Raw genomic sequence first — 101226 nt, forward strand, 5'->3', positions numbered from 1 at the left:
TTGTTCTTTGCGCCTGGAAGGGTTGGAAAGCAATAAAGAGCGGCTTGGATATATTCATCGGTTTCGATTCATGTAATATATGCAAGTATACTATTTATTGCGTTAGGTAGCGAGTATATCTTGCCTTCAACACCGTAATCATGTCATCATTGTTCGGGTTGAGAGTCAGTTTGTTATGATAACGATGGTTACAATAAAAATTCGGAGCACAAAATCCGCCTTCGAGTACTGTGGACAACGTTGTTTAGGGCGCGATCGCGGTGTCGTAGCACAAACCTTCTCATTGTATTTGCATGTGAATAAACAAAGCACGCTGCGGATATGCACCTTCTTGCACGCAGCCGTAATGAAAGCCAATTTGTGAAGAAGGGAATGTATGCCATACAACATGAAGGAAATATTCACACGATCTTTGTGAGCCTCCCAAACATCTCCAAACCTCCTAATAAGACGTTCGTGACGGTGCAGAAAAATTAATGCGCCGGGCAGAAAAAAAAGCAAGAAACATTCATCTGATACAAAACAACAACGAAATAAATAGAAGACAGCCGTTTTATTTCCTGCTGTGCGATGCGCGTGTGCTTGGTACGTAGCATTAGACTGTTGAGTGTTCATAAGAGCATCTCAAAAATACTGCAGGGAAGCCTACGCATTTTGAATACTTATCGAGAAGCTCTGATCGCTGATCCTCGCGAAAAAGCTAGAAAAGACGAGTTACACACGATCTTCTGACCGATGCCCTGAAGAAAGTTGTTCTCCATCTCCTCGTGTGTTGCAAACTTGTGGAAGATACAGCTTCAAATTATTGAGATGCGCCAGAAGCTGGCAAAATAACTGAATCACTAGAAATATGCTTTTTAACGCACTACAGCAACAAAGTGGGCGATTTCTGGCACAGACACTGCTGCTCTCACAAGCGGAGTGTAGCAGACGACAGCGGCGCGAGTCCCTAAGCCGACGTCAGAGCCAGGGGGCGCCACTCAAACATCTCACCGCCAATATTCTGGGGCCGTACGTCGGCCGGTATCCTTCATAACACTGCTTGCCGGATATTCTACCGCCGGACGCGCGGTTCACCGTTATAACAACGAATGCACGGCAGCCGCGCTCCGGCCGGTCTCCTTTGGAACACCAACTGCCGCAAGAATACGCATATTCTGTGGCCGGTCGCTTGCCGTGCTTCGGCCGATTACCGCTTCCCGAAGAAAAAACGGATGCCCTAAGGCCGTACTTCGGCCGTTCTCTTTCTCAACATCGGCAGCCGTAAGAGAACTGAATATCTGGCAGCCGGTTAGCTGCCGTTGTGCGTCTGGACACGGGCGGACGGAAAAATACCGAAGCGCTGGTTGCCGAATGTTGGCCGCATGATCAGTGGCTGCCAGAACCTGGATGCTGGGCGGACATGCCAGAAAGCGGCCAGAGACGGGCCGGTCTTCGGGCACACTTTCTGTGCCGCCCGGGCCAATATGGGATTCTGGCACTGAAAGTATTTATAATCAAATCGCTCGAACTCAACCAAAATAAGTCTGCGCGATTTATTACAGGCAATTACAATAGAGCATCCAGTGTAACATCCATAGAAAATAATTTGCATTTGATATTTTGTTGTTTATTTTATAGAATAGACTATCACAATCCCTACTTGCGTTCGGTCGTGGTTTCTGGTCATTCATATGTTTCAGCCCTCATTGATCACCGTCATAAAGTTTCAATCATGTCCTATCGCACAAAATTTTGTTCTCAGTCTTTTATTCCTCGCACAGCATACGATGGAACCACCTTCCCGGACCAATCGCCGCCATTGAAAACCATCAACAGTTTCGCATACCTTTAGGTAACATTGTTACTTTAGGAACCACATAGTTTTTTATATGCTACTTTTTTGCTGTATTGCATGATCCGTTCTTTTTGTGTGTTTGTAACCCAATCCCCTCTGTAACGTCTCTGGCCTTGAGGGTAAAATAAATTAAATGAAATAAAATAAAATTATGAATAAATTTTTATGCAAACGGGAGATCCCGAAGTGGACGTGGAGGAACCCGAATGGGGAGCATAAAAATGAAATAGACTTGATAATATGTGATAACCCTAGCGTCGTGCAGGATGTGGAAGTGCTCGGAAGGGTAAGATGTAGTGACCGCCATATTGTAAGATCTCGAATTATGCTAGGTTCTTAAACGCATTATCACGGAGTGTGCAGTAAGAGTCGGGGGCACGATGGCTATAAAGGATACTGGTAAACTTTCCCAGGAGACGAAGTATTTAATGAGGAAGCTGCAAACATGACAATCTCCACCCCAGCTGACAGATTGAACTAGCGGAGTTTTCCAAGTTAATCAATAAGCGTAAGACAGGTGACAAACGGAAAAATAAGATGGAGAGGATCGAATACGGTGTAAAGAACGGAGGCCGCCTGAAAGCAGTGAAGAGGCGTCCTGGCGTGGGGAAAAATCAGATGTATGCACTTAAAGACAAGCAAGGCAATGTCATCACAAATAGGGATAAAATAGTGATAGTAGCTGAGGAGTTCTACAGAGATCTGTACAGTCGCCGGGACATGCAGGAATGTAGCGAACGAGAAAGTAGTTTATTTATTTATTTATATATTTATTCAAAATACCTTACAGGTCCCGCCGGGCATTGGGTAAGGGGGCAGGTAGCAGGAATTATAACAAAATAACGGACGAATGTTCTACAATAACTAGTCATACGTTATGATACATACGTCAACAAGCCAATTAAGTAGTGCAAGAAAGAACATAATAATCCTATCATCACAACTTCCAGAGAATTTATAAAGAAATAATGACATAAAACAAACCACAATTTTAAAATTTGGAAAAAAGTTGGGGGGCTTCATGCCTGTTGTAAAACAAAGATAGCATGCGCTCACGGAAGCGAACACTACCATTCCTGTTTCAATTGGAAAATAGATCTGCAAGTGATGACGGAATATTTCTGTGTTAGTGAGCGGCGCGATAGCGTCGGAAAGATCGTTCCACAAGCGGATAACACGTTGCAGAGCGGATGAAATAAATGCGTTCGTTGTGCCGTAGATGCGTGCGAAGCTGCGTTGGTTGAATAATCTGCGTGATGTGGAAACAGGGGTTACAGTGCGCAATGGGGAATGTCTGGTGCCATGAATGTATTTGTGAAAAACGCATAGGAGAGCGGTTTGACAGGGCAGATGCAAAGGTTCTAGTGAAAGATTGTGTTTTATTGTTGTTATGCTCGAGCCGAAGTCATATGACCATGACATAAACTGTGCGGCACGATTTTTTATTTCTTTTATTTTGTCCATTAATTAATTTCGGTAGGGAGACCAAATGGAAGAAGTGAACTCTAGCTGCGGTAAGAGTCCAGAGGAGATAGACATCCTACCAGTAACAACAGAAGAAGTAAGGAAGGCTTTTAAAGAATTGCAACGTGGCAAATCACCTGGGGAAGATCAGATAATAGCAGACCCCTTGAAGGATGGCGGCCAAACTCTACTAGTAAAACTGGCAAACCTGTATACGCAATGCCTGCTGACCGCAAGTGTACCGGAAGCTCGGAAGAACGCGAACATCACCCCAATCCATAAGAAAGGTGACATTAAGGACTTGAAAAATTACAGGCCGACCAGATTACTGTCAGTCGTCTAGAAGGTGCTTACCAAGGTAATCGCTAACAGAATTTCTGGAACCTTAGATTTCAGTCAACCTAAAGAACAAGCAGGGTTCCGTGAAGGCTATTCAACAATGAAGTTCGATTCCCGGCCGCGGCGGCCGCTTTTCTGATGGAGGCGAACAGCAAAAACGCCCGTGTGTACGAGATTTCGGCGCACGATAAAGATCCCCAGGTGGTCAAAATTAATCCGGAGCCCTCCACTACGGAGCGCCTTATCGCCTGCGTTGCGTCGGCGCGTTAAACCCCACAATCAATCAAATCTATCCAACAATGAACCATATTGTCACGAAGACAAGGACGATGCGGTTGTCTTGAATCAGAAACACATTTATTGGAGCAAACTTGTGCTCCCCTAACAACTCAAAAGAATACAGAGGCTGCGAAGCAGCGGTCAACAAAGTGATTTGCGTCGGCGAGCGTCGCAGAATCGAATGCCCCTGCGTCCACATTGCAGGCTTTTTATCTTTCGGCGCGCGTGGTTCTCGAAACGTCGATTCACATCGAGAACATAGTAGATCCAAGAAGATTATTCTGGGTTGTTCACGTTAGATCGGAATGCTCTCCCTATCACAACAGATAACACATGCGGCACAGAAAGAAAGAATGGAACACGCGCTTCCCTTGGCGCAGAGATAACACAGACCGGCGCAGCCGGGCGGTAAAAGCAAAACACAAATAAACAAACCCAATGTATGGTTCGCGGCATTACCCCCCCTCTAAGAGTGCATCAACCCGCTGCTAACAGAAGCGACAGTCCGAACAAATGAACATAAAAGTTTGTCATCGTCCGTAGAAAGGTTTTAAGCGAACCACGTGGACGACTTCAGGTCGCGTGCGTTGTCGTGATGTGCCGGAGTCACCATCGGGGATCACTTCGTAGGTAAGTTGGCCAACACGTCGTAGAATCTGGTAGGGTCCGAAATACCGTCGCAGGAGCTTCTCACTGAGTCCGCGTCGTCGGATGGGAGTCCAAACCCACACACGATCCCCTGGTTGGTACTCGGCGTCTCGGCGTCGGAGGTTGTAGCGGCCCGCATCCACCAGGTGCTGGTCCGTTATACGAACTCGAGCGAGCTGGCGGGCCTCCTCCGCACGTTGAAGAATCCGTGGACGTCGGCGTTGAGGACGTCGTCTTCTACGTGCGGGAGCATGGCGTCGAGCATCGTAGTCGGCCTTCTACCGTAGACAAGCTCGAACGGCGTCAGCTCCGTCGTCTCCTGGATGGCCGTGTTGTACGCAAACGTGACATACGGGAGCACTTCGTCCCAAGTCTTATGTTCAACGTCAACGTACATTGACAGCATATCTGCGATTGTCTTGTTCAGACGTTCTGTTAGAGTGTTCGTTTGGGGGTGGTACGCCGTCGTTCTTCGGTGATCCGTGTTGCTGTAACGTAATACTCCTTGCATCAGCTCCGCAGTAAATGCCGTTCCGCGGTCTGTGATTAGGGCTTCTGGGGCTCCATGTCGCAGCATAACTTGGCTTATAAAGAACTTCGCCACTTCTTGTGCAGTTCCCCTCAGAAGAGCGGCGGTCTCTGCGTAGCGCGTCATGTAGTCTGTCGCTACGACAATCCACTTGTTCTGTAATCGTGACGTAGGGAACGGGCCTAAAAGGTCCATTCCAATCTGTTGAAATGGTCTCGATGGGACGGCGATCGGTTGCAGAAGTCCGGCGGGTCTTGTCGGCGGCGTTTTTTGTCGCTGGCAGTCACGGCAGCTCCGGACGTAGTGGGTGACGTCAGAAGTAAGGCCGGAGCAGTAGTACCATGCCTTAATTTTTCCAATAGTGCGGGCTGTGCCCAGATGTCCCGAAGACGGGTCGTCGTGGCACGCTTCCAAAATTTCGTCACGAAGATCCGCGGGGATGACGAGAAGGTAATTCGCTCTTGTTCCGGGGCTGAAATTCTTCTTCACGAGAACGGAGTTTCTCAGGCTGAATGCGGGTAAGCTGCGTTTGAAGGTCCTAGGAACGGCAACGTTGCATCCCTCGAGGTACTCGATTATGACGCGTAAGTCGGGGTCGGCACGCTGCTGGGCGGCTAGGTCGCTCTCCGTCACGATCCCGAAGAACGCGCTGTCTTCATCAGAGTCTTGTGGTGGTGGGTCAACGGGGGCGCGGGACAGGCAGTCGGCGTCGGAGTGTTTCCTGCCGCATTTATAAACGACTGTAACGTCGAACTCCAGCAGGCGCAAGCTCCACCGCCCAAGACGGCCAGAGAGGTCCTTCAAATTGGCGAGCCAACACAGCGCATGGTGGCCTGTTACAACCTTGAAGGGCCTTCCGTACACGTATGGGCGAAATTTTGAAATCACCCATATAATAGACAGGCACTCTTTCTCAGAGGCAGAATAGTTTTTCTCCTCCTTCGACAGAACACGGCTGGCATAGGCGATTACCCTTTCGCAGCCGCTTTGCTTTTGGACAAGGACGGCACCCAAGCCTATATTACTGGCGTCCGTGTGCATTTCCGTTTCGGCATTTTCGTCGAAATGAGCGAGCACGGGCGGGCTTTGCAGGCGTTTTAAAGCAAAGCTTTTTACCTCTACCCCCCAAGGGTTCTTTCGCGACCGTTGGTGTCACCAGAAAACTCCAGCGAACAAATAAAAGAATTTACTGGCCCCACTGGGGATCGAACCTGGAACTAATAGACTAACAAAGCGAGAACCCGTTGTCTTACCGATTAAGCTACGTGCCCACTTTTTTTTTCTTTGATACATGGAAATTTTAGCCAAGACAATTGACACACAATATAAACACTAACAGACAGCAAAGGGTAAGCACGTCAGTCTAACAAAGGTCGGCACCAATTCAAAACCCAGGCAAGCAAACGCACGCATCCAAAAGATGCAGCCACTGTGGTGGATCACTCTGCGCAACGTAAACGCTCCGTACCAACGCCGCCTCTTCCCGAAAAATGACCTTGGTCGGCCTAGGTGGTTCAGCATGCCGATCAGTCATGCGGCACTTCCACAAGCTAAACAAACCTAGGAGCACAAAAACGTCATACGGCACCCGATTAACGTCCTCAAATGGCAAGAAGCGAATGGTGTATGGGGTGATATCAATGTCCTTTTTTAGTGTCCGTTGCAAAACGTCCCAGAAAAACACCGCGTCACGGCACAGCACAAAACAGTGGTCAATAGTTTCTGGTTGGTTGCACAAGCGGCAATTGTCTGACCAAGGGATCGACATTCCTTTGTCTCGCAGCCATGTTTTAACTGGAAGCGTTTGCGAATGAAGCTTAAAGAAAAACGTTTTGGCATTTGGCGGCACGCACATACGTATGGTCCCGCAAGTATGGCTGGAGATAAAGAGGCACGGGGAATAGATTATGAATTAAAGTGTTCGTCATAGCCGTCCTTGAAAGACTAAACAGGTACTGCAAAGAAAACCGCGCAGTAAGGAAATGAAAAGTATCTACAACTTCTTTTAGAAAACCCCATGGCGGCTTTTGGTTCACCTCACCCGTAGAAACAAGGAGAAACGGCAAATGGTAACTTATGCGCTCTTGAATTACAGTACGTAAAAATGGATGCTCCGCCGACTTGTAGAAGAAAAACCGAGACACAAGTTGGTGCACAAACAAATGCATTAACCCAACACCACCAGACGGTAAAGGAAGAAACAAATTATCTCTGCGCATTGGCTCCAATTCAGATCCCCAAACGAAGGTAGCAAACACAATGTGTAGAGCCTGGACTTTCGCCCGCGCACAGTGCAGTACCTGAAGCACATAAACAAGCTTTGCTACCAAGAAGACATTGCAGACTTGCGCACGGGCAAATACAGAAAGTTGTCGCCCCATCCATGACTGCGAGGCACGCTTGACATGCGTGAGTGCTGAAGACCAGTGTGGCCCTGAGTTCCTTATTTGGTGCAAAGGCACGCCAAGGTACTCAAGCGGTGTGCCGTCCCACGTAATACCTGCAAATTTGGAAGGTTGGGTTCCCCACAGGCCAAGCCAAAACCCCTTAGTTTTCTCCATATTCATGACCGCTCCAGACACGTCACAAAACTCCTTAGTCAATGCAAGGGCTTCGTGCCACGCGAAAACGGGGAAGACAGGTGGTGTACTCACCAAGCACATCTACGGGTTTACCCCCTGCGTTCTCGCTGAATGCCACGTGAAAGCGTCACGCAACCACTCACGCCCGTCCAGTGGCCCTGTGCGCACATAGCTCATGTGCTAAGAGTTAAAAAATAAAGGAAGCTCACACCAATGAATGGCATCTCACTTCTAGTACGCCAATGTGCTAAAGCCTGTGGCCTCCAGTGTTCACGTAAAAAATCACAGCTCCTTGTCGTCCGAACTCACACCAAATCAAGAATCACATTCAAATACTCCTTGATGGCCAGGCCATCACTCCAAGCAACAGCATCAAGATCCTGGGCCTACATCTCGAGGCTAACACCAAGAGTGACGTCTCCTTGCAGCGCCTAAAAAACAGCATTAATCAAATCATACACATCATCAGGCGAGTTGCCACCAAGAAGCGAGGCCTAAAGGAATCCGGTACCTTTCGATTAATTGAAGCTTTTGTCCTCTCGAAAGTCACTTACGTCAACCCCCTGTCTTCTTCTCGACAAAGAAGACATAGAGATGCTTTATATAATGATTAGAAAGGCGGTCGAGCAGGCCATTGGTCTTCTTATGAGTACGTCCACACAGAGGCTGCTTAGCACGGGGCTCCATAACACGGTAGAAGAGCTGATAGAAGGCCATCTTTCTAACCAGAAGGTCCGACTCAGAACTGCGGTGGGTAACTGCATGCTTCACCAGATTGGCTGGGCAGCCCAGAATGTCACCCCGCTTGACGTACCCCCAGACTCTTGGCGACTAAAACTAAAGATGCTCCCTTTGAAATCGAGGCTTCGACGGACGCCCGTCTGGTCGGGAATGACATTGAAGTACATAATAAAGAATACGCCGACCACAAGAGAAAATAAAACAATATGAAATATTGTTATGAACCCCTCACCGAAAAGCACGGGCTCAAGCGCTAAACACCACCCTCGGTGGGGATCATGCAGTTATCTACACAGACACCTCCAAACATCGAGGGCAGCAATACGCCATCATCGTGGCTACCTCCAGAACCAACCTCCTTGCGTGTACCTCGCTTAGGACCCAAGAAATGACAGCAGCAGAAGAGGCAGCCATCACCTGGGCTCTCACTCAACCAGGGGTTCGGAGGGTAGTCACCGATTCCCAGCAGGCCTTCTGGAATTACCAGTCGGGTTGGGTGTCCTGACCTGCACTGCGCGTGCTAAAAAACCACTCCCCAAACGGTTCCATTAAGCTCATCTGGAAACCCCTCACGCTTCAATGGAGGGCAACAAATGCGCCCACCCAACAAACTTGCGATTTTACCTCCCGTGCTATGGAGCTGCACGAGGACAGTCACCCGCTTGTCACGTTCAGGGAGATAACTCAGCATTATCGCCTTCTGAGACAGACCGTACCTTCGCCTTACCCTGACCTTTTGAGAGAACAACAAACTACCCTACGGCTTATACAATCCGGGCTCCTTCCCACAGCCTACGCGTCTTCACTTAATGCATCCGAATCACTACGACGCTGAATGTAAATTTTGCTCAGAAGTAGGAACACTCCTCCCCGTAATCGGGGTGTGCAACTTTAGCCCTGAGCACCCTCCTCCCTTTCCGTCAACTACCCAACAAGAGCAATGGGAGATGCTGCTGTTATGGCCCTCTCTACCTACCCAGCTTCAGCGGGTGGACAGAACACAGGCCACGCGGATTGCATATGGGCCCCACAGAAGAAGGAATCACTCCCCAGGGCTTCACTCTGGGCCATTCAGAAATCTGAACAGAAGTATTTCTTCCTCCTCCTGCTTATTCTCTGCCGCAAATCTCGTCGCCTCCGTCCGCGGCGCAGAGACGGAGAAGTCAGATCCTCTAACACCGGGTTTGAGCTTGCTTTAATTTTATAAAAAAAAAGTTTCCACTCTTGTGCTACCCAAATACAACTCAATCAAACACCGTTCATGCATCATGCATTGATTTAACCTTACCAAGAATATCTCTTTGAAGTAATAAATGGTGTCGTTAAGTGCATTTCACTTCTATATGGTTCTTCTATTTGTAGAGCGATGTGAGTGAATTTAAGTGACGTCGCATGGGTAATCGTTATGGGTGCCGTTTACAGCTTTGCTTTCCAACCACATTCACGGGGTGGATTGGCGCGATTTTTTTTCAGCTCGCAGAATGCGTTTTCTTGGTCGTTTTCCCACCTGAAAAAGGTGCTATCTTTCGTCAAGCGCGTGAGTGGCCCTGCAATGCGGGCGAAGTTTGCGACGAAGCGCCGGTAGTATGCGCACAGCCCGAGAAATCTTCGCACGCCCTTCTTGTCTTTCGGCCTTGGGAAGTTCGCAATGGCTGAAGGTTTTGCCGGGTCAGGTAGGACTCCCGCGGCGTTGACGATGTGGCCCATAAACTTGAGTTCCCCGTATGCGAAACGGCACTTTTCAGGCTTCAGCGTCAACCCCGACGTACGAATGGCCTCGAGTACAGACTCCAACCTTGCAAGGTGTTCGTCGAAAGTCATGCGAGTACCACTACGTCGTCGAGGTATACGAGGCAGGTGTGCCACTTAAGGGCAGCTAGCACAGTGTCCATGACTCTTTGATACGTCGCTGGTGACGTGCACAGCCCAAACGGCATCACCTTGAACTCGTATAGGCCGTCTGGGGTTGTAAATGCCGTCTTTTCTCGGTCTCTCTCGTCCACTTCAATTTGCCAGTAGCCGGTCTTCAGGTCCATCGATGAGAAGTACTTCGCGTGGCAGAGGTGGTCGAGGGCGTCGTCGATTCGGGGGAGGGGGTACACGTCCTTTTTCGTGATTTTGTTCAGTCGCCGGAAGTGAACGCAAAACCTTAATGTGCCGTCTTTTTTCTTTCCGAGTACGACGGGCGCAGGCCAGGGGCTTTTCGATGGCTGTATAATGTCCTCGCTGAGCATGTCGGCGACTTGAGTCCGGAGGGCTTCCCGTTCGTGTGAAGAGACGCGGTACGGTGACTGTCGGGTAGGTCGGGCTCCATCTTCGGTTGTTATTCGGTGCTTCGCTAGAGGGGTCTGACGTAGTGTTGCGCTCGACGAAAAACATTCGCTATAGCGACGCAGCAAAGCCAATAATTTGTTCCGTTGTTCTGGCGGTAGCGCCGGATTCACGTCGAAGGGCTGCGGGAGCTTGAAATTTTCTACGGGTGTGCGTTCAAAGTCGGCGACCGCGATCACGTCAGTTGCTTCTTGCGTTTCTTCGAGGAAGGCAATTGCCGCGCCCTTGTTTAAATGCTGGTACTCCTCGGTGAAATTAGTAACCAAAATGTGCGATTGATGTTCCTTGAAGCGCGCAATGCCTCTTGCGACAGACACCCCACGGTCGAGAAGCACCCTTTGATCAGTGTCTACGAAAGCGTCTACGTCAGGAGCAGCATCTTCACAGTAGACTGCGTCCATCAAGCTTGCGCGGGGTGGCAGGGTGACATGATCATCGGCAATCCTTACAGCAGCACGACGTTCGGGATTCGGTTCCGGCGTCATGGAGTGATGGGGGGAAAAAGTTATTGACTTAGTCTGCAGGTCGATTATTGCACCGTTGTCGATCACAAAGTTTATTCCAAGAACTACGTCGCGGGAGCAGTTAGGCAGAACGACGAACGCCGCAGAGTACGTGGTGCCGTCTATGGTGACGCGCAATGTGCACGTTCCACTTGTCGTCACGAGGTGGCCTCCTGCTGTGCGTATGTGCGGACCGTCCCATCTGTTCATAACTTTCTTTAGTTTAGACGCAAATGGTCCGCTCATTACCGAATAGTCAGCTCCCGTGTCTACAAGGGTGACTACGTCAAAGCCGTCGATGGACACCTTTACGTCAGATGCAGTCTTCCTCGAGTTCCGGGTTCGTCGGGGCGTCGTATCTCTGCTTGTACGTGTTGACGCTCGGGAACTGTGCATCGTCGTTGTCGTCGTCTCCTCAACGGACGTCTCGGTCAGGTCGGGTACGCGTCGCGCCGTGTAGCTGTCGTCGTGTTCGGGAGTCTCGTCAGGGTAACGTAGGGTCGTCGGGATGAGGGCATGTCGTGAATCACTGTCTTCTGCGCGTCCTTGCATCGTTGGAGGGTTTCCAGTTTTTCGCCGTAGAGCAACTTCCCCTCCAGAAGTTGCTGCTTTTAGTTTCCCCCGCGTGGGCTGGGGGACCTTCCACGTGCGAAATCAGCATTGCTACGGTGGTTAGGCGACTGGTATGGGTAGGGCGACGGCGATCGGTGTGAGCGGGCTGGTCCTCGGTTGGTTTTGGACAGGTATTCGTCGATCTCGGTAGGGCGCTGGCCGGGTCGGGGGCGTGGGGCGTCGACGGAGAAACTACGCAGTCCGAGTCTCCTGTACGGGCAGCGACGATAGATGTGATCGGCCTCTCCGCAGTGGTAGCACAGCGGACGATCATCTGGCCTTCGGCAAACGTCAGTCTTCCTCGGCGTCTTGGTTTGGGCTGTGTACGGCGGTACGGTCTACGGCGGCGACAGTGGGGACGGCGGCGAGAGTGGACGGCGGTACGGTGGAGCTTCTTGTAGACGGGTTGGAGCAGGGCGGGGTCGACGAACAGCCGCGGAGTAGGTTATCACCTGTGGCTCGCGGGGTGCCTCGGATGGCATAGAAGTGCCCAAAGCGTGTTGGCTCTCTTCGCGGATGACGTCAGTCAGGGAAGCCACTTGAGGTTGCGGCGTCGTCAGAAAAAGCTTCCGAAGCTTTTCCCTGACCACTGCTCGGATGGTCTCACGCAGTGTGTCGGAGCTTGTAGCCCCGGCACCGATCGTCTCGAAAACCAGCACGTTGGCCGGGCGATCGTACTGCCTCGTTCGAACTTCCAGCGTCTTCTCCATCGCGGCCGCCTCAGACGAAAATTCGGCCACCGTCTTGGGAGGATTGCGGAAAAGGCAAGCAAAAAGCTCCTGCTTTATCCCTCGCATGAGAAACCTTAGTTTGTTTTCTTCTGTCATCTCTGGATCCGCACGTCGAAACAACTTCTTCACCTCCTCAACAAAGATCACTACCCCTTCGTTGGGGTGCTGCGTTCGACTTTCAAGTAAAAGCGCTGCGCGTTCTTTTCTGACCACAGTAGTGAAGGTGTTAGTAAACTCGCTTTTGAACTGAGCCCAGTTTGTCAAGGAGCTCTCGTGGTTCTCGAACCAAGTGCGAGCCGAATCTTCCAACTAAAAGAAAACGTGCCGGAACGTTGCGTCGTCCCACCTGTTGAATTTCCGGACGCGCTCCAGTTTCTCCAGCCATTCTTCTGGGTCTTCTGCGGGGGCTCCTCGGAATGATGGCGGTTGCCGTGGCTGCTGCAGAACGACAGGTGGATTGACAGGTGGATTGCCTTCTTCTTCGTCTTCTCCAGTAGTAGACCGGACTCGGGTGGTAAATCTTGCAGCCGGAGGCTGGCTCTTGTTGGACTGGCTTGGCGGCTTCGCGAGGTTGTAGTGGGCATGAAGGGTGCGTACCCCGCACCTCCACCAGATCTCACGAAGACAAGGACGATGCAGTTGTCTTGAATGAGAAACACGTTTATTGGAGCGAACTTGTGCTCCCCTAACAACTCAAAAGAATACAGAGGCGGCGACGCAGCGGTCAACAAAGTGACTTGCGTCGGCGAGCGTCGCAGAATCGAATGCCCCGGCGTCCACACTGCAGGCTTTTTATCTTTCGGCGTGCGTGGTTCTCGAAACGTCGATTCACATCGAGAACATAGTACATCCAAGAAGATTATTCTGGGCTGTTCACGTTAGATCGGAATGCTCTCCCTATCACACCAGATAACACATGCGGCACAGAAAGAAAGAATGGAACACGCGCTTCCCTTGGCGCAGAGATAACACAGACCGGCGCAGCCGTGCGGTAAAAGCAAAACCCAAATAAACAAACCCAATGGATGGTTCGCAGCAATATTCACACGTTCAATCAGGTGATAGAGAAGTGCGCAGAGTACACTCAACCCCTATACCTTCATAGATTATGACTGTTAAGAAAGGGGCGGGCGAAGAGAAGCAGAGAGGCAGGAGGCCACCGTTCCGAGCAGTTTCTTCTTCTTCTCTTTATTCCTCTACCTCTTTTTCTACATTCTCCCCCCACCAGAAGATGGAGGTCCCATTTCTAGGAAATGAAGTGTCTGCACCGGTCTCTTAATTATCTTCCCATCCTGCGTCTTCAAGCTACAGGCCCGAGTGAGCCCGTCTCGTCCAGGAAAAACTTCTGTAACACGGCCCAGCAACCAAAGGCTCCTGGGGGTGCCAGTTGTCTCCACCAAGACCACGTCCCCAACTTGTAAACTTGGGTTGGACGCACTTGGATGATGATGAAAGGACTTCAGCTCAAGGATATACTCTCTTCTCCAGCGATTCCACAAGTGGTCCAAAAGCTTCTGCCGGTACCGAAGCTTGCTAATTGTGGTTTGACGTGTCACCTGGTTGATGTAGGAGTCGTCCTCATTGCCTGGGCCAGGTATGCTCAGCAAGGAAGTTCCAATGAGAAAGTGCGCAGGGCATATAGGCGAGGGCTCCTCTGCACTGGTGTACGTATAAGTAAGAGGCCTTGAATTGATGACAGCTTCTACTTCTGTAAGAAGCGTGGTCAGCTCCTCTGCGCTCAGGCTCGTCTTTCCAAGCACCTTCCGCAAGGCTGACTTTACGGAGCGAATCAGCCTCTCCCACCAACCTCCCCACCACGGCGCTGCTGGGACTATGAATTTCCACTTAATCCGGTTGGTGGCGAGAAATGAGGATAATGGAGAGGTGCCCATTATCCTTCGTGCCTCTTTGATATCTCTTGAAGCTCTTCTGAATGCGAGCGCGTTGTCGGAGTACAAAGTGCACGGTACCCCTCGGCGCGCCAGGAACCGACGAAAAGCGAGAAGGAAAGCGTCCGAAGAGAGTCCGGTTGTTAACTCCAGGTGCACAGCTCTTGTGGTAGAGCACGTGAACAGCAATACATAAGTCTTTGAAGTAGTTGCGCCCGGGGTGTTTTTCACGTAAAGTGGACCGGCGAAGTCGAGTCCAGTTACCTCAAATGGTTTGGAAGCCAGTAGTCTGTCCTCAGGCAGCGGAGCATGTTGTACGTTAACAGGTCTGCTGCTGAATCGTTTACAGAGGAAGCAAGCACGAATCACCTTCTTCGCCTCCTGCCGAGCATGAATAACCCAAAAACGTTGACGTAACTGGGCCATAGTGCTCGCTACGCCACCATGAAATACACGACAGTGGGCTTCAACAACCATTAACCTTGTGAAGGCATGCCGCTTGGGTAGTACGACCGGATGCTTTTCCTCGTAGGCAGCTTTCATTCCCTGAAGACGACCACTTAGACGAAGAACTCGGTTGTTGTCGAAAAATGGGTGGAGGTTATGCAGGACAGATTGTTTGTCGACACAATGGCCACATCGAAGTTGCCCGATCTCTATGTCGAAAACTTCATTTTGGGTATGCCGTATCCAGAAAATCTCGGCCCTGTCCATCTCCTCGGCGGTGATCGACGCAGGAAACGACCTTTGCGTACGTCGACAACGTTCCATGAACCTGAAGACCTGTGCTGTGATACGCAGCAGCTTTTGCAGACTGCTAAATCTCTCGAGGCATAAAATGGGCTCTGAATTTCCCTGTGTCTGAAGAAGCACCCCTGCAAACTGAGAGACCTTATCACCCGGCTGTGGGGGCACCATCTGCTCCCCGCAAGCGTCTTTCAATCTGCTTGGGTCAGTAGGCCAGTCAGAACGCGGTTTCGGGAGCCATTCTGGGCCTCTCCACCATATTCGACTCTCACGTAGATTAGTCGCCGACACATCTCTCGTCAACAAATCTGCAGGGTTATCTTCACCTGGGCAATATATCCAGTCCTCTGGTTTGGTTACAGTTGTAATTTCAAGTATTCGGTTCCGGACAAACTGGTTTTGTTTGTTCAGATGCCCTCGGATCCAGTTGAGTACGGTTGTAGAATCCGTCCACATGACAACGCTCAGCGACAACGTATCCCACGATGTTCGCAGGTATTTCACCATTCTCATTCCTACCACTGCGCCCATCAGTTCCAGTTTCGGAAGAGTCAAGGCTTTCATCGGTGCTACTCGAGATTTGGCCATAATCAAGGAAGTGACAACATGATCATTGGTGTCTGAAGCCTTGAGGTATGCGCACGCTCCATATGCTTTCAAGCTGGCGTCTACGAAAACATGAATGTCAGCAGCTTTCACTACTGTGTCAAGCCCATGTCTCACGCACCGTGGGATCCTAATCGAAACCAGCTGGAGTAAATCGGCGTACCAGGCTTTCCACAACATAGCTACATTGGTGGGTAGCTCAGCATCCCATGACACCTGCCTCATCCACAATTGTTGAAACAGGATCTTAGCTGTGACAGTAAATGGCGCGAGAACTCCAAGTGGATCGAAGATCCTGGCCGCCGTCTTCAGCAAAGAACGCTTCGAGTTAGATATGACCGAAGCCAAGTACTGGGTTACTGCTTTGGGCGATAAGTCAAAACAATCATGCTCTGTATTCCAAAGCATTCCCAGCACGGTCCCAGAAGTTGATGCTCCGTCAACGTTTTCCTCTTTCTGGTCAAAAACCTTCTGAAGCTGCTTGTTATTAGTTTTCCATTTACGAAGATTCATAGCAGCTTTACTCATTATAGATTTCGATCTCTCGTAAACGTCCAATCCTTCGTTGTATGTGTCCGCTCCTATGAGTAAGTCATCCACGTAAAACGACTTCTTCAGTTTTCTGGCGAAGTCATGGTCGTCCTCGCTCACCGTATCCAGATGATGGTGGATAGTGGCCATGAGCAGAAAGGGACTTGAGGTTGAGCCGAATGGCACTCTCGTCATTCTCCATTCGACCATCTTTTCCGTGGAACTGGTGGGAATGTTCTCAAACCAGAGAAATCTGAAAGCGTCCCGATCCGTTTCTTGCACTTCGATTTGAAGGAATGCCTTTTCTATGTCCGAGTTTATAGCTATGGGATACCACCTGAACCGCAGCAGAACCTGAAGTAACTCTGGGTTGAGGTTCGTTCCTTTGTCGAGACATTCATTGAGGGATGGTACACCTTGTGAATGCGAGGACGCGTCAAAAACAACTCGCAGCTTGGTTGTGAGTGACTCCTCGCGCATGATCTCGCGATGCGGCATGTAGTAAACCACCCGATCGTCAGGAACTACTTTGGGTACGTCTTCAGCATGGTTGAGCAACAAGTACTGCCTGATCACTGTGTCGTACCTCTGTAGCAGCCCTTCTTGGTGAGAAAGTCGCTTTACTAATCTCTGCAGCCGGTTCAGTGCGATGTCACGATTGTCCGTCAAGGAATTCTTCCAGCCTTCTTTCCAGGGGAGTGCAACAGTGTACCTTCCGTTGTTCTTCTGAATTGTTTGTTTAAACTGTACCAGGCAATCAGTAGATTGTTCGCTCGAGTCCGCTATGCCCATTGATTCCAGTTGCCAGAAAGCCTGCAAGAGCTCTGACGCGGATTCGTCCTCCGTGACGCTGCTCACCCTCAGAACGCAGACCATGAGGTGAGTTCCCCCATCTAGGAATGCCTTCTGCCGAGACGGACCTTGAAGCGTCCACCCAAAAATAGTGTTTATCGCCGCCAGGCCTTCGATATCCGGGCTCCGAATAACTTCTCCCGTTAGCAAACGCCAAAGGTAGTCGGATCCAATGAGCAGACCGAGGCCGGGCTCTGAATCTACTCCTATGAACATCTGCTGGTCAGCAAAGACCTTGCCCTGCCTTCGCAGATCTTCTACGAAAGAGATATCAGCTGATGGTGCTGATACATCTTGGCAGATGACAGGTACCACTATCGCTTCGATGGAGTGGACATCTGTAGCGTGTTGGCTCCGAAGGGGAACTTGAACGACTTTTCGCTTCTGCGCACACGGAGTAGAAGCATTGCCGAACGTGTTGAATGCGACCGTCGTCTCGTTCACAACCTTCAAACGCAACTTGGTTGCGAGGTCTTCGGTGATGAACGACCTCTGGCTTCCGCCGTCGAGTATACCTCGAACGAGTCGGCTCCTCCCGTCGTGGCTCAACCATGCTCGGAACGTCTGAAGGTACATCCCATTGTCTTTAGAACGATCGTTCGACTGTTCGTTGCTGCTCTCTCCAGACGCTTGAACCGGGGCCGATACGCAGACCGTTGTTCCCGGTGCACCCTCGGTTGCATTATTGCCTTTGAACGAAGGGTCGCACATGGTGGTTGCATGCCTCCCGTGGCACGACGCGCAACTCAATCTCGCCCTGCAATTTCTCGCTTGGTGACCCTTGGTCGTGCACCTAAAACATCTTCTGTCCCTTGCGAGATGCTCTTTCTTAGTAGCCAGCGAGAGGTCGGCGGTGCATGAACGCGTGCTGTGCTTCTGGGAATGGCAAAAGAAGCACTCCTCCTTTCGGTCTTTGCGGGCAGTGACGTGTAATGCCGACGCCGTGAAGGGGCAACTTCGCTGCTTCTCTGGTCGGTTGCCAGCAACTTGTCGCTGGGGCAACTCGCAGCACTGCTCGCGGCTCTCTAGCTCCATCCTCACAAAGGTGAGCAGCTCTTTCAATTCATCGTCCGCTTTAGCTGTCACTGCCAATGAGCGGGCTGGGAGTGCCTCGTCTGCTGGGGAAGGGTTCAGCTCTCCCGATGAATTGGCTGGAGGAGGGCCGTACCCTGGGGAGGAGGTCAGCTCTCGATGCCGCTTCTCTTTCGTAAAATTCAGCACAATATCGTGTGGGAGCGCGTGCTGCAATATATCTACGAGCATGGCAGAGAAGCTGCAGGTGGGCACCTTCAGAGAGTTCAAGCAGCGGCTATGCAGCTGCACCGCATCGTAGAGCTGCCTGAGCCCCCGTAGGTGAGCCGACGATTTTACAGGCGACAGATTCCTCAGTGCGGAAAGATGATGCTGCTGAATCCTTCGCTTGTTCCCGTATCGCTGCTTGAGGATTTCTATAGCATCCGCATAACAGGCGTCTGTGGTCGGTAAGCCTGAGTTGCTGCAGCCGCCTCCCCCATCACGTAACGGCGCAGATAATAAAACTTCGACGTGGGCGTCAGAGCGTTGTTGTTGTGGATGGTTTGCTCGAACTGCTCCCAGAAACCCGTCCAAAGCTGAAGCTCACCTCGAAAGACCGGTACGTCCAGCGGCAGAAGCCGAGGTCCCGAGGTCGTGGCCGCACTTTCCTGTCTGAACGGGACCATTTGGTTAACAGCCGGCGAATGTGGGGCGTTCTGAGCGGCTCGTTCAAGAAAGTCGATCTTGCATCGAATTTCCGCCAACGTGTCGAGGGTCCTATCATTGTATTCCTCGGCCGCTTGATACTCGATGTCTTGTTCCTCCGCCGTAAGGAAGGCCTCGAGCTCCTCGCTGATCTTCAATAGCTCGGCGTGGTTGGCCATGAGTCGATCTTGCAAGCCCGTGAGCTTGGCGATGTCTTGACATCCAGCGTCGAGCAACGAGCGAGCTTCCTTTATAAGCCTCGTATTCTTGGCTCTTCGCGGAGAAATCTTGCTCTTCAGTCGCTCCATTACGCGGTAGGCTGCACCTAATTGTCCCCCCAGCCGTGACGTTCCAGGACCACTTCGTTAAACGATTCCTCCCCCACTCGCAGCGCGAATGGGCGGAGCAGATGAAAGACGGGCCCTTGAGGTCGTGCGTTGAAGTCAATCGTTGCCGCACGGGGTTTTCGGCACCAAATGTTAAGAAAGGGGCGGGCGAAGAGAAGCAGAGAGGCAGGAGGCCACCGTTCCGAGCAGTTTCTTCTTCTTCTCTTTATTCCTCTACCTCTTTTTCTACAATGACAAAACCGTTGACTCGGTCGAAACCTCAGTAGTCATTCGGGGATTGCGGAACCCGGGTACAGACGACCATTATGTAAGGATACAAGAGTATATCTACAATGGGTCCACAGCTATCATCGTCGTCCATGAGGAGAGCAGTAAAATACCTATAAGGACGGCCGTAAGACAACGAGGCAGAATCACTTAATGTTATCACAGCAGGTTTAAAAGACGTATTTCAGAACATTGGATTGGGAACGGGTGGGTGTAAGGGTTAATGCAGAATACCTCAGTGACCTCAGATTTGCTGATTACGCTGTTTGCTAAGTAACTACGAGGACGAATTGCAAAGTATGGTTACCGCACTGGAGAAACACAGTAGAACCATGGGTCTGAAAATTAATATTGAGGAAACTAAAGTAATGATCATTATCCTTGAGAGAGCACAGCAGTTTCACATAGGTGGCGAGGCAGTAAAAGTGGAAAGCGACATATCTACTTAGGCCAAGTTGTGACCCCGCATCCCTACCATGAGGCAGGGATAATTAGAAGGATAAGAATGGGGTGGAGTGAATTCGGCAGGCATTCTCAGATAATGAATGGACGTCTACCATTGTTCCGGAAGAAGAAAGCGTATGACAGCTGCATCTTACCGGTACTCAGCTACGGGGCAGAAACTTGGAGGCTCAGTCAGAGGGTTCAACTTAAATTGAGGACGACTCAGCGCGCAATCGAACGGAAAATGATAGGTGTAGCATTATGGGACAAGAAGAGAGCAGAGTGGGTCAGGGAACAAACGCGTGTTAATGGCATATTAACAAACATAAGAAATGGACGTGGGCAGGGCATGTAATGCGAAGGGAAGATAACATTTGGTCATTAAGGGTAATAGTGTCGATCCCTAGAGAAGGCAAGCGTAGCAGGTTGCGACGGAAAGTTAGATGAGCGGATGAGATCAAGAAGGTTGTGGGCATAAATTCCTCGCAATTAGCACAGGACCTGGATAATTGTAGAATAAAGGGAGATGGTTTTGCCTTGCAGTGGGCGTAAATAGGCTGGTGAAGAGGATGATGCTGCTGATGATGAATATGATGATGATGATGTCCTGCTCCACTGACGAGAAATGGGATTCCACGAAGCGAGAGTTCTTTCACCTATCACTGCCAACCGCTTGTACTGATATCTAGTGAACCCAATTCAAATATCGTCTGGGTATATTGAAAAGTAATCGGCATTCATATTTTATTTTCCGTCGGAGGCCAATCGTAGCCACATTAAATAGTACAGAAGAAAAAACACTCCCTTGAGATCCTCCTCGCAAAATGCGCAACGACCGAGCATCCTGTCACACATGGAGTTCCTCAAGGCGGCGTCTTGAGTCGGACTCTTTTTAGCACATGTCTTATACGCCTCCCAACGGTTCTTCCCCAAGGCGTCAATATTTCTCGGTACGCAGATGACATTTGCCTCTGGGCCTCAGGCAAAAACTGCCGAAGTATTCGCGCTGCACTTCAGCGAGCGATCCTGGCGATGGCAAGCAAGACTTGCTCCGGTATTTCAACTTCACTTGTAATACACGGAACACTTGCTTATTTGGAAGTTTGTCCTGGGTGCTGAAGACTAGCGGGTAGGTTTCATGCAGCCGTTACAGCATACGAGCCTGTTTCGCTGACATTGTGTATTTCTTGGCGCATCAGATGCTTCGGGTTGATCTTCTTCCTCAGAAGTGTGCAGTGATTGCGTTCACACGGCGTGACCTCTCACTGATACACGTTCAGTGTATAAGGTACGAAGATACCCTATGTCAAACACCATGAATTTATCGGTGTAATCTTTGACCGCTCGATGTCTTGTACTCCCCATATTCGGCAGGTGAAAGAAAGGCTTTTGTCTCTTGTGCAGATTTCGCGCATTCTGAGTGGACAATCTTGGGGATGCTTTGTTTCCTCGCTTCTTAGATTATCAAGCAGTCTTTCTCGCCCTCTTACGCTACTGCCCACCGGTCCTACATCAACAGTGTTCTAAAAATTTGAATGTCATATATTTATTGCTGGTGAGAGCTCTACGCGTGTTTCTGATCCATCCTAAATACATATCGACAATTAGAACATTACGGGAAGCTTGGTACCTCCTTGCGTCAGTGCTTCAACATCAAGAGTGCCTTCGAACATCTCTACGCCACGTCACTCGGTGCCATGCGCATCATCTGGCAGCCATCACTGCGTCGCATGTAATAGATTAGCTTCTAGAAAATGTTTAGCGACCTGTCAAGCCAGCATTGCCATCCTGGATACTGGCACTATAGAGTATAAAAAAATTCTCGGAATAAGCAAAAAGTCGCCCAGGCCCAGAGCTGCACTGAAGTTTTTCACACTTGAATATATATTTACCGCATACATAGACCACGCGGACTTTTATGAGGACGGCTCAGTTACCACAGAATAATCTGCCATTGGCGTGTGGATTCCGTCCGTCCAGTGCACAATCAGGAAAACACCAGCCACAAAACATCATCCACCACTATTGAGCTATCGGCTGTAAGGGCTGCCCTTGATTTATTTGGTGCACACCATGCCCAGAGATAGGTGATTTTCTTAAACTCACGATGTGCTTTGCAAGCTCTAAGAAGGCTGTCCGACCACTGCAGTCAGCTTGTGTGCGAAATCAACGATATCCACACAGCTGTAGTGCGCGCGGGCCATCACATCGTGCTTCAATGGCTGCCTGGTATTCAGGAACAGAGTTAAATACTACATCTTATGCAGCTGCCAGCGCTGGCCACTCTCAACGTAACACGACACAGCTTCCTTTCTCTCGCGAGGATGGTTGTGCCCTTTTCTATCGAGCTGGTTTGAGTGAGCAAATGTTGACGTGGCCGCACCTTCGTAGCAGATATCCACCTCTGCTTGGAATGTAACCTCTCTACATTCCGTATTCCACCAGACCTAACCAAAGTGTCTGAAGGTGTACTGCATCGTCTGCGCCTCAACGAGGCTTACACCCAAAGCTTTATGTACAAACTAGGGTGGGAGGATAGACCACTGTGCCCCACTTGCGCTGTGCGCGAGACAACCAAGCACTTGCCGCTGGGCTAGTAACAGCGTCTAGCTGCCTGTATTGTGCACGACGTGGAGCAAGGCTTCCGTTGTGTCACTTCCTCGGACACTGAGCCAACAACAATGACTCATCTTTAGGGACAAAAAATCGTCTGCGTTTTTTGCGGGATTGTGGAATAGGCAAAACTTTGTAATTCTTGCGTTGTGCAAATGGCTATCATCTGTACTCGTTTGCGTCGTCACGTACGCTTTGCCTCTTTTTTGTTAGGTGCTCTGGGTTTCCCGGTCTCCATTCGCTCTATTTTTTTACTTAACGTTCTTTAGAGTTTTTTTCTTGCTTTTCATTGCGTGTCATTTATTATGTAACTTTTGTTTTCTCTCTAATTGTTTTCTTCCCGATCTCCGTAATTCGCTTCACTACATTTAAATCACCCCCATCTGGCGTAGCAAGCACTACCGCTACAAGAGCTGGCCTCTCCATCCCACATTAAAGAGGTCTCTCTCTCTCTATCCCTCTCTCTCTCTCTATCCCTCTCTATCCCTCTCTATCCCTCTCTCTCTCTATACCCACCTTCACAGAACTGACCAAAATGAAAGCCTGGAAGCGGGGAAGCTTTTCCCTGATTCCTATTTCTTGTAAGTTCACCGGAATGGCAACTTGTAAAACGTGCTAACACACATTGACGGCGTCAAAAAACAAAGCAGTTTTTACAGCCAATGTAGCCAATGTAGCCAATAAAGTTTAGGACATCTTCTTGCGCGCATAAATGTTCCCGAAAGCCAATCACGCAAGATGGAAGCCTTTTCTTATTTCTAAGCCACCACATCAGCCTGTCATTCCAAAGATTTCACACGAGCCTAAAATACACAATTTCAGCGGAACATGCTGGTATGCTATAACGGGTGCATGAACCCCACCTGCTAGTCTACAGCGCCGGTATCCCCCGGACGAGCTTCCATAATGAGGACGTGTTCCGTGTACTCGAGGTGAAATTGAAATATCGGAGCAAGGCTTCTCTGCGCTCTTACGGCCGGTTGCAAAGCATTTGTTTACTGACCCCACCAAGAGCTGCTTACTGCACAACGCCGACTTACTGCTCAGGGCGGTAGGGAGTTCTTGGAAGGTGAAGAAAAATGCATTGATGGATGCTGATAAGAAATGCGTTTGTCTTTACTGTTGATGCTTCAGGTTTCAGATGCGTTTGTCGTTGTTGTTGATGCTTCAGCATAAAGTTTGATGCATACGTTAACGCGTATCCCCTAGAAACAACGGTGACCATCGCAGGAAGTACGAGTGAAATTCTGTTCTGAGCATGGCAGCCTGACAACTATTTCAAGAGAAAGAGAAGGTAATAGGAACTTCAGGGAACATTTGTGAACTTGTTCCTTCTAGAATTATTCGTACAAGCCCAATCCTCTAGGTGAAAGTGAAAGGCCAGAAAATTATCAGAATGATGTAGACTAATGTGTTATATTTGTTCTATGGATATATTATAGGTGTTTTCTTGAAAAAACTTGTTCTGTTAGGCCACGCAAAAATAGAGACACTCTTTTTGTTGCTGGTAACATTGGCTTAAAAGGTACCATGAAGATCTTTCCTGTAATCTGCTGAGCTTTTCTCAATAATAACAGTAGCATGGCATGATTTGTTCAATCTTTCTGAAAGATGGTTTGAAAAAAGAAGTCGAAGAGGTTAAGATAGCGCTTGGAGGGGTGACAGGAACACCTCCAATGTGTTTTCTCCCGTACGATTTTTATCGAAAAAATGAAGAAATTTCACACGAACGCGTGAGAATTGAACGAAGCGAAGCTGTACGCAACTTTCACGGCCATCACAACGATTAAGTGCAGAATTGCAGCCGATTTGCTTCTTCTTTGCGGCCGCGACGACCTTTACTCCATCATTATTGCCATAAGGTTGAGCTTCCTTCATTTTTTTGTAAGCCATAATCATTGGATATCACATTGGGGAGGGCGAGAGGCGTACGCTATGACATGTCTTTCTCTTTCCGTGCAAGTGTGGCCACGATTACGGCGAACGCTGGAGTTTATTGGCTTGACAAACCTGCACCGGGCACGCTGGACGGTCGACGAGAGGCACACGAGCGCTCGGCATTTTCTAGGTTTGTTTAACTGCCGGCCGGTCGCCGCAATCTTGGCCAGTCTCCCCAAGTGTGTATGCTCGGCTTGACAAACATGCGGCGGGGACGCTGGGCAGTCCCCCCGCGGCACGCACACACGAGCGCTCGGCATTTTCGTTTTTTAGGGCGAAGCCCCTTAAGGGCTGCGGCTGTTAGCGTCTCCTGTTGTCGTCGTCGTCATCATCATCATAATCATCGTTCGTCTCACGTAGTTACGGTTTTAGAACACCCGGAAACTCGTTTGCGCCTCGGGCTAGAACGTAACACGTATTAAAAAAACACCGGCATGCTCATTTACGCCTTGCACTGGAGCGCTTCGTGCTTCAAAGACAAGAGACTTTTACGGCAAAGCTGCATACCTGCAATGGTTTCATCTCCTTTGGCAAAAACGACAAGGTGCCAACAATACAGTTATAGACTGCATGCTTCGCCCCTACCCAGGTGTTGTTTTTTGTTCCAAGCGATACAGCAACTGTAAAGGCCGTCTGACCTCTTCTCCCCCGGGTTGCCTAAGCTTACAAGACCGACACGAAAAATAACGATTTGCTAAATATCTTTGCCGCTAAAATATTATGCGATCCGAGGCGTTGCCATCATGAAGCAATCACGTGCGAGAACGCTTGGTGCCGCTTTTCTTATGCGCAAAATGTATGTTTAAACATCGATAATGGTAAATAATTTGATATTTAGCTCAACAGCTGTCACGTGAGCGTCAATAGATTTTATTACTTTGAAAATATTCTTGAACCACGAGATTAGGAAGCCGAACATGCCCTCCCGCTCGTAACAAAATGTAAACAAACAATTCCCGAGGCACTGTTCGCGCCAGTATACAATGGCTATCGGAATAAAACTTCAGATATAGAACGCCCAACTTGACAGCCAAGTAAATTGTTACTTTGACTATACTTATCGCACTAATTCCCTCTGTTATGTTAACGGCATGATCGTTACATTCCGACGTTTGATAACACCAGCAGCCCGTCTTGACGCAGCTTATTGAGGTATAAAGTCCTTGGCGTAGTCCAACGCACGGAGAAGATAACGAACGTCTTTGATGTCCGGTATAGAAGCGGCGCAACGCTGAAATACAGAAAGGAAAGTGCAAATCTCAATAAATTCTTGCCACTGAAAAAAAAAACGATAAAAATATTACGGTTTTCTACTGTAAAGACTGGAATTTTTAGTTTGTTTGGACAATAACCCACCAGTGAAAGGAAGAACCATCGAATGAATGAATGAGTGAGCGAATGAATGAATGTAACAAGTACACACAAGTGTTAATGGGTACGTATTGATCGCAAAATTCGTTTAACGCTTACCCATCAGTACTACATTTGACCTATTTTTTGGACGTTCTATTTATCGGTGCTGCCTGAATATCAGAACTCTGCCATGGCACTCTCGCGCGCTCCGTAGAGTCAATGTATAACACCGACCAAACTAACGGACTGTTGAAACTTTTATCGTTATGTTTTCTGCACTTTGTCTTTCTATCGTCAGACAAATGCTAACAAAAACGCAAGCAACATGGCAGCCAGTTTGTTTTAAAGCAAAGCTTTTTACCTCTACCCCCCAAGGGTTCTTTCACGACCGTTGGTGTCACCAGAAAACTCCCGCGAACAAATAAAAGAGTTTCCGGCCCCGCCAGGAACCGAACTTGGAACTAACAGAGTAACAAAGGCAGAGCCCGTGGTCTTACCGATTTAGCTACGAGCCCAAGCGGAGATGGGGAAGACAAATGGTGCAGTCATCAAGCACATCAACGGATTTGACCACTGCATTCTGACTAATTGCAACGCGATAGAGGATAAAGGAAGCTCACATCAACCCTTGGCCTCTCACTTCTAGTACAGCAATGGACCTGTGGCTTCCAGTGTTCACGTTCAAAATCTTAGCTTCTTGTCGTCCGCCCTCACTCTATGCGATACCTCAAGGAACACATTCAAATACTCCTCAATGGCCAAGCCACCACTCCAAGCCCCAGCATCAAGATCCTGGGCCTACATCTCCAGGCGTGACGTATCATTCTAGCGCCTCAAACACCGCATCAATAAATCATACACACGATCAGGCGAGTTGCCTCCAAGAAGCATGGCCACAAGGAATCCGATGCCTTTCGATTATAGTTCAAGCTTTAGGCCTGTCGAGAATCATTTACATCAAACCCCTGTCTTCTCGGCGAGGAAGACATGAAGATGCTTTATATAATGATTACAAAGGCGGTTGAGCAAGCCATTGGTCTTCCCATGAGTGCGTCCACAGTTAGGCTGCTTAGCAAGGGGCTCTACAACATGGTTGAAGAGCTGTTAGTGGGACATTTTTCTATCCAGAAGCTCCGAACGAGCAGAACTGCGGCGGGTCACCGCATCTTTCACCAGATTGGCCTGGCAGCACAGAATGTCATTTCGCTTTATGGACTCCTGAAATTTTGGCGACAAGAACTAAAGATGCTTAGAAATACGAACCCCTCATACGACGAGTGTGTCTGTCAGTGTGTCTGTCATGGCCGGGAAAGCCTTCAAGCGCACCTTCCCTGGCGTGGCCATCGAGGCGTCGGGCGTCATGCTGCGCAGTTACTCCGGACAGCTCGCCCAAGTCGAGGGTCAAGCCCAGGTCAGCGTCCGCCTTGGCGACAGGGAGGCCACCTTTCCCCTGTACCTGACCAAGGGGCCGTCACCGACTCTGCTGGGCCGGAACTGGATCCTGGCATTGGGCTGCCGGAGTACCAGGAAGCTGTGCATGCAGTGGCAGACGGCCCGAGCCTCCTGACCAAGTTCGAGGCCCTGTTCCAGCCGGAGGTGGGCACATTCACCGGCATGGCGGCAAGTGTTGAGGTGCCAGAGGGAGCACTGCCCCGTCCAGCCCGACTGCATGGACGGCGTCATCGAGCAGCTGCTGCACCGGCGAGAGGCCGGCACCAACGGCGGCGGGGTGCTGGGCACCAACGGCCGCCTGCTGCACCTGGTGGTGCTGGGTGCCAGGGCCAGCGCCCAGCTGGTGGCGCAGGCCATGCGGCAGGTGCACCCGCAGGGCTTCCGGCTCGACGACAAGGCCCAGTACGCGCTGGACTTCAGGATCATCGACGGCGACGTGGGCCTGCCGCACAACTCGTTCCACACGGAGCCCCTGCCCCACGGCTGCCTGTGCGTGTACGCCAGCCAGCCGGGGCTGGAGTACATCCGCGAGAGCCTCGAGAAGACCCTGCTGGCCAACCTGGAGCAGGAGGACCGGCTTCCGTTCCACGGCCTGCCCCTGGTCATGGTGTTTGCGGGCCAGGGGGATTTCCTGCGCGAGGAGGGCAACCGGGCCAAGAGCCTGCAGTGCCCCTCCGTGGACGACGGCGGCGGCCTGGACCCCGTGCGGCTGGAGCAGGCGCTGTGCGCGCTGGTGGAGAGCATCGAGCGGCGGGCGGGCCGGCTTCACAGGCGCTGCCCGCTGTCGCGGGGCCCCGGCCGGACCTGCGGCTGATGCTGTGCATGGTGTGCGGGGACCCGTACGCGCCCGAGCAGGTGCTGGCGCCCCTGCTGGCGCAGCCGGGCTACCTGGCCACGGGCCCGCTGCACTGCCTCAGCCTGGACTCCTTCAAGGGGAGCCAGCTTCACCGACCGCTGCCAGCACAGCACCAGGGGCTGGTGCTACTCGCGCCACTGTGGCGTCACGCGCAAGTCCTTCCACACCGGGAAGGCTGACAGCTGGTGCGAGTGTGACACAGGCGGCACCTAATGCTGCCACAACGGCCTCGACACCTGTGCTCCGGCGGAGTGAGAGACTGCGGAGACCTCCGGACCGGTATATCGCTGGGAGGACAGGTGTTGTTTTGTGTTTGTTTAGGACAACCAAACTTGGGGGTGAGGGGTGTGACAAGTGTGTGGCGCCCCCCATCCCTGATATTCGTTGGCCGCTAAGTTCAGTGGCCCCACCAGGCTCGGTGGGCAACCTTGTGTGTGGTCGGGCAATAAACACCGCCGAGCACGGCTGCTCGGGGGTCAGTCACCGTTACCACCAGCACGCTGCATGTCGTCTCTCGGCTGGAGGGTATCCCTACCCTCCCAGGTTCACGAACGCGGGTCTAAATCGTGACACTGATCACTCTCCTCTCTTTCCGTTAACTACCGAACAAGGGCAATGGGAGATTTTCTGTGCAACCCCTCTCCGCCTACCTACCTTCAGATGGTTGACAGAGCACAGGCGGCGCGGACTGAATATGGGCTACACTGAAGAAGGAACCACTCCCATGGGGCGCACTCTGGGCCGTTCAGAAATCTCAATAGAAGTATTTCCTCCTCCTGCCCAGTCTCTGCCGCCGATCTCGTCGCCTTTGTCGGCAGCGGCAGAGCCGGAGAAGTGAGGCCGTCTAACACGGGTTGGGAGCTTTAACCTTATTACAAAAGTTTCCACTCATGTGCTACACCAATACAACTCAAACAACCACCGTTCATGCATCATGCATTAATTTAGCCTTGCCAACAATATCTCTTTGAAGTAATAGAGGGTGTGGTTAAGTGCATTTTCCTTCTCTCGTTTCAATATTTGTATAGCGACGTGAGTGAAATTAGGCTACGTCGCGTAGGTAATCGTTGTGGGTGCCGTTTACAGCTTTTGCTTTCCAGCCACATTCACAGAGTGGATTGTCGCTAATTTTTTTTTCTTCAGTGTCGAGCCCGCCTTGTATGCCTATCGGCAGGTGATCCCGCCTACACTCTCTATAGCAGGCCCCGTATGGCTTTATTCTACAGCCAGCCGCATGACGGAGGGAAGTCAGTCGTCAGTCGCCACAGTTCCCGTTTGAGTCTCGTATGGACGGAGATGGTCACCTTCGTCGACGTGCAAGCTGACCTATTGTTGCTGCAACGTAGCCCGCAGATACAGACTGAACATTTTTTTCGATCCGCTTGGCAAATAAACGAACCCTTTTTGCCTGAATTGGTTTTTTCAGATTAGCGGAAATTTAGGACTATATCTCGGCCCTAATCTCGGGAGCTATCTCGGGGGAAAAAGTCGGTCGGCGCCTGTGGTAACATAAATGGCGCGCGAAACGATAATAATAGTAGTAAAGTAACAACTGACAGCTAGAGTAGGATTGTGGTGCTGGTGGTGAGGGTGGTGGTAAAACATTTACTTCAAGTAAAAGAGGTTCGCTTTAGAAAGCGGTAGAAACCCTCAGTTGATGGCTCCTGCGGCGGCTGCACTCCTGCGTGTCCGGTCTATCAAATGTCAGTGGTGATCAGGGTACGAACTGCACAGTGCGGCCTGCCACTGCTCGAGGGTGGGGGTGCGAATAATGGAGGCTGCTGGTGTGTATTGGCAAGCCGACGTGGTGCGGTACAGTGTTGGATGTTCACTGTAGTGTGGGCATGTTGGTGGATATACTGTGGAAAGTATGATATGCAGGAAGCTACGGTGGGGTATGTGTTATTCTGCAGTTGCCGCCAGACCATAGCCTCTTCTTGGGTGAGCTTCTGGTGCGGTGGTGACTATGCACATCTCGCAAGGCGGGGGTGTTCAGAAGTGCACGGTACTGCGGCTGGAGAGGCTCTGGGTAACAGAGTGACTGGTTGCGGTGCCCGGTGGGTGCATTCTTGGGCAGTAGCGTGTGCTCGCTCGTTTCCATCGAGGCCTGCATGACCTGGCGTCAATATTAGTATAGTAGGCCATAGGGGATCCTTGAGCTTTTTTAGTAGTCGGAGGGCTGATGCGACATATTGCGATGCGACCGTTGACGTAGGATGCCTCTGCAGGACGTGCCTTAGATAAGCAAACATACAACATTTACGGGGTTCTTACACGCATACACAAGAACATGTGGAGGCGGGGATTATAATGCGAATGTTTGTTTCATTGTTGCGTGTTGCTTAAGATTAATACACCCACAGCCGCCCCACTTTCATTTTTATTTTGGCGAGGATATCTATTTCAATACCAAAGCCGGTCCGGGTTGAATTCTGCATTATTGACAAAATGTCTCAATAATTATTGCTTGGCCTTAATATGATGTGCATTCTGCAACCTACATTGCGAAGGTAAGCAATAAGTAGAAACACAAATTGGCGCAGCTTGCACTAGTAGTGTAAGGCTTGAGAAACAGCGGAGATGAGGGTTGACCTAGCTTCTTCCTGTCTTGCTAAGTTTCGGTAGGTTTTAGTAGACTTTGCTGAGGTTTGTTAGGTTTTGCGATGTTCTGGTATGCTAGGATAAGTGTTGAGGGGGTGAGGAGAAGTTTAGCCTGAGTTTACAAGGCCGTTCTGGTCGGCCCTCCATACTGGCAGCGGATCACAGGGTGAAAAAAGCTAGGTTGATCTGCTCCTCCAATTTTCTCAAGCCTTGCACCAATAGTGCAACCTGGATCATCTTTTTTTTTTTCGCGGGGCGTTATGGCTATTGGGAAAGTTGGGAAAGGTGCTGTGAGCCGGCCGGGCTGGCTGACAGGCACGGCAGCCACAACAGCAGCAGGGCCGGATTAACAGCGCCGAGGACCCTGTTAAAAAACAACAAAAAAGAAAAAAACAATAGTTTGGGGGGAAGGGGGGCTCTTTCCCCTTCTGCCTTACCCTCTTGTCATTCTTGAGAGCTGACGATTTTAAGTATACGCTACACAGAGCACATGCCGTATTTACTCAAACAATTTCCAGAGTGTTTATGTCCATCCCCTGGGTGTCTCCTTTTTCGCAGAGCACATGGAGAGATTGTCATCGGCATTGAGCTACACCAGAGGACGAAGATACATAGACAGCTGTAATATTTCTAGGGCTATAAGTCTTGGGCCGTCATCGAACGTAGCTCAGATGCTCGCCTTAACGAAGTTCATGCACGAGCGTATCTCGACTTCCAGCTTGATCTGTCTCGGCGATTTCAACGCTCCCGGTACTCCGTGGCCTTCCTTATGTCTCACCGGTTCTGACGTGGAAATAAGCAAAGTTATTTAGATTTTTCATTATCTTTTGGTTTGAAATGAATCGTCGAAGCCAACACAAGAGGTGCCGCCGTTTTGAATTTAGTATTTCTTAGTCCCCATTTATTAAATAACGGCTATGAATGCGCGGTTACTGATGGCATTTCAGACCACAGGGCTGTTCTCGTTTCCATACTCGTTCCGGTTCGCAACAATAGTTTTGTTTACTCTACGCTTCCTGATTTTTCACGCGCCGACGATTCCCCATTATCAATTATTTAAGCGATTCTTTTGGCAATTTTAACAACTTAGTTTATCGAATGATGTGAATTCCTTGATGGCTTCTTTCGAAAATATTGTTACAGCCTGACTACAGCGCTTTGTCTTCCTTAAAGGGGCCCTGAAAGGCGTTTTGAGCACACTAAATTGACTAGCGCAATCGTTAGATTGGGTCGTCAACATCATCTGTGCCAAGTATTACTCTTTTACGCGCAGCGGAAAGCTCACACTTTTGTTGCAAAGTTTGTCGCTTTTTTCTCACCCTTTCCTTCGTGTTTTTGGACGCCGCCATCTTCACATGTCTACATCATCGATTCCCAGATGTTCGTCATGAGCTAGACATCCTGCTATTGGGCGGCTTTTTCACGCACTTCCGGCAAAGAGATGAGTCGTCTGCTCAGCGTCGGCTCGCCGGCTGATCTGCCAGCGGAGGGCCGGAGTGCTTGGACATTTTACGACAAACGAAACAAGTGTAAACAAACGCTTAACCGTTTGTATTGAATGCAACAGGGCCATAACACGACATGAATATTCTCTTACTTGAGTACGTTCCATAAAGAAAGCGTTGAAGCCCCGTGGCACTTCTTTCTTGCAATCGCAGAGAACGCCCTGAGCCGAATGCCCGGGTTTGACGCATACATTTTATTCACCTTCCAAACAATCGAGAGATGCGTTTCGAACGAACACAACGTCACAACATGCGTTGCAAGTCCGAACCGCGATTGACAGACGATGGGTTGCCTCCTCCTGCCCCTCGTAAATTCGGCACTCACCTCGCGCGCGGTTTGCGGGGACGAACAGCAAGTCACTTAACTCTGGCGCACAAGCCGAGATGGCTTTTAGCCACGCACACTGCACATACCCCATGCGAGGTTGAGTCGTACGCCGCTTGAGAAAGATAATCTAGACCATGGGAAGCACTATCCACCCGCAGAAGCACAACGTCGCATTTCATCGCGAAACAAAGGCGTCCACAACACCAATGCCATTTGACAACACACACACCATCGCCTCCTGTAATGCCAAACGCATCTCGCACTTCCAAATGGGAGTGAGTAGTATGCCTGCAGTGCCCATATGCCGCGAGGTGGGGCCCCAAGCTGAACCGGGATCACGCAACCGTAACTGACTTCTAGAGCGGTTTGTGCCTTGTTGCCAGGACAACTGATGTTTGATATTGTCAAAGAAATGGTGCTCGCTCCAGCGCGAGGAAGCTCAGAGCCGTGGCGGAGTATGTTTTGCCAACGTTGCCGCTCTCCACCACGCGCCGCCCCAAGCTGAACTGGCGTTTTGTGCACGGGTTCTGTATCGCCGCCGGCAGGAATTACCACCGCCACAAAATAAGACCCGGCACCAGCGGGGCCACATCTGATACGGCGCTTTTTGGATAAACAGTGCGCTGTGCATCCCAGGGAGCGAGCGCAGGATCCTCCCCGTGCGGCTGCGAGTTCGCCGCCGATACAAAGTCACGCGCCGCCGATATGAACTTCACGTACACCGCGAAGGGGCAAGGCCAGGCCGCCGCACACATGGGGCCAGATTTTTCGTTCGCTTTTCCAGCCTTGAGCGGTGTGCGGGATTCATGGTGTCAACAAAGCTTGCCCGTAGCAGACGGCTGTGTGAGCAGCGCAATAGCGGAAGTACGTCACCGCCGAGGAGCGTAGCACCATGGGAGGGAAGGCTCGCTCGCCGTCAACAGCGGAGAGTAAGCTGAAAGGAGGAGGAAACGCGGCGCGACGATAATGCGCGGTTTTTGATTTGCGATTTCTCAGCTAATACTCACGCTTCAACAAAATTCTTGCGGGAGGAGATTGCTAATACATTGCTTTGTTTGGTTACATGTACATCCACGCATCGGCGGAAGGTATTTCAGGACCCCTTTAAAACAAAAAAGAAAAATCCTCGCCCCTCTTGGATTTCGCGTGATATACTTCACCTGTCGCGTCGTGTTGCAAGGTTAGGGCGTGCAAAACGAAAAGGTTATCCCCTGAAAAATGCCGAATTTAACAAAGGTAAAGAAGAGCTCCGCCTCAAAATGAATTTATCCAAAGATTTTTACTTTAAGGTTAGATTACAAGGTTTACTGAAAACTAACTCAAGGAAATTTTGTAGTTCAATTATACCCTCTTCAGCCTCTACTAATACAATCCTAGTTAACACTGTCCCGTCTAGTGCCCCAATAAATATCGTCACTGCCTTCTATGAGTACTTCCAGTCAGTATTTGTAAGAGACAACTTCGAAATACCTGATTTCCCACACGAGTCATGTTACTCAATTGGCGATATAACTGTGTCTGTCGAGGGGGTTCTAAATTTCATTTTGCACCTGGACAATAAGAAATCCTGCGGTCCTGATGGAATTAGCAATGCTTTTCTGGTTAGATATTGTGTTTGGACGAGCCGGTACTTAACTGTAATTTTTAATAAATCTACCAAATAATAATAATAAATAAATCTACTGCGACTGTCCCGTTAGTATGGAAATTGGCAAAAATATTTCCCATGTTTAAATCCGGCATCAAGCAGTCGCCATTGAACTATCGTCTGATTTCATTAACGTGTCAATCATGTAATCTTCTGTAACATAAAATCTTCAGTCATATTATGCAGTTTCTTGAATGTATTAACATTTTGTGTAACGTCCAGCAGGGTTTTCGTCGCTCCTTTAGTACAATAACTGAGCTTGTGGAATTTTCGCATGACATTGCCCATGCTCCTGACAAAGGAAACCAAATTGGCGCAATTTTTATAAACTTATCCAAGACTTTGGACGCCGTTGCCCACTCAGAACTTCTTCATAAACTTGGCGTTATACTTAACAACACGGCCTTAGTTGATTGGTTTGCTAACTTTCTACATTATCGCTCCCAGTATGTTTCGTTTAACTCCTCAAATTCGTCGGTAGTACATGCGTCATTCGGAGTTCCCCAGGGTTCGGTCCTGAGGCTACTTTTGTTCTTATTGTATGTAAATGATCTGCCTAATTATATATCCGCACACATCCGCGTCTATGCTGACGATTGCGTGTTATACAATGTAATTAACACTAATGATGACCATATTTTACTAAATGGTTCTTTTGCTCAGTTTTGCAGGTGGTTCCAGACATGGCAAATAAATATTAACTTTACAAAAACAGTCAGTTTATCTTTCAGTACACGCAGTTCCGTTTCTTTGTTTAATTTTTCTTTCAACGGCTGTTTCCTATAGCGGGTGAACGAATATAAGTACCTGGGCGTCATCTTCACACCTACCTTGTCTTGGTCGAGGCACTTTGATTATACAAGCAACAAAGCTCTGAAAAAGTTAGGCTACCTAAATCGTACATTGCGGGGAGCTCCACTCGGAACAAAATTTCTAACATATAAAACGCTCATCTGACACATTTTAGAATGCGCCTGTACCATCTGGAACCGTTATAAAGTATCTGAAATTAACACACTTGAATCTGTTCAGAAAAAATCAATTCGTTTTATTTTCCGCCGTTTCGATTGGAGCTTTTCGCCGTCATCCCAACTTGGTACACTAAAATTACCACCACTGTGCGAGCGCCGAACGCGAATGTCTTAAACTTCTACATATCCTTCCGAATACTCCGCGCTACTCATTACAGAACCGCTATTTGTCGCCCGATTAACTTAAATCTACTAGAAATAGCCAGAAACTGAACTTTGCAACTTTTCATCCACGAACTAATTTATTTAAGTGCAGCTTCTTCCCGCGAACAATTGAAAAATGGAATCTACTACCAGGTGAAATTAGGTCATTGCCTTTGGAAAAATTTTTGCAGAATGTAAACTGATTGTGTTGTGACAGTTTTGAATAATTTCAATGTCTTGTTGTACTTATTATCTATTATGTCTAAACTTTATGAATAAGTGAATTTAAATGTGTTGCGTTTTTATCTGTGTTATTCTGTGCAGGAAAGTGTTTTGAATTCTATGTAGCAACCCACTACTGCGATAGCCCAATTGGGCTGCAGTATGTATTTATGTATAAATAAATAAATAAATAAATAAATAAATAAATAAATAAATAAATAAATATGTGTCAGGCCTTGGCGCCATTTGGCATCAGATGGCAAGGAAAAGTCTAGCGTGCAGCCTTCGCAGACTTTCATGACCGCTAGTAAATACTCTAAATAGGCCGTTCATAATTATTCATGGATCATGTCCTGGCGCTGCGTAACAAGTTTGTTACAGGGTGAGGCGTCGTCATTCTGCTCTTTGACCTAGCTTCGCACCGTTCTGACGATGAAGCAATCATCGAGGGTCATGGGCCGCGTCGGCAATTCGTAGCCCCACTGAGACCAGCTCTAGGCCATGTTAGCCGTCATCGGGTCCCCAGCCTGCCACCGGCGATGATGTCCAGGCAAGGCCAGCGGATCACGCCCACTCGAGACCTGCCGAAAATATGGCGTGTCCCCAGCGCTTTCCTACGGCGCGGTTCCCAGTGCTCTCATCTGCTCGTTTTCGTCTTGCGGGCATTGCTCTTCGGGGACCAGTCTTCATCATGTGCAACATCGTCGTCCATGGCGGAAAAACTTCTGTCTGTATACTCTTCTTATCTCATCCTCAGCGCACGCTTCGACGTCCACTGTTCCGGCTGCGCGCGAACGTAATCAAGCTCGCTGCTGGCTACTTTCCAAGTATTCTGGGCGACGGGAGAGGTTTTGCCGCAATGCAATGGAGACAATGGCGTCACGGTGTGGGGAGAAGATACGCCTCAACAACCAGAAGCTGCCCGATCGAAAGGCCCCATTCAGAAGACCGAACGTCGGACAGGCATACGCAACCGCACAGCAACGCCTTCGGAGATCGCGCTCAGTCCATCAGCAGCCCCGTGGAACATCACCGCCAGCACTCGAGTGCTGCTACGATGAGGTCGAGCTGCCGATCAGATCCCCTCGCAGGCGAAAGGAATGGACGGCACCGCCGTCCAGCAGTGTCACTGTGGTCTTGACGGGTACGGTCGTCTTTGAACTCGGGTAGTGTCACGGGACAGGTATAAAGGGCCCCATGGCGCCATCTCGTAGCATAAAATATGACGAGGAAACGGCTGGCGCGCCGCCTGTGCGGACTGTCTCATTGCCGCTTGCAAATACATTTAATGATCGTTCGTCATCATTCATGGTTTGCGTCCAGCCGACGCGTAAAGATATTGTCAGTTTTGAACAGGTATTTCACTTTTAAACAAGTAAAACATTTACATTTACGCTGGCATTATCCACTTTAATAAAACAAAAAAGCCCATTCACATTCATGCGTCGCTCTTCGCGATGCACGGTGTTGGGCGAATGGAACGTTTTGTTCTGTAACCGAAGGAATGTGAGCTTACTTAGGATTACGCACTTTTTGCAATGCACAGCCTTTTGGAAGCATTCATTATTGAAATGAATATTATTTATTTAAATTACAGGATATAAGCAGGAGAATTACATTTTTCGAACCAAACCACCAAGTATAATATTTTTTCATCTCTAAGGGGAGGTAGGTGTAAGGCCGGTGGGGAAGGGGGGGGGAGAGAGAGCAGGCGGTTAATCTGAACCTTTTGAAGCATCGATAATCCGCCCTTGAACAGCACCAGTCAGCGAATACCGGTCTACGCGAAGACAGGCTCCCTGCCATGGTTCAAAACCCGCACCCTCCACCAGACATACAGCGTGCTGGTAAAACTAGAAAGCGCTTGTAATGATGAAAGTCCACGGAGTTCACGGAGCGTCGAAATGGCGACACAGCTGGGTAGGTTTTGCTGTGGTTTAATATATTGTTTTGTCCTTCACGTGGTGCCTAGAACAACCAGTAAAGAAAGTCCTCTTGCAAGGACCAAAACGCAGCCCTAGCTGTTTTCGTGAAGGTGCACAATTTTTAGTGTGTGCTTCGTTTTTGGGTCATTTTTTTACAGCGAAGCAGTGCACACATTTTATTTCTCATATGACGCCCGTGGGTGCATCAGCGTAAACCAGAAAGTTCTAAAACCGATCCTCTTGTGCTTTGCGTTACCTGATTGAGGGCTTTCGGCGTGACGTTTTTTATTTGTTTTTCCGACCAAGTTAAAGCGCTTCCGGATCGACATTTTGGCAAGGGTCTTTTTCACCTCTAAGCACAAGCACGTATGCGGTTGTCGGTTTGGTGGGGATAGGGGATCGAGGGCGGAGGGTGTCGCGTACTCGCGCACCAGTTCTCAGAGCAACGTGCTTGTCCCGATGACGTCCTTGTTGCTGTGGTGCGAGATTTCAACGCTGTCCTCTCACGACCCGGTGAGAGCTGACTGCTCTTCTTCGTGATCAAGAAGTTAGAGTTGTTGTGTGACAGGCACGGGAAGACGCCTACCATGCTGATGAAACGGACAGCCCAAGGTTGGTCCGCTAGAGTAAAGCTCGCATCATTCCAAGTTTTATTTAGCTAAATAGCCAGAAAGTACGCTCGATCGCAAATCATCAACTTAGTTTTGTTTTGTGCAACCCTTCAATTGCGCCCAGATTTTTTGTTCATACCACAGGAAAAGGGCATCGAACTCTTTCCAAAAGTTGATATAAACTCCGTGTATTGGTCACAACTGGTCTTGAGCGCTGATATGATGACTCGCGCGGACGTCAGGGGGACACGGGAAAATGGAGTGTTTCGAATAACACAAAATAAAAAGAATACCCTTTTTTTACAATTTCAAAGTAAACTCTCTCGCCTATGCGCAGTAATGGTTGGCACCGATTTTTGTTCCCGCCCGAGCTAATGGTTTGGGGCCGTTGTGGCCACCAGCACAAGATGTTTCGTGTTTTGGATAAACGGATAATGTGTAGGCGGATGTTTAAAATACAATATTGAAGCCTATTTTACATAAGCGTACCCTGTTGTAATGCCATTGTCCCTCAGAGTAAATAAAAAATAAATAAATAAATAAATGAATAAATAAATAAATAAATAAATAAATAAATAATCTAGCACGAAATAAAATATCCTGCTCCCTGCCCTGCATCCGTAAAACCACAGAGAGAAGAATTCTTCATGTGCGCGTATATTAAGCTGCTCCTGCGAGCGTTCCGTGGAGAGCGAGCGCCATATTGCGAAGAATATATGTATATACGTGATAATAGCGATGTGGCAAGAATACAAGAGGCCGGCATGCATACCCCTTTGTGCTCACACTGGCTGGGACAATGATCGTACCGTTTGCATGATTTACCCGGGAAACCTCTTTAAATGAAAACTCTGAGCTCAATATCTCTCACCTCACGTGTCGGTGAAATATACCAGAAAATTATTACAACAAGACGGCAAAAAGCATATAGGAAGACATCAACTTATCCGGATTGCATGATTCTTTTCAGGCAAGGGCTTTCAATCCAGGACGTCCTTCTACAGTTAAAACACGGCAATCATAGAAAATGTTGACGGCGAAGATTAAATCGTCCTCGCACCGGGCCTCAAAGGCAGCTTCGACAATGCATCACACGATGCTATCCTCAAGGCTAACGAAGGTAAACAATGCGGGTAAAGAACCCAATTACAGCTAAACCTGGATGTAACGAAGTTGGCAAAAGTTCGCAATTTCTTGTTAAATGACGGTTTTGGTTACATGCAGGTTTCAAGTATAGTCTCGCGGGAATGAAGCGAACCAAAGCCCAAATATTAGACACCAGTAAAGGTGAACTCACCTTTCAAGGATTTATTTTACAGAGAAAAAATACGCGAGTTCAGCTGCTGCTTTGGCCCGGCACAGGCGAAACAAAAAACTTGAAATGCAAACAATCTTAAAATCTGGCGTGGTGTCACGCTACAAAAGCAAAGCAAGAAGTGGATGCTACCTTAACTTCGGGATGGCGCATGCCACTCCATTCATCGTCATCATCATCATCATAACAAATTTGTTTTCAGACAATTCTGGACGTTTTCGTTTAGAGCCGTGAGCCTGCTCTCCTCACCCCACGTGGCCTCTTCCGCCTTCGTAAGGAGCCAACCAGCTTCAACTTGAACGGTTTATTTTCAAGATGTCCCAAGCTACGAATATCCCACCCTCTACTCCCACTTCCCCTACTTGACCTAGCGTCTTCCTGATGTAATAAAGGCTATCTCTTCTCCTCCTCCGTTTTCGTTGCTGATGGTTGATTACAGTAATGTTAGTATTCGTTAAATTAGTTCATACCTCTGGGCCATTTTTTGGTAAAAGTGAAAAAAAAAACAATGACTGATCAGCGTGCTGACTTCTTACAACAAGGTTACCCACGGCAACGTTTTGTTGCATATACGTCGCAAACACATAAGCTTCAATGGAGGTAGCAATGGGGAATTTAAAAACGTCATTGAATCCAAGGAGACGTTACATAGAGGCTTGTTACCTCACGGTTTATTTGCACATTACAAACTTGCTATCACACAGACTAGAAAGAGTCGGCGAGAGCAACACTTCATGAGACTCCTTCAGGGGACCAAACAGGGGCAGGCCACATTGACCAATTATCTGGCCTCTTCCATTCAACTTAACAATGAACAAAGTTGGTAAGAATGTGGAACAACGTGAAGAAATTGGAAAGGTTATAGTGTACCATGACGACATTACCATGTGGAATAAAAGCGGAACATTAAATCTCAACTGTATTGCTACAGATATAATTTAGTCCAGGCTCATCAGATTAGTATCGACCGGAAACAACATGACTACAGGCAGCATAATATTGGGTGGAAAAAACTTCCGCTTTCTACCCGCAATAGTAGTACTAGGAATATTTAAGGAAGAAGACAATCAAGCCACAAACCCTCTGGGCAAGCTCCGCAAGGCAGCTAAACAGCTAGCCAGCGTTGTCAGAAGAATTACAAGGGCTAGAAAGGACATAAGAGAGGACACATCCCGCAATTTTCAAGCCCTCCTAATGAGCCGGATTACATATACCAGCCTCCCCTTCGGCAGGCTGGATCACAAACAAGTAGAAAGGGCCGACGCAATAGTAAGAGCAGCTCACAATACCGCTCAATGCCTACGAATTTACATATCCAAGCAAACATTCCTGAAGCTTGGCGTACACCACACTTTCAGCGAAGTCAAAAACACGCTATTAGAGGCCCAAAAATAACTCCTACTCAAAACCATAAATTGCAGAGAAATTCTAACAAGTTCTGGATACGAGGGTCTACCGCCTTCATTATAGGATGATTTAATTAGCACCCGATAAAAGAAGCTGTATCAAGACATCTCCAATTGCAAACGAAACGAAGTCCACTCACAAGAAGGGCACAAGATTTGGAAAGAACTCGATACATTAGAAGGACATACCAGGACAACTCGAACGCTACAAACACCGATTCGGCCGTAAAGAAGCACGGCAACGCATCAACCGTAGCTACCAACAGACACGGGAAGGTACTTGATTCCATCATCAGCAAAAAAACAGTATATTCGAGTAGCAGAAACCACTGCTTTCATTCTAGCGCTTAGTTGCCCCGAGTTCAAGAACAAGGACTTCATAATTATCGCTGACTCGGCTAGGGCCACAACAAACTTCATGTGCGGCATCATCCCAAAGAATGCTGAAATTCTACGTCTGAAAATGGTTAACCACAGACCCACACGGGTCTGGACTCGCACCCGTGAGCGGCTAGAGGGGAACGAGTAGGGCGTTTCTTTTGGGAGAACTCTCACACACCGCAGATCACCGCAACATTCGTGCGCTCTCCCAGCTTTCTTTGAGGGGCACAGACAAATTAGGATAGTACTCAAAAGAAGGTCAGTGCCTACGCCACACCCCTGCCTCAGTGCGGAAGAGCGAAAAATTCTAGAAAAAAATTAGCAGTTGCTAGGTCGGCTACGCCCGTACATACGTAGCGTGAGCTAAGGTTCAGCTGGTTATTCTTAGATTTCCCGGTTTTATAGGATTAGATTGATTATCATGCTTACTGCTGCTTCAATGACACACACACGGCATACGCATTGTGTGACACATGTATATTTATCAAGCGGCTCCGGCGCAGCGTCACCAATAGCCCCAGAGCTAAGCTGGTTCTAAAGGGACACGCCGGTGTTACTGCGACGCACGAGCCATCGGTTCCACACCCGGCCTTCCTCACATGATCATCAAGTGGTCCTGGCCGCCACGTGCGGAACGCAGGTCGGCGAAGACGCTAGGCGCGTGGGGTGTGAGAGACGCCTGGCAGCGAGTAACGTTCTGTACGCCGAGTGACGTCCCTGCTCCTCGCGCACGCCCAGCACGGCTGTTTGGGAGCCACACAAAACGGCTCAACCTCGGCCAGTGCACCTCAACGTACAAAATAAAGACAAATACCCACTTATAAGTCCAGCGTTTAACTTATACTTCCAGAAAAGTACAACGCAAACTGGAAACAATCTCACTAGAAAGCCGATTTATTAGGGGCGAAGCCCCTTATCGGCTGAAGCTTTTGGCGTCTCCGGTCGTCGTTGTTGCTGTCGTAATCGTCATTCGTCTGGCGTAGTCGCGGTACTAAAACACCGGGAAACTCGTTTATGCCTCGCTCTAGAACATGACGGGTACTAAAAAACACATCGATATTCGTGTACACCTCGCGCTGGAGCGCTCCGTAACGAGTACTAAGAAAACACCCGGACACTCGTTTACGCCTCGGGCTGGAGAGCTTTTCGCTTCAAAGACAAGAATCGTTTCAGCAAAGCTGTATACCTGTGCCCCCCGATGCCACCGATGGTTTCATCTCCGTTGCAAAAACGCCAGGGCACCAATACCTCACTTATCCACTGCAGGTTTCGCCCCTCGCCCGGTTTCATGTTAGTGGATATGGCCCGGAGTTTTTTATACACAGTTTGGGAGGACCCAATTACAATTGAACGAAAATACCTAAAACCTCATTACAGTCCAGGGAGAAAATAATGGATACAGCTCGGACCCTGCATAGCAGCTTGCGCTGCTTGGCAGGATCAGGGCGGGGCAAATAGCTGGGGTCCTGGAGTTTCAATCCCACTCGTAATCTCTTTCTATTTCTCGTCCTCCTTTTGTCAAACAAAGCTTACTACTACTATACCACGATCGGAAAGCACACCGCATATACTCACAATATACATACTTTTAGAAGTTAAAAGAGGAGACCCCTACTTACATGGGCAACTTCTAAAAATTCCGTCATGTTAATGTTGTAAGTAGCTTCAAAATCCTGTAACAATAAAAAACACATTGCCAGCGCCAAAATAGCGAACTCCGACAATCAAAATCAGCACACCAAAAAAGAATCAGCGGAAAAGTAAAGCAGTAAAAGGAGGCATTAGGTGCCTCCACACCAACACTTACATTTTTTTCAATGGTTCCGCTATATCGAAAAAAGCCCAACAGCATCAAACCCACCGCGGTGGCGCAGTGGCTAAGGAGTTGTCGTGCTAAGCACGAGGTCGCGGGCTCGATTCCCGGCCGCGTCGGCTGCTTTTCAGATGGAAGCGAAATCCACGATCGCCCGTGTGTACGAGATTTCGGCGCACGTTAAAGATCCCCAAGTTGTCAAAATTCTTCCTGAGCCCTCCACTACGGCGCGCCTCATCGTCTGCGTGGCGTCGGCGTGTTAAACCCTACAATCAATCAAACAAACAGCATCAAAACCCGAAGGATTTTAGGCTACCATTACGCTGACGACCAAAATCCTTAAAATGTGTCACGTTTGCTAAACAATTCGCCTTTATTCTCTTCAAAAACAGGGTACTTTTGGAGGTACATACCTAGCGGTTATTTTTTTAGATTTAAACGAGGAGATTACGCTTGCGAGGAAACCAAGTCCCGATTTATTGTCAAAATATTTTTACCAATTGGGTAATGTCAAACGTTCAGTACCAAAGAAAATAAATTATCGCGGGAATTTCGAAAGGTCAATTCAGATTGTTGTCACCTAAATATTACATCGGAATATGTCGCAATTATGCCGAGGAGCACGAAAACCGGCGAGGTCGAGTCGCGCAATTAGACGCAGCTGACCATGGCCTACTATTTAAGGTCAGGAGGTATAAAAATACAAACTTTTGAGACCGCGCATTGATGTATTTCGCTTCTGACGTACGTAGCCGACCCGGTGCCGCTAGGGACTCAAGTCAACTCCATTGAAGGGCTTAAAGGCCAACTGCACTCAAATTTCGGCTCGGCCAAATTTGTTTCCAATGTACAGTAAGTACCTTTATATCAGCTGGGACACGAGTCGTGGCCCCGTGAAACGCCCCGTTAATCCGTCAGAAGCGTTTAGTACCCCTCTCACACGTACACTTTCAATCCGGTTTGAAGCGAAGCGCGAGTGACTTTTGGAGCACGCTTGACGCATCACCGCTGCTGCACGGCACGTTTCAATCACGATTGAAACGTTGCACCGGTTGCACTCCTATACGTTAGGTGGCGCCAAAAATGTACTTCGCGGCCGGCAACAGGTAACTTGGCGCGGTCGTAGCTATACGTAACTATATCAATGTTACCGCTCGCTTATTTGGGTCAATTTATTGGATACAATTTACGGCGTTAGTTGAAGTTTTCAACTTCTGTGCCATTAATCAGCGGGGACGAGAGTATCACTGCTTTCGTCCCATTGCGCATGGGAAACCATGATTGATTTCGAGCGGAATAAGGCTCAATCGCAATTGAAACGGCCGTGTAGCCGCGCCCTACCCGGAGTGAGCTCGATCCGGATAGACTAAACCGCGATTAAAGCTGCCCGTGTGACAGAGGTATAAAAAATTGCTCCAATCCACGCAGCGAAGGTGGTTGGAAAGCAAAGCTTTAAACGACACCCACAACAATTTCCCATGCGACGTCACTTGAACTCACACACGTAGCTCTACAAAAAATTCGCCGCGTGTCTGCTCCTTTCGTTACAAATGCCGTCAAAAGACGATAGTCTTTATCGGCTTTTGCGAAGTAAATTCCTCCCTTCGCTTTCCCGCTAACCTGTCATGTTGTTCCTCTTGTGTCGCGCTCCTCCCAAGGTAAATACGCCAAATGTTTGCTTAAATCATTTTAAATTTGCCGCGTTCCACTGCTCCAAACCGGGTGTCTCGATGCGAACGCTGCCGTACGGTGACGACGAGCGTTCATCGAGGCGCCCTACTCCAACGTTTATAGAACGGCGTTTCCCTACTCCACGTGCGTTGCAAGCAAAACGTGAAACCAATCTAGTGGAAGCTTGCGTAACTGTTTCCGGTTGATTTCTTAAAATGGCGCCAGAAGCTGTAGTGCCACGGGCGACAGCAGGCGACGGCGGAGTGAATTGTTTTTTTGCAGTTGATGAAGTATTTAATTTCGCAAAAGTCCAGCATGTTTGATTTTTTATAAAGGAACACTGCAAATATCACTTCTGTATTGATTTGTTGTCTTATAGTTGCGTACTGTCTTGTTCTTCTTCGACAATGTTGACAAGTATGAGCATTACACCGTACATAGACGGGTATTTTTAGCTCTGACTATATAAGACTATTGCGCAGGCATTGTTTAGCTTTGGCCGGGTGGCTGAATCGAGTCACAGACAGACAGACGGACAGACATACAGACATACAGACAGACCAAAATTTCTGGGTTTAAGTTTAAGCCCAAGAAAGACTATCGTCTTTAAAAGTGAAGCCAGATATTCTGCCAGCCGTTACCTGGAATTCGCGGGGGCGGCATCCCATACACAGCAGCAGCGTCGGCCCCGGCCGGGCTAGAGCGGCGGACGCCGCCGCGGTAGCCCGGCCGTGAGTCGGGAGAAAGAAAATGGAGGTGAGCGACTTCAGAAGGATGAAACAGCGGAGCGTAGCCATCCTGATGTGCTAGCTCGGGGTTACACCATAGGGTGATGCAAGCGCAAACACCGAAACAATTCGGCATGTGAGCTTAGTGATTCCCATTTATACCGATTTGCACTAGTTAGTTTGGTAAGTTGAGAATCGCGAGAAAGCTGAGGGAACTTTTATAATCGCTATTTATTAGATCCAATTGCTTCTTTCGCCTTTTGTAATACCTCTTAAAACACAACAGAATTGGTATTCACCAATTTAGGAAACCGAGTCCCATTCGTGGCAGTCAGTGCGCTAAAGGCAGCGTTTCCTTAGCGGCCAGGTGTCTGTATGTGGTTTGTACATTTTGTTTTCCCACCCAGCAAACTAATACTTAACGTATCTTTGCCGTACGGCCACTTAATTCCGTCGGGTGCGGGTTACCCTGGAGGTGCTCTCGAACAAGTTAATCAATTCGTGCGAAGGCTCCGCGCAATACACCCAAATAGGCCCAAAACAAACACCGCTAAAGCAGACGACGAAGCCGTACCGCCAGCGCCGCCGCCCGCAAGTAGGCACTTCCGCGTGAGGAACGCTGGGAAAAATCGCTGCGCCATCTCTAGTGTGCTCCGTAAGTGAAACCCTCCGCCCCTCGCTCCTCCGCCGCCGCTTCCGCTGCGTCGGGAGTTTGTTGTCCCGCTCGACATGAAGGAACCGTTCGCTGGTCGGGCTAGAAAGCTTTGCTTTAAAAAGATCCGCCGCAGGCCACGGTGCACATGCCGGCGGATCATGTAAACAGCCCTGCCGTGTCTGTGACACTCTGGCCGGCCGGGGCTTCTTCCTCTGGCCAGCCACGCAGCTAAAGAACCGGTCGAGCTCTGCTGCGCACGCTTCACCAATTTGTGGCCCGCGCGCCCTTGGAGCTGGCGCGCACGCTTGCTCCCGAGCTGCTGGCCGTCCGGCAGCTCGTTGAACGGCTCCAACGTCATTTTAAAGGGACACTGAAGTGAATTTGTCAAGCTCCCGTTTTTGCTTGCACTGCGTAGACTGGCTCAAATTAGCACACTTTTCATCGTTTATCCGGTTGACAAATCGGTAATTATTTTATAAAGCGCGAAAGAAGAAAAACTACCATGCGCGGTTTGCGGCGGCCGCACCAACTAAATCTGTGACGTTAAGAAGAGCGGGCACCGTTATTGGACGATGCCCAAGGTGAGCAACCAAACAAGTTTCGGTTTCGGTTTCGGTTCTGTAAAACACAACTGGTGGCGTTGTTGGATTGGCATTCTCAATAACTCAGTAATCATCGTACCGCGCTTCTGCCATGTTGTCACCTGTAAAAATGCATAAAGATAAGCCTCCCAGGACGGCTTGGAATCGTAGCATTCACTAGCCGAGGCCTACGCAGTGCATGGACGCCCTCCGCGTACCCGCAGACGCCTAAATGTCATGCGCTTTTCCCCCATATTTGGAGCTTGCCTCACTCACGCCTGTACCGTAAAAAGCGTGTTCGCACCAGGCCAAGGGTCTGTTCATTCTGGCCTGTGCCCACTGCCCGCAAGCAGTCGGTGCTTATGGCAACAGCACGCCAACGAGAACTCGCTAGCGCGCCAGTGCCAGCCTGCGCGCGCTCTGTGAACTAGTTCGTGGAGCCATGAACGTTGCGGCCCAAAAAAAGGTGAACTCAATGTAGAAAACATCGGCAGAGAACGAAAAAGTTAACTTACAAAAAAAAAGAAACACGTACCTTCGGGGATTCGAACTCGTGACTTGCGAAATACTTGCATACCTAGTGCCCCAGACAACTAGACCACGGGGACGGGCTCTGCTGACCTTCGTAATATAAGGTATATGTTGTACAACCAGTTTACACTTTTATTTAGTTTTGGCATTTCAAGCAGCTTAGGTGACTATTTGTTGTGTTGCGCTCGTGCAGTAAGCGTCGCTCGAGTTTCCACAATAGCTCACGTCTAGCAATTGCATTTCGTAGACGGAAAAGCGTTCGCAGATGCGTAGTCGTGCTGCTGACCGCTGTGCTTGTTCGCCCAGCGCAAAAAAGTGCTTCCCGCAGCCTAGTTTTACGCTGTACGGTAAAAATATCAGTTGATTTTATTTCCTTAGTACCTATATTGACTTCGCTGACTCTTCTCCCGCCTTAAAGAGGCCTTATATTTTCCTACTGGCGTACCAGTCACCGAAGCGTCGCATGTGCGCTTGTGCAGCGCTTGTGTGAAGCGACCTTGACTTGGAGCTAGATACAGTGTACAAACTAACCAAGTAAAGAAAGGCAGATTCTTCCATTCACAAACGTGTCCTGGCTTCGTTTCAACTGAGCGAACGAATTGCGACGACCCGTCGGCGGCCGGCGGACGAAACGCTGGGCCCACTGACTCTGTCTGAAGGCCGGGGAGCCGTGCAGTAACGCAGCCAATTGCCAGCTCATCCCCTCCTGACGTCACACAAAAAAGCCGCAGAAAATGGGCGAGCGTAAAAATAGGAGGACAGCATTTTCGAATTAATTTTTCTACTAAATAAAATCGCGTAAACGCGCCCAGGGTGGTCGAAACATGGCCTGGGGACTCCGGACTACAATTCGCGCAAGTAATCCCGCAATGTTTACATATCACTTCAGTGTCCCTTTAATGGCTGCGCTCTCCGCGATTTCGGTTTCAAAAGTGCCTATTTCTGCTGACCGCGTGCAGCGTCCCAGCACGAATGTTAGCACTCGCATTTTGCATGATGCTTTTTTTTTTTCAGCAGACTATACGGAAATAGGTTTTTCAAAAGGTTGAATTTTTGAGTGCAGCGGACCTTTAATGTTATGGTGCTGTGCATTGATATAAAATTTCTCAAGAAGAGCGGAATAGGAACGAGCATCCAGCCTTTTTCCAGTAACTCAATTTGGTGTTTCAACCAGGCGTTTCCTTTTAATTCGTATAGCATTCTTTGCCAAGTACCCCCCAGCGAGGATCGTGTAACGCAACAGGCCTGAATTTCCACAAAAATGCAGCTATCGCGAAAGTTCGACCTGTAATCACTATACCAGCGTTAATAGAGATAACTGTTCGCACAAAATTAGGAAAAAGTAAAAATAAGAAAAATGCGAAAAATACAGAAAATGGCGAAACGTGTAGCACCCTGAATTTCCACAATATTGCAGGTTTGCAATATTGTGGGAATTTGCAATTGTGGAATATTCTGTAAATGCAGATAATTCGTCCAACGAAATTTTTAAAAGCTAAAAAACGGGAAAAATAAAGCATAATTACGAAACTGGCGAATAATGTAAATCCCGTGAAGGTACCAAATGTAATCGTTATAATAACGTAAATGAAGATAAATAGTCTGACGGAATTTTGAAAAAAAAATGAGACATTATAAAAATATTTCAAAATTCCGGCAAATGGCAAACGCATAATGTATTACATTTCCGCAATATCGCATACGTCGCGAAAGTTAGTTCCCCTGTAATTGTTAAAATACCTGAAATGTAAATAATTGGTCGAACAGAATTTCGGAAAAATAAAACACGAAAAATATAAAACAAAACGGAAAATGGCGAACGTGTAATGGTCTGTAATTCCGCAATGGGGCAGGTTTCGATGAAGTTCCAAATGTAATCGTTGTGGCAACGTAAAGGGAGATGATTGGTCGGACGAAATTTTGAAAAACTAAAAAATTACGAAAAAATGTAAAACATACGGAAAATGGCAATACGTATAACGCATGGCATTTTCACAAAAATGGAGGTTTCACGTAAGTTCCACTTCTAATCGTTATATTAGAGCAAAGAGATAACTGGTCGAACGAAAGTTTCGGAAACTAAAAAAATCATAAAATTATAAAATAATTGCACGAACTGGCGATCGTTGCAACGCTCTGTATTTTCACAATAGTGTGAATTTCTAGACAGTTCCAAATGTAACCATTATAATAACGTAAATGGTGATAATTCCGTCCTTTTCATATTTTTCTGATATTTTAAAAAGTGTTGCAAAAATTCTTTCTCTCAATTATCTCATTTGCGCTAATATAACAAATGTAATTGGAACTTCGGGAAAATATGCATTATTTTGGAAATGCGTGGTTATACGATTTGCGATTTTCACCATTTTTCCACGTTTTTGTTATTAGCTTTTTAAAAATTTCGTTCCCCCAATTATCTCAATTTACGGTGCTATAACGAGTAGAGGGGGACCTTTCCCGAAATCTGCATTACTGTAGAAATGCAGGTCGTTGTATGGTTTGACATTATCCCTATTTTTAATATTCTTGCTATTTATTATTTTTCAACATTTATTCAACCAATTATCTCCACTTACGGTATTATAACAATAGGTGGAACTTCCCCTAAATCTCCATTATTGTGGAAAGACGGGGCGTTACACAGTTAGACTTTTTCCGTAATTATTTTTTATTTTTCTTGTTTTCTTGGTTTTCCAAAATTTCGTCCCATCAATTACATCCATTTACGCTATTCTAACGATTACACGTGGAACTTTCGCGAAATTTGTATTAATGTGTAAACGCCATGCGTTATACAATTTTGTAACTTTTCGTAATTTTTTAATGTTTCTTAGTTTTTAGTTTTTCAATATTCGTCCGACCAGTTATCTCTATTCACGAAATTATAACGATTTCCTTTTGAACCTTTCGCAGAATCTGCATCATTGTGGAAATTCAAGGCGTTGTATGGTTCGCCAGTTCCCGCAAGTGTTATCTATTTTTCTTATTTCTGATTTTTTCAAAATTTCATCCGGTCAATTATCTCCACGTACGCTAATATAATGGTTACATGTGGAACTTCCGCGACATCTACACTTTTGTGGAAATACCGGACTTCACTTAATCCTGGCTGGGGGGGTGCTCGGCAAAGAATGCTTCGCATTAAAAATTGGAAAGAGACACCAAAAAGTCAACCTGAACGTTCTGTTGGCCGGTGTCGTTACTGCTGTATACCTTGCGTCATAAGGTCTCAGCAAAAAAATTACACACACCATAGTAATTGCTAAGAAGGGGGAACTTTCATGCTACATCACGGAGCATGACCCGGTCATTTGAACTCTGCGGCAACTCTGCTGCAATGAAAGAATGGATGCGCTACTAAAAACAATCAGAAAAAGAAATAAAGCAAACTAAATATGTCGTTTCCTACACCAAAACAAAAAAAACGACGGTTCGATAAAAGATACACCCTAAAGTTCAAGTCATATTCGGGCACCCATAATAAGAATGCGAGAGGCGAAGTCTCACTGATATCGATGTGCGTAAGATGGCGCCTTTAATCGATTTTCACTTACACGCCAAACATTGCGTCTGTCGCGCAGGACTGGTTGAAGAGAACGCCGTCCCTCTACCACACAATACGTCAAAAGACTACTCTTATGAAAAATATTTAGCACCGTCACGCTCTGCGAATGGTGATGATTATTGGAGTGGGCAAAATCACTGCCTTTAACAAAGGCGTTCAAAATGACTCGGTTGACGCAATAATATACGCTAACTTCGAGTGCTGGCAACTTCAGACAGTTTGCGTAGTTCCGCTAAGCACGAGGTCGCGAGGTGGATTTCCGGCTGCGGCGGCCGCTTTTCTGATGGAGGCGAAAAGCAAAAACGCCGGTGTATTCGACACTTCGGCGGACGTTCTAAAACCAGGTGGTCAAAATTAATCCAGAGCACTCCGATATAGCGCACCTCATCGCCTGAGTAGGGTCGGCGCGTTAAACCTCACAATCAATGAACTTGAAATGCATGCCCGTATGCTGCTGGATGGTCGGTCGGGTCCGATGGGTGTGTCCCACCCAACTCGGGTGTGTCCCAACTACCCACACTCCGAGGACACCTTAGCACTTCGTAAAGGTTCTGAATGCGAGTTGTAGACACTTGAAAGTTGTAGAGTCTTTCCCCTCTGTGTTCTCGAAGGACTACAATCTCTCGTGACTTGACACGCTTTCATTCACGACGTGGAACCGCGTTATTCTTTCAATTGGGTTAAGTATGACTCCAACGCGTTTCGGCACTGCTCCTGCCGGCCGGCATGTAAATGGGAGTTTAGCAAGGTAGTAGATTTGGCTACGTGCCTGTTCGCTCGCTCAGTTGCACTGTTGCGCTTTCCTACCTAATCTGTGAGCCACTGCAGTGGACGGCCGCGCCTCACTACTCCATTGTAGGAGCGCGCGCTATGAAACACTTTGCGCTACGGACCACCCCACGTTTGAAATAGGCATACAGCCTCGTGAGTTTCCATCCGACGACAGCGGGGAATCTGTTCAAACTTACCCATATACAGCTACTATGTAAAAGATATTGCGAGTCCTTAATGATGAACCCTTTCGGCGTATTTGGAATAAGACATGCTTCTTGCAGTTCACCTGCCACCCTCTCATGAGTTTTTCTGAGAATGATTGCGTCCTTCAGGCGCCAGAGGCTACCACATTAGAAAGAGCGGAAGGGAAAGTGTCACCTGTTGCAGCTCTGCATGAAAAAATTGAGCTTTTTTTGGCGCTCATTTACAAATCAGAGTATCCAATAGTATCCAATATGGCTCACTAAGAGGGTTCAACTTAAATTGAAAACGACTCAGCGTGCAATGGAGCGGAAAATGATAGGTGTAACATTAAGGGACAAGAAGAGAGCGGAGTGGGTCAGGGAACAAACACGTGTTAAGGACATATTAGCAGAAATTAAGAAGAAGGAATGGGCGTGGGCAGGGCATGTAATGCGAAGGCAAGATAACCGCTGGTCATTAAGGGTAACAGAGTGGACCCCTAGAGAAGGTGACGTTGCCGGGGGCGGCAGAAAGTTCGATGGGCAGATGAGATCAAGAAGTTTGCGAGGATAAATTGGTCACAGTTGGCACAGGTCCGAGGTAATTGGAGAATAATGGGAGATGCCTTTGCCCTGCAGTGGGCGTAGATAGGCTGATGACGATTATGATTATGTATCCAATACGTTCATGGTTATTTTGAGGTAATTGATGTAAGTCTTTTGCATGTTTCTGTGTTGTCATTTTTCATGTGAATTTTTTTGTTATATGCATTAAATATGTTCATTTGTACAGAAATGCGAGAGTAAACAGATTTTGAGGCCCAATAATCTTCGTTGGATGTCGGGAAGTCCTCTAAAATCAAGCCCTCTCCACCGCAGGTGTTGCATGCGTGCGGTTCGAAGAGCTGCTTAGGTCCCGGAGAGACAATTAGTGGCAGCTTGTGAGTACGGGGACGCACGAAAGGTAGGTGTGTCCAAAATGGAGGGGTGAGGCCTGGAAGAAGAAACCTAGGTGAATATTTGTAATAAGGCCAGCTCCATTTGAAGCCTCCGCGCGGAAACGGTCCTTCAAGCGACTGAGGAGTGGGGCAGTCAGTTCTCCGTGATGGAAGTAGAGCGCCGATGAGGCTGCGACCTTTCTTTGTTTTATTCGCTGCTGCATTAGCGTGGACATTGACAGCGGTGACAGAGGCCTTGGGTTGCCCTTGCGGTAACAGGCTCTATCAGCCTGTAGGTGCACAGAAAGGATATCCTGGGGAACTCCCAAAACACAGATACTAACATGGGTTTCACTTTCAGCGGTATGCAACGGCATACCGCTGTCGCTGAGACTGCGCAAATGTTAAGGTTGACCCCAATATTCTATGGCGACGTCAGCGTATGAAGAATGTCCGAATGGCAGTTGTAGCGATGCCTTTTCCTCCAACAAGCTTCGTGGTGGGATAATGGCCTCGTAGGCACAGGTCTTGTTTATGGTAGCTTATGAGGGTATGATACGAGTGCTGCAGAAGAGAACAAGTAAATGCTACATGTACTTTACTTAGAAGAGATAGATCGGGAACGCAGACGCCATGACAACAAGCACTTAGTCTGAACGGAGCCCGAAGAACACTCAGGGGACAGCACTAACGCAAGAAACACGTTGCAAAAAGAATGCACGAAGTGATGCAAGGACACACTACCACGATGTGGTTTCGAACAGAGCCTTGCGGGACTACACTTGCCGCTGTGGTTGCGACGAAATGGTCGGTCTGAGGCGCGCTAGCAGCGGTGAAGAACTGAGTCGTCGGTTATGTCGAGAGTGTACTAACTTCTAGTACACTCCAGTTGTGTAGATCTTGGGCCAGCAGGCGCCGGCGTGAAGCCCTGTATTCGCAAGCGTCGGTCAACTAGGACCTTGCCCGTGGTGGCGGGTACAGCAGAGACATTCGTGGGCCGCGCTCTGTACACCGCTGAAGTGCGCACTCAAGAAAATGTCTGGACATTTGTGGCCCGGACACCAATGGTACTCGAGTGTTCCGCCAAGCCTCGTCCTCGGGGCTGTTTTCCGCAGGTGCTGCCGACTACGTAATCGTCAGGCGTTGGGCGATTTGTTACAATTGCCAGAACACACGCGTGACGCTCTTCGGAACATTTTTATTTTATGCGTACTACCCGCAGGGCGCCGAGGTTCAGGATTATGATAACTACCAACCGGTGTTAGGGATGGTGTTTGAGATAGTGATGGGTGTGTAAACGGCGCATGCTGATTTTTTAGGGATGAGACCACTCATCACAGCCTTATATGCCTAGCCCGCACTTACGAAGAAGATTTGTGGGATCGATTCCCTGCCGCTGTGGTCGCTTTTCTGAGGAAGGCAAAAAAATTCCCTCGCACTTCCCCGAGGGGGAGAGTGTGTAAGTGCGAATGCACGGTTGCATTCGCACTTAAAAGAAAGATGCATTTATTCACAGACACCTGTTTGTGTTGTCGTTGTACTTGATTGCTAGAAGGATCGCCTTGTGGTCCGTGAAATGGACCGTCAAAGGGTCCTGGAGGACGGTGCGGACCGGCAGTTTCTCGCAAAGGCCAGGTCGATGAAACCGCCGTTGATGGTGGTGGGTGAGTCGAGGGGTACGCACGACATGGAGTGCGTGGCGTGCATGTAGTCGACCAACCACTCTCCGTCCTTGCGGACGTCGACGTTGAAGTCGCCGACCGAGACGACGGGATCCGAGGGTTTGGAACGCGCGCAGACGCTCTCCATGGCCGCGTCCACGTACTGGAGGACCGCTTCGCGTGAGAGGTTGGGGGCGAGGTAGGCGGTACTCCTTTAAGCGGGTGCATTAGCCCTTCTCACGCCCGATTTCTGGTCAGTCCCTCACGTGGGTATGTGCCATGAGGAGGCGCCCAACACCCGCAGTCACTGAGCGGAGAGAGGAGGAGAGTAGCGCGCGCCCATCTCCCCCCGTTGCTAGGGAAGACGAGGAGGAAGACGAGGAGCGCGCGCAGCCGCAGCTGTTGCTATGCGGACTACGGCGGCGGACGATTCAGGCTCGCTTGAGAAGTGCATTCGCACTTAAAAGCGAAAACGCCTGTGAGCTCGAGATTTCGGGGCATGTTAAAGATCCCCAGGTGGCCGAAAGTAATCCGGAGCCCTCCACTGCGGCGCGCCTCATCGCCTGTGCAGCGTCGGCGCGTTAGACCTTGTGATCAATCAATCAATCAATCAATCAATCAATCAATCAATCAATCAATCAATCAATCAATCAATCAATCAATCAATCTATCGTTAATTAATTAATTAATTAATTAATTAATTAATTAATTAATTAATTAATTAATTAATTAATTAAATAATTCATCAGTCAAATGTCACAGAGTTCCGAAATGACTACTTCAATCGTGGTCGCGTACCACCCGGCCAGTAACGAATACGGAGGAAGTCAGCGCGCGGTAGTTAATGACAGTTTTGACATGTAATCTTGCCTTGCACTCATTCACCGTCCCCAGTTTAGTGATAAAGAACAAAAACCGGATCATGGCGCTTCTCAGAATGCTGTTTTTTGGAATCTCACACATCCTTCATCTAGTGATAGCGGGTGTGTCCATTTTGCGCCATGTTTGTCCCGTTTCGTTGCACCCTCTCACCCATGACGCCAATGTTGACGCTGGAACACACGGAGAGTTTGTGGAAAGAACACTTCAAAGAAATGACACAACGATTGTTTCGGGACTGCTGTTGATTTCCCTTTTGTTGATTTTCGAATCGTGTGCCCTGACGTTTGATCTGCAGCATTCATCTCAGAACCCTCTTCTTCCCGGAACATGCGAATTAAAAAAATTGATAACATGGCCGACCAAACAAGAACACTCCCGATCAGTGACGACGAGATGATATCAGTTACCTATAAACACCAGAGCAGGATTGGCCACCCTGGTGTAGTACCGGCCACAACCTCCAATGAATACGCCAACTAACCCTCGGCCCTCAGTTCCCAGCGGCTGCGAAGCAACTGACCACGGCGGCGGTCAGACCTGTGACGCAGCAGAGGGTGCTAAGAATCACTGGATCCGGACAGGCCGCCAATGGAATCTGAACCTGGCAACGTTTAACGTGCGAACCTTATCTAGCGAAGCAAGTCTCGAGGTGTTCGAGGAATTAGAGGGGAGTAAATGGGATGTAATAGGGCTTAGCGAGGTTAGGAGGGCCGGCGAAGCCTTCACGGTGCTGAAAAATGGACACGTCTTATGTTACCGTGGTCTAGAGGACAGAAGAGAACTGGGGGTGGGATTTCTAGTCAATAAAAGCATAGCTGGCAACATAGACGAATATTACAGCATTAACGAAAGGGTAGCTGCTCTTGTAATTAGGCTCAATAAGAGGTACAAGCTCAAGGTGGTGCAGGGCTACGCGCCCACATCCAGCCACGACGACCAAGTAGTGTAATGCTTCTATGAAGATGTGGAATCGGCAATGGCTAAAGTAAAAATGCAGTATACTGTAGTTATGGGGGACTTCAATGCTAAAGTAGGCAAGAATCAGGCTGGAGACAAGGCAGTTGGGAACTATGGTCTGGGCTGTAGAAATAGCAGGGGGGACCTACTAGTTGAGTTTGCAGAACGGAATAACCTACGCATAATGAATACCTTCTTCTGTAAACGGGACAGTCGGAAGTAGACCTGGAGGAGCCCGAATGGGGAGCACAAAAATGAAATAGACTTCATATCATGCGATAACCCTGGCGTCGTGCAGGATGTGGAAGTGCTCGGAAGGGTAAGGTGTAGTGACCACCGTATGGTAAGATCTCGAATTGGGCTAGAGTTGAGGAGGGACCGCAACAAGCTAGTACGAAAGAAGCCGATAAATGAGCAAACAGTAAGACGTAAAGTAGAAGAATTCAGGATCGCGCTGCAGAACCGATATTCCGCCCTTAACGAGGAAGCCGAGCTTACGACACAGGAAGCCAGCGACAACCTTACACGCATTCTCACGGAGTGTGCAGTAGAAGTCGGGGGCACTATGGCTAGACAGGATACTGGTAAACTTTCACAGGAGACGAAAGATCTAATCAGGAAACGGCAAACCATGAGAATCTCTACCGCAGCTGACAGAATAGAACTAGCAGAGCTCTCGAAGTTAATCAATAAGCGCAAGACAGCTGACATACGGAAGTATAATATGGAGAGGATCGAATACGCTGTAAAGAACGGAGGTAGCCTGAAAGCAGTAAAGAGACGTCTTGGCGTGGGGAAAAATCAGATGTATGCACTTAAGGATAAGCAAGGCAATGTCATCACAAATAGGGATAAAATAGTCACAGTGGCCGAGGAGTTCTATAGGGATCTGTACAGTAGCCGGGACATACAGGATAATGCCGAACGAGATAGTAGTTCAGAGGAGATAGACATCCCACCAGTAACGACCGAAGAAGTAAGGAAGGCTTTGAAAGAAATGAAAGGGCGCAAAGCACCTGGTGAGGATCAGATAACAGCAGACCTCTTGAAGGATGGCGGAGAAATTGTACTTGAAAAACTGGCAAACCTGTATACGCAATGCCTAATGACCGCAATGGTACCGGAATCTTGGAAGAACGCGAACATCATCCAAATCCATAAGAAAGGCGACATGAAGGACTTGAAAAACTACAGGCCGATCAGCTTACTGTCAGTCGTCTACAAGGTATTTACCAAGGTAATCGCTAACCGAATCTCTGCAACCTTAGATTTCAGTCAACCTAAAGAACAAGCAGGGTTCCGTAAAGGTTATTCAACAATGGACCATATTCACACGATCAATCAGGTGATAGAGAAGTGCGCTGAGTATACTCAACCCCTATATATAGCCTTCATAGATTATGAGAAAGCATTTGACTCGGTCGAAACCCTAGCAGTCATTCAGGCATTACGGAACCAGGGGGTAGATGAGCATTATGTAAGAATACTAGCGGATATCTATAATGGGTCTACAGCTACTATCATCCTCCATAAGGAGAGCAGTAAAATACCTATAAGGAAGGGTGTCAGACAAGGAGACACAATCTCTCCAATGTTATTCACAGCATGCTTACAAGAAGTATTCAGAACGTTGGATTGGGAACAGGTGGGAGTAAGGGTTAATGGAGAATACCTCAGTAACCTCAGATTTGCTGATGACGTTGCCTTGCTAAGTAACTCGGGGGACGAATTGCAAAGCATGCTTTCCGCACTGGGCGAACAGAGTAGAACCGTGGGCCTGAAAATTAATATGCAGAAAATAAAGTAATGATCAATAACCTCGGGACAGCACAGCAGTTTGAGATAGATGGCGAGGCAGTGGAAGTGGTAAGCGAATATATATTGGCGATGAGATGTTTGAGTGGCGCCCCCTGGCTCTGACGTCGGCTTAGGGACTCGCGCCGCTGTTGTCTGCTACGCTCCGCTTGTGAGGGGCAGCAGTGCCTGTGCTAGAGATCGCCCGCTTTGATACTTTAACGCATTAAGAAGCGTATTTCTAATAATTCAGTTATTCTTGCCAGCTCCAACACCTCTAAATAATTGCAAGCTGTATCCTCCACAAGTTTGCAACAAACGAGGAGGGAGAGAACAACTTTCGTAAGAGCAACGGTCAGAATATCGTGTGTAATCCTTTCTGGCTTATGCGCGAGGTTCAGCGCTCAGAGCTGCTCAATAAGTATTAAAAATGCATGGGCTTCCCTATAGTATTCTTGAGATGCTCATATGAAGACTGAACAGTCTAATGCTACGTACCAAGCAGCAGGCCCATACATGCGCATCGCACAGCAGCAAATAAAGCGGCTCTCTTCTATTTCTATCGTTTTCGTTGAATTGTAAAAGATAAATGTTTTTTTTTCTTCTGGACCTAACGCATTATTATTTCTGCACCACCACAAACGTCTTATTAGTAGGTTTGGGGATGTTTGGGAGGCTTACAAAGATCGTGTGGATATTTTCTTCAGGCTGCATGGCATACATTCACTTCTCCATAAATTGGCTTTCTTTATGGCAGCGTACAAGAAGGTGCATATCCGCAGCGTGCGTTGTTTATTCACACGCAAATACAATGAGACGGTTTGTGCTACGCCACCGCGATCGCACCTCAGGCAACGTTATCTAGAGGACCCAAAGACGGCTTTTCTGCTCCGGATTTCTTACCTAACCATCGTTATCATAACGAACTGACCCGAACAATTAGGCAATTATTACGGTGTTGAAGGCTTGATATACTCGCTAACGAACGCAATAAATAGTATACGTGCATATATTAAAATAATCGAAACCGATGACTATTTCCAAGCAGCTCGTCATTCTTTTCCAATCCTTGCAGGCGTAAAAGAACGAATTCTGGTTACTCAAGATGCGTTCTATGAATTGAAGAAAATTACTTTTACTCTGTGGTCCTGGACTGAGGACCCGGCCCACTAATCAGCTCGATTTTACGGTTAAATAAAGTTTTCTCCTCCTCCTGCACCCCTCCTCTTCAGTGCAGTTTTCCTATAAAGCATATCTGAATATTGGCAAGATATGGCTGTGGTAAATGTACCTAAATATCCCTCCAGGTCTGAACAAACATAATCTTACTGTATCTTTACCGTAGACGTGACTCGTTTTGCTCAATACACCTCCATACTGGTTAGAAGCCTGGTATAAAAATAATCAAACCGCGCATGTACACGCAGCTATTTATTTGGAATTCAACCTACAGTTTTTGCTTCCCATAGTGCATGTCGGCATTTTTTCATACCATGACAACGTAAAGAGATGTGATGTAATACTTTCGAGCGTTCGAAAGGTTGCGAAAACTGGTTTACCTTACATATGATTACTGGGAGTCGTAATGCCTTCTGCCAAAGCCGACAGCCCGGAATGCCGGGAATTTGTTTCGGTCTTGTATTTTCGCTGTTGTCGGTTATTAGACTCTGAATCTACGCTTTGCTCGAAAGATTTCTCGATACAGAAGCTCACGCCTAGCTTCGACTCTGCGCGCTCGGCACACGACCGTATTAGCAGTAATGGGGCGACGCCGGCAATGTTTCTTCCGGAACGGTGTCAAAAACTATACTTTAAATCACGCTTTCAGCTAGTGTATGTTATTTAAGTCTCTTATTATTATAAAAAGTTGCGCATACGCAAAATCTGCTGCGGACAAGCATCAAAAGTCAACCGCGCGCAAAGAAACAGCAGAGAAAGCGAACCCGAGGGAAGCAGACGACAAATGCGAGCATCCCTAAGCCGACGTCACGGAGGCGCGCTTCGCAGCGCCGCCCTTGGTCGCGCTCACCGCCAATACTTAGGCCAAGTTGTGACCCCAGATCCCAACCACGAGGCAGAGATAATTAGAAGGATCAGAATGGGGTGGGGTGCATATGGCAGACATTATCAGATAATGAATAGCAGTCTACCATTGTCGTTGAAGAAGAAAGTGTATGACAGCTGCATCTTACCGGTACTCACCTACGGGGCAGAAACTTGGAGGCTCACTAAGAGGGTTCAACTTAAATTGAGAACGACTCAGCGGGCAATGGAGCGGAAAATGATAGGTGTAACATTAATGGACAAGAAGAGAGCGGAGTGGGTCAGGGAGCAAACTGGTGTTAAAGACATATTAGTAGAAATTAAGAAGAAGAAATGGACTTGGGCAGGGCATGTAATGCGAAGGCAAGATAACCGCTGGTCATTAAGGGTAACAGAGTGGATCCCTAGAGAAGGCAAGCGCTGCAGGGGGCGGCAGAAAGTTAGATGGGCAGATGAGGTCAAGAAGTTTGCGGGGATAAATTGGTCACAGTTGGCACAGGACCGAGGTAATTGGAGAATAATGGGAGAGGCCTTTGCCCTGCAGTGGGCGTAGACAGGCTGGTGATGATGATGATGACCTATAAACAAGATTGTCGGGCGCGGCATGCGACAAAGAGACACACAGGCGCTCCACTCGAAATAAAGGACTGCATATTCGCGCGGGGCTACGCCCTGGTAACCAAACAATGTAAACAAAATTCGCGCGTATCTTATAATACCATATCGGTTTTTATTTTCCCAGAACCTCATGTCGCTTTCCGGGAAAAAGCTGCTTTAGGAGGTTGGCAAAGCCCCGGAGGCCAGCCACAATATTATGATATGATAATGCAACATTCTAATATACAGTATAATCTACGTAATTCTATTACACATTATACAAAGTACACTAAACATGATTCTATGCTTCCTTCCTCATTTCTGATCCTAAGTAGTGCATGTGAGAAAAAATAGAAGGAAGCCCCCAGAAACACAATAGTTATTTTACCGCGTTTAACTCCGCGTATCTCAAGCACATTATTGTGCGCCCAGCCGTGTGCAGTATCCTTGTGTACTTCGAAACAAAAGTAATTACTCTTCATTTGATTTTGCGATAAAAACATTTATATTTATAGTTGGATTGTAGCAGTTATCTGAGCGTAAGACCTTTTATATTGCTACATTTTACTGCTTTGGCATATTGTTTCTTGCTGGGTGTGGTAAATCCACTGGATAACACGTTGCGTCCATATCAATGAAAACTATTATGATCGCTCCGTAAACGCTGGCCAGCAGCGTGAGAAGCACATTGAGGGGGCTTGTGTGTTGGATGGAGTGTTTGCGCGCGTAGTACGCCATTCATCACGTGCAAAACATATTTAATAGTTTTCGGAAGGTGTTGATTAACTGTAGTACATTGCTTTTGAAAAGTAAAAGACAACCACAAGTCTAGTTTAATTTCCTTTCATTTATTGCCACCCTAAGAGCTCCAAGGCATACCTTAAGGGGGGCGGTCTATAATAACTTGTTGAATAGAGCACTCAGTAATTACCAATGAATACAAGGCAAAGCAAAAACAACCAAAGCAATAAAAAATTCTCTGCACAGGCAACAAAAACGTGTGCTGGAAACAAAGGCGAGCATACACAACAAAAAATAAAGAAAGGCAAAAAATGCATACACAGTCAATCGTTGAACACACGATGGGGCAACAAAATTATAGCTTACAGTACAGAAATATTAGTGGGCGGAGTGCAAAAATTTACGATTGATGCACAAAGAATCAAAGAAAGTTAGGAATTACTGTATGTGAAGAAGGTTTTTCCGAAAGGTAGGACGGTTTGAGCAAGGGGTTCCAAAGTATTATAACATCTGGAGAAAAGGAGTTTTAATTGGTGAAGTGCGACGATTCATATGTGCTATTGGGTACAATTGTTTAGGTGGGAGGGTGTTCTTGGAGGTGTTTTTAGGAAGGGTGGCTTTGCTGCGGGTGATAAAAAACGGCGAAATAAGCAGAAACAAGAGATGGTTCGACGCGATGGTAGCGAAGGGAGGGTAATGTTTGTTTTAGGGCGCTCACGCAGGTGCTGTTAAAATTGTGACGGGATAGGAAGAGCGCAATTGGTTCTTGGCTAAAAATTTGTGAAGGGTTCCAAATGGAAGAAACGTGTTCCAGCTTGGGTGGGATTAATGTTCGATAAGCTACTTTTTTATATCCAGAGATACTGATTCTTAATTTCCGCGTAAGCAGCCAAGTGCGCGTGAAGCATCTGCGGAGGCTATTTCCACGTGTGTAGTTCAGGCGAGTAAACATGTGTACGACAATTTTGTAAGTTGGAGTCGGGTCAACAAGCACTGAATCAATTTTGTCAGGACAAGAAGCTAGGCTCTTTTGTTTGTGTGTGAATGAAATAGCTTGCAATTAGTTACATTTATAGGCATGAGTTAGGATTCGCACTAAGGCGTTGGGATCACGCGCCAGGTATTCAGAATCTTTCAGACTATAGATGGATGGCCGAATAAAGAACGAATCCGTCAGCAAAAAGCCCAACTTTATTTATTGTGTTACGTGGGAGCTTATCTATAAAGATTACGAATAGGATAGGGGATAGACGAGCGCCCTGGGGGATGCAAGCCGCACCATTTGCAAGTGGAGAGTAGCATCTATTGGCTGAAGGGAATTGTTTCCACTTTCCTAGTAGTGTATTATATTGAACGCGCTCAATTACTTTGGCGAAGCCTGGAAAGATGGCATCTGTTTGAAGGTTGTTATTCATTGCGTGAGGATTTTCATAGGTAAACTCCGCTAGTTCTATTACACATCATAGGAGTTTGCGAAAGGCACGTTGATGTGCCTGAGCGAAATTCATGAAATATAGATGTGACAGAATGCTTGTGGCTATGATGGGCTCAAGCAACTTCTATAAAATGCTCGTTAGTGAAATTGGACGATAGTTGGATGCAATTGCATTATCACCTGATTTGAAGAAGGGAATAATTTAGGCCTTCTTGCCAGTCATCTGTAATGTCACCTGTTTTTAATGACTGATTAAATATAATGCATAGGATTTCACTACACAAGAAAACGGGAAAATAGTTTGGTATTGATAAAATCTAAAGCGGTGGAGGAGCAGAGCTTGAGAAGTAATTGGTTTATATATGACCTCAGAATGATTAGTATTTAAGACATTGGTTAGGTTGAAAGGGGCATTACAGGTAGGGTGGTAGCGATATGATGGTCTGAGAAACGTATGCGAAATAGTATTAAATTTTGAAGCACACTGGTAAGGATTTATTAATCTACCATGTGAATAGAGCGGTTTCATCGCGCTGTGTTGAGATTTCAAGAACCACGTACGCCATAACGTGTTAGCAATAGTTTGGAACATTGAGAGCAGGTCTGTGGATCAAATAAACGTGCGGCAGTTGCCACTTTATTGAGGTATGACGTGGAACAAGTGTAGTACTTGCCCCACATTTAAGGGTTGTTTGTAGAGTTGGCTTGTCTATAAACACGCTTGTTTCGGTTAAGAAGGAATTTTAGGTCTTTGTTAAACCATGAGTTGTGGGAATATGTGGTAAAGGGTATAGAAGGCTTGTATTGCGATGCGTCACCGCATGTAGCGTAGAGAATAAACACACCTGATGCCATCGTGCCACAAAAATTGTTCCAATTTCATAAAACTTGGGCAGGCATTGAAAAAAAAAGACCCTGTTCCACCCATTGTGAAATGTGTCGAAACAGTGGAGCTGCGATTCTCTCATAACTGGTCGAACGTCAAAGGGAATTTGCTCGAGTAGTGCAGCGCCGTTTCCCGGCAAATTCTACGGTTCGCACAAATAAATCGGCAGCCAAAGGTCAGCGGCGGGAGGTTCCCTCTCCTCTACATCCCGTAGCGGGAAGAATCAAAGCCGCGGGTAGCGAGACCACTGTGACTTCGGTGAGCGAGTCTGGAAACGGGTTTCTGCGAGGCCGACGGCGTGACGCAGGACGCACAGCAGACTTACAAAAAGGCCTAATTACACCATACAACATCTGCGCTGTTAAAAGAGCTGACTATTTTACAGCTCAGACCCCTTTGCTCAAACCACCTGTTTACACCAATCCGAAAGACAGAGAGGGGCGAGGTTTGGGCCTGTTGGTGACACATAATGAGATAAAACGCGCTAACAAGACGAGGACGAAGAGAGAATACACAAGCACAAGCGCGAACTTTCAACAGAATGTATTTCGGAAAGAACCCCTTTTATACACTTGCTCTCACCACAAGGAAGTATCGCGCATGCGCACGTTTATACATCTCGTAGAAAACAAATTTCTTTTTCGGACAATGATACAGAAGGCGTGCTTATGCAGTTTGCTTTTAAGCGATCTATCATATCTGCTTCTATGATTTCGCGAGTTATTTTTTCTCTGTTTTTCCTGATTACAACACATTTTTGAAAATCCGCTTCACACCCCCCTTCCCACTCGCACGTGCTGCAGTGGTGCGCCAGCCATCCGCTACTCCCATTCCTCACATTAGCGCAGTGTTCACGAAGCCTATCGTTCAAGCAGCGCCCCGTCTGCCCTATGTACCGTTTTCCACATGAAAGGGGTATTTCATAGACAACATTTCCCACGCATTTGACATATTTAGTATCGTGCTTTTTGGCACATTGGAGGGGAGGTTTTCTAAAAGGATTGCTGGCTTTACACAGTTTAGTCAATTTGTCCGGCGCAGAAAACACAACTTTGATATTGGCTCGCCCGCCAATTTTCTTTAGATTGTGGGAGACACCGTGCAAATACGGTATAACGACGAATTTTGGGCGGCTGTTTGTTGCTGCGATTGGTTCATCCCGCGTTGCGGCGCGTATCTTTTTTAGGAGGGACTCAGCAACCGAAATCTCACGTGGACTGGATAACCAGACTGTGACAGTCTTTGCGACTGTTGACTAAGGCTTTTAGTCATGGTATGGGCACATGATTTTTTGATTGCATTCGAGAAACACACGCTTGCAATACCTCTTTTCACCAATTTTGTATGCGCTGAATGGTAAGGTAGGAGGGGCTTATTGCTCCGCGGCTGATAAGTCCAACAAGTATGATCCGGGTTAAAAGTTAAATTGATGTCAAGGAACTGGATGGTCTGGTTAACAGGAAGTTCATAGGTAAATCTAAGCGGTTTAAAATGTTCTTTGACTATGGTTAACACTTCAAGGGCACAAGATTCACTGGACATCAAGGACCTATATTATTCTCTGCCACAGGATAAACTGCTTTATTTTATTGAAGAATACATTGATGAGTTCGGTTCTGTGGCCTTTAAAAATGCTGCTGGGGTCTCGGTTAGCGGTTTTTTAGAGCTTTTATCGTTTTACCTGCGTTCCACTTACATTGAGTACGATGGTAAGCCGTGTCTTCAAAGAAAAGGAATTTGCATTGGTTCATGCATTGCCCCCATTCTTAGCGACTGGTTTTTATCTAAACTAGACAATGGTGTTGCCGGCTTCTTTGACAAAATGAAGGTGATTCGTGTCTTTCGCTTTGTTGATGATTTTTTGTTCCTTGTCGATTGCAAATTTGATGTGCTGGAATCTTGTGCCCTTGAAGTGTTAACCATAGTCAAAGAACATTTTAAACCGCTTAGATTTACCTATGAAGTTCCTTTTAACCAGACCATCCAGTTCCTTGACATCAATTTAACTTTTAACCCGGATCATACTTGTTGGACTTATCATCCGCGGAGCAATAAGCCCCTCCTACCTTACCATTCAGCGCATACAAAATTGGTGAAAAGAGGTATTGCAAGCATGTGTTTCTCGAATGCAATAAAAAAATCATGTGCCCATACCATGAATAAAAGCCTTAGTCAACAGTCGCAAAGACTGTCACAGTCTGGTTATCCAGTCCACGTGCAGATTTCGGTTGCTGAGTCCCTTCTAAAAAAGATACGTGCCGCAACGCGGGATGAACCAATCGCAGCAACAAACAGCCGCCCAAAATTCGCCGTTATACCGTAATTGCACGGTGTCTCCCACAATATAAAGAAAATTGGCCGGCGAGCCAATATCAAAGTTGTGTTTTCTGCGCCGGACAAATTGACTAAACTGTGTAAAGCCAGCAATCCTTTTAGAAAACCTCCCCTCCAATGTGCCAAAAAGCACGATACTAAATATGTCAAATGCGTGGGAAATGTTGTCTATGAAATACCCCTTTCATGTGGAAAATGGTACATAGGGCAGACGGGGCGCTGCTTGAACGATAGACTTCGTGAACACTGCGCTAATGTGAGGAATGGCAGTAGCGGATGGCTGGCGCACCACTGCAGCACGTGCGAGTGGGAAGGGGGGTGTGAAGCGGATTTTCAAAAATGTGTTGTAATCAGGAAAAACAGAGAAAAAATAACTCGCGAAATCATAGAAGCAGATATGATAGATCGCTTAAAAGCAAACTGCATAAGCACGCCTTCTGTATCATTGTCCGAAAAAGAAATTTGTTTTCTACGAGATGTGTAAACGTGCGCATGCGCGATACTTCCTTGTGGTGAGAGCAAGTGTATAAAAGGGGTTCTTTCCGAAATACATTCTGTTGAAAGTTCGCGCTTGTGCTTGTGTATTCTCTCTTCGTCCTCGTCTTGTTAGCGCGTTTTATCTCATTACCGAAAGACAGCGCAACCATAAAATATCTGCGCCGTTAAAAGATGCGTACTTGTATCTTACCGGATTAAGCGTGAGGAAAGCAGTAGTGGCTTTTCTCAGGCAACTCATCACTTGCTTTTTGAAAGGTGTCGTTGCCTGGAAAGTTGTTGGGAGGGAAAACTTTTGTTAAAAGAGTATGATAATGGGGCTCTTCTGTTTTCATCTTTTTCGAAGTGATGGACGCCTTTTCGCTATTTCGAAGGAGTAACATTGAAGCGCGGAGAATGAGTGAACACAAACTAGGTATAAAATTTGCTGGTGAAATTTTTTGACCTAGCTGGACGCATCTACAGATTTTTACGTATGCGTGATGGCCCAAGTGCACAGAAAATTAACGGGTAGCAGCAAAAATATTACCTTCGCAGTATCTAATGCATTCAAACATCGCCGTAACACGCGTTCTTACCTACACACTATACCACGCGTATTACCACAATGCCACTTAGCGGTTGCAACGCATGAATTTTCCAACATCTCTGGTGAAAATATATTTCCAAGTAAAGCAGGAGATATCAGTGGATATGCTGTTATTCTTCGCATTTTGAAATACATGGGCTGTTCAGGATGCGTAAGGGTCATGAAATACAGCCATGGGGATTAGTAGCAACCTCACTTCAAACAATCACTCCGCTGTACTTTCACCACAAAAGAACATGAAAGGAACTAGGAGTTCCTGTGCATCTAGCACTGTATACATTTATTATGAACGCCATCGCGCCTCTCCTTCTGTAGCCCATTAGCCGGACCAGATGTTCTGCAATCAGCAGTGAAAAAAGGTGATTCTAAAAGGCATACGCCCACCTGAAACAGTAACGTATGGTAAAACAATATCGATTCAATCCTGTTGAAAAACGCAAGGCAAATACCTAAAAAACTTCTTGTTGCGACCGTGCAATGGCTGGTGTTGATGAAGCACTCACACCTATCTCTGTCCATTATTTTCAGCTGTGGCTCCTTCCCCCCCCCCTCCCCCGCTTTTCCCAATCCATCTCGACCGAAACCTCGCCAATCTGGACCTAACGCCTTAAAGGCACTCCTCATACTATCGCTGCCTGTTCGCTATACGCTCTACACCGAAAACCACAACACGTGTTACCTGTTATCCCAACCGATCAACCATTGAGAGTCTGTTTAAGTATGCCGTCTGAAGGGGCCACGTATTTCTTTTATTCCCAAATGTGCTCGAGAGATTGTAGGTATGAGGTAACTTGTGCTGTCCCAGCAATCATCAGTTCACATTCCCTTCATCCAGGCAGTATGCATTGCTTGGCATTGGGTTGTGAGGTGGTTGGCCGAGGTCAAACGAGTGAGCATTTGCCAACGCTACCGTCGTTTCCCACAACAGGGTTTACTCTAAGCCTAATGATAATTCCCCCAAAGGAAGAATTTTTCTGTTATGCCAATTTTCTGAGACCTGACCTCGACTGCATTGTCCACAAGTCGATCTTGGTCATGGGGTATTTGTGAAATTTTTCTATCGGTGTCAGGCGGCCACCATAGCATTCCATACCTGCTTTGTCAATTAGCATGTCCTTGTGCAATCAAATCGACTCGTATTTAAACAAATGCACTTCATGCATCCAATAACGTTTCACAGAACCACCAGCAGCATCGTTATTATTACTGTCCTCACGCGGTAAACAGCTAATTTTCGAACTCCCCTAAGTGCTGCGACGGCGTGGCGAATCATGAGTGTTCATATCATCACAATGTATTTCGTGTCTCAACTAGTGTTAAGTAAGGTCCCTCACATGTTCCTAATACGCGATGCTTGTTTAAGAATTATTTGAGGTACTGTACAAAAAGCTTTTGGACGCAAGAAAACAATAAATTACCGCCAAAATGGCACCTGCTTTTCGGTGAAAGCAGTGAATGCCGTGAAAGAAAAAATCGACTACATTGCTTTTAACACTTTGCTCAGAATGGGTTGTATTTATTGATGTGGTTAGGTGCTCGAATTTCCTATCATATATGGGTTCTAGATCTTGAAGAACACTTTACAAAACATTTGTGAAATAAAAAAAGCACATATTTTTTTTTGCTGGCACTAAATATTACGCGCACGTACATTAGGGTTCTTTTAAGATGATGTGAAAACCCTTGTTTGTCAGCAGACCTCCAGCCTGTTCGCGTCTGGGGCTATGCTTGATTCCACTGAATTAATATACTTCTGAATATACTGTTAGTATACTTCTGGGCATTTGGGCTGAAAAACGTGGTACATTTCACTACATACTTTTACTGCTGCTTGTGAAATAAAAAGCCCTGTTTTTACTGATCAAATGGGTAAGCAATCCTAAACTATTTATATATTTAAAAGTGTTGTACTTACGTTCTGGTTCGCCTGTACAAAAGCGTAGCGTAACCTCAAATATCCACAAAGTATGTTGAGGTGCTGCAGAAGGAAAGAGGAAAGAGAAAATAACACGTTCAGTTTTGTTAAGACTACTCGTTACCCTGAACACACTTAACATGCTGTTTTTAGTTAGTCCCTGCTGGCTTCGTCTGATAATTTGTTCCAACCTTGAGGTTCCTTCGCATAAGGCTTATCACTGGAAATCGAAGGCATAGTCTTACCGTTACACTGTCACGAACACATATGTTTCGCGTTGAGATACCATGTATGTATTTTCAGTGCATAATTAGTGTCGGTTACTAGCAAGCCACGTTATTACCACCTCTTGAAGGATGGCGGAGAAATTGTACTTGAAAAACTCGGTAACCTGTATACGCAATGCCTAATGACTGAAAGTGCACCGGAATCTTGGAAGAACGCGAACATCATCCTAAACCATAAGAAAGGTGACAAGAAGGACTTGAAAAATTACAGGCCGATGAGCTTACTATCAGTCGTCTACAAAGTACTTACCAAGGCAATCGCTAACAGAATTTCTGCAACCTTCGATTTCAGTGAACCTAAAGAACAGGCAGGGTTCCGAAAATACTATTCAACCATGAAGCATATTCACACGATCAATCAGGTGATAGAGAAGTGCGCTGTATATACTGAACCCCTATATATAGCCTTCATAGATTATGAGAAAGCATTTGACTCGGTCGAAACTTCAGCAGTCATTCAGGCATTAGGGAAGCAATGGTAGATGAGCATTATGCAAGAATACTAGAGGATATCTACAATAGGTCCACAGCTACCATCATCCTCCTTAAAGAGAGCAGTGAAATACCTATAAGGAAGGGCGTCAGACAAGGAAACACAATCTCTCCAATGTTATTCACAGCATGTTTACAAGAAGTATTCAGAATGTTGGATTGGGAACAAGTGGCAGTAAGGGTTAATGGAAAATACCTCAGTAACCTCACATTTGCTGATGACGTTGCCTTGCTAAGTAACTCGAGGGACGAATTGCAAAGCATGCTTTCCGCACTGGACAAACAGAGTAGAACCGTGGGCCTGGAAATTATATACAGAAAACTGAAGTAATGATCAATAACCTCGGGACAGCACAGCGGTTTGAGATCGGTGGCGAGGCAGTGGAAGTGGTACGCGAATATATCTACTTAGGCCAAATTGTGAGCCCGGATTCCAACCCTGAGGAAGAGATAATTAGAAGGATGAGAATGGGGTGGAGTGCATACGGCAGACATTCTCAGATAATGAATGGCATCCTATCATTGTCCCTGAAGAAGAAAGTGCATGACAGCTGCATCTTACCGGTACTCACCTACCGGGCAGAAACTTGGAGGCTGACTAAGAGGGTTCCACTTAAATTGAGAACGACTCTGCGGGCAATGGAGCGGAAGATGACAGGTGTAACATTAAGGCACAAGAAGAGAGCGGAGTGGGTCAGGGAAGAAACGCGTGTTAAGGACATACTAGTAGAAATTAGGAGGAAGAAATGGACGTGGGCAGGGGAGGTATTGCGAAGGCAAGATAACCGTTGGTCATTAAGGGTAAAAGAGTGGATCCGTAGAGAAGGAAAGCGTTGCAGGGGACGGGAGAAACGTAGATGGGCAGATGAGAGCAAGAAGTTTGCGGGGATAAATTGGTCGCAGTTAGCACAGGACTGGGGTAACTGGAGAATAATGGGAGAGGCCTTTGCCCAGCAGTGGGCGTAGATAGTGTGGTGATGATGATGATGATTACTAGCAAGGTGCGTTTTTGTCACCCGTTAACTTTTTTGAATATTATTACAGCCTGAGACACAACGTACACATATAAACACTACAGACTCTCCCGTAGGACACTTCCTCCGCTACACGCGCAACTCACCTGTGAGGAAGCCGCTGCATGGCGCCAGCTACAAACGCGCTTCGTAGCCTTTCGCATTGGCGGCACACATTGTACCCTACCATGTACCCAGACAGACACACATCCTGTGGAGAACACCCAAACCTGTATCAGTCCACATGGGAATGCCCCAAACCCCCGACCCAATTGTTTATACCCAGCCCCTCCCATCCGGATGGGAAGCCGTGCTTTCCAACTCAGCCTTGGAAGACAAGCGTGGACTGACCGACCGGGCAAGACGGATCGCGCAGCAAATGGGGCCCTGGACTAAGGGAACAACCGTCTGAGAGCTACATATTCTGACTTTATAATAAGGTTTTCTACTGCTAATACTACAACGATTATCATGTGCCTGACTAATAATATATTGTTTGAAACTCCCCCGAAAAATTTTATTTCTGGGTCTTCAGAATTTTCTACTTTTTCACGAATCAGTAAGTTATTTAAATATGTTATTTCAGTTTCTTTAGGTTCCCTTATGAAACGAATACGCAGTTTTGGAGATTTTCAGTTTCGTTGCCGTTTAGGCGGCCTTAGTTCGCAATAAGGCGGTGGTTCTTCTGACTGCGGGTAAAGGCTGAAAGTTTGGCTCCTCGCTTTTTTTCCCTTTGCTGCCCTTTACCAGTGACCGCACTAAATGCAAGTTTACTGTTTTGTTATTGACATAAAATTTTACGTGGGAGATTTTTTTTGTTTCAATTAGAGTTTTCGGAAATTCACGTTCCAACCTAATAAAATTACTTCGTTGCTTTGGAAATTCCAACTACCCACAGGGTATTTTCATAGTGCAGGTTGTTTTACAATGCGTAGATCAACGCATTTTGATTTTAAATTTTATGAACTCTGTATAGCTGCGGCATGTTTGATAACACTGTGAGGCTCATCCCCGTAATCACTTCAGACGTTTTCCTTTAGCTTGCTCCTATCTGCCGTTGTCCCTATGCTAGAGTGGAGGCCAGACGTTATTCCATCGATTGTTGATTGATTGCAGGGTTTAAAGCGCCGCCGCAACGCAGGCGATGAGGCGCGCCTTAGTAGAGGGCTCCGGATTTATTTTGACCACCTGGGTATCTTTAACGGGCGCCTAAATCTCGTACATACGGGCGTTTTTGCTTTTCGCCTCCATCAGAAAAGCGGCCGCCACGGCCGGTAATCGAACCCGCGACCTCTTGCTCAGCAGCGCAAGGCCTTAGCCACTGAGCCAGCGCGGCAGGTAGGCGTTAATCAAGCGTGTGCAATCACAATCATTGTCAGCTTGCGGACCGCCACTGCAGAGTGAAACGATGTACAGAGGCTGTTTTGCTGCTTGAATCCTGCGACATCGGTGCCTACTTCACAGAGCCAATTTTACGGGCGAAACCCCTTAGAGGCTCAGGCTATCGGCGTCTCCTGTCGTCGTCCTCGGCAGCGGCGTATCTGGTATCTTGTAGTAACAGTACTAAAACCGGTACGCCCGTTTTAAAACACCTCGCGCTAGAACGTAATGCGTATACGAAAAGTACACACTTGGGCACTCGTTAGCCAACACCTCGCGCTAGGACATTTAACTCCGTGGATGAACTGCGTACTAAAGTACATTGAGACAGTCGTTTTCCGGCGCCACGCGCTAAAACGCTTCGTTCTTCAAAGACAAGAGACTGTTACAGCAAAGCTGTATACCTCTACCCCCAACGGTTACATCTCCGTGGGCGAAAACGCCAAGGCACCAAGAATACACTTATACACTACCTGCTTCGCCGCTCCTCAGCTTTCAAGTTAGTGGAGATGGCACGGTATTTTTAGATGCAAAGCATCTCTTGCTGTCGGCTCCGTCGTCCGTCGTCTATCAATCCGCCGGCCCAGGAAGACACCGGCAACACTGCCGCTCCAGGAGCCGTTTAAGGGGAAGCGTGCTCGTCTCGTGCCGGCCCAGGAAGACACGACACCGGCAACACTGTCACTCCAGCATCTCATGATCGGGGCTATGTCCCTCCCTTGTTGTGGCGCCGTTCAGACCCCTACTGCGCATGCTCGGCTCATCCCGGGCGGGCCCAGGAAGACACCGGTAACACTGTCGCTCCAGGAGCCATTAAAGGGTAAGACACCACCGGGTGTTCAGCAAGCCGAGCATGCGCAGTGGGGTATGGACGGCGCAACAACGACAAGGGAGGGACATAGCCCCGTCGCATCTAATAAAATTACACCATCTTCCTGTAGGAGAACCCTGAATAGTATGCGAAACAGCCATGAGCTCAACGCAATTTCCCATTTCGTAGTTCCGGTAAGTAAAAAGTGTGGTAGTTACCATGGAAATTAAACTGTAAATATAACGTTAGCTACGTTCTCCAAACTAACAGAAACGACGAACTGAAAACTAATGGGCACTTGAATCAACCCCATGGCTGCTTTGCATACTACTCAGGGTTCCCCTAAGGGAAGATGGTGTAATTTTTTTAACCCCGGCTCGTATTGTTTGTTGGACCTTGTACTCGATTCGTTGTTTTCTGCTATGTTTGGTGCTGCCGTTATGGCTTGTTTGTCTGAGAGACTTGAGAGCACAATTTATAACCCATATTCTAATGTGTCGTCACTTTATAATTATCTGCGTTCCTTTAACTGTTTTTGTCAGGAATATTTCCTTACATTAATTCTTAGAATTGCTTCTAATTTACTGAGGTGACTTTGCTTGGCGCATCTATTATCCTTATCTTCTTTATAGAGGGTCTTAAACATGTGTAAACATTTTTTAACAAGCCAACCGCGCCTCTGTTCCTTCACAAACTTTACACTAAGGTTTTATTTCATGGTTTCTTTTTTGTGACATGATCTACCCACACGGTTTTTAACCTGTTCTACCTTCCTACAGCCCAGGGTAACCACGTAGTTACTGGGTTCTGGAATCAGGTTCCGGGAAGTTTGCGTCAGGTATCCGGTCCCACTTAGCCTATTTCGAGTTGAACAAAGGTGTCTTATGCGCGATTTTCTTCACGCATCGATGACCCTCGCCCCTATTCTTCATCTTGCTACACATAACGCTCCTTTTATGGGCCTTTCTTTTGATGTGAGTGTTCATAGGAACTGCTTAGTGCACGTACAAGTTTCCGCCCCATACGCTACTCTCTAATGCAGATGTTAAGTTTCTAAAACCAATAGGTTAGCAACTGTTGTCTATTTCAGATGCTTTGCTATATTAAAAATCGGATTTATCGATCGTAGCTAGGATTCGCTCTGGCCACTACCAAAGATAAATGTGCTCATCCATGAGATCGCCCAGCTCTGCACGACAGTTTACAAATTAACTTTAGTTGAAGTTATAGCCAAGCCTCTGACAGAGCATTCGTGGTTTTGTCACTGGATCCCTTTTTGCAGCAATTCGTATGCTTGCTGAATATAACACTGTTCAAAGGGCTGAAATGTTTCCCATTTATTTCATGTATGCTCATTCGGATCACTAATATTTTCAGAGGTTTGGGTTCTTGTTTGAAAGCAGGCACAACGCCTCAACTCGACTACTGCTGGACAGCGCAATGGACAACCGCATCATCTGCCAGGGACCATATAAGCCGCCACCCCGCCAGCATTCCCTTCACCCGCCGCGGTGGCTCAGTGGCTAAGGCGTTGCGCTGCTGAGCACGAGGTCGCGGGTTTGATTCCCGGCCGCGGCGGCCGCTTTTCTGATGGAGGCGAAAAGCAAAAACGCCCGTGTGTACGAGATTTCGGCGCACGATAAAGATCCCCAGGTGGTCAAAATTAATCCGGAGCCCTCCACTACGGCGCGCCTCATCGCCTGCGTTGCGTCGGCGCGTTAAATCCCACAATCAATCAATCAACCAAGCATTCCCTTCAGTGGGCATGGGAGCAGCGCCTTCGGCATCGCTCCTAATCGTCAAACTTTCACCATGCAGGTCTTTCACGTGCTCCTAGTGCCATGGTTATCGGTTGCGGTCAGTGGCTGCGCAAGCTTCTTCGCCACCGCGCCGGTAACAGCCACTTCGTTTGATCTACCAGAAGAAATATCAACTGCGCAGACCTGCTGCGTAGTCGACCCCGACTTGCTGACAACTCCTCAACTCGACTACTGCTGGACAGCGCAATGGACAACCGCATCGTCTGCCAGGGACCATATAAGCCGCCACCCCGCCAGCATTCCCTTCAGTGGGCATGGGAGCAGTGCCTTCGGCACCGCTCCTAATCGTCAAACTTTCACCATGCAGGTGTGTACTTACTTGCCACTGTATGCGAAAAAAAGTGACGATCGTTGCTTATTGCTGTTCCCATGCCCACAAGTCTTAACGGAAACCTTGTCTGAGTGTTTTTCTATGGCTTTGCTGTTACTATGTTGCGGCGACATGGAATCTAACCCTGGGCCTACCACTATAGAGCAGATGCCCTTCTTGATCTAGAATCTTTACCGGAAAACCCAAGCGAGCAAATGGGGGCTCTCTTTCGGTTGCTAAAAGACGTTCACACGCGTTCAATTCAGGGTTCAAAACTTCAAATCGATCTAGCAGCCGACATAAAAAGCATCAAATCAGGACAAAAAAAATTGCGCCAATCCACCCCGTGAATGTGTTTGGAAAGCAAAGCTGTAAACGGCACCCATAACGATTACCCATGCGACGTCACTTAAATTCACTCACATCGCTCTACAAATAGCAAAACCAGAGAGAAGTGAAATGCACTTAACCACACCATTTATTACTTCAAAGAGATATTCTTGGTAAGGTTAAACAATGCATGATGCATGAACGGGGTTTGGTTGAGTTGTATTGGTGTAGCACAAGAGTGGAAACTTTTTATAAAATTAAAGTAAGCTCCAACCCGGTGTTAGACGATCTGACTTCTCCGTCTCTGCGCCACGGACGGAGGCGACGAGACTTGCGGCAGAGAAGGAGGAGGAGGAGGAAGAAATACTTCAGTTCAGATTTCTGAACGGCCCAGAGTGCAGCCCTGGGGAGTTATTCCTTCTTCTGTGTGGCCCATATGGAGTCCGCGCGGCATGTGTTCTGTCTACCCGCTGAAGCTGGGTAGGTAGAGAGTGCCTGGAAAGCAGAATCTCCCACTGCTCTTGTTGGGTAGTTGACGGAAAGAGTGGAGGGGGCTCAGGGCTAAAGTCGCACACCCCGATTACGGGGCGTAGTGTTCCTACTTCTGAGCAAAATTTACATTCAGCTTCGTAGCGATTCGGATACATTAGGTGAAGCCGCGTAGGCTGTGGGAAGGAGCCCGGATTGTATGAGCCGTAGGGTAGTTTGTTGTTCTCTGGAAAGGTCAGGGTAAGGCGAAGGTACGGTCTGTCTCAGAAAGCGATAATGCTGGGTTATCTCCCTGAACGTGACAAGCGGGTGACTGTCCTCGAGCAGCTCCATAGCACGGGAGGTAAAAGCGTACGCTTGTTTGGTGGGCGTATTTGTCACCCTCCATTGAAGCGTGAGGGGGTGTCCAGATGAGCTGAGTGGAACCGTTTGGGGAGTGGTTTTTTAGCCCGCGAAGTGCAGGTCAGGACACCCAACCCTACTGGTAATTCCAGTAGGCTTGCTGGGAATCGATGTCTACCCTCCGAACTCCTGCTTGAGCGAGAGCCAAGATGATGGCTGCCTCTTCTGCTGCCGTCATTTCTTGGGTCCTAAACGAGGTACACACAAGGAGGTTGGTTCTGGAGGTAGGTACGATGATGGCGTATTGCTGCCCTCGATGTTTGGAGGCGTCTGTGTAGATAGCTGCATGATCCCCACCGACGTTGGTGTTTAGCGCTTGAGCTCGTGCTTTTGAGGTGACACTCCTCATGTGAGGGGTTCATATTTCTAAGCAAAAGGAGCATCTTTAGTTTTAGTCGCCAAGAGTCTGGGAGTACGTCAAGCGGAGTGACATTCTTGGCTGCCCAGCCCATCTGGTGAAGCATGCGGTCACGCATCGCCGTTCTGAGTCGGACCTTCTGGTTAGAAAGATGGCCTTCTATCAGCTCTTCCACCTTGTTGTGGAGCCCCGTGCTAAGCAGCCTGTGTGTGGACGCACTAATGAGAAGACCAATGGCCTGCTCGACCGCCTTTCTAATCATTATATAAAGCATCACTATGTCTTCCTTGTCGAGAAGAAGACAGGGGGTTGACGTATGTAACTCTCGAGAGGACAAAAGCTTTAATTAATCGAAAGCTACCGGATTTCTTTAGGCCTCGCTTCTTGGTGGCAACTCGCCTTATCATGTGTATGATTTGATTAATGCTGTTTTTGAGGCACTGCAAGGAAACGTCACTCTTGGTGTTAGCCTCGAGATGTAGGCCCAGGATCTTGATGCTGGGGCTTGGAGTGATGGCCTGGCCATCAAGGAGTATTTGAATGTATTGCTTGGTTTGGCGTGAGGGCGGACGACAAGGAGCTGTGACTGTTTACGTGAACACTGGAGGCCACAGGCTTTAGCACATTGGCGTACTAGAAGTGAGATGCCATGCATTGGTGTGAGCTTCCTTTAATTTTTGTGACTCTTAGCACATGAGCAAGGTGCGCACAGGGCCGCTAGACGGGCGTGAGTGGTCGCGGGACACTCTCACGTGGCATTCACAGAGAACGCAGGGGGTAAACCCGTAGATGTGCTTGGTGAGTACACCACCCGTCTTCCCAGTCTTCGCGTGGGCTCGTAGCTAAATAGGTAAGACAACGGGCTCTCGCTTCGTTAGTCTATTTGTTCCAGGTTCGATTCCCGGTGGTGCCAGTAAATTCTTTTATTTGTTCGCTGTAGTTTTCTGGTGACACCAACGGTCGCGAAAGAACCCTTGGGGGGTAGAGGTAAAAAGCTTTGCTTTAAAAAGCATTGAAGCCAAGGTATCCGACATTCAAAGCAGGCTTGATGCCCTAGAAAAGAAATCAAGTAGAATAGACGACCTTGGCGCGCAAATTACACAGGTACAGCCGACTGCTGAATCACTGGCTGTACAGCAGAATGTCTTGGCGTCACGTATTGACGAACTTGACGATCGTTCACGCAGAAATAACCTAATTTTTTATGGCTTGCCTGATGCTAAGAAAACTTGGCAAAAAACGGAAGCTAAATTAACTGAGGTGTTGAGCGAAACCATTACCTCATTTCCCGCAGACTCAGTTGAGCGCGCGCATCGTATAGGCAAGCTATCACCAAACAAATGCCGCCCTGTTGTTGCAAAATTTTTGAACTTTAAAACTAAGGAACAGGTATTTTCCGCTCGTAAGCTGCTAAAACCAAATAATTTAACAGTATCTGAAGACTTCTCTCCGGCTACTCATTTTGCCCGTAAAAAATTAACCGAATTCGGCAAAAGCCAACCTGGTTCCCCTCCCTTTCTAATCAGCTACAACAAGCTCATTGTAAACAAGAAACGCTACACTTACAACGCAACTACATATAGCATAGAGGAACTTAACGCCAGTGAACACCCTGAGGCAGATGATAACGTCGCCGCCACTACAAACGATGTCCCCTAGGACTGCGACAGGGGCAGTGGACGGCCGCTCGCACAACTGTCAGTCATATTCACTAATGCACGCAGTATTGTTAACAAACATGATTCATTGTCATCCGCAATAGATACTTGTTCTGCACATATTATTGCACTCACGGAAACTTGTCTGTCTGCGGATATACAAAACTCTGAAATCTTTGAAGAAGCGTCCCACTTTAACATATATCGATACGACCGCACTACGTCCCGTGGTGGAGGTGCACTTCTGGCAATTTCTAACAAAATTCCTTCTTCGAGCATATCAGTTAGCAGCAATCTCGAAATCATCTGGGCCTCAGGAACAGTTGGTCATCGCCAATTCATTCTTGGTGTGTGCTATAGATCCCCGACCTCTTCCACCAATTTTATAAATGAACTGCATGACGTCCTTAATGAGATTACTACCCGGTTCCCTACATCACCCGTCATACTTTTAGACGACTTCAACTACCCCAATATAACATGAAATACTAATCCTCCCACGTTAGCTCCGTTTTCAACCGAATCGCAAGGATTCTTGGACATGTGTTCCACCTCTTCACTCACCCAGGTTGTCTCCGAGCCAACCGGGCTATCACCTACCGCATCAAACACACTAGACTTAGTTCTAACAACTACCCCTGATCTCATCTCTGCTGTAACTTGCTTTCCTGGAATCAGTAACCACCTACTGCTTAACTTTCATATAGAATATTCCGTGCCCGAACGCTCCAAAAAACGCAAAACTGTGTTCGACTACAACAGAGCAAACTTTAACGCAATAAGTACTGAACTCGATGCATTTACAGCCGTCTTCTTGAGCAACTTCGACAATAACTCACTACAATCCAACTGGGACGCATTCGAAAACAAAGTGCATGAACTAATTGAAAAATATATTCCAAAGCGAGTCATTACCACGCATTCTCACGCACCATGGTATAACATTCATATCAAACGGTTATCGAGCAAGAAGAAGCGTCTCTATTCCGCAGCTAAACGATCACCTTCCAGCTTGCGTTGGAATGCGTACAAGACTGCAACTGAAGCATGTCTTGCAGCTATCAAAACGGCGAAAGAAAATTTTCTATCTAACGTACTTTCATCGATGCTTGCTTCAAATGTAAAAAAAATGTGGCGGACCATTAACCCTCCTTCTTATGATACTATTGCCTTGCATGATTCATCTGACAAACCCATCCACAACAATCTCTGTGCAGCACTTCTCAACGAAACGTTTATCAGCAATTTTTCCTCTGATTCTTCGAAGGAAATTCCTCCAACACAAGCATTGAATTATGAATCTACACCTCCAGTACGAATAGATGTATCTGGTGTCGCTAAGCTTATCGACGGGTTGAACAACTCGTCATCTCCCGGCTTTGATGGTATTAACACCAAATTTCTGAAAAACACTAGCGCATATTGTTCAGTTCTATTAACAAAAATATTCCAACAGTCTTTGGACACGGGTACGCTTCCTAAACAATGAAAAATAGGGAAGGTGATTCCACTCTTTAAATCAGGCAGCAAAACCTCTCCTTTAAATTATCGGCCTATTTCTCTCACCAGTAACTGTTGCAAAATATTAGAGCACATCATCCACAGTAACTTGGTTAACTTTCTTGAGTCTAACTCAATATTTCAGCAGCTCAACATGGATTCCGTAAGTCATACTCGTGTGAAACCCAACTAATACGTTTTACTCACAAATTGCACCAAATCTTAGATCGATCATCTCATGCCGATTGCATCTTCTTAGATTTTTCAAAAACGTTTGACAGGGTTTCACATAGATTGCTGCTTCATAAACTAAAAGGCTTAAATTTGGACGATACCTTGTTAAAATGGATAGAATTTTTTCTTACTAATCGTTCTCAGTTTGTTGTTGCTAATCAATATTGTTCTGGTTTTATTCACGTTTCATCGGTCGTTCCACAGGGATCGGTGCTTGGGCCGCTATTGTTCCTTGTTTATATCAACGAATTGGCTAGTCTTTTAAACTCGAATGTTCTTCTATTTGCAGATGATTGTGTTATTTTTCGTGAAACAATTAGTGACAATGACACCACCATATTACAGTCTGACCTTAATGGTGTTGCTAACTGGTCCAAAGCCTGGTCAATGGAACTTAACATTAGGAATGTAAAGTAATGCGTATTTCCCGCGCCAAGGTTGTCCCACCACCCTTTTATCTTAACAGTGTCCAAGTAGAATCCGTTACATCTTATAAATACCTTGCAATCCACATTACTGCTAACTTAACCTGGAACCTTCACACCGAATATGTAATTAGCAACGCAAACCGCATGCTCGGTTACTTACGCCGTAGTTTCTATAAGGCGCCATCGCAACTTAAACTAATGCTCTACAAAACACTTATACGTTCCAAACTGGAATACGCATGCTCCGTATGGGACCCAAGTCAGGATAAACTTAAAAATTCCCTAGAACTTGTTCAAAATAACTCAGTTAGGTTTATCCTGTCCAACTATATTAGAACAGCCAGTATTACTGCCATGAAATCTAACCTTGCCCTCCCGTCTCTGTCAGCACGCCGTCAAATTTCCCGACTAACTCTTTTTCACAAACTGTATCACCACCATGTTCTGCATGACCAGTTTATCGTTACACCCCATTATCGATCTGATCGTATCGACCACAGCCACAAAGTTGGTATTGACATTTGCAACACCCAGCATTTCTTTCACTCTTTCTTGCCCAAGACTAGTAGGGAATGGAATCACCTTCCTTCTAGTGCTGTATCTATTAATGATAACGAACAGTTCCGAAATTTTATTGCTCGAATTGTATAAATAGTTTAAAGTCTATAAATCTGTATAATATGTAAAAATTGTATGAATCTCTAAATGCTCTTTTGTTATGACTGTGAGTTGCTGTTTTGTTTTGTTTTGTTTTTTTCTCGTTGATCTAGCTAATATTGTATAATTAGCATATATTGTACTTCATTTTTTTCTTGTTTGTTTACCTGTATTCTACCCCCACTCCCCTCTGTAATGCCTTTGGTCTTGAGGGTATCATAAATAAATAAAATAAAAAATAAATAAATACTGCAACACTTTTTAGTTTTCTTACGGCGTCCTGTCATGAGTTCATGTTCTTGGTATACGGCGTTCACTGCCATACACATTTTCCCAACAAACCCGACATCGCAGTGCCTCCCTTGCTGCGTCCAATGAAGTGCTGACAAACATGACTTAACTACAAGAACATGCGCAGACATGTTAAAGACCTATGCTGCAGCAGAATTGCGAGGTGGGCTAATTGGTGAAATTGCATTTTGAAACCTTCAAAAAGCGCCACACTGAAAAAACACCACACGAACAAAAGGAACACAGGACGAGCGCTTACTCACAACTAAAGTGCAATCAGAAAAGACGAAGAACAAATACCCTCCCAGTTATCAGACCGCGCATGCGTCTCTTATAATCAAATGGCAACAACTCAAAAACCACGAACAATAAAAAACCATAAAAACAAAACCAAACACCTACATCATCAACTGCCACAGGGTGCACAACTCAATTACTACCGAGATACGCAATCTCTTTCTCGTGTAAAGCAACATATGCCTGACTGACGCAATCATGCCCTCTCTGGGTCATCTCGAACGCTTCAGCTACTTGCCTCGTCAACTGCCGCACATGGGTGAACACAACCTTTGTATCACAGAAAAGCGGCTTGCAACAACCACGGCGCCGGCATTTACTGCAATGTCCCGCAAGATGTGGGGATACAGCCCCTTTCAGGGACATTTCATGCTTTTTGAGGCGCGCGTTTACGCCTCTGCCCGTTTGACCGACGTATTCCTTACCGCAAGACAATGGGAGCACATAAAGCGGGCGAACATTTCACTTAACATACCGCGTTTCATGTTTCACACTGCATTCATTCCTGCCGGCGCGACAGTCACCGGACTATCTTTTTTCAACCAAAGAACAAACCCTGCCAACTTTGTTTCGTGCTATAAACCTTCACGTGACATCTGCACGTCTTCATTTCCGCGATGACAATCGCGTTTTTTTTTTGTTAAGATACACCAATTGTCTTTGTGTCCAGACTTTGTCTGTGTGATCAGAAAACTATGTTTTTTTCACCCATTACCTATTTGGTTGTTTTTAAAGTATAAGGAATAACCTAGTGTCAGCAGTATCAAAAAGTATCAGCAATAGCCTAGGAATAACAGTCATGGTGCTCACTACTAATCATCAATATTTCAAACTCCAACAATTTTGTGTAATTTCTCGTTTTACAAACAGTTGTAATATTTTGTGAATCAGTAAGGTATTTTGTAGACCGTTTTTTTTGTACTTTTAGGTTTTCTTCAAATAATTAATAGGGTACATTACTGTAAATTAATAGGGTAAAACTGGTAGTGGATGGTATGTGTGAGTGTATATTTTTTTTTCTCTCTTACGATGGCATTTTCTTTGTTTTTTGGGCTTTGAAAAATGTGCTAGCTATGTTGTTCCTTTTCTGCATGATATAAGAAAATATTGTATCTATTTTTTTTTTCTTTTCATTTGATGTTGTGATGTGTGCTGCTCCCGACTTCGGTGCAAGCTACTTTGGGAGGAAGGGCTTCGTCAGGCTGTAGCCTTTTGCCCTCCACCTTACGTGTAAATGTATTTTCACCTCTTGAAATCTTTCAAATAAAAAAAATTAAGTTGCCGTTTTGGAGACTATTTCAGTTTGGATGGCCTTCTTGTGGCCCATGACGTAATTTTCACAACTGTACAGAATAACAAGGCTGTTCCGATGTGGTAATCTAAAACAGTTCGGGCACTGTCTGCGGATTAGCGCCATATGTTTTCCTCGGGTTCCCGGCCTCTTATAATAAAACGGTACACGTAGGCGCTCGGTGCTTTCCAGTCCACTCTGCGTTTTTGTCTGGACCAGCGAAGACGTTGAACTGCACGTGGGTTTTGTCGTCGCTGGGCAATCGTGTGGGTGTTCCCTGTGCGGGTTTTGCGTGAAGACCATGAAGTTTAACCATGAAGTTTAACCGCGGCAGTCTTTCGTGATTCTGTCACAACTTAGCGCGGCACACTTTACATCCAGCACAGTCCCCCAAACTAACCCTGTGCTTCGTGTCACTTTCTCGCCTTCCCGTGTGATCATTACATGACGTTTATAGCTTCTCTTTTTTCTGCGCGGCTCTGGACGGATGTTTTATTTTGAAGAAGCTTGTTAACATTGCTTTACGAGGATATAAAAAATGAGCACTTCCGGTTGAAAATAAAAAGCCCACGTTTTGTTTGCAACACCGCCATAGTTTATAATTACGTGTTGGTTCACGGAGAAGGCAATATTGTAATACAGTTACATAAAGCTCATTGGGTAGGGCTAATTTCGTTATAATTAAACGAATATAGCCTAAACATTAACGAAAATCACGGCCTAACTGATATGAATGCTGTTTGTAAAATATGTTTTTTTTTGCGGGAAACTGCCTAAAATATCGTTACCAATAAACATTCGTCAAACTTTTACCCACATAATATAACCATTCTTGTATTAGATGCAAAGCATCTCTTGCTCGGGGCCATGTCGGGCGTCCATCCACTGTCCGCACCTCTCCCCCTACACAATAAAAAAGCCGCGCGGTTTTGAATACCATGACTCTCTGGCCGCAACGGGAGGTACGCGGCGGTCTTCCCACTGCGCTACAAAACGGAGACAGGAGCAAGTGCTACGAACGCGCCTGATGTCCTTGAATAATTAAAACTACGTCAAGAAGCTGCTGATACAACAAAGGCACGCGAAGCTGAACGTCAATAGAAAAGACGAACTGAAAATATTAGAGGAGGATGTTAGCGTCTCTTGCTCGGGGGGGTGTCCCGCGTCCGTGCCCCGTCCGCAGGGCCTCTGATGATGATTGTGGCAGGATGCCCCTAGGGACCGGCCAACCAAAGAATCCATCACGAGATAGCTTCGCGTTCAACCACCGTCGTCATGTTCCCGTAGGGAAACCGCCGAAGACGAAGAAGGAGAAGAAGAGAAAGCTGCGAATAGGATGGCATGTACGTTGCTCTCACCCCGTCCGCAGCGCTTCTGATGATGATTTTGGCAGCATGCCCATAGGGATGGCCCAACCAAAGAATCTATCACGAGATAGCTTAGCGTTCAACCACCGTCGTCATCTTCTCGTAGAGCAACCGCTGAAGAAGAAAAAGGAGAAGAAGACAAAGCTGTGAAGACGTGGGCGTGCACGTGGCTGTCAGCCGGTGCCCCAACGTCAACAACCTTTACCTCACCAACGCTGACGGAGTCTACACGATTCTACCACAGAGACGACAACATCGACAAGAACATGATGGACAAGTTTCGGCGCCTCGAGCACCACCGCTTACTCACCGTAACACAACAGTTCTTGCGTGCCTTTACCACCATTGTGGACCCGGACGTGGAATTCCCTCTGGCGCTACTAAACACCAGATCAGTCAACATAACTGCAACACGCCAGCTGCGCGATAAGCGCGCATGCGCGTCTCCTCTCTCATCTCCTCCTCTGCACTCCACCTGCTCTATATAATAAACCCGGTCCGCGCGCCGCTCCCTCAGTTGCTGCTTCGGTTGAGAAATGCTGCACCATCCGATGAGCTGAATTGACGCCAACAATTCTACTTTGCATCACCACATAGTTCCCTTCGGGGAGATGGTGTAATTTTTTTAATAATACTTCTGGCTGCTCAGATGGCGGTTACAGGGTATCCTGTGGTTTATGGTAGCGGGTTGAACTCATGTTGTCCCACTGACGGCATTTTCACACGGTTAAACCATGCTGTGACGGTGCTTTTCTTGCTATGACCACGATATAAAATGCCGTGGCGTGGGTCGTCCTTGTGGGAGCAACGTCTGCATGCGGCGCTCTATTTCATACGTCATCAAAGCACACTTTTGGGTGCGCTGTGTTCAGTCACAATCACACGAACATTATGCTGACGTGTTTTTCCAGAAAGACATTAATCTATTCGAACAACAAGTTCCGGGTGTTATTTGCCTGACCCGAAATTGCCGCGATCAGTTCGTCATAAAACTCACCTGTATTCGGGGTCGACTCATTCGGAGGGACAGAATTTCTTTCTTGCAAGTGAGGAAGAAATTGGTAGCTGTAGCCATGGCCTTGGCGTCCTCCCAAGGATCTTCAATTCGTAAAAACAATGTCTTAGTTTATTACAGAGAAGATCGTAAACGGCTTGGTCCACATTGAGTCTACAATACTTTGTGTGAAATGTGTAGTATAAGTACGGCGGAGTATTGCCTGCCGGTGAAGGTTTCTCCCGAGACTACAAAATTAAGGAAACTGCAAAACCTAGCAAGTTTCCGGAGGAGCGCACACGAGATGCGAACAGAGTTGCTGCTTAGAAAACATTTCCTCGCAACAACGGCTTCTTTTCTGCAACACACCTGCACGGTAAAGCAGTGAAAAGGACGCAGGCTTCTGGTGAGGAAGCTGGCAATGAGGCGCAATTGGCGATGATCATGAAGGCCGTCACCACTGTTGAGCAGCACGTGGACGCGAAAGAGCGATACGGAAGCTTAACGAGATACTGACGTCTGCGATTTGTAAGCAAAAAGCTCTTCTGGAAAGCTGGAGCAGTTGGGACATCGTCAATGAGGAACACATAGAAAGCAGATATTTGGCAGATGTTTTAAACCGCAGCAAAGAACCGACCGTTTTAACGAAGCCAAGCGCAACCTGAAGCTCAGACGTGCAAAAAATGGCTCATACCATCACTCAGAAGCCCTCACCGCTTACACAGCAGCAACATATATTTCTATGCAACATAAATGTAGGCAAATTTTCAGACATTCGTTAAATATATTTGAAAGCTTAATGAGTCAATTGAGATTTACTTGCATAGACAATGCACCTGTTAGGCCAAACACCAAAAGAAAACGACATTCACAATATGCACAGATAGGCAGGAAAGCTACCATGAATGTCGGTGGAAGCATATTTTCTGTATAACCGCAGCTAAATTTACCCCACTGCTTAGGATGAGCGAAATGGTTTTCATGAATATACTTTTAAAAGAATGTAACGGGACTAGGACATCACCCGACAGTGAAAGACACAGAAGGCCCCACGTGCAAAATCTTCAACCATAACTACCGGCCAGAAAAAGCGCATTATGAGCCGTTACAAACTCCCAGAGAACTCATAAGAAATTTACAATAAAAATAAACGCTTTCGAAACTAAAGTAATAGCGCAAACGTCCGGGAAAACTACTTGACAACTGCTCAGGAACCCTGTAGTAATTTTATGCCACTCTCAAGTAAAATGGGAAGCAAGTACAAGTTCTACTGGCATCCGCCGACACGTCGATGCATCTACTTATCTGCATCTGATATCCCTACATCATAAATATCTTACTTAACAACGGTGAAAAGTAGGAAAGAATGTCAAATGTGCAACAAATCAGCAACGGCGAAACACCGGACACTCTACCAAGTACATAGACTTCCACGAAGAAATTTTGGTGACAACGGTTAACGAGCACACGATAGTTCCGAAGGTTGAGACAGCATTCGAGGGAACCAATGAGCGACCCGGGAAGACCATGCGAAATGTTGCCATGACCCATCGTCAACTGTTAACCCACTCCCAAGTGCCATATTTAAAATTTCTTTCATCTGGTCCTACAGTGGAGGCCGAGATTTCAAGAAAATAATACAGGCTCTAAGGCGAAAGCGTGAAACAGCGCAGCGAGCGAAGAAAGCGACGTCCTATGGCCATAAAAACCGATGTTTTCGAGGTGAGGACACCTGTACTACAAATAGTTCCATGGAACGCACGGGCTTCAGAAAAGTCGGCCCCCGGCATCGGCGGGTCTAAGAAACAAACGGTCTTTGCGCGAAGAATTTTATAGCGCGTGCTTTCGGGGGCCTAACCACTTCGTGATCGCCGCACGTAAAGAAAAGCTTTAAAATATATATAAACGTTCGCAACGGCCTATTGCTTATTTTGAAGAAATGTCACTTGTGTACTGAAACAAAAAAGTAAAACTCTTGTCGAATATCCAGGCTTCACTACAGGACGCTAGACCCTTGCTAGCGCAATGTAGCGAGAACTGGTTAAATCAAAACGCTTTTTTTGTTTAATTTTTATCTCAGTGAAGAAGTGATATATCTTTAAACGAAGGAAACGTTTGCCGTTAGGAACGTTTCTATGAATTGGTAGCACCTTCCGCATCGATACACGATACTTTTGAATCCCGTGGGTCAAGAATTATAAAGCTCCATGGGAATGTGATCAGGTGAGTCCCCTTTAAACACGGAAGTTTGCGACAGGTGGACGCCTCGGTCAGTGCTCCACAACCGAATTACGGGAAAGTACAAGCAGCGAGATTCACCATCTTCGTCAACTCTCCCGTTGCCCGGCAGAGCACGTGAGCGATGGTGCAAAGCGCAGGATGCCGGTGGAAGTAACGGAGAGTTCATGCGGATAGTAGAGCAAAGCGTCTTCAACGGGGAGATTTCAGAGCCCTTCGACAAAGTGAGTTCAAGCAAGACGTCTTAAGAGAACTGCGGGACGTTCACATCTTCGCTTCGACAAGCGATATGAAATGCTTGGGTTACCCTGAATCTTTTCTTCCTTGATAGTACAGCGTTTGCGGGGCTTTTTCGCTGGATAGCAGTTGCCCTCAACGAGGGTAGCGACAGTAATAAAGACTGTCGCTACCCTCTAGAGGTTAAGAGGGTAGGTTACCTCTATAAGAGTTACACCTGTTAGTGGTGATTTGAATTAGCAGAGACAAATATGAAAAATCTCCCGAAATACCTGTCGTAGAAGAAATTTCAGGCCTTACATAATGAAATGACACTAATCAAGGTAAGTATGCATAATCGCAAGCAGGTTAGGAAACGATGAAATTTTTGATATTGTACGAAATTATGGACAAGTAAATGAACGAAAATTATTTTGCTGCTTTGAGAGTTGGTGGTTCACAGATATAAAAAATTGGAACTTGACATTTCAAAAAGCCCAACGAAGTAACAATGTTCGTGCACTAACCGAAATTCATATTCGGAAGAAAAGTCGTTATCATGCTCCCTTTGACAGGATGTAGCCGTGAGTTTGGCGCTTACTTCAACCATTGCAATGATTTCAGGCCGGATTATTTAAGGTTACAAGAAATCAAAGGTCTGCTGTGTTCCGTCGGGTAATTGTATTGCCAGAATACTAGAGAACATGTTTATTTTGCTGTTCACACACCAGCTGAAAATTCTCATTGCCTCAGGATAAAATTTTGTCCTCAAATCCCGTGTCGTCTTCTCGCCATATCAAATTCAATGACGACACCTCACTTTCCATTTTCTGGCCGTTTAAACACCGCCTAGGCATGCTGGGGAAATTTGTAGGAAGCTGAATGATCAAGGAGTGTCTACTTTGAGTAAACATGGAGGAACATGCTCGATAGGGAGTGCAGCGGCGAAGTTGCCACACATAATCACTTTTTGAGCATGCGTCAGTTTCCGGCCTATGACGTGTTCACCTATTTCAGCTGTGATGATAATTCTACCTGCTGCAGGCCATCAAAACAAGCCAACTAGGAAGTTTTCATAGGCGGTCAAAAGTATTACAGAAGTAAATGAGATACCTCTCTAGAAGAATTTTACTGGCTTTGAAAGAAAGCATTGAAATAATTCTGAGTAAAGGATCTCATTGGCAAAAATGATAAACTAGAAAAGCAATTGCTTCACATACTCACTTAGCCGCCCACCACACCAACGCATTGGTTGGTTGTTGCTTTCCTCGCCCAGTAATAGCGTCCAGAAAAACGCCACGAACACCAATTTTAGGGTGACGGACATCCCGACCTTCTTCGGAGTCAGCCTATACAGGAGAATTGAGTTATAGCAGGAAATAAGCATCGGCGGCTCGCGACACACCACGCTAGCTCTCTTGAAGACCAGCCTGCGACAGAGCTAACAGTCTCTCTCTCTAAAGAAAAAAGATCACTAGGGGCAGGTGTGCAAACGCACACGTGTTAACCATAATGGATTTTGAATGACAGCTGAGCCGGGTAAAGGCCAATAATAGGAACACTTCACATGCCTTCCATAGGGCCACCTGTCACGCGTCTCAGTGACTACCTGAAACGGGCTATGTGGGAGCTAATCGCACAAGGCGAGCTGGGTTTGTCACTGATCGAAGCCACATGTATTGTTTTCTGTTGCTGTAGCTAGAAAACGAAACAAAGACAGCTTTAAAACAATGTACGCGATCTGAATATACATTTGTCCCAAAAAAGGATCCATGAATTGTTGAACAGATGGTCTGTGTAGATCACGAAATCCCTCCACCGGGGTAATCTCTATGCGCTCGCAATAACGTGCTTGAACTATGGTCCAATACGATTGAAGGTCTTTGATGTGTTTCCTCCTAAAGATACTGTACCATATTAACGTTGGAGCAGTTGGGAACGATTTCTCCAAATTTCGCCATTCATGTAGCAGAGGCGAAAGCATTAAGTGCCCCATATGGCAAAAAAACCATCGTTGTAGTTGTGCAGTACACAAAATGGCCATCGGTAGGAAGAGTACATAAAAACTTCGTCGGGAATGTGAAACCGCCTGTCTCTAGAGGGCGCCATTACTGCTACCACTGTTATGTATGTGGACGTCGGAAGCTAATGAACCATGGTTAAAATAATGGAAGCCGAGTGACACGGGAAAGAAACGGCACCCGAGTAGAACCGGGGCCCCAAAGGCGCACGGAAATATGGTTATAGGGAAGACGTTGCACGTGATTTCCGTCTCCTTGCTGACGCAATTTGCCCAAAACACCGCAGAGATGAAAGTGAAGGAAGAAGCGAAAATACGATGCAGCAGTAACGAATTTATTGATACATCTATCCAGGCGTCATTCTGGACAACAGCCCGAAAAACGACGTGGACGAAGGGAATGGACAGGACGAGCGTTGACCTGGCCTGACGGAGTCAGCACTCGTCCTGTCCATTCCCTTTGCCCGCGTATTTTTTGTATTTTTTCGCCTTGTTGTCCACAATGACGCCATACCAACTTGCCCAGCTCACTACTCTGTTACAGCTTATCTATCCAGGCTTTGGCCTCCTAAAGCACTTTGGCAGGCTTGAGTGCACCGAAGGATAATTCTCTTCCTGCCATTAATCAAACATTTTGCTTAAGCCGCGCGCGGCTTACTGAAATGTTTGTACAGGTGCCGTCGAAATAATTTGAACATGGTGTCATAAATTCACAGGAATTATCTCTCCCAGAAACTGCCTGGCTGCATTGCTGTGGGTTTAAAAAGGTTCTCACGAATAGGAAAATCATTCTGTGAACCGGTAATGGCTGTCATAAGCCATTAAGAGAAATATTTAGTGATATTCACAAATCCTCCTTCCAATCACTTATGACGGCAACTGTACATTTTCAGGCGGAATCCCTGCACGGTACGTGTTCTGACGTGACTCAGGCTGTTACGCACCCAGGAAGTGTAGTGAAAGAGTGTATGAATTACTTGTAAGGTTTCTTGTCGGTGAATGAAGATCTTACTTGACAACTTTCCCTCCGAGTTAGTTTAAAAAAAATTACACCCATCCCCCCGAAGGGAACCATGAGTAGGATACGGAGCGTCATGGGCGTTTCATTTGCGTTTCCATTGTGTTTGTTAGCCAAATTTGGTGGAAATTTAGAGAACCCCTAATGCTCATATATCCTACTATTGGTTCCCTTCGGGGAGATGGGTGTAATTTTCCTTATGGTATGCGTATATACGCGAGTGAGACGAGATTGAAGTGGTATCTAAAGGTCTTTATTTAGGTTTGCACGTTTTCTTACTTTGAGTATGACGGCCTTATGGTAGCTGAAGTGCACAGTCAGTGGATCTCGTAGCGTTTCAGTTGGTGAAGACGAGATCGATACACGTTCCCTGGATTGTAGTTGGGTGTAATTGCTGTTACCGTTTGCGCTGATGCTCTCACTTAATTGCGTCAGCACACTCACTGACGGGGCTGTTGCTTCCATCCTACTTCATCTGAAGAATCACGGAGTCAAGCGCAAGCACAACCGGAGTTGTTGTTGTTGTTGTTCCTTTTCTATAGCACGTACCCACGTGGGGGATTGGCCAAGAAACGGCGGTGTGCGGCCGCCGGACCACCGCCGACGCCGCGGGACATACCCCCGAGCATAACACGCTCCGCATCTAAAAAAACTGGTGGATCTTTCACTAGTGGTGCAAGGCTGAAGAAATAGCAGAACGGGCGAGCCCTCTCCCTTTTTCGGAGACCTGACTGTTGCACCTCACATTGATTTCCGAACTTGTCGCTGAACGTTTTCCACGACTGGCGGGCCAGGATCGTTTCGTCCGCAAGCTTTCACATCTCTCCCAAAGTGGACGGCGTTAGCATAAACTAGAACCTGCGGCAATCAGCCTCGGAAACTCGGCGTCTGTAGTGCCAACTTAGTGTCTGTGCTCCCCACTTCGGGCGCGAACGCGCGTGAACAGGCAGAAGAACAGCACAGCGAGGTCACACCCCGAACGCGATCGCGTAGAAGCCGGTTTCATTACGCTAGCGACATAGGTTAGATTCAGGGAACGGGAAGCGTTCTGCCCCCTCGTTCATGTCTTTTTGTTCATGTGGCTGCGGTTTCTTATTTGTTTTTTGTTGCGCTTAATTTGAAGCGTAAAGTTCCCGATTTGTTTCGTTCTTCGGTTGTTTCTTTTCAACCACCCTAACCCATGTGGGATTTGCGTTCCCGTTACGTAACGATGTGGACTGGCATGGGAAAGCGAGATGAAATCGCTTTTGCACGCGATGGGCGCCTAAATTCGTTGTTAGGTTTATTTGCTTTTTCGTCATCCCAATTAACCCATTTTGCTCACATACTAGTGAAAATTCCGATCTGGCCTTTCTTTCCTTTTGGTTGTAGTGCACTGCGTGCCAACACAACCTTTCTTTTTTTTCGGATTGGCTGCAGATGGTATTGTTCCATTCCCGCAGCTAACCCCGTGTGCATGGGGTATTTGGAGTAGCCCAGTGGTGGCCGGTTTCAAAGCATCAAAGTCCCGGGTTCGATACGCGAAATGTCCCTAACAACATTTTTTTCCAACACCTGCTCGAGGGTTCTTTGCCTCTTTGCCACTTTCTCTCGCAGTTCTTGTCCTAGCATTTTCACCCTCTCCACTTCGCCGATGATAGTTTTCTGATAACAGTCCACCGTGGACCTGTTCGGCAGTGGAGCGTCTAAACTGTGTGCACGAGCTCATTTATTGACTTTGCTGTTCTACCACAACTTAGAGGCCATCCTTCTCGCGGGCGAACTAAAACAATGCTGGCCTACGCGCTGAGCTTGCGAAGCTTTTTTCTAACTTTTAAACCAACAAAAGCGCTTCGACCCCTTATGTCTTAAAGCTTCTTTGTCTAGAGTGCTGACCACCTTACTGCGAATGGCGGATTGCACACAATTTTTTCTAACCCCTGAAGCAGGTATACGACAGCGAAATTTTTGTTTCAGCGCATGCGCCGAGCGGTGCCGCGTGAAGGACACGGCGCAGCTTGCAATATTCTGCCACCCATTTTTTGTGCTGGGAGCGCACTTGAAAACCTGTTTAATGCTGCACGGTTACTCGTAGCTTGCCGTCTTGTGTACATTTTTGTAATCTGATTCTTCGCATTTCTGGACAGTTGAAAACACTGCCATGCATTGTGATTTCTGAAGTGACCTCAAGCCGCCAACTGCGTTATTGAAGGCCCACTACACTCATAATTTCAAGCTCTTCAAAACGTTGTTTTCTTGAAGCCTGCCAAAAAAATCATGCATCACTCTGTCTAAAAATACGATGGCTGAACGCGAAGCTTGCTCGGGATGGATTCCTTGGCTGGCGAATCAAACATTGCGAGTTTGTGCTACTCTGGATGTGCGCACCACTCTTCTAGAATGGCAACAGAAGTCTCGGGTGCGTAGTCCGTAGGCCTAACGTTTTGGGCTTGGGGTGTACGGCAGTTGTACCTGCTGCTTGGCGTTCACTTTGACCATGTCAAATTGTGCAAGCGGATAGATGCCGGCTTCATAACGCGAGCCCCCGAGATTCGATTCCGGTCACGGGAAGCGTTTTGTTTCTTTCACATCCTGCACGATCATTCATCATCATAGTCAGAGAAAGGTGGCTTTCCTGCAGGGCGTATTGGCGTAAAACGGCATCAGTGAGATCACTAAAGCTTCGCTTTAAAACACTTCGAGATACGAAACATCACCGCTGAAATACGCCTATTCGCGGCTCAAAGGACAATCAAAAATCGGAGACTTTCAAACCAAAATTTAGAAGAGCAGGGCCATTACAGTTTGGCTGAACAGACGCTCCATCTAGCCCACCCGGCGGCCGCAGCGAAGCTGCACGCACCGCTTCATACTCGCCACCACCCTAGGAAAAGCGCGCCAGCGGAACTCAACCGGTTCTCTGGCTGGTCGTAGGAAAAAGAGCAGGGCCAGGCGCAGTGTCACTTCCGCTTCATGACTCGCGATCCACCGGCAGGTGCAGCAACGTATCAGACGCAGATATCTTAAACGCTTCTAATTAACGAACCACGAATTTCATGGGGCTACCACTTATGTCCTAGTTGGTTTGGTGGTGTGTGCAGTGCGGTCAAGGAAAATTTGGCCGAGTTGAAATTTCAGCCTTTAAAGGGACAGTCAACCGGTTTTACAACCGGTTTTAGATGCAAAGCATCTCTTAGTCGACCCTCCGTCGTCCGGCGTCCACACCTCTCCTCCTCTCCACAACAGCTGTGATAACGCCGCTCTCTCTCCCCCACTCCTCCCCACACCACCCGTGCGGTAGCGCGCGCTGCTCCTCTTCTCCCCTCTGCACACCAGCTGTCCAATCACGCACATGCGGGCTACTCCTCCTCTCCACTCCCTCTGCTCTGCAAATAAACCCGTCCGCGCTCCGCTCAGTTGCTTCTTCGGTACTGCGCCGCCAGGTGACTGCAAATGGACGCCAACGATTCCGTCAGCGAACTGGCTGGCACACATTCAACTAGCGCCAGCCAGCACACTGTCAGAACCACGAGCACCTCCGAAGACAAGGCTGCACAGAGAAGAGCTCGCGACACCGAACGTAAACGGCAGCGTCGAGCAGCGGATTCCTCGCTTCGAGAACGAGAAGCCGCTTTGAAACGCCAGCGGCGAGTAGCTGATCCAGATGGCGTTCGGCAACGTGACAACACTTCGAAACACCAGCGTCGAACAGAGTATTCCTCGCTTCGAGAACGAGAAGGCGCAAAACGTTCCCCACTACTAGATAAATAATGGAGACATTTAATACGCTACTACACGTGTCTTTACTCTAACAACCAATTAACACGCTTCTACTCCATGGCTTTGCATCCCCTCAGGTTTCCACGTGGGAAGATGGAGTAATTTTTGCCGAGTATATATTCCCCGTCCCAAATGAAAGGGCATCACTTAAAGCCCCTTGACGAGAAATCGTTTTGCTGATAACTCCCTAGAACTTTGTAAATCCAAATTTTTAGATCTACGAGCCGTATGTGTCCTCCAAAAAATAATGCTGGCAATCATGACATACAGTAGCACGGCAACATACTTTTGTCTGCATGCGAAATGAAAAGCGATATTTAAAAACTTATCACAGTCTTTATTATTCCCTTATATGTCTTTTTTTAATTCAATCATCTATTTTTCAGGAAGGTGCCATCTGTTGGGATGGACGACAGGTGGAATCTGACTTCACGTTGTGGAGGTCGGAAGTTCTATTCTCCCCGGGCGCATCCTTTTTTTTAAGCTGCCGTTGGCGTATTTGGAAACTGAAATTGAATATTTTGGCAGAACAAACGCCCCTGACTCAGGCATAATCTTGAAAGCTCCTTCACTGGGTCTGTTTAGGGAACGCTGCCGTTGATTCCGGGTATGGAAACCAAGTTAGCAACACTGAGAACAACCCAGAGAGGGCAAACCAACGGCGGCGGGCAGCGTATCTTATAAATTTTCAAAATAGTGTTTAAAAACACATATACAGTTTAATTTTACACAAATACTCGTGTAAAAAGGTTTTTAATAAATGAATAATCGTTTCAGCAGTTGCAGTAGCACCTATGTTTGCGGGTCACGTGACTGGGACACATATTGCAGTTTCAAGTTTCGACACTACCAACCACTACCCTTCCGATTTCAGAATTTTGCTGCCAAATTAAAATTATTTCCGCAAATTTGTTTTTAAACTGCTTGTGGTTACCGGGCTATATAAAACGCTGGCTTTCATACGAGCGAGAGAGCTTATACGCGAGAAAAATCGGTTGTCCGTGCCTTTAAGTGCCTCCTCAGTAAGTGAAGGCAGTGCCTCCGATGTCTTGAGGGGACCACCAGACAATTTAGGTTGAAGGAGCAGAAAAGGGCTTTTAAAAACTTTTGGCCAATGGCTTGTTGCTAATAGACACATCACTATGTTAATAGAAGGCAACACAAAATCTTACGCACGTCACAAATTGAAAAAGTACATATTAAATGTTTCAGACATTGCTTCAGACAATGTTTGAGACATGGGCCGCCGAAAGTAAACTATATCTGGGAGCGGGGTACCTGCCGTTGTGTGTCTGAACACCGGCGGTCGGAGAAACACCGAAGTGCTGGTGGTCGAATGTCGGCTGTTCAACGTACGATCAGTGACTGCCAGAACCTCGGTGCTGGCCGGACATGCCAGAGTGCAGTATATTTCTAGATTATTTGCAATAAACGTTTTTGTCTAGTAAATCATCTCACCCAAGAACTGGATTTACCTTTTGGCCGGGCGGCTGAATTTAGAAACAGGCAGAGAGAGAGACCAAAATTTTTGCGTTTGTGTAGCCCAAGAAAGACTTCCGTTTTTTCAAAAGAACAGAAGATCCCGTTTAGTGCGGATCATTATTATCTACATCATCGCCATATGCCTTCTCACATATATGTCCGCGTACCAAAACAGGAAGCGAAACCCGTGCCGCGCGGGCATGGAGCAGCGGCAGTGTGCACTTCGTGATCATGATGCCCTCTTCGAATGTTTCTTTCCAACCTCAAGCGGGAAAGCAGTTTTGATCTCCCTAGCCTTGTGCCAAATAAGGTAAAACACCTACGCCACCCCTGCACGGAATAGTTTGTGCACGCAATTCTTCACACTCGCATTTTCCTCGAACGATGCAGAGAACGTCGCGTGAAGTGCTCGCATCAGATTCCGTGCTGCCTGTGACTCAAACCCATACCAGGTACACATTGAGCAGCTACTGTACGCGCGATTTGCGCGTTCTCGCTCAGTATATGAAACCATAAAATAAAAGCAATCTTGAGCGGGGAGGTGCAGACGAGACGGTTCCATTATTTCGTCAAAAGCTCTTCATCAAACCGTCTCTTCAATTGCTGGCCGCGTCAGCTGAAATCGGGCCTTTCTTGCGCACAACAACACACACAATGTAGGACCAACCGGGGACAAATGGTACCGTGTAGTTGCCGGCGACGCCTACGAAAAATTACGACGGGCTATAATATTCAGCGGAAATAATGAATATTGCCTCTTCCGTTAGGTGACGTCCCTAGCTTACATGTACAGTGCTTCCCAAATTGTAGAGGACCAGCAAGGCTACTTCCGCACCAATGTTTACGCAAAATGTTTTCACCTGAATTCATTTCTTCTGCAGTTTTTTAGATAAGCACGCTAGATTTATCTGAATGGACGTTGCATCCGTCCTTTCTTTTTGCATAGCTTTATAAGCCAAAATAACGTTTTTTTTCAGTGATGTAAGTGAGATACATACAGCCAGCCTCCACACAGCCCACTTAGCACTGCAACCGCTAACATGGTGTCTCCAATATGTTGGTAACTCCTGTAAAATACCCCCCAAAAAATTTACGCCAGTGCCCTCTTGCGCCCCACCTCAGCATAGCGGCTTGCTGATTTTTTTTATAACGACGGTTTTTGCCGCTTATCTACTGCCTTAGCTCAATGTAACCCTCCGAGATGCATTACAACTCCGGCGCGTGTGGAAATTTCATTCAAAGGAACTGGTATTTCTGTAATCTACTAGGGCCTGCACACGGGTTTGTTGCATGTTGTAAATAACTCTATCCTCTGGTTCGTTTCCCGTTCTACACAACCTTAATCTCGTGAACAACTGGGTGTGTTTGATCATGCCTTGCCGTCGTGTGTGATAACACAACACCCAACCTGCATTCCGATGCAGCGCGGATCATCCAGGATGCGCCTGGTGACCGCAGTCCGACATTTATTATTTAGTGATTTTTTTGTGTGCAACAGTTTCGTATGCAATGAGCAGAAACATAAGCTCTCCCAGTGTATAATTATGAGGCTTCTGTTTACCGCACCATATTAACAAGGCGGTAGCTCTTTTTTATCTGACAGGCACCGTGTATCCCGCTGCTTCTCAACCATCTCACACCTTTCCCGACACCCAAAGGACATGTTCGCGAACTCTGTCTGCGGATGCCAGACACGCACCTACCACACAATATGCGATTGGGCGTTGACAGGCAGTGGTGACCGCACTATTTAATCCTACACTTCCTTAGTTTGCGAGCGCAGGCAATACGAACCAGCCCCCACTATGATCTAAATTAGAAAAAAGCTTTTTCAACAGATGACCATCAAAGCACCCTGGAATAAGAAGGGTTCTGAGTCAATAAACTCGTTTCTTCTCTTTGTTGCTCGTCCACTTGTACTACTGCCGATACCAGTGATTGTTTTACAAATTGACGCTGTTAGTTCCAGGTGATCATACTGTCGCCGATTTGCAGGTATAAATGCAAACATAATGATAAAATTCACTTCTGTTTCCGACGCGTGTTCTGTCGTGCGCTTTGTTTAACCTAAAGAAACCGTTCCTCACATCAAAATGTATTTGTGGCGTAAAACAGGATTCCTAAGAATGTAGAATTTACCAAATACTGGGCATTTATACCACAGACCACTGTTTTAGAAGCTGGTAATACGTAGCACACTTCTTCAGTTCACTGTACAAGAAAAAAATACAGTCAGTGCACTGTTATCTCTTTAATCTTCAGAAGTGATACATGTCTCCCTAATAAAATTCGGGAACCAGTGAGTACCTATTGGCAATGTGAAATTGCAGAGAATGAGCAGTACAGCGAACAAATATTTATTCACTCTTTATTCGAACGTGTCAAGCGCCGTGACTTAACATTACCAATGCAAAAAGGTATAACTATGCTGTTCTGATCTTCAGAACAGGCAGCACGAGTAAACGCCGTTTATTGAGGTAGAAAGTCCTTGGCATACTCGACCGCTCGGAGGATATAACGAACATCTTTGATGTCCGGCAGAGTAGCGGAGCAGCGCTGTAACGGGAAAAAAAGTTGGCTCCAATTCACACTGTGAAGGTGGTTGGAAAGCAAAGCTTTAAACGACACCGACAACAATTACCCACGGGACGTCACTTGCATTCATACACGTGGCTCTATAAAAAGGGAAACCAGAGATTCTGCCAGCTGTTACCTGGAATTCCCGGTAGCGGTGTCCCGAACGCAGCAGCAGCGTCGGGCACGACCGGGCTATGGCGCCGGACGCCGCCGCTGTAACCCGGCTGTGCGTCGGGAGAGAGAAAACGGAGACTAGCGCCTTTCGAAGGGTGACACAGCGGAACCTAGTGATCCTGATGTGCTAGCCCGGGGCTACACCACCACGCGACACAAGCGCATACACCGAAACAATTCAACGTATGAGCTTAGTGATTCCCATTTATACCGCCGATTTAAGCTGGCTGGTTCACTAAGTTTGATAATTTCGAGAAAGCTGAAGCAACTTTGATAATTGTTATTCTTCCGATCCAGTTGTAACAGCTTTTAAAAACAACCGAATAGGTATTCACAACTTTATAAACAAAGCCCCATTAGTGGCAAGAAGTGCTCAGAAGTAGCGTTTCTTTAGTGGCCAGCTGCATGTGTTTGGTCTGCAAATTTTCTTTTCCCGCCCTGCAAACCAATCCTTAAAGTATCTTTGCGGTATCTGTGGGGTCCGGGTAACCCAGCAGGTGCTGTCGAAAATGGTAATCAAGGCGTGCGAATAAAGCGCACAATCAACGCAAAGCGGCGCCAAAACAAGCCCAAAACAACTGTCACTAAAGCAGACGACAAATCCGTCCCGCCGAACCACCCGCCGGTGCGAGCAGTCACCTGCGTGCTGGGAACGCTGGGTAATACACCCTATCGCCGCGCCATCTACACTGTGCTCCGTGAGTGAAAAGCGCCCTCCCCATTCCTAGCCGTGTTGGAAATTTCTTTTTCCTCACGCCACGAAAACCGTTGGCACGAAGAGGTAGAAAGACTTGCTTTAAATGAAAGTATGGAACCTGCTGAAATTCGTAAACTTTGCTACTGAGAAGTAAGACTTGGCTGTTATGCTGGGTAGCTCGGAATTCTCACTTTGTTCGTAGCATAAATAAATGCTATGAATGAATAAATCAATCGTACAACAAAACAAATAGTTCCGCGCGAACTACTTTCTAGTAAATTCTTTTAAAAACGCACGTCGCAATAACAGTAACAGAAACGATGCACGTAGCAATACCGATATTTAGATGCAAACATACAAAACGTGCAATATGGACTGCAGATGCGAGACATTATATTCGACTTCTGACTCAGGCAGCCATTGATTTACTAATAGCCATCAAATAGGGCGTGTAGTCCCAAAAGCAGTGACGAGGCGCCAGCTGTGCGTGACTGTTACATTTGCCGCACTGTTGAATTTTAAATGCTTTTATATAGTCACCCAAATACCACTATTGTTTAATTGGGCATGTTGAATAAAGCATTCATTTACAGATAAAGGGTCTCCTGACTCTCAGTTCAAGAACCCTATCTAATTATTATGTGACCACTGAAAGCTGCCTCGCAAAACTCACAAAGGGGTGAGAAAATTCCGAAATGAATGCTGACTACTACTCGGGCAGATTACAGAACTAACCCTTGGCAGAGAATTTGGGTACAAAGCAAGACGAAACTGACAACTGCAAGATAAATAAGACTGCAGGTTATAAGCAGTAAGAATCGTGATTAGGCTAACGATTTCTTTTATGTTTTAAGCAATCAATTGGTTTAAAGGGCTGCTGAATCATCATTGACGACAATCATTTTTCTTTGATTTAACGGGCTTCCGCTTTTTTCAAGGTTTTTATTAACCTGATCTGTCGGTGCACCTGTTGTTTCAAAACAACCTGGAAGTCGGAATTTGAATGAGCGTAGACACGTCGTAACATTCACGCGTTCATTGGCATGTTAAGAAATGCTTAGTATACGTGGAATACAAGGAGAAGGTATTAGATCATCCCCACCACAAAATAAAACTGCTGTAGAGTCTGGTAGAATAGTTTGTCTGGAATACGCCTCACAATATTTTCTCCTTTACGTTCTTGTGGTGTAGCAGTCACGGAACAAATTCATCTGTGCCCCTTTTAACAAACGTTCGGTCACGGAAAAGTACCTGTGTTAAGATGTACACGCATCATAAATTTTCTTGCAGGAGCATGTGCAAACGCGAAAGGGGGCCTATCACTACAACTGGAAAGGAGTTCGCGCCACTTTTAGAGATGCCAGCGCTTTGGGGCACCTGGATCTAGTTTTCGGACGGATGATTTCTGTGAAACCGTTTTGAAGCTACCGCTTCAAAACGGGTTTTGACCTTCAAACAGGGGAAGGGAGAGGGGCAGACGGGTGGGGAGATTGTCTAGTGGGAGCAAAAAGAGAAATAGCGGACGGTGAAGGAAAGGAA

At 47.1% G+C, this 101226-nt stretch overlaps 1 protein-coding gene across 1 annotated transcript; it reads right to left on the reverse strand.

The window, feature by feature from the left end:
- Nucleotides 1–25453: 25453 nt before the first annotated feature.
- Nucleotides 25454–89335, reverse strand: LOC144145188 (uncharacterized). The gene is made up of 6 exons (XM_077676708.1): nucleotides 89185–89335; nucleotides 85510–85610; nucleotides 69098–69160; nucleotides 66787–66861; nucleotides 42947–43000; nucleotides 25454–25780 (listed from the first exon to the last, which is right to left on the reverse strand). Exons 1-6 carry the CDS (start codon nucleotides 89285–89287, stop codon nucleotides 25694–25696), a joined length of 483 nt encoding a protein of 160 aa, XP_077532834.1. The 5' UTR covers nucleotides 89288–89335; the 3' UTR covers nucleotides 25454–25693.
- Between the last annotated feature and the right edge of the window lie 11891 nt (nucleotides 89336–101226).

This window comes from Haemaphysalis longicornis, unplaced genomic scaffold, assembly GCF_048455015.1.
Source record: "Haemaphysalis longicornis isolate Haplotype H1 unplaced genomic scaffold, Haemaphysalis longicornis Haplotype H1 scaffold_7, whole genome shotgun sequence".
Lineage (NCBI taxonomy): Eukaryota > Metazoa > Arthropoda > Arachnida > Ixodida > Ixodidae > Haemaphysalis > Haemaphysalis longicornis.

Bases quoted from the DNA above. Each gene is read 5' to 3' on its own strand.
- LOC144145188 (XM_077676708.1), bottom strand. From the start codon at position 89,287: ATGTCCGTCACCCTAAAATTGGTGTTCGTGGCGTTTTTCTGGACGCTA. The intron at 43,001-66,786 runs GTAAGATACAAG...TTATTGTTACAG, and splicing joins CTTTCCTCACGCTTAATCCG to GATTTTGAAGCTACTTACAA. The intron at 25,781-42,946 runs GTAAGTAGGGGT...TCTGTATTTCAG, and splicing joins AATTTTTAGAAGTTGCCCAT to CGTTGCGCCGCTTCTATACC.